The sequence below is a fragment of the Lathamus discolor genome, chromosome W (genome assembly GCF_037157495.1).
Source record: "Lathamus discolor isolate bLatDis1 chromosome W, bLatDis1.hap1, whole genome shotgun sequence".
In the NCBI taxonomy this organism is placed as follows: Eukaryota; Metazoa; Chordata; class Aves; order Psittaciformes; family Psittacidae; genus Lathamus; species Lathamus discolor.
Genome location: NC_088908.1, coordinates 33,459,332 through 33,603,510, shown reverse-complemented (window position 1 = coordinate 33,603,510; position 144,179 = coordinate 33,459,332). Strand labels below are relative to the sequence as shown.

Below are 144,179 nucleotides of genomic sequence, written 5' to 3'. Positions count from 1 at the left end.
AAAAAAGAGGCTTATAAAAAATGGAAGCAAGGACAGGGGGCCAGGGTAGAGTACAGGGATGTTGTCCGGGAAGCTAGGGACCAGGTTAGGAAGGCTAAGGCCCAGTTAGAATTAAACTTGGCCAGGGATGTTAAGGATAACAGGAAGGGATTCTACAGGTACGTAGCAAACAAAAAAAACAGACTAGGGACAAAATAGGCCCCCTGAGGAAGCTCTCGGGAGAACTGGCTACACAGGATTTGGAGAAGGCTGAGGTTCTGAATGACTTCTTTGCCTTTGTCTTCACTGGCAAAGGCTCTGACTGCCCCACCCAGTTCTTAGAAGGTAGATGCAGGGACTGTGAGAATGAAGACCTTGGGCCCACTGTAGAAGAGGATCTGGTTCGAGACCATCTTCAAAATCTGAACGTGCACAAGTCTGTGGGGCCTGATGGAATCCATCTACGGGTCCTGAAGGAGCTGGCGAATGAGGTTGCTAAGCCACTGGCCATCGTATTTGAAAAATCATGGCAGTCAGGTGAAGTTCCCGATGACTGAATAAAGGGAAATATAACCCCCATTTTCAAGAAGGGGAAAATGGAAGACCCGGGGAATTACAGACCAGTCAGTCTGTAAATGTGTAATGTAAAAGTCTCTGTGTCTGGTAAAATCTTGGAGCAGATTCTCCTGGAAGGCATGCTAAGGCACATGAAAAACAACAAGGTGCTTGGTGACAGCCAGCATGGCTTCACTAAGGGGAAATCCTGCCTGACTAATTTGGTGGCCTTCTATGATGGAGCTACAGAATTGATGGATAAGGGTGAAGCAGTTGATGTCATCTACCTGGACTTGTGCAAAGCGTTTGACACTGTCCCACACGACATCCTTGTCTCTAAATTGGAGAGATATCAATTTGATGGATGGACCACTCAGTAGATAAAGAACTGGCTGGACGGCCGCACACAAAGAGTTGTGGTCAATGGCTCGATGTCCGGCTGGAGACCAGTAACGAGTGGTGTCCCTCAGGGATCGGTTTTGGGACCGGTCTTGTTTAACATCTTCCTTGCTGACATGGACAGTGGGATTGAATGCGCCCTCAGCAAGTTTGCCGATGACACCAAGCTGTGTGGTCCGGTTGATATGCTGGAGGGAACGGATGCCATCCAGAGGGACCTTGACACGCTTGTGAAGTGGGCTGATGCCAACCTTATGAAGTTCAACCATGCCAAGTGCAAGGTCCTACACCTGGGTCGGAGCAATCCCAGGCACAGCTACAGATTGGGCAAAGAAGAGATTCAGAGCAGCCCTGCAGAGAAGGACTTGGGGGTGTTGGTTGATGAGAAAATGAACATGAGCCGGCAGTGTGCGCTCGCAACCCAGAAAGCCAACCGTATCCTGGGCTGCATCAAAAGGAATGTGACCAACAGGTCGAAGGAGGTGATCCTGCCCCTCTACTCTGCACTTGTGAGACCTCACCTGGAGTATTGTGTGCAGTTCTGGTGTCCTCAACATAAAAAGGACATGGAACTGTTGGAACAAGTCCAGAGGAGGGCCACGAGGATGATCAGGGGACTGGAGCACCTCCCGTATGAAGATAGGCTGAGAAAGTTGGGGCTGTTCAGCCTGGAGAAGAGAAGGCTGCGTGGGGACCTAATAGCAGCCTTCCAGTACCTGAAGGGGGCCTATATGTATGCTGGGGTGGGACTCTTCTTCAGGGACTGTAGTGACAGGACAGGGGGTAACGGGTTAAAACATAAACAGGGGAAGTTTAAATTGGATAGAAGGAGGAAATTCTTTCCTGTTAGGGTGGTGAGACACTGGAATGGGTTGCCCAGGGAGGTTGTGAGTGCTCCATCCCTGGCAGTGTTCAAGGCCAGGTTGGATGAAGCCTTGTGTGGGATGGTTTAGTGTGAGGTGTCCCTGTCCATGGCAGGGGGGTTGGAACTAGATGATCTTGAGGTCCTTTCCAACCCTAACTATTCTGTGATTCTATGATTAATTGGAGTTCCAATTCCTAACACTGTCTCATGGACAAATTTGTGGGTGAACACTAGCAACCTATTTCCAAGGGAAAGGTTAAAATTTGGGATAGCTAATCCTTGTCCAAGTAATGAATACTATACGTGTATACAAAGGTGTATTACACCAGGAACCAGGGTAGGAGATTATGTTTGTTTAAATGCCACAGGTGTAGGTCACTATTCAAATTGCAATCACACTATTAATACAGATGGTATCGTGGTTCAGTGGTGGCCCGTTCCTGAAGGGAAAGGATGGTATTGGTTATGTGGAAAAAGTGCTTATAAGACTCTTCCCCCCAACTGCAAGGGGGCATGCACCTTAGGTGCCCTGATACCCAATCTTACTATTGTCGACATGCATCCTTCTGGAACCTGAGGTAGAAGTTTTGCTAAACAGATTGAATGTTTAACCTTATTGCTGAACGGGACACTGCATTTCATAGTTTTGTGAGGTGGTTAATTCCGTCTTTGGGAGTAAGTGAATTAGAGAAGGCAATTGTAAGTATCTCAGCAACCATAGAGGAAATAGAAAGGAAAACCATTGATATTATCCAAGCAGATCAACAAGAGATAACTAGCCTATCTAAAATGGTATTACAAAATCGAATGGCTCTAGACATGTTATTGGCTTCACAAGGAGAGGTTTGTTCCATAATCAATGAAAGTTGCTGTTCCTGTATAGATCAACGTGGCAGGATTGAAACAGATCTGGAGGAAATTTGGAAACAGACTAAAATATTTCATGAAATGGCCAAGGATGATACCTCCTGGGGGTTTGAAGAAATATGGAAAAAGTTAACTTCATGGTTACCCAGTCTCTCCTGGTTAAGGCAACTGGTTGCAGGAATAGTGATGTTAATTGTTTTAATATTGATTGCTTGTGGTATGATACAATTTTCTTTCTGGTATTGTAAACGATCTATGATAAGTTGGTGTTGGCACCCAAGAATCACGCATACTGCTTCTCATGTCCTAAGTGACCATCTTGACAGATGGAGGCCAAGTCATCAACTGTTCTTATAGCCATTGCAAGAAAATATATCCCTCCTAAATCTTACAGGTTCACTGTACTTGAGTATTGTGGCCCCTCCCCCTTTTCCCCAACATTTCAGGGGAGTGCTGCCACGTAAGCTTGTGCACCAGAGCAAACTGAGAAGAATCTTGAGGTAATACTGAGGAACAAAGTCTCAGGGTGGGTTATCCCTCCCTTCTCAGTAGAATTTGCAAAAACCTTTGCATGGTCAACTGCCTTCATAGAGGTTCAGTGTTTCACACAAGAGGAAACAACATAGAACAACATCATCAATGTCATTGTTTAAAAGGTTTTTTTTTTTGTTGTTGTTGTTGTTGTGTTGGCTTTTTTTTAATCTTTAATTTCTTTATTTTTGACAGTTTGTCCTTTGTCCACTTCTGGAATTTACTGTTAATACTTATCTAGCTTCTAAGTGCTTTGTGACAATCAGCTGTATCAGGGGCTTCAGCAGGAATTGGTGTTCCTAATAGCTAGCTACTTAGGGAAAAACACAAATAGCGATTTAAAAGTAAGATGTTAATGTATTTAAATCCTGATAAATCACAATGGTTTGGGGGGGGGGGGTTGGGTGTTTGTTTTGTTTTTTTTTTTTTTTCCCCACATAATTAACATTCCTGCTGTTTTGGACCAAGCAAATTAAATTAAGAAATCACACGAGATTTTTCACTGTAGCTTACAAATGCGCCTGGTGACTTATAGCAAATAGTGTATAGAGACTTAAAAGCAGTTTTGTGTGGTGTTTCATGACACAGACTCAAGTTCATGAGGAGACTCAAATCCTAATCGAGACCCAAATCCAATTTTATTACAACCAAGCCCTTTTTATCCCCCTGTTCGGTACTTTCCCAACGTGCACATACATACAACGTTCAACCTCATTGGTCCCTGTAAAACTCTCCAGGTAAATAGTCCAATCGCAATGCTGCAGACCCTCTCACAACCCCCACATCCTCTGGCCTCTAACTGAGATTCCTGCAACAACTACATCCTGGCCCATCCCCCCAGGGCTTGTTTTTCAACCTTTCAACTTATCGCCCCAGGGTTTGTCAAGCACCAAGGCCTCAGAGCTCATCCCCAAACTGTTTTTCATGCAAATCTTATCGCCTTCACTCCCCACAGTTTTGGATCCCTGATTAACAATAATTTGAGTCTGATTGAATTTAGGTATATTCCTTGGTTTAAAACCAAACCAAAACAAAATCCCCATATTTGTCAGTAATGTATAGAGTAGTAGATTAATGGGAGAGCCAAAACAGCCTGCCCATACCTCCTGTCCCCAGCAGTCCTTGTGCAACATATGGGCCTCTATACTTCCACCTCCTTCCTTTCCTCAAACCTCCATTTGACCTTTACAGGGACCAGAATTCTTGAATTGTTAAATGCAATATACATACCCAGTCAGCAAGCATGTTTTTTGTGTTTTTTCAATAATCCGAATGAAGGCAAGACATGTTCTCACACATAAGGCCAAAATGTATCCACTGACCGGAACTAATCCACAATATAAATTAATTAACAAGAAGTAAAAGCTAGAGAAGGAGAAATATCATGGTTTTTCACCCTTTATTGTATATCACTCTTCCCTGTTCTCAGAACAGCTCAACAGATGTTGCAGGAACTGTGATTTGTGGTGCTCATTTGCTCTTGTTTATACATATAGTTAAAACGCTTTCAGAGCTGGTTTAGTTACACTGACACCGTCATAAAGGCAGGATTTTATGAGGCAGTGTAGAAAATGCAGAGCCTTATGTTCCAGAGTTCAAGGTTTCACAGAATCACAGAATCCCAAGGGTTGGAAGGGACCTAAAAAGATCATCTAGTCCAACCCCCCTGCAAGAGCAGGGTAATCTACAGTACATCACACAGGAACTTGTCCAGGCGGGCCTTGAATATCTCCAGTATAGGAGACTCCACAACCCCCCTGGGCAACCTGTTCCAGTGCTCTGTCACTCTTACAGTAAAGAAGTTCTTCCTGATGTTAACGTGGAACTTCCTATGCTCCAGTTTACACCCATTGCCCCTTGTCCTATCACTGGATATCACTGAAAAAAGCCTAGCTCCATCATCCTGACACCTACCCTTTACATATTTGTAAACATTGATGAGGTCACCCCTCAGTCTCCTCTTCTCCAAGCTAAAGAGACCCAGCTCCCTCAGCCTCTCCTCATAAGGGAGATGTTCCACTCCCTTAATCATCTTTGTGGCTCTGCGCTGGACTCCTTCAAGCAATTCCCTGTCCTTCTTGAACAGAGGGGCCCAGAACTGGACGCAATATTCCAGGTGCGGCCTCACCAAGGCTGAGTAGAGGGGGAGGAGAACTTCTCTTGACCTACTAACCACTCCCTTTCTAATGCACCCTAAGATGCCATTTGCCTTCTTGGCCGCAAGAGCACATTGCTGGCTCATGGTCATCCTCCTATCCACCAGGACCCCCAGGTCCCTTTCCCCTTCACTACTTTCCAGCAGGTCAACCCCCAACCTGTACTGGTACATGGGGTTGTTCTTCCCCAGATGCAAGACTCTACACTTGCCCTTGTTAAATTTAATCAAGTTTCTCCCCGCCCAACTCTCCAGCCTGTCCAGGTCTCGCTGAATGGCAGCACAGTCCTCTGGTGTGTCAGCCACTCCTCCCAGTTTTGTGTCATCAGCAAACTTGCTGAGGGTGCACTCAGTTCCCTCATCCAGGTCATTGATGAAAATATTAAACAGCACCGGTCTCTCCAGGTGAGAGAAAACGAGAGAGAAATAGAGAACTCTCAACTAGTTTATTTATATAGGAAAATATAGAGAATCTAAGAGATACAGTAAAGGATATTTCTGAAGAGTGTATATCTTAGCAACCCCAAGGACCCGGTGAAGACGATCAGGAAACCAGCTCTGAGGATCATCATCACAGTGCAAGGAGGCAGGCTCTACTGTGGTGGGCATCCCCGCGGAGGTAATGTTGACCTGTATGGCACGAAGTTTTGCAACCTTGCATCGCATGAGGCTCAGGCTTTAATACTGACAAAAAAACACACACTCATTCTGATGCAGGGGGCCAGCCTATGTCGGAAGAAATGACCAGCAATATCTAGAAAGGTCTCAAAGGGTCGAGACTTTTCTGGGGAGTTCTAAAGTGGAACTTTCTGGGTAGGAACCAAAGCTGGACTTTCTGGGTAGGAACCAAAGCAGGACCTTCTGGGGAGGAGCTAAAGCGGGACACACGGGGGTGGGGGTGAGCCTTCCTGTAGACATGCGGCCATGCAGGTCTCTGGCTGCAGTAAATGCCTGAGCCTGGCACTTGTATTGGAGGGAGCCAGTGACACCGCTTGTGTTCGCTGTGAGCGAATAAATGATCTGCTCAGGCGGGTGGTTGAACTGAGGGAGGAGGTAGAAAGGTTGAGAGCCATCAGAGAATGTGAAAGCAAAATAGATTGGTGGAGCCACACCCTAAGGCTAGAGCAGAGGGAAGTGGTTGAACAAGTGGTGGATCCCCTTCCCTCCTACCATCAGATAGAAGGAGTGAACTTAAGGGACAAGGAGGTATGGAGGGAGGTCCCTCCTCGGAGAGGTAAGCAAAAACCCTCACAATCCCTTCCTTCCTCCCAGTTACCCTTGAATAACAGGTATGAAGTCTTGGAACTACAGGGCCAGGTAAATGGAGATGGAGGGGTAGATCTATCTAGTGAGTCACCTAGGGCTTGTCACTCACCCTCATGCCTTAGAACTTCTTCAACCAAGAAGAAAAGAAGAGTAATTGTGGTGGGTGACTCCCTTCTGAGGGGAACAGAAGGGCCCATTTGTTGACCAGATCCATCCCACAGGGAAGTCTGCTGCCTACCTGGGGCTCAGATTAGATATGTTAAAAGGAAACTCTCTGATCTGGTGCAGCCCTCTGACTACTATCTGATGCTGTTTTTTCAGGTTGGCAGTGGTGAAATTATTACAAGGAGGGCAAGGGCAATGTAGAGAGACTTCAGGGCCCTGGGACGGTTGGTTAGAGGGTCTGGAGCGCAAGTGGTGTTTGCCTCCATACCTGTTACAAGCAAGGGTGAAGAGATAAATAGAAAGAGTCTGCAGATTAATATATGGCTACGTGACTGGTGCCAAAGGCAGGGGTTTGGCTTTTTTAATCATGGGCTGCTATATGAGACACCTGATTTGCTGGTGGCGGGTGGGATACACCAGTCCCAGAGGGGGAAAAGGTTTTTGGGGCAGGAGTTAGCAGGGCTCATTGACAAGGCTTTAAACTAGATATGAAGGGGGAAGGGGAGATAACTGGGCCTGTTGGGGACAAGCCCAAGAGAAACATGCTAGGGCTTGAAGGATGGCGTACTAGGGAGGACTCTCAATCTATTGCTTCATTTGAGGGTAAGGATAGTTGTTTAGACCCTGTCCCACAGGGGAAAAAGCGTATCAGGGCCAGAGTCAACAGAGCTCACTTACAGAGCTTTATGTTAGACTCAAAGTGTGAGGGGGTTGTAGCTGGGTTTGAACTAGTGGGGCATTGTTCTAGTATTAATGAAGATCAAAAGGCCTCCTGCCTCCCAAGGGTGCCACTAGCGTGCTCTGCTAGCTCCCTGAAATGCTTGTACACCAATGTACACAGCATGGGGAATAAACAGGAGGAGTTAGAAGTCTGTGTGCGGTCTAAAGGTTATGATCTGGTGGCAATTACAGAGACATGGTGGGACAGCTCACATGACTGGAATGTGGTCATGGATGGCTTTGTCCTTTTTAGGAAAGATAGGTCAGCAAAGCGAGGTGGTGGAGTTGCTCTTTATGTGAGAGAGCAACTAGAATGTATTGAGTTCTGTCCAGGGGCAGATGAAGATCAAGTGGAAAGTCTGTGGGTATGAATTAAGGGACTGGCTGGTACAGGTGATACAGTTGTGGGGGTCTATTATAGACCTCCTGATCAGGACGAAGGAGTTGATGAGGCTTTCTACAGGCAGCTGAAAGCAGCCTCACGACTACATGCCTTGGTCCTCATGGGGGATTTTAACTACCCTGATATTTGCTGGAAGACTCACACAGCCAATCATTCACAGTCTAGGAGGTTCCTCCAGTACATTGATGATAACTTCTTAATGCAAATGGTGGACAAACCAACTAGGAGAGGAGCGCTGCTGAATCTAGTACTCACCAACAAGGAGGTTCTGGTTGAAGTGGTGATGGTCAATGGCAGCCTTGGCTGCAGTGACCATGAGATGGTGGAGTTTAGGATCCTGTGTGGGAGGAATAGAATACCTAGCAAGGCCACAATTCTGGATTTCCAAAGGGCCAACTTTGGCCTCTTCAATCAATTGCTAAGGGAAGTTTCATGGGAAAGGGTATTAGGTGATAAAGGGGCTCAAGATAGTTGGTCAGCATTTAAGGGCCACTTCTTCCAAGCTCAGGATCAGAGTGTCCCAATGGGTAGGAAATCAAGTAAGGGATCTAGGAGACCAGCATGGTTAAACAAGGAATTGCTGGGCAAACTCACGTAGAAAAAGAGAATCTATGGATTATGGAAGGAGGGGCTGACCACTTGGGAGGAATATAGGACAGTTGTTAGAGGATGTAGGGAGGCAATTAGGACAGCTAAGGCCTCCTTGGAACTTAATCTTGCAAGTCGGGTTAAGGACAATAGAAAGGGCTTTTTCAAATACATAGCGGATAAAACTAACACAAGAGGCGATATAGGCCCACTGTTGAACGAGGTGGGTGCCCTGGAGACAGAGGATTTAAAGAAGGCAGAGGTGCTGAATGCCTTCTTTGCCTCTGTCTTTACTCCTGCAGACTCTCCTCGGAGGCCCAAGATTCCTGTAGCCCCAGAAGGAGTCAGGACAAAGGAGGAGTTTCCTTTGGTAGATGAGGATTGGGTTAGGGATCAGTTAAGCAGTATGGACATCTATAAATCGATGGGTCCGGATGGAATACACCCATGGGTGCTGAGGGAGCTGGTGGAGGTCATTGCTCGGCCACTCTCCATTATCTTTGGTAAGTCGTGGGAAACAGGAGAGGTACCTGAGGATTGGAGGATGGCAAGTGTCACGCCAGTCTATAAGGACAAGAAAGAGGACCTGGGTAATTATAGACCGGTCAGCCTTACCTCCATCCCTGGAAAGGTGATGGAACAACTTATTCTTGACACCATCTCTAGACATATCAAGGATGAGGGGGTCATTAAGAACAGCCAACATGGTTTTACCAAGGGGAAGTCATGTTTGACCAACCTTACAGCCTTCTATGAGGAAGTAACTAGGTGGATGGATGATGGTAGAGCAGTAGATGTGGTTTTTCTTGATTTCAGTAGGGCATTTGATACTGTCTCCCACAGCATCCTCATAGATAAGCTAAGGAAGTGTGGACTTTATGATCAAGTAGTGAGGTGGATCGAGAACTGGTTGAAGGAAAGAAGGCAGAGAGTTGTGGTCAATGGCGCAGAATCTAGCTGGAGGTCTGTGACTAGTGGAGTCCCTCAGGGGTCAGTGCTGGGACCAGTGCTGTTTAATATTTTCATCAACGACCTGGGTGAGGGAACTGAGTGTACCCTCAGCAAGTTTGATGATGATACTAAACTGGGAGGAGTGGCTGACACACCAGAAGGCTGTGCTGCCATTCAGCGAGACCTGGATAGGCTGGAGAGTTGGACGGGGAGAAATTTGATGAAATTCAACAAGGGCAAGTGTAGAGTCTTGCATCTGGGGAAGAACAACCCCATGTACCAGTACAGGTTGGGGGTTGACCTGCTGGAAAGTAGCGAAGGGGAAAGGGACCTGGGGGTCCTGGTGGATAGGAGGATGACCATGAGCCAGCAATGTACTCTTGTGGCCAAGAAGGCAAATGGCATCTTAGGGTGCATTAGAAAGGGAGTGGTTAGTAGGTCAAGAGAGGTTCTCCTCCCCCTCTACTCAGCCTTGGTGAGGCCGCATCTGGAATATTGCGTCCAGTTCTGGGCCCCTCTGTTCAAGAAGGACAGGGAATTGCTTGAAGGAGTCCAGCGCAGAGCCACAAAGATGGTTAAGGGAGTGGAACATCTCCCTTATGAGGAGAGGCTGAGGGAGCTGGGTCTCTTTAGCTTGGAGAAGAGGAGACTGAGGGGTGACCTCATCAATGTTTACAAATATGTAAAGGGTGAGTGTCAGGATGATGGAGCTAGGTTTTTTTCAGTGATGTCCAGTGATAGGACAAGGGGCAATGGGTGTAAATTGGAGCATAGGAGGTTCCATGTGAACATCAGGAAAAACTTTTTTACTGTGAGAGTGACAGAGCAGTGGAGCAGGTTGCCCAGGGGGGTTGTGGAGTCTCCTACATTGGAGATATTCAAGGCCCGCCTGGACAAGTTCCTGTGTGGTGTACTCTAGGTTACCCTGCTCTTGCAGGGGGGTTGGACTAGATGATCTTTTGAGGTCCCTTCCAACCCTTGGGATTCTGTGATTCTGTGAATAAGATAAGGCTTCCAGGGAGGAGAGCACCCTTCCAATAGCAAATTATGTACTGCAGCCGTGAAGGTCTCTGTCATGTAACTTCCTGGATCCCCATGCTGTACTGCCATTTTCATACCTTCTCATTTTAGTAACACCTTTGCCTGAGGCAGGGTTACCCACTGACCACTCATAGGAGGCCAGGTTCCATCTGCATTGTATCACTGTTGTAACCCATATACCAGCACTGTAACCAGGGGGACATTAGTCCCTGATGGAACTGCCCTAAGTGCTTGTTGGACAAATGGGTCACTTGATAGCCCGCTGAACTGGGGCAAGTCTGCGCTGTCTAAAAGGAGACTATCTGCCCCCTCTTCCATGAGCCAGACAAGCCACTGTTGGGGCTTCTCCCTAGGTCTTTGGCTATACTTGGCCAGTAGGTTTTTTACATCCTCTATTGAAAAATCTTCCATAATATCCTCTCTGGCCCAACGTCCTTATATTGGGTCCATAGTTCCCCTCCGTTTTACCACGGGAGCTGCCTGAGCACTTTCCATATTTCTCTCCCGCTCATCTTCCTCCTTCTCACTATCAGAGGTACTCCAGATGTCCCCATCCCATGTTTCAGGATCCCAATCTGGTTGAGTTACTATTGCCCATACCCGAGGTTCCATATCGTCACCAGACTTTGGGCGTCTCTGCCACCACCATGTAGTCCATACTGCATATGATGTGGCTAATTTCTCTAGTTTTTCCTGCCACCCTGATGCTGCTTCGGTGGAGGCTAATAAAGCTTGTTGTTGCACTACCCCTCTCGCTTTTTCAGTTAGCAGTTCCTGTTTCAACTGATCTATCGGTTCCTCCAAGTCTTGGATTCGCCCCCAGGTTACTTTAAACACACTAAGCAGGGCTTCTCCCATGTGCCCAGCATGCTGCAGATGCTCTTTTGGTTTTGTTTGTGGTGTCTCTACAAACTGTCCCCAGTATTTCAATAGATCAAGAGGGCATTTTTCACTCCATGGCTCCAGCCACACCTGGGTACAGGTTTCCCACCTATCCGACCAAGTACTCCACAGCTCTGGTGTCCATCCTGGCTGTTCCACCGGTGAAGCACTGGGAGTCTAATTGGAAGGTGGCTTCCTCTTAAACATGGTTACCCAACTCTATCAAATAACTAAAGGGTCCTCACTGCCTTTTTATGTCCCCCCCCTTTTTTTCCATCAAGTCTCTCACCCTGCTCTGCGCAGCTACAAACACCTGCCCGGCAGCAGCTATAAATGCCTGCCTGCTCAGCAGCAGCTACAGCTGCCTGCCTGTTCAGCAGCAGCCATAAATACCTGCCAGCAACCACACTTTTGCATTAACTCTTTCTTGCCCAGAATGTTAATCTGCTACTCGTTAAAAACTTTTATGCAGGCCCGACAACAAAAAATACACAGAACACTGTCTCTTGGTGCAGCTACACACTTCACTGACTAAGCCCTTGGTCTCAACACACACACACACAAGGGATCCCACAAGCACACTTGACACAACTACAATACTTGAAACACAAAATCCAGACAAACAATCATTACCAGCTACTCGGCCCCATGTACAGATCGTGGCACAACCCGGTAGTGGTGCCTCCAGCCCTATGTATAGAATGTGGAGCAATCTGGTAGCTGTGCACCCTCACTTTGTAATAATATGTGGCATAACCTGGTAGCAGTGTATATCTTAGCAACCCCAAGGACCCGGTGAAGACGATCAGGAAATCAGCTCCGAGGATCATCATCACAGTGCAAGGAGGCAGGCTCTACTGTGGCAGGCGTCCCCAAGGAGGCAATGTTGACCTGGATGGTACAAAGTTCTGCAACCTTGCATCGCATGAGGCTCAGGCTTTTATACTGATAAAACCGCACACTCATTCTGACGCAAGGGGCCAGCCTATGTCAGAAGAAGTGACCAGCAATATCTAGAAAGGTCTCAAAGGGTCAAGACTTTTCTGGGGAGTTCTAAAGTGGAACTTTCCGGGTAGGAACCAAAGCTGGACTTTCTGGGTAGGAACCAAAGCAGGACCTTCTGGGGAGGAGCTAAAGCAGGACACACCGGGGGGGGGGGGGGAAGCCACCACAGACCATTACCTCACACGTTAGGCTCGCCTAACACACCTTATGTACTACAGCTTGTGCCATAGTTAAGAGAATGGGTCATATCACAGTGAGATGCTTACTTCCATCTTAATTTTAGTAGATTTTTAAGGATTAAAGATGACTGATCATTCAGTCTCACCCTTTGTATCACAGAGGTCAGAGAATTTCAGCCAGGCATTCCTGCAGCTAGTGCAAATGAAAACCATGAAAATTTTTCCTGGCACGCAGTACAGGTCATCTTATTTGAAGACAAATTAAAAATGGCAACTGTCTCCTCCAGGTTCAAATTGCAATATTGTGTTTTGTGGTGTGGAAAGTTTGTCAAGCTGGTTTCAAAGGGCCTGTAATTATTTCTTATGCTACTGCTTTGAAGTAGAAGATGACAAGTTTTAATGATTATCTGTCTAACACCATTCACAGTCACATAGTCACAGAAAAATATATAGAGACACCCATTATGCAAGATTGTTATTCATCTCTGATATAAAGTCTCTTACTTTCAAAGTGCCAGAAAGCACAAGAAATCCTGTATTGGCATATATAGCCTTGTAAACTGAAAAGGATCCACCCTGAGTCTTCTCCAGACTAAACAACCCCAGTTCCCTCAGCTGTTCACAGAATCACAGAATCACAGAATCCCAAGGGTTGGAAGGGACCTAAAAAGATCATCTAGTCCAACCCCCCTGCAAGAGCAGGGTAACCTACAGTACATCACACAGGAACTTGTCCAGGCGGGCCTTGAATATCTCCAGTGTAGGAGACTCCACAACCCCCCTGGGCAACCTGTTCCAGTGCTCTGTCACTCTTACAGTAAAGAAGTTCTTCCTGATGTTAACGTGGAACTTCCTATGTTCCAGTTTACACCCATTGCCCCTTGTCCTATCACTGGATATCACTGAAAAAAGCCTAGCTCCATCATCCTGACACCTACCCTTTACATATTTGTAAACATTGATGAGGTCACCCCTCAGTCTCCTCTTCTCCAAGCTAAAGAGACCCATCTCCCTCAGCCTCTCCTCATAAGGGAGATGTTCCACTCCCTTAATCATCTTTGTGGCTCTGCGCTGGACTCCTTCAAGCAATTCCCTGTCCTTCTTGAACAGAGGGGCCCAGAACTGGACGCAATATTCCAGATGCGGCCTCACCAAGGCTGAGTAGAGGGGGAGGAGAACCTCTCTTGACCTACTAACCACACCCTTTCTAATGCACCCTAAGATGCCATTTGCCTTCTTGGCCGCAAGAGCACATTGCTGGCTCATGGTCATCCTCCTATCCACCAGGACCCCCAGGTCCCTTTCCCCTTCACTACTTTCCAGCAGGTCAACCCCCAACCTGTACTGGTACATGGGGTTGTTCTTCCCCAGATGCAAGACTCTACACTTACCCTTGTTAAATTTCATCAAGTTTCTCCCAGCCCAACTCTCCAGCCTGTCCAGGTCTCGCTGAATGGCAGCACAGTCCTCTGGTGTGTCAGCCACTCCTCCCAGTTTTGTGTCATCAGCAAACTTGCTGAGGGTGCACTCAGTTCCCTCATCCAGGTCATTGATGAAAATATTGTGCTCTAGGCCCTTCACCAGCTTTGTGGCCCTTCTCTGGATCCACTCCAGCAACTTAATATCTCTCTTTTAATGAGGGGCCCAGAAATGAACACAATATTCGAGGTGTGACCTAACCAGGGCCAAGTACAGAGGGTTTATTATTTCCCTAGTCCTCCTGGCCACACTATTTCTGATGCAAGCTAGGATGCTGTTGGTCACCTTGGCTACCTGGGCACACTGCCGACCAGGTAGACAGACATTCAGCCAAATATCAGTCAGCACCCCCAGGGCCTTTTCTACCAGGCAGTTTTCCAGCTATTCTTCCCCAAGCCTGTAGCACTGCATGGGGTTGCTGTGGCCCAAGTGCAGGACCTGGCACTTTGCCTTGTTGAACCTCATACCATTGGCCACAGCCCATCCATCCTGCCTGTCTAGATTATTCTGCAGAGCCTTCCTTTCCCCCAGCAGATCAACGCTCCCACCCAACTTGGTATTGTCCACAAATTTACTGAGGGTGCACTTGATCCCCTGTCCTGGGTTCAGCAGTAGCAGTTATATTTTTCTCCTTCTTAGTAGCTAGTGCAGTGCTGTGTTTTGATTTTTTGGCCTGGGAACAGTGCTGGTAACACCGATGTTTTCAGTTGCTGCTCAAATGTTTGGTCTGGCCAAGGACTTTGTGAGCCTCATGCTCTGCCAGGGAGGAGGGGAGGCCGGGAGGAAGCAGAGACAGGACACCTGACCCAAGCTAGCCAAAGAGGTATTCCATACCACAGCACGTCATGCCCAGGATGTAACTGAATACCCTGAAGACGGCTGGTTTGACTATTAAAGACTGAGGCAAAAGCATCATTAAGTACCTCAGCCTTTTCCTCATCCTCAGCCACTTGGTTTCCCCCAGTATCCAGTAAAGGATGGAGGCTCTCATTGGCCCTCCTTTTATTCCTAATATAGCTGTAAAAGATATTTATTATCTTTTATGGAAGTGGCCAGATTAAGTTCCATCTGTGCCTTTGCCTTGCTAATTTTCTCACTACATAACCTAACAACATCCTTGTACTTCTCATAGGGGGACAGACCCTTCTTCCATAGGTGATAAATTCTCCTTTTTTTCCCTGAGTTCCAAAAGTATTTTCCTGTTCAGCCAGGCTTGCTTTCTTCCCTGATGGTTTGATTTTCGGCACATGGAGACCACCTGCTCCTGCGCCTTGTGGATTCCATTCTTGAAGAGCATCCAGCCTTCCTGGACACCATTGTCCTTCAGTACTGTTTCCCAAGGAAACTGCTTCCCCCAGTATCCAGTAGAGGATAGAGGTTCTCTCTGGGCCACCTTTATTCCCAATATATTTATAAAAATATTTTTTATCTTTTATGGCAGTGGCCAGATTAAGTTCCAGCTGTGCCTTTGTCTTCCTTGACACCTTTTTACTTCAGTACTGTTTCCCAAGGGACTCTGTCAATCAAACAAAAGTCAGCCCTACAGAAGTCTAGGGTGGCAGTTTTGCTGACCTTCTTCCTGATTTCTCCAAGAATCAAAAATTCTACCATTTCTCAATCGCTTTGGCCAAGATGACCTCCAACCATAACATCACCCACCAGTCCTTACCTGCTTCTGAATGGAAAATCTAGCCGGGCATCTCCCCTAGTTGGCTCACTCACCAGCTAGGTCAGGAAGTTAACTTCCATGCCCTCTAAGAACCTCCTGGATTGTTTCCTCTCTTCTGTATTATACTTCCAGCAGACATAGAATTATAGAATCATAAAATGCTTAGGGCTGGAAAGGACCTTCAGATCATCTAGTTCCAAACCCCCTGCCATGGGCAGGGACACCCTGCACTAAACTATGTCACCCAAGACTCCATCCATCCTGGCCTTGAACACTGACAGGGATGGAGCACTCACAATTTCCTTGGGCAACCCATTCAAGTGCCTCACTACCATCACAGTAAAGAGCTTCTTCCTTATGTCTAACCTAAATTTCCCCTGTTTAAGTTTGAACCCATTACCCCTTGTCCAGTCACTACAATCCCTGATGAAGAGTCCCTCCCCAGCATCCCTATAGGCCCCCTTCAGATACTGGAAGGCAGCTATGAGGTCTCCATGCAGCCTTCTCTTCTCCAGGCTGAGCAGCCCCAACTTTCTCAGCCTGTCTTCATACGGGAGGTGCTCCAGTCCCCTGATCATTCTCGTGGCCCTCCTCTGGACTTGTTCCAACAGTTCCATGTCCTTTTTATGTTAAGGACACCAGAACTGCACACAATACTCCAGGTGAGGTCTCATAAGAGCAGAGTAGAGGGGCAGGATCACCTCCTTCGACCTGCTGGTCACGCTTCTTTTGATGCAGCCCAGGATATGGTTGGTTTTGTGGGCTGCAAGCGTACACTGCCGGCTCATGTTCATTTTCTCATCGACCAGCACCCCCAAGTCCTTCTCTGCAGGGCTGCTCTGAATCTCTTCTCTGCTCAACATGTACTGTGCCTGGGATTGCCCCGACCCAGGTGTACAACCTTGCACTTGGCTTGGTTGAACTTCATGAGGCTGGCATTGGCCCATCTCACAAGCATGTCAAGGTCCGTCTGGTGAAGATATGCCACATAGATGCTCATGTACCCAAGAGTTGGCCCAATGAGGAATACCAGAAAAACCAACAGGTGGATAAAGCTGCTAAGATTGAAGTGGCTCAGATGGACTTAGACTGGCAACATAAGGGTGAATTATTTTTGGCCCGGTGGGCCCATGACACTTCAGGCCATCAGGGCAGAGATGCAACATAAAGATGGGATCGTGATCAAGGGGTGGACTTCACAATGGACACGATTACCCCGTTTATTCATGACTGTGAAACATGTGCTGCAATTAAGAAAGGCAAAACGCTAAAGCCTCTTTGTTATGGAGTCTTGCATCTGGGGAAGAACAACCCCATGTACCTGTACAGGTTGGGGGTTGACCTGCTGGAAAGTAGCGAAGGGGAAAGGGACCTGGGGGTCCTGGTGGATAGGAGGATGACCATGAGCCAGCAATGTGCCCTTGTGGCCAAAAAGGCCAATGGCATCCTAGGGTGTATTAGAAAGGGTGTGGTTAGTAGGTCAAGAGAGGTTCTCCTCCCCCTCTATTCTGCCTTGGTGAGGCCGCATCTGGAATATTGCGTCCAGTTCTGGGCCCCTCTGTTCAAGAAGGACAGGGAATTGCTTGAAGGAGTCCAGCGCAGAGCCACAAAGATGATTAAGGGAGTGGAACATCTCCCTTATGAGGAGAGGCTGAGGGAGCTGGGTCTCTTTAGCTTGGAGAAGAGGAGACTGAGGGGTGACCTCATCAATGTTTACAAATATGTAAAGGGTAGGTGTCAGGATGATGGAGCTAGGCTTTTTTCAGTGATATCCAGTGATAGGACAAGGGGCAATGGGTGTAAACTGGAGCATAGGAAGTTCCACGTTAACATCAGGAAGAACTTCTTTACTGTAAGAGTGACAGAGCACTGGAACAGGTTGCCCAGGGGGGTTGTGAAGTCTCCTACACTGGAGATATTCAAGGCCCGCCTGGACAAGTTCCTGTGTGATGTACTGTAGGTTACCCTGCTCTTGCAGGGGGGTTGGACTAGATGATCTTTTGAGGTCCCTTCCAACCCTTGGGATTCTGTGATTATGGCTGAAGTACAAATATGGGGATGCCTGGCAGATTGATTGTATCACAGTCCCACCAACCCGCCAAGGCAAGCACCATGTGCTTACCATGGTGGAAGCAACCACTGGATCGCTGGAAACATACATTGTGGCCTATGCCACTGCCCAGAACACTATCCTCGGCCTTGAGAAACAAATCTTGTGGCAACATGGCACCCCAGAGAGAATTGAGTCAGACAGTGGGACTCATTTCTGGAACAACCTTATAGACACTTGGGCCAAAGCGATATGCAGATAGACTCCACAACTCATTAAAGTTGTAAAATAGGTATGCTTTATTCAGCGCTGAGACGCGTGGGGGATTGCTCCTCCAAAAGCATGCGCATCCCCACGTTGTTCTCTTCTATATTTATCCTCTAAAATACTACATATGCATTAGGTTATACAATACGCCTATACATATTCATGTCCTATCCCCACTTTGTATTATAATGAGCTAAAAGGTCCTTTGCATTTGCGCAGTGTCTCCTGGGGGTTGTGGGCGAGGGTCTCAAGATGAAGTAAACGAGTCTTCCTCGGGCCTGAACTTTTCACCTCTAGTCGTCGTGCATGCTCCCTGGTCTCTTGGTCCAGAGGACAGGAACCAAGTTAATGTTAAGCAAGCAGTATACATTGTTTAGCAAGCAGCTACGGCTACGGTTCCTTCCTCATATCAATAGCCTTGCATCCTCCCATCCTGTTTTGGCGAGCACAATAAATGTTAAGCAAGCAGTATACATTGTTTAGAAAGCAGCTGCAGCCCCTAATAAATCATTCCTTGACCCTAACTCCCTTGCAACGGTTAACCCCTTGCATCAGTCCCCCCTTTTCTATAAGGTTAGTAAATTCTGTTACTAATACAGAGATCCTTCTTTTAGTAAACTCTTGCGAAAGGTATCTTTCAGTGCTTTACCCTGTGTGTTTGACAAAGATGTCAAAATTGCCACTCGTTGCAGCATCCTCCAATTCCAAACAAATAACACAATGGATAACACAAAGCTAACACTAACTAATATTAGAAGAACAATAGTGGGATGAAGCAACGTATTTAGAATGCCAGTTGCAGTAGGTGACCGTCCGAAAAGTGCATCCCACCAGTGGTGGCTTGCATCTTGTCTTACCCTTTGCAAGACTCTGCTTATTTCTTCTGTACCATGATTAATGGTAATTAAAGTTTTCTTTCCATTTTCCTGGACTTTTTTCAGAATGTTAATTAGGTCATGATGCTTTATTAATTGCCTTACCAACATAAGGTTCATCCCAATGGGAGTAGGTGATAATTTGTGGTACATTGTGTAATTAGACTTTATCAACTGGTGGGATACAACTGGTGCTAAATACGAAAAGTCACATCCATTAATCTTAACAAAATTACAAATAAAAAAATTAGAATGATTCTTAACAGTTGCAGTTTCATTATCATTGTCTATCCTCACAAAAGCACAAGCAGTTCTCAAGCACACACAGCCTTGGCCAACATATACAAGTACAGTCTTTTGAGTAATGTCTGGATGGACTTCAAAATGACAAATGCCTTGCTCCATGTCATGACATATGTCTTTGGCACCAATTGTGTTACTTTCACAAATAAACCCTTGTTGTTCTTGAGTAATACAAGATTCTAAATTTACAGTCTGACATTTCTTATCTACCATTCGGGCCCATACTCTATGTTCAGAGGGATAAAGCACTGTTCCTTCATGGTTTAATCCTAGTGCAATAATGGGGTGGATAACATAAATTGTGGCATTACGTACAGTAAGCACAAAAGCTGTGGCCATGTTTGTAATAGGGTCATAGGTGAAATTTACCAGGGTCCACCAAGATTGGAGCTTTCTTTCCAAATCATTACCATTATCCCAAACAGCTTTTCAAAACTCGATAGGGAAAACACCTTCATTCCCTTCCCTTATAATTAAGGCAGCTACTGACTGCATCCATAATTAGAATCATAGAATAGTTAGGGTTGGAAAGGACCTCAAGATCATCTAGTTCCAACCCCCCTGCCATGGGCAGGGACACCTCACACTAAACCATCCCATCCAAGGCTTCGTCCAACCCGTCCTTGAACACTGCCAGGGATGGAACACTCACAATCTCCCTGGGCAACCGATTCCAGTGTCTCACCACCTTAACAGGAAAAAATTTTCTCCTTATATCCAATCTAAACTTCCCCTGTTTAAGTTTTAACCCATTACCCCTTGTCCCGTCACTACAGTCCCTGAAGAAGAGTCCCTCCCCAGCATCCCTATAGGCCCCCTTCAGGTACTGGAAGGATGCTATGAGGTCTCCACGCAGCCTTCTCTTCTCCAGGCTGAGCAGCCCAAACTTCCTCAGCCTATCTTCATACGGGAGGTGCTCCAGTCCCCTGATCATCCTCGTGGCCCTCCTCTGGACTTGTTCCAACAGTTCCATGTCCTTTTTATGTTGAGGACACCAGAATTGCACACAATACTCCAGGTGAGGTCTCACAAGAGCAGAGTAGAGGGGCAGGATCACCTCCTTCGACCTGCTGGTCACGCTCCTTTTGATGCAGTCCAGGATACGGTTGGCTTTCTGGGCTGCGAGCGCACACTGCCGGCTCATGTTCATTTTCTCATCGACCAGCACCCCCAAGTCCTTCTCTGCAGGGCTGCTCTGAATCTCTTCTCTGCTCAACATGTACTGTGCCTGGGATTGATCCGACCCAGGTGTAGGACCTTGCACTTGTCATGGTTGAACTTCATAATTGTGCTTGTATACAACTAAGAGCTAGGGATACATTGTCCTGGGCCATGCTAAGTGCATCTATTATTAATTTATGGTCCTGTTCCTCAACTTTTTCCCATTTTGGTAACACTTCTGAGACTTGCCACTGGCTAGTCCCTAATGATAATAGAGAAGACTGCAGGGGCTGCCTTAGTTTTATCAAATCGTTGGTTGCAGTGGCCAATTTATTCATTAATGTTTCTGAATTGATCCCATTTAGGACCTCCAATCCTGTTCCCAATATTCCAGTCAGATCCCTTTGCATTCTACCCTTGAGGGGTGCTTGCTTCTGTATCCATGTTGTCCAGCCCCCAAAGGATGTCTTTAGGAGAGGAGAGCAGGCTGGCTGAATTTCAGAGATATTAGTTTGCATTAGTAATTCAACACACTTAAGAGACCATTCTGGGTTAAACAACATTTGCTGTTGGCCCGTGTTCCTTACTACATACGGGCCAATTTCATAAATTTTGGGTTTAAGTGGTATAGTTTGGGTTGTAGTTTGAGTTTGGGTGCTGGCGGGGGTTGCAACAGGCTTAGCTGTGGCATTTATTTTAAGTTTGAATGAGAGCTCATAACCATAAGTATCATGAGTCCACAGACAAACCACCTCAACAGTCTGTACTAATGTAAAATTATACCAACAATCTAATATACTTGAATGACTACAAATCTTCACATGCTTATCTGTAAGAGTAGTAGAGACACTAATTTGGGTTGCTTTTGTATGGGTAGTCTCGTTAATCATTCGGAATCCTATTCTGATTTCCTCTCCTATAGTCCCCTGAATTTGCCACATCTTTCCTTTTTTCCATTCTCCCCCTATATATTTTTGATTTTCATGCATGACCACTATTAATAGTTTTAAATCCTTTACGTCAGAATACTTCCCCACCGATCTAGTAAAACCTCAGATCCCTTTGGAACAAAGCCACTTAAAATTTGCCCAGCTAGAGGTACACTCCAATCCCTGGATTATAATTATGATTGAAAACAAAACAATTTTCTCAGTTGAAATTCTGCAAGCTAGGTTACTAAGTATTCTCAACCACAAAACATTAGTTTTGTTCAGATAAGCTTTAGTTTTAGTTCGTTATCACCTGGTGTGACTTTCCAAGGGGTCCCTGGAGCTTTCTTCACTCGAGTGTGATGAATCCAAGCACTCTGCTCTTTGATTTTGATTGCAGTGTAAGTGGTAAGGAGTACTTGGAATGGTCCTTCCCACCATGGTTCTAGAGTTTTCTCTGTAAGAGACTCTCTGCAGGTGGTAACTGCATATCCAGCATGTTGTTTTCCACATAGCTACTCCCATCAGTAAACCAGGTTTCTGTGTCGTCTAAAGGGGTATCTTTCAGATCCAGACGACTGGAATATGTGGATTCAATAGTCTCCAGGCAATCGTGGTGTACTGGTTTTCCTTCATTTCCGCTGAGGAAGGAAGCTGGGTTGACAATGTTAGTTACCACTATCTCTACATCATCTTGTCCCACCATAATGGCTTGATATTTCAGAAACCTTTGTGGGGAAAGCCAGTGCCCGCCTTTCACCTCCAGCACTATGGACACTGTATGGGACACTAGCACAGTCATTTTCTGGCCCAAGGTGAATTTGCGTGCTTCTTGGATGTTTAGCATGACTGCTGCAATGGCTCTGAGGCACCCAGGCCATCCTTTGGCTGCTGTGTCCAACTGCTTAGAAAAATAAGCAACTGCTCGTTGATACGGACCCAAATCCTGTGCTAGTATTCCCAGGGCAATCCCCTGTTTCTCATGGGAGAACAGAAAGAATGGTTTACTCACGTCTGGAAGTCCTAGAGCTGGAGCTGACATGAGAGCATTCTTCAGCTGGTTGAAGGCCCGCGTGGCCTCCCTTGTCCAATGGAGGTCTCTGTTTCCATTGGCAATGAGTGCATACAGAGGCTTTACAAGCAATCCATAGTTGTAAATCCACAACCTACACCACCCCGTCATACCCAGAAAGGTTCACAGTTCTTTTATTGTCTGGGGTTTTGGGGTTTGACATATTGCTTCTTTACAATCTTGCCCCAGAGTCCGTTGTCCAGAGCTAACTTCATAGCCCAGGTAAATCACTTTCTGTTTCACCACCTGGGCCTTTTTCTTAGATACCCTGTACCCCTGGAGTCTCAGAAAGTTTAAGAGGCTTACTGTCCAGGCCACACAGGCCTCTTCTGTCTGTGTGGCTATTAGGATGTCGTCTACGTACTGCAATAACTTCCCTTCTTCTGGTGGAGCCTCCCAGGACTCTAAATCTTTTGAAAGTTGTTCTCCAAACAGGGTGGGATTGTTCTTAAATCACTAAGGCAGCAATGTCCACGTGAGCTGGGTTTTGCACCCATTCTTAGGGTTTTCCCATTCAAATGCAAAGATTTTCTGGCTGGCTTCATGGATAGGGAGGCAAAAGAAGGCATCCTTCAGATCTAAAACAGTAAACCAAGTTAATTCCTGTGTCAAGCATGTTAATAAGGTATATGGGTTTGCCACCATAGGGTGTAGATCTTCGGTTACCTTATTAACTGCTGGCAAATCCTGCACTATGCGATATGATCCGTCCAGCTTACAGATGGGCAGGATCAGAGTGTTGAAATCAGATTGACATTCCTTCAAGAGTCCTAACCATAGGAAATTTTCAATTATTGAACAGATCCCTTCTCTATCCTCCTTTTTCAAGGGGTATTGCTTAATCCTTACTGGTTGTTTCCCTTCCTTAAGCTTAATCTGTACTGGGGTCGTATTTTTGGCTCTCCCAGATATATCTGTAGCCCATACTCCTGGAAATACCTGATCCAGTATATCTTCCCTAACTCCTTCCTTAATATGATTAGCGACCAAAATCAGGCTTAACATCTCTATATATTGTTGGTCATTTACTTCCAGTGTGATCTTGCCTCCTTTGAAAGTAATAGTCGCTTCCAAATGTTCCAATAAGTCTCTCCCTAGGAGAGCTTTGGGGGAGTTAGGCATATATAAGAATTTATGAATGCCCCATTGCTTTCCCAACTGATATTTCAATGGTTTACAAAAATAAGCCTTTTCACTTTGGCCAGTCGCCTCATTTACCATAATATAATCATCTTCTAGAGACATTAATGCTTTGTTTAAAACTGAATATGTAGTTCCTGTATCAACTAAAAATTTGACCTTTGCTCTTTTATCCCCTAGCTTCATTATAACAAGTGGGTCTGCTAGGGAAGACTCCCCTGGTCTCTGTCATTCTTCTTTCATATGCGCAACCACCCTTCCCTTAGTCGTTCTGGTTGGGCAATGACTTTTTTTATTTTCTGGACACTCATTCTTCCAATGCCTGTATCTCTTACACAGCGCACATTGGTCCTTGCCCAACCATGGCCCTGTTTTGGGTTGTGGTGGCCCCTGCCTTTGTCTTCCTCCTCTCTCTTCCTCCACTACTGCCACCAATCTCTTAATTCCTTGTTTATAACTTTCTTCCTGATTACTAAATACTCTCCATGCTTCATCTAGCAAAATTTCTAAATTCCTTCAGTCAGCTGCAACTTTTGGAGCTTCCGCCTAATATCTCCAGTTGATTGTCCCAGAAATAAAGATACTAACTGTTGCATTCCTACTTCCGACCCAGAATCTAACGGTGTATTACGGTGCATTGCATCCCTTAGTCGATCCAGGAATTCCGAGGGTGACTCGGAGGGGCCTTGTTTAATTGCGTATAACGCTGACCAATCGATTGGGTTTGGGATGGCCTTCTCTAATCCCTTTACAATCCATTCATAGAATCATAGAATCATAGAATCATAATAGAATCATAGAATCATAGAATAGCTAGGGTTGGAAAGGACCTCAAGATCATCTAGTTCCAACCCCCTTGCCTTGGGCAGGGACACCTCACACTAAACCATCCCACACAAGGCTTCATCCAACCTGGCCTTGAACACTGCCAGGGATGGAGCACTCACAACCTCCCTGGGCAACCGATTCCAGTGTCTCACCACCCTAACAGGAAAGAATTTCCTCCTTATGTCCAATCTAAACTTCCCCTGTTTAAGATTTAACCCGTTACCCCTTGTCCTGTCACTACAGTCCCTGACAAAGAGTCCTTCCCCAGCATCCCTATAGGCCCCCTTCAGATACTGGAAGGATGCTATGAAGTCTCCACGCAGCCTTCTCTTCTCCAGGCTGAACAGCCCCAACTTTCTCAGCCTATCTTCATACGGGAGGTGCTCCAGTCCCCTGATCATCCTCATGGCCCTCCTCTGGACTTGTTCCAACAGTTCCATGTCCTTTTTATGTTGAGGACACCAGAACTGCACACAATACTCCCTCCAGGTGAGGTCTCACAAGAGCAGAGTAGAGGGGCAGGATCACCTCCTTCGACCTGCTGGTCATACTCCTTTTGATGCAGTCCAGGATACGGTTGGCTTTCTGGGCTGCGAGTGCACACTGCCGGCTTATGTTCATTTTCTCATCGACCAGCACCTCCAAGTCCTTCTCCTCAGGGCTGCTCTGAATCCCTTCTTTGCCCAATCTGTAGTTGTGCCTGGGATTGATCCGACCCAGGTGTAGGACCTTGCACTTGTCATGGTTGAACTTCATAAGGTTGGCATCAGCCCACCTTACAAGTGTGTCAAGGTCCCTCTGATTGTCCCTCCCCTTTGTCCTTCTGGGCAAGATGTCCAGCTGTGGGATGAGCGGGTTCATGGTGCACTGGATGAAGAACTGGAAGAATGGCAGGTCTCAAAGGGTTGTAGCAAATTGGGCTACATCTGGCTAGTGACTGGTGACCAGCTGTGTTCCCCAGGGCTCAGTTCTAGGGCCAGCTCTGTTCAATAATTTAATCAGTGATCTGGATGTAGAACTTGAATGAATCATTAGCAAGTTTGCTGATACTAAACTGGGAGGTGTTGTTGACTGTCTTGAGAGATAAAAGGCCTTGCAGAGAGATCTAGATAGATTGGAGCATCGGGCTACAATTAATGGGATGAACTTTAATAAGTCCAAATGCTGAATCCTGCACCTAGGACAGAGTAATGCTGGGCACAAGTATAGATAAGGAGAATAGTGTCCGGAGAGCAGCCCTGCAGAAAGGGATCTGGGAGTGCTGGTTGACAGTAGGCTCAGTATGAGTCAGCAGTATGCCCTGGCAGCCAAGAAGGCAAACTGCATCCTGGGGTGCATCAAACACAGCATAACCAGCCAATCAAAAGTGGTGATTATTCCAGTGTATCCAGCATTGGTGTGGCCTCACATTGAATACTGGGTGCAGTTCTATTCTATATTCTATTCTAAGTATATTTAAACTCACAAATACATAAAAATGGTAACATACCTACTTCCTGCCCCCCCAACAGAAGACATATTAATTAACTGATAGGCAATTATGGTCACACATTTGGTGCAGACATTTCAGCATTATACATTATAAAGTATTCCTTTGGGCCATGCCAACACGTCAACTGAGTAAGACAGGAATAAAGACTGATTATAGAACCACGTATGTAATTCTTGTTCCAGTCACACTGTGTTTGTTTAAAAACATAAAGAACTAGCTTGCATAATATAGTATGGGGTGGGGAATGGAACAACTATCACCAGCCTGGCAGGATTTGAGTTAGCTTTTTTACTTTTATTAACAAGCATATAATTTTATTAGGCAAAACACTGTATACAAGCATCACTATCGTAAAATCAAAACTTTAAGCAATAATCCGAAAGGGTTCCTTCAGACCAAAACTACCCACCAATAGCACAAAAATCATACAGGAAACAGTATAAAAAAGTAATTTCTAATATGAAACCAAGTAAAAAATATGGTATTTCCCTGATAATTTCAGTATCTTTATTATGACATATATTGAGGATAAAGGCTTAGTTATTGTACTGGTTTATTGTCCTTTAACAGTGTTGCAGAAAATGAACAAACTCTTTTTGTCCAATTAAATTACTTAGATAAAAGAACTTTATTAAGACAATGCTTTAAGTTAAAAGATACAGAAACAGCAGTCTGTCCTTCAAGAATTAGGACTCCATCTTGCAGACACACGTTTAAGAAATTTTGTCCAAATGAATGATTCTACTGCTTTCAATGTAAACATCTAGGTTAGTAATAGTTATCACTGTAAGTTTACAGAATTGGCCTTTTAGCCCCTGTCTTGCAATCTGACCTCATCAGATCATGGTGGCTTCAAAAGGTTACCAGGAAACCTTGAGGATCCACTCAAGTGGTTCAAACAATAACAGTTTTAAATTTGTGTATAGTATATCAGTCTATCTCCATTGTAAAAATGTGACTGTTGGCTTCCCACAAAAGGCAGGTACATGGTTACAGATTTTGATGGAAGCAGACATTATTTTTTCCATGCTGATGATGTTAGGCACCTTAATATTCTCTCTGCACCTTTAAGAGACAGAAGTCAATACCTCTCAATTATAGTTAAGTGAAACTTAAGCAAAGATTCTAGTATGCATGACTTTTTTTTTCTTGTTATTAACCTCAGGCAGAAAAACTGAAGCATAGATTGTATTAACATCTCCAGTGAAATGTCCAAACTGAATCAATTACCTGAGGAAATACAGAAAGTAGTTTTTTCTGTAAAAATCAGTCTTATAGACTAAATACATTTCTTAAGTACTGCTGAGAAAATGCATTTATTAAGATTAATGTGTTATTGTACAGACTAGTTGGCTTTTCCCCATTATACTTAACAGTAAAATTCATATAATTGGAAAACAGGTTAGCTGCATAGTTCCATTTACCATCCAGTAGGAAAAAAAGTGAATCCCCTAAGACTAATTATGCACTTATAACAACAATAGAGCCAGATAAGCTTTCAAAGGCTCATAGTCTATTGAAAATAAAAAATAGTACCATCATAAATGTAGTCTCATTTTTGCAGTCCCACATTCCCAGAGGTGACAGTGTTGTGTATATTATTGCACAACCAATACAAATAAATATTCTCAGGATAGATGAAACACAAAGATACCAGACTTAAAAATGACACAAACAATTTTGGATAGGCTGCATCTTTTGCATATTACTTCCACAATTCATATTGAAGTTTCTTGCTAGATCATCCATTTTAAAATATTGCTGATGGGTATTTCTTGCACTTAAAGATTTTACAAGCCCATAAAATTACAAACTTTATTCTTAAAAAAACACACACAAAAAACCCCAAACCACAAATGAAAATCCCAAACAAAACCCCACTGAATGTATATATGAAAATCCCCATCTATGTTGCTTTTCAGTTTAGAAGTAGATGCTATGTTTACAGTTTAAAGATATACCTTATAAATGCACAAAAGAATAAGCAAAGTTCTTTAGCCATATATAGCAAAGACATACAAATTAAAGCCATTCAAACCTAATGTAACAGGAAGAATCTGTAAAAAGTTTTTACAGTTTTATATGCTTGTAAATAAAGCTGGACCTTTGAAACAAAAAATAGTCTAATGATAAAATAAAACAGAATGCTTAGTATAATAATTTTAATAATGTTAATTTTTCAAGCTCCCAAATCTTAATTAAATTTAATATTAAATATTTTCTGTGAATTACCTTTTTTAATGAAAAATACATCTAGTGACACTCTGAGCCTGGGATAATTTAGTCTCATTGCCATTGAGGATAATGCTACAAGATACCTTTTTACCACAATTATTTACCCATGTATGTGGCTGTAAAAATTACTTCACAGTAATGCTGACTTCATTATGATCAAAATAAATTAATCATGACCTCATCAGGATTCAAGAAATATCTATACTAAGCCAAACTTTCAGATTCAAGAGTTAAATAAAAGAAAAAAGAGGCAAGTCAGTATTTAACCAATATAATATTGACATTAAATCAACTGTTTCTTAAGCTTCAAAGTAAAACTGAACTTTGATCCCAAGATTTACCTCTGACAGGAATTCAGTTGTAGTCTAGTCTTTCTATAAAGCTAAAAAGCAAATAAATGGTGCAGGACACCATTCCATCCCTCCCCATAGGAAACAGTTTTTGTAATGAAGATATCTATTGTGACATGATGTGAACAATAGGGTTATGATTGGGGTTTTTTTGTTTGTTTTCTTTTTAAAAGCACTGCTCAGGTTAAACACATTACAAAAGCAGATACATACAATTTTAAGTAATCACCAGCTATAGGTGTTAACACTGGCTACAGATGTGCACCTAGATAAACAGTTTTAAATCTATTCGTATAGCATCGCAACAAATTTGAGTCATTCCAAACATAGTTACAAACTTGCAAACATATATTCTATACTATAGACTGAAACAAGGGGGACAGAAAATCACAAAATGGAATATATAAACCTTTAGAATCAGTTTTAAGTAATGTTAAGTTTGATGGCTTTGTAACAGTAGCAATGGAAAATTACTAAAGTGCAGGATACATAGAGAAAAAATAGAGTACAGCTAGAGAGCATACTGAGAATTCTCACACGAGATAAATTGCTATAGTTGACATAGTTTCAAGAAAAACAGTCTAGAAAAACAGGACATAGGGATAAGGAGTATCTGGGAACGGCAGGTGTCCAGGATGGGTTACAGCTAAACTAACTGATAAGTAGGAGGATAGGAGTCTCTGGTGCTAACGAACCAATTAAACTGGTATAAACATCTACTGCGCATGCTTCAAAGGCTGCCAGAAGTGATGAAGATTGTTGGAAGAAGTAAACGACCCTCAGAGACCACCACCATAATTCTGTACGCATGCGGGGAGCTTTCTGGAAAATGATGTAATCAATACGTAGCCTCATGAATATGTATGTATGCCCAGTGACTATAAAAGGACAGCATGTGTGGCAACTGAGGGACACACGTTAGGAGGAGCTATCCCCCGTGTCTCCGGGCACCGCAATAAAGAATACCTGCTTGTCAGCTTGAAAACTTTGTTGGCAAGTTTGTTCCTGGAGTTTTCTCCGAATCAAGACTACTAGAGCAAGATTTAGAACTGAATGGCATAGTTTTCTGAATTTACATTTGTAACTGCTAACCTCTTTCAGTTGGAGAGCTACACAGGGAAACACTAAAATACAAATAAACTTCAACAGCACTGCATCGACATCTGATCTTGCAATAAGGTTACACAGTGTACATATATTGAGGTAGACCAATCACAAATATATTTATTAAACCCTTAGACTGTGGCTGAACAATGAATTAGGCATTTACATGGTCTATGGACTTGAGCTCCATGTCTCTGTCAGGTACATTAGGGGTGCATGGAGGATGGGTATTTATAATCATATTTGCAAACTCTGGAGTCCTCACAAACTGGAACCAGCCCCTGATTTACACTGCGAAGCATACAATAATATCCACATGAAGAGCTCCAGAAAGGCCTATTATGTTAACTTACATATACATCCTGCACTTAATATTTTGTGAAAAACTGTCAAAAACAGAGACTAATTAGATCTTGCATGTCCTCTTCTGTCATTTCTATTAATGCTAAAACCAGATAAAAGCTAAATTGTAGGTAAAGGAGTCCAGAAACAGCACAGCAAAACCAGAGCAAACTTCTAATTCCATCACATACACATTCTCTAAGCCTTGACATCCTAACCCAGGTGTTCAAATGTAGTAGTACCACATTATCCTTTGCAGAGATGGCAGTACTCCAGTGGCCTTACTGTGGCTCTCTTGACCATCCCCATAGTTCAGTAGACTTTCTCTTTGCATTTCTCTCAGTTTCTTTACTATTCACCATCTATGGCCATAAATGAAAACAAGGGCCCCAGGGATGGAGCATTCCCAAGGAAGTTGTGAATGCTCCATCCCTGGCAGTATTGAAGGCCAGGTTGGACAGGGCCCTGGGTGACATGGTTTAGTGTGAGGTGTCCCTGCCCATGGCAAGGGGGTTGGAACTAGTTGATCTTAAGGTCCTTTCCAACCCAAACCATTCTGATTTGATGATTCTATTTCCTAAGACAAACAAGTGAACTTAGAGATTCCCTCTAGCAACAGCAGAACTAGGAAAAGAACTGAAAAGTTCAATTAAGAAAAACATGGAAGATGGGCAGAGGCATTAGGATTTAGAATACTTGAATAAGCCTCTTATGAGATCAGCCTCCTATTATCAAGTAACATTAAGAAATGCTTTCTTGAAAGGTAGGGGAGCACAGCCAGAAGAAGCAGGACAGTGCTAACAGGCATACTGATTTTCCTAGCCATTGACATTTTATGAAATAATAAAGTGTTTGATATAACTGCTATTTTCAGCTGACAGGAAAACTCAGAGTTAAAAAATATTGGCAGCTGGAGGCTGCCAATAAAATTGCTTCTTATTTTCAGTTACTTAAGTCTTCATGTCAGACACACTCACATCCATGCTATATATAAAGCTATGCAGCATACAGCTTACAGAAGTCACTTTCAACTACTAACACATTTTTATGAAGCTGACTATCTTAAAAAGCCTTTCAGTCAATGTAGTCAGAACTGCTAAGCACTACTGAAGGTGGATTCTCTAAGGTGCACACGTCTGTACACAGACACAAACACATACGGCAGTTTGCTTCTCTCAGGGACTGACACAAGCAAAATTATCCATTAAGACCAGAGGGTGCCCCTGTAACCTAATCTGACCTCAGAGATAAATAGCAATTGATTTTTAAACAGCTATGGTTTCATATAGAAAACAGTAAAACAGAATTGGTTTGCAGTTACCTGAAAAATTTTTAACTAGTGAAATGGAAACTTGCACAACAAAAGGTACCCAACAGCTAATGAAATAGCAAATACTCCCTAAACTAAGATTTAACTTTTGCAAGCCCTAATTATATAACATATTTGCTTTAAAACAATTTCACAAGTTCATCACTGATGAGTATTTGTTATGATCAGATGTAATTTATGCCATGGCAAAATATCAAGGCAAAAAATATCAAGGGAACTCATTTAAAATCAACATGCAAAGGGAGGACGTTACTGAAATACAAAATAAAGAACAAACATTGTGAAAAACTAATGAAGCAATTGGATCTCTAGGCTTTTAGGAAGTTTTTAATTCAGCATAATAAATATCACCAGTCACTGTATGTGACTATGCTATGTTCAATGCTCTATAGAATGGCTTGATTAAAGCTCACATAATTGGGAATAACTACATAAAACAAGAACACCTCAGGAAAACAATAAAACAAGTTGTAAAGTTTAAAGACAAAAAAAAAGTAAATGTAGTAATTTGGTGTTAAAAGCAACATTTAAAATCTCTTCCACACCATTTTAACTTATTTTTGTGTAACTACAAATAGATGAATTAGGCTGAGCTCCATGGAATTCTGAAGTGTTTTCATTACCTGGAAACTCAGTGCTGGTAGAATCCTGTTGAGTTGTGATTTATTTCATTTGTACAAAAATAAATAAATAAATAGATATATATATATATATAGAGAGAGAGTTCAAAAATTCATGCAGCAGATCCCTAGAAATATTTAGGACAGTCTGCTATAGAAGCACTACAAAATTCCAAAATGATCCTGCTGGTTCATGTCATATAAGAGTTGAGTGCTGCACTAAGGTGTGAGATGATAGTCTCTGAAAAAAAAACCCAAAACAAACCCAAAACAAAATAACACCAAAACAAAAACCCAAATGTCCAGAAGGACAATAAAGTTCTCCTACAGCAAGTCCATTTTGGGTCTGTAATGTAGCAGTAGAGGTGCTTTCTGCAAGACAGAATCATCAGACAGGTTAAGGGGCAGATGCAAAATGCATTAATATACTTTATACATAAAATCTGTTTCATAAATTAAAACTCAGAGTAGCTATATTCCCAGATTTCACCAAGATACCTCACCTACAGACCTCTCCCCCCAATAATCCTTCTACTTTTGTCTTGCAACTGATCATATTAAGAGGAGCTAACTAACACTAGATCTGGCCATTTAGAGTAGAACCTGTTCTCAGCAGGAGCCAATCACAAACCCTTGAGGAAGGGCATAAGAAGGGAGCAAGTAAATAGCAAGTCTCCAGAATGTGCCTTGATCTCAATTCATGAATTTCCCAAGCCAGATGTAGAGCCTTATATTAATAGTCCTCACCCAATACTTCCTCTGTGAATTTACCCATTGTTTTTTTAAAGCCATGTAAACTTCTAACATCTACAAACAGTACAGAGTTCTACAGTTCAAGTTTACACAACATAAAGAATGGTCATAAAAGCCTCTTCTACATGAGTTTGTGTGAATTAACTTTTTAGGTACTTATGTGCGTGGATGGAGCAATAGTTACCTGAAAAGAGCAGGCCAAAGAGAGGAAAAGTACATGCTGAAAATCACATTATGATTGACGTTGGAAGGGACCTCTGGAGGTCATCTGGTCCAAACCCCCTGCTCAAGCACAGTCACCTGGAGCTAGTTGCCCAGGACTATGTCCAGATAGCTTTTGAATATCTCCAAGGAGGCAGACTCCACAACTGGACAATCCCTTCCAGTGCTCAGCCACCCTCACAGTAAAAAAGTGTTTCCTGATTCTCAGATGGAACCTTCTGTTTCAGTTTGTTATCATTGCCTCTTGTCCTGTCACTGGGCACCACTGAAAAGAGCCTGTCACTGCCCTCTTTGCATTCTCCCTTCAGGTATTTATATACCTTGATGAGTTTCCCCTTGAGCCATCTCTTCTTTAGACTAAACAGTCCCAGGTGTCTCAGACTTTTATCATACTAGAGATACTCTAGTCTCTTAATCATCTTCATGGCCCTGTGCTGAACTCCCTCCAGTATGTCGATGTCTCTCTTGTACTGGGGAGCCCAGAACTAGACACAAAACTCCAGGTGTGGCCTCACCAGTGCTGAGGGGAAGGAACACCTCCCTTGACCTGCTGGCAATATTTTGCCTGATGGATTCCATTTGGGTGGCCCCAATCATATGTTGGTGCACGGCGATGTTCTTCCCCAGGTGCAGGACTTTGCCATTCCCCTGGTTGAACTTCATGAGGCTCTTCATGAATTTCTTGAACTTCATGAAGACAGTGTGTGAACATCTCCCAAGGACCCGTAAGTTCCTGAAACTAGCTGTCCTGTTGAACCCACAACACCTGATAAACACAGAACACCAAGGGGCTGCTTAAGGTCAAGACCATGAGCAAACACTGGCATTAATAATGGGTTGCACAACTCAGACCACACACAAGAAAGTGATCACTGCTATATGTAGATGGAAGCTATAGGGTTATATATACACTGGAGTAGACAAAGGACCACTGAGGGATTTCTGAACATCTACCTGAAAGCCACTAGCATGTTGGTATGATTGTCTACTAGACAGATGGAGTTGGCCTAACTACTGTTGCTCCAATCCAATAATTACAAGAACATGTACACAAGTGAATTATGTTTCCTGATGAAATCTATCAGTGAGTCCTGAAGGAGCTGGTGAATGAAGTTGCTAAGCCACTTAGCACTTGTGCAAAGCCAAGTGCAAGGTCCTACACCTGGGTAGGAGCAATCCCAGGCATACCTACAGGTTGGGCAAAGAAGAGATTCAGAGCAGCCCTGCAGAGAAGGACTTCGGGGTGTTGATCGATAAGAAACTTAACATGAGCTATCAGTGTGTGCTCTCAGCCCAGAAAGTCAACTGTATCCCGGGCTGCATCAAAAGGAGCGTGACCAGCAGGTCAAAGGAGGTGATCCTGCCCCTCTACTCTGCTCTCATGAGACCCCACTTGGAGTACTGTGTACAGTTCTGGTGTCCTCAACATAAAAAGGACATGGAACTGTTGGAACAAGTCCAGAGGAGGGCCATGAGGATGATCAGGGGACTGGAGCACCTCCCATATGAAGATAGGCTGAGGAAGTTGGGGCTGTTCAGCCTGGAGAAGAGAAGGCTGCATGGAGATCTCACAGCAGCCTTCCAGTATATGAAGGGGCCTGCAAGGATGCTGGGGAGGGACTCTTCCTTAGGAACTGTAGTGATAGAACAAGGGGTAATGGGTTCAGACTTAAACAGGGGAAGTTTAGATTAGATATAAGGAAGAAGTTCTTTGCTGTGAGGGTGGTGAAGCACTGGAATGGGTTGCCCAAGGAAGTTGTGAATGTTCCATCCCTGGCGGTGTTCAAGGCTGGGTTGGACAGAGCCTTGGGTGACATGGTTTAGTGTGAGGTGTCCCTGCCCATGGCAGGGAGGTTGGAACTAGATGATCTTGAGGTCCTTTCCAACCCTAACTATTCTATGATTCTATGTTTGCTATTCAGACAGTACAATTACTTATCTACTGGATGGAGTTAGTTTTCTTCATAGCCGCTGTCCTGGGTTCAGAGTGAGTGAGTGGCTGCATGGTACTTAGTTGCCAGCTGGGGTTAAACCATAACAGGAGGTCTTATGGTGGTATGTTTTGGATTTGTGATCAAAACAGTGTTGATAACACATCCATGTTTTAGATATTGCTGAACAGTACTTGCATAGCATCAAGGCCTTGTTTCTCACAATGCCCCATCAGCGAGTAGGCTGGGGATGCACAAAGAGTTGGGAGGGGAGTCAGTAAAAGCTGTAGGAAAGAAGGAGCAAGGAGGTGATGTTTGGGCCATTATGCAGGAGGAAGCCCTGCTTTCCTGGAAATGTTTAAACGGCTGCCTGCCTACAGGAAGTAGTGAGTGAATTGCTTATTCTTGGCATGTTGAAACCAGCATGGCCTTATTGCTTGCGATCAGTATGTTGCTGAATGTGTTTCATGTCTTGTTTAAGGTTAAGCAACTATTGAAAAAAAAACCACCAAGAGATCATCCCCAAGGCTGGACAGTTAATTAGTGGCAGGGTGTGTGGGACAGTATGGGCAAGTACCTAGGCCAGTGGGCACCTCCAGTGCTTTGGAACTTCACCCCTGAACAAGTAAAGAATCCGGAAAAGCTAGAAATATCTGGAAAAAGTATGCTGTCACCCTGGCAGTTCCAGAGACACAAATCACCAGTGTGCTGGGGCTTGGTCCATGCCTACTGAGCCATGCTCAACACTATTTAGTACCTTAAAGGGGAAAAGAAGGTCTTTGACAGCAAAGCAACAGACACTGTAGCTACTCCAACCCAAGTGAAAAGTACTGTGGCTACTCCAACCCTGGCGACAGACACTGCAACTATTCCAACCCCGGCAACAGACACTGCAACTATTCCAACCCCGGCAACAGACACTTTGGCTACTCCAGCCTTGACAACAGACACTGCAGCCTCTCCAACCTCTGTAGCAGGCACTTCAACTGAACCAAAGAACCAATCCATGCTGTTATCAGTCACCCATATACAGAAGAAGAAATGTACACAAAAGGCAGCTCATTTAGTGAAAGAGGATGAAGCAGGGCCAGCACAAGAAACAGAGGAAGAGGCAGAACAAGAAATAATCCTGAGTGAGCTGTGAGATATCTGAAAAGATTTCAGCTATCGTCCAGGTGAGCATATTATCACACGGCTGTTCCAATGATAGAATAATAGAGCTAGTAGCCTGGAACTAGAGAGTAAGGAAGCCAAGCAGCTGAGATCTCTTTCTAGAGAAGCAGAAGTTGACAAGGCAATTGGGAAAGGGACACAATCCCTCAGCTTCTGGAGGCGACTCCCGTCAGCCATGAAGGAAAGGTATCCCTTTCAAGGAAGATGTATGTATCCCAGGGAAGTGGTCAGTAATGGAGAGAGGTATCCAGTACTTAAGGGAACTAGCTGTGCTACAGATGATTTATTTTGGCCCGAACAACACACAGTTACCCACAGACCCAGGCCAAGTCCATTACACACCAATCATGTGGTGGAAATTCGTACAAAGTGTGCCATTATTGTATGCTAACTCATTGGCAATAATGCAGTGGAAAGATGAAGAGGCACCAACGGTGAATTAATTAGCTTGCCAATTGCAATACAAAGAAAACCTCTTTTCCTCCCTATGGTCTTATGTCTCAGCTGTGGAAAAACTATCCGAACAATGTGAGAAACTGTCGCAAGAGCCCCAGCAGCAAAAAGAGGAGAGATCCTACTCCCCACCGTAGGGAGAAGCATCTTAGCTATTAATAGTAAGCCTTCTGCTCAAGAGGAAGGATAAAGAAGGTACACACCACGGGGTACCCTGTGGTTTTACCTGCGGGACCACAGAGAAGACGTGAGGAAGTGGGATGGAAAGCAGAACCATCTAACCTCATACCTCTTTCATTTTCTCCTTGGAGAGACAACCAATGGAGGAGATATTCCTCGATGTCTCTCCCACTAGGCTATTTACAGCAGCATTTGAGAATTTTGAAAATTTTGAATATTCTTGGGATGCTGAAACCAGCCTGGCCCTATTGCTAGGAAACAGTATACTGCTGAATATAGTTCAGATCTTGCTTAGAGTTAAACAGCTACATATCTACCTGGACTTGTGCAAAGCGTTTGACACTGTCCCACACAACATCCTTCTCTCTAAATTGGAGAGATATCAATTTGATGGATGGACCACTCGGTGGATAAAGAACTGGCTGGATGGCCGCACACAAAGAGTTGTGGTCAATGGTTCGATGTCCGGCTGGAGACCGGTAACGAGTGGTGTCCCTCAGGGATCGGTGTTGGGACCGGTCTTGTTTAACATTGTCGTCACTGACATGGACAGTGGGATTGAGTGCACCCTCAGCAAGTTTGCTGATGACACCAAGCTGTGTGGTCCGGTTGATATGCTGGAGGGAAGGGATGCCATCCAGAGGGACCTTGACACGCTTGTGAGGTGGGCTGATGCCAACCTTATGAAGTTCAACCACGACAAGTGCAAGGTCCTACACCTGGGTCGGAGCAATCCCAGGCACAGCTACAGACTGGGCAAAGAAGAGATTCAGAGTGGCCCTGTAGAGAAGGACTTGGGGGTGCTGGTCGATGAGAAAATGAACATGAGCCGGCAGTGTGCGCTCGCAGCCCAGAAAGCCAACCATATCCTGGGCTGCATCAAAAGGAGCGTGACCAGCAGGTCGAAGGAGGTGATCCTGCCCCTCTACTCTGCTCTCATGAGACCCCACTTGGAGTACTGTGTGCAGTTCTGGTGTCCTCAACATAAAAAGGACATGGAACTGCTAGAACAAGTCCAGAGGAGGGCCACGAGGATGATCAGGGGACTGGAGCACCTCCTGTATGAAGACAGGCTGAGGAAGTTGGGGCTTTTCAGCCTGGAGAAGAGAAGGCTGCGTGGAGACCTAATAGCAGCCTTCCAGTACCTGAAGGGGGCCTATAGGGATGCTGGGGAGGGACTCTTTGTCAGGGACTGTAGTGACAGGACAAGGGGTAATGGGTTAAAACTTAAACAGGGGAAGTTTAAATTGGATATAAGGAGGAAATTCTTTCCTGTTAGGGTGGTGAGACACTGGAATTGGTTGCCCAGGGAGGCTGTGAGTGCTCCATCCCTGGCGGTGTTCAAGGCCAGGTTGGATGAGGCCTTGTGTTGGATGGTTTAGTGGGAGGTGTCCCTGTCCATGGCAGGGGGGTTGGAACTGAATGATCTTGAGGTCCTTTCCAACCCTAACTATTCTATGATTCTATGATTCTATATGGCTACTCCAACCCCCATGAGAAGCACTGCAGCTTGAAGAAGAAAAAGAGGGACTCAAACTCCAGAGACAAGAATTTTGGCTAAACACAAAATTGTGTGCGAAACACACTTGTAGTTACTGAAATCCCAGTGGAAGAACTATGGCTCCTCAAACTCCGGTGACAAGCATTGGAACCACTTCAGTCTCCACAACAAGCACTGTAGCTACTCAAACTGATGACCAGTACCACAGCTATTCAAACTCCAGCAACAGACACCACAGTTATTTTTACCCCCATAACAAGCACTGCAGCCACTCATCCCCAGCGGCAACTATGGTGGCTATTCAAACTTCGGCAACAAACACTGCATCTGTTTTAATTCCTGTGACCAGTACTGCAACTACTCAAACCCCGACAATGAGCATGACAACCACTCAGACCCTGACGATGGGTGATATAACTGAACAAGAGAACCAGCCTGTGTTGGTATCAGTTGCCTCCATTCACAAGAGGAAATGGAAATGAAAACCAACTCATTTAGTGAAGGAAGATGAAGAAGGGCCAATACCAGAACTAGAGGGTCCATTAGCAGAACTAGAGGAATCATTACAAGAAACAGAGTAAGAGGCAGAACAAGAGGTGACCTCTCGATCCCTGTCCTTGACTGAGATAGATACATAATATGCGAAAAGATTTCAGCCATCATCCAGGTGAGCACATCATCACTTGGATGCTCCAGTGCTGGGACAATGGGGCCAACAGTTTTGAATTAGAGGGTAGAGAAGCCAAGCAGCTGGGATCACTTTCTAAGGAAGGGCGAATTGACAAAGTGATTGTGAAAGAGAAATGAATACTCAGCCTCTGGAGGAGGCTCTTGTTAGCTATGAATAAAAGGTATCCCTACAAGGATGACGATATACGTCACCCAGGCACGTGGACCACGATAAAGGCCTTCAGTTCCTGAGTCATTCTAGAAATGATTTATCATAAGTTGGACCCCGAGCAGCAACCCATAGATCCAGATGAAGGTGAATGTAGATGACTCATGTGGTGGAAATTTACACAGAGTGCACCATCATCATATGCAAAATCATTTGCAACAATGAGCTGGAAGGAAGAAGCAGCACCAACAGTGGATAGAGTCATCAGTTCCAGGAGTTTGAAGACAATCTCTCCCCATCCATAAATTCAGCTGTGGAAAAACCGTCCCAGGTGTTCCAGCAACTGACAGATGATCTATCCAGATCCAAACATGCACAGATCTGCATCTCAGCTATTAGTAGTAAGCACCCTGTTGCTCAAGAGGGAAGACATAGAAGGTACACACAATGGGGTACCCTAAGTTTTACCTGCGGGATCATGGAGAAGACATGAGAAAGTGGGATGGAAAACCTAACTCAATCCTGGAATAGGAGTAAGTGAATTGCAAGGAAAAACAATTATAAAAGGGGATCCTGACAGGAAAGTTCCTGTTTCAATCTCTGGTAGGGTATATCCCAGATGAAGTGAAACTTCAACGCCTATGAAAAGAAATTCTAATCCTTTTGTACAAGAAGCATTTGAAGAATCTTATGATAACTATTAGAGAGGCCCTGTGTCCTGGGTTCAGCAGTAGCAGTCATTTTTCTCCTTCTTAGTAGCTGGTGCAGAGCTGTGTTTTGACTTTCGGACTGGGAACAGAGCTGATAACACAAATGTTTTAGTCTGACCAAGGACGTTCTGAGCCTCATGCTCTGCCAGGGACGAGGGGAGGCTGGGAGGAAGCAGAGACAGGACACCTGACCCAAGCTAGCCAAAGAGGTATTCCATACCACAGCACGTCATGCCCAGGGAGGTAACTGGGAGTTACCCAGAAGGGTACGGGCTCTCTTCGGGAGGGTCGAACTCATTCGGCGAGTGGTATTGTATTCTCTTCCCTTGTTATTTTCTCTTATTATTATTATCATTGGTAGTAGCAGTAGTGATTTGTGTTATACCTTAGTTACTGGGCTGTTCTTATCTCAACCCATGGGAGTTACATTCTCTCGATTCTCCTCCCCATCCCTCCGGGAGCAGGGGGGGGGAAGGAAAGAAAGAGGGAGAAAGGGGAGGAGGAGTGAGTGAACGAGCTGTGTGGCTCGGTTTAAACCACAACACCCTGCCATCAGCCAGGTGGAGGAGAGGGACAACCAGGTTTCTGGGACTGTGTGGATCAGATGGCCTGGCACATCAGTCACACAGGAGTATAAGGCTCTAGTAGATACCGGTGCACAGTGTACCCTGATTCCATCAAGATGTCAAAGGGTGGAACCCATCTATATTTCTGGAGTGACAGGAGGATCCCAAGAGTTGACTGTACTGGAGACCGAAATCAGCCTGACTGGGAGGAAGTGGCAAAAGCACTCCATTGTGACTGGTCCAGAGGCTCCATGCATCCTTGGCATAGATTATCTCAGGAGAGGGTACTTCAAAGACCCCAAAGGGTACCGATGGGCTTTTGGTATTGCTGCTTTGGAGACTGAGGAAATTCAACAGCTCTCCACCTTGCCTGGTCTCTCAGAGGATCCTTCTGTTGAGGGGTTGCTGAAGGTCGAAGAACAATCGCGACCACAACAGTGCACCGGAGGCAACATCGCACCAACCGAGACTCTCTGATTCCCATCCATAGGCTGATTCATAGACTGGAGAGCCAAGAAGTGATAAGCAGGACCCACCCACCTTTAATAGCCCCATGTGGCCAGTGCAAAAGCCTAATGGAGAGTGGAGACTAACAGTAGACTATCGTAGCCTGAAGGAAGTCACACCGCCATTGAGTGCTGCCGTACCGGACATGCTAGAACTTCAGTATGAACTGGAGTCAAATGCAGCCAAGTAGTATGACACAACTGATATTGCAAATGCATTTTTCTCAATTCCTTTGGCAGCAGAGTGCAGGCCACAGTTCGCTTTTACTTGGAGGGGCGCCCAGGACACTTGGAACCGACTGCCCCAGGGGTGGAAACAAAGCCCTACCATCTGCCATGGACTGATCCAGACTGCATTAGAACAGGGGCAAGCTCCAGAACACCTGCAATACATTGATGACATTATTGTGTGGGCAATACAGGAGAAGAAGATTTTGAGAAAGGGAGGAAAATAATCCAAAACCTGCTAAAAGTCAGTTTTGCCATAAAACAGAGTAATTTCATGGGACCTGAACAGGAGATTCAGTTTTTGAGACTAAAATGGTAAGATGGACGTCGCCAGATCCCCACAGATGTGATCAACAAGATAACAGCAATGTCTCCACTAATTAGTAAGAAAGAAACACAAGTTTTCTTAGGCGTTGTGGGTGTTTGGAGAATGAACATACTAAATTACAATCTGATTATAAGCCCTCTCTGTCATGTGACCTAGAAGAAAAATGATTTCAAATGGGGCCCTGAGTAACAACAAGCCTTTGAAGAAATTAAAGGAAAGAGAGTTAATGCAGTAGCCCTTGGACCAGTCCGGACCAGGACAGATATAAAAAATGTACTCTACACTGCAGCCAGGAAGAATGGTCCTACCTGGAGCCTCTGGAAGAAAGCTCCAGGGGAGACTCAAGGTTGACCCCTCGGCTTTTGGAGTTGGGGATACAGAGGATCTGAAGCCAGCTATACCCCAACTGAAAAAGAGATACTGGCAGCCTATGAAGGGGTTCGAGCTGCTTCGGAAGTGATTGGCACTGAAGCACAGCTCCTCCTGGCACCCCGGTTGCCCATGCTGGGCTGGATGTTCAAAGGCAGGGTCTCCTCTACACATCAGGCAACTGATGCTACATGGAGTAAGTGGGCTGCACTAATTACACAACAAGCTCGAATAGGAAATTCCAGTTGTCTATAATTCTAGAAGTCATCATGGACGGGCCAGATGGCAAAGATTTTGGAATGTCACCATAAGAGGATGTGATACATGCTGAAAATGCCCCACCATATAATAGTGTCAGAAAGTGAAAAGCAGTATCAGAATTAAGCATAAAGAATTAAGCAAGGCAAAACAGTTAAAGACTCTTTTGTATGGAGGATGATGGCTCAAGTACAAATATGGGGAGGCCTGGCAGATTGACTAAATCACACTCCCACCAACCCGCAAAGGAAAGCGCCATGTGCTTACCATGGTGGAAGCAGCCACCAGATGGCTGAAAATATACACTGTTCAACACACCACTGCCCAGAACACTATCCTGGGCCTTGAGAAACAGATTTTTTGGTGACATGGCAACCCAGAATGAATTGAGTCAGATTTCCAGAACTACCTCATAGACACTTGGGCCAAAGAGCATGGCATTGAGTGGGTATATCACATCCCCTATCATGCTCCAGCTTCTGGGAAAATCGAACGGTACAATGGGCTGATAAAAACTACACTGAGAGCAATGGGTGGTGGGACTTTCAAACAGTGGGATACACATTTACCAAAAGCCACCTAGTTGGTCAACACCAGAGGATCTTCCAACAGGGCTGGCTCAGCTCAGTCAGAAATTTTGCATACTGTAGAAGGGCATAAAGTTCCTGTGGTGCACAAAGAATTTGCTGGGAAAGACAGTCTGGGTTATTAAGGCTTCAGGTAAAGGCAAACCCACTCGTGGGATTAGTTTTGCTCAGGGACCCGGATATACTTGTGTGGGTAATGCGGGAAGATGGGGAAGTCCGATGTGTACCTCAAGGGGATTTGATTTTAGGGGAAAACAGCCAATGAACTTGTCATGGGTTAAGCCAGGCTGGCAACCCAGAACCACGCAGCCGCTCTCTCACGATCTTCCCCCCCCCCCCCCCGCCCCGTTCCCAGAGGGATGGTGAGAATCAAAAGAATGTAACTCCCACGGGTTAAGATAAGAACAGTCCAGTAATTCTCTCAGCCTGTCCTCATACGGGAGGTGCTCCAGTCCCCTGATCATCCTCGTGGCCCTCCTCTGGACTTGCTCCAACAGCTCCATGTCCTTCTTATGCTGAAGACACCAGAACTGTACACAATACTCCAAGAGGTCTCATGAGAGCAGAGTAGAAGGGCAGGACCACCTCCTTCAACCTGTTGGCCACTCCTCTTTTTATGCAGCCCAGGATACAGTTGGCTTTCAGGGCTGCTAGTGCACATTCACAGAATCACAGAATCCCAAGGGTTGGAAGGGACCTCAAAAGATCATCTAGTCCAACCCCCCTGCAAGAGCAGGGTAACCTACAGTACATCACACAGGAACTTGTCCAGGCGGGCCTTGAATATCTCCAGTGTAGGAGACTCCACAACCCCCCTGGGCAACCTGTTCCAGTGCTGTCACTCTTACAGTAAAGAAGTTCTTCCTGATGTTAACGTGGAACTTCCTATGCTCCAGTTTACACCCATTGCCCCTTGTCCTATCACTGGATATCACTGAAAAAAGCCTAGCTCCATCATCCTGACACTCACCCTTTACATATTTGTAAACATTGATGAGGTCACCCCTCAGTCTCCTCTTCTGCAGGCTAAAGAGACCCAGCTCCCTCAGCCTCTCCTCATAAGGGAGATGTTCCACTCCCTTAATCATCTTTGTGGCTCTGCGCTGGACTCCTTCAAGCAATTCCCTGTCCTTCTTGAACAGAGGGGCCCAGAACTGGACGCAATATTCCAGATGCGGCCTCACCAAGGCTGAGTAGAGGGGGAGGAGAACCTCTCTTGACCTACTAACCACACCCTTTCTAATGCACCCTAAGATGCCATTTGCCTTCTTGGCCACAAGAGCACATTGCTGGCTTGTGTTAATTTTCTCATCAACCAACACCCCAAGTCCTTCTCCGCAGGGCTGCTCTGAATCTCTTCTCCACGCAACCTGTAGCTGTGAACTCCGCCACTCCGGACTTTGCAAAGAAAATATGTTTTGTCATGATCATTATCAGAGAATGAAGTCGTGGAAAGGCAGCAGTGGCTGCAACATCAGGAGTCTCCCAGTACTGTCTTCAGGTTACTATTGACAGAACCCAACTACCTTTTGATCATCACCCCAACAAAGAATGAACTTTGATGAAATTATATGAGCTCAGCAGTGACGTCAGCAGGCAACACTCCAACACCATATACCTTGTCTCCTTCCCTGAAGGGCTGTTACGACACTTGAAGCCTGACATCATGAACTGAATGAACTCAACAAACTTTATAGGGATGGTCCATGAACTAAGGAATGATATCTCTTGTTGTATATACATATATATATCAAGAGACAAAAAAAAAAAAGTGATGGCATATTGGAAAATGTGGGATCTGAGCATGAAGTAAGTAGTATGCAACAAGGGGTGGATTCTGGGCTTTCATTTCTTCTCTTGCTGTTTCTTATTATTATCATTATTGTTATTGTTAGTATTCTTTACATTTTGGTATGGTTTACATGTTATTTTACCTTGTGTTTATTAGGTCTACTTATAAACTATACTAACATTATTGGTTTATGCTTTGATTTCTGCAAGTCAACAGACTTAACTACAACTTCATCAACAAGTGAGTATTGACAAAGTTATAATGTAACAAGGCAAGATCAAGGAGTAAAATAGACACTTTGGAATGGAGAGCCACCCTGCAGGATGACCTGGATAGGCCAGAAGAGTGGGCTAACAAGAACCTTATGACAAATGTAAGGTCTTGCACCTGGGAAAACAATTCAGGAGTGCAGCACAGGCTGGGATCAGCTGGGGGGCAGCTCTGTGGAAAGGGACCTGAGGGTCCTGGTGGACAGTAAGCTCCATATGAGTGAACAGTGTGCAGCTATGGCAAAGAAAGCCAACAGCATGCTGGGTTGCATCAAGAAGGGCATCACCAGCAGAGATAAAGAAGTAATTTTCCCACTCGGCGCTTGTCAGGCCACACCTGGAATGTTAGAATCATAGAATCAACTAGGTTGGAAAAGACCTTTAAGATCATCAAGTCCAACTTTTACCTCAGGACTGCCAAGGCCACCGCTAAGCCATATCACTAAGGGCCTCATCTACACATTTTTTGAACACTTCCAGAGATGGTGATTCCACCACTTCCCCGGGCAGCCTGTTCCAATGCCTGATCACCCTCTCGGTGAAGAAATTTTCCCTAATATCCAACATAAACCTCCCCTGGTGCAGCTTGAGGCCATTATCTCTTGTCCTATCACTTGTTAATTGGGAGACAAAAAAGAAAGACCCCCAGCTCACTACAACCTCCTTTCAGGTAGAGAGTGATAAGGTCCCCCCTGAGCCTCCTCCAGTCTAAACAACCACAATTCCCTCATAAGACGTGCGCTCCAGGCCCTTCACCAGCTTTGTTGCTCTTCTCTGGGCCTGCTCCAGCAACTCAATATCTCTCTTTTAGTGAGAGGCCCAGAAATGAACACAATATTCAAGGTGTGCCCTCACCAGTGCCAAGTACAGGGGGATTATTACTTCCCTAATCGTGCTGGCCACACTGTTTCTGATACAAGCCAGGATGGTGGTGGCTTTCTTGGCCACCTGGGCATACTGCTGGCTCAATACGAATCTCCCATCATTTATTATTCTGCTCTAAGTTCTGTTATGTCGGTGTTGTGGTTTAAGCCCAGCCAGTAACTCAGAACCATTCAGCTGCTCACTCACTACCCCCCTTCTTCCTCCCCCTGCTCCCAGAGGGATGGGGAGGAGAATCAAAAGAATGTAACTCCCACGGGTTGAGACAAGAACAGTACAGTAACTAAGGTATAATACAAAACTACTACTGCAACCACCAGTGATAATAATAAGGGAAATAATAAGGGGAAATAATACAATTGCTCACCACCCACCAACAGATACCCAGCCCAACCTGAGCAGTGATCTGGGCCTTCTGGGTAACTCCCCCCAGTTTATATAGTGACCATGACATACAGTGGTATGGAATACACCTTTGGTTAGTTTGGGTCACGTGTCCTGTCTCTGCTTCCTCCCAGCTTCCCCTCCTCCCTGGCAGAGCATGAGACTGAGAAAGTCCTTGATTGGAGTAAACATTACTTAGCAACAACTAAAAATGTGGGTCTTATCAGTGTTGTTCCCAGGCTGCAAGTCAAAAGCACAGCACTGCACCAGCTACTAAGAAGGAAAAAAAATGACTGCTGCTGCTGAATCCAGGACAGTGGGGTTTTGGCTTTGTTTTGTTTAAAGAAACTAACATCAGTAACCCAGAGACCCACTCAGATGATGGGAGGGGGGTATCATTCCATCCCAACACACCCAGTCAGTTGCCAGCACCTATAATAAATGCTCGGAACAGTGTAGATATATTCCAGCTGCTCCAGCCAACGAGCCGGCTTCAATTGGAGCTCGGCTCAGATGCCTCCATAGAAACACCCATAGCATGGGGAAAAAACAAGAGGAATTAGAGATGTGTGCATGTCTACGGGGGTATGATATAATAGGCATCACAGAAACATGGTGGAATGGCTCCTATGACTGGAGTGTTGGAATGGAAGGTTACAGGCTCTTTAGAAAGGACAGGCCTGGCAGGCGGGGAGGGGGAGTTGCCCTTTATGTTAGGGATAGGCTGGAGAGTATGGAACTCTGTCTGGGGGCAGGTGAGCAGTTTACAGAGAGTTTGTGGGTCAGGGTTAAAGGGAAAACAGCCACGGGAGACATTACTGTTGGAATCTGTTACAGGCCGCCTGATCAAGGAGAACCTGTGGATGAAGCACTCTACAGACAGATAGGAAAAGCCTCACACTCGCAGGCCCTTGTTCTCATGGGGGATTTCAACCACCCTGACATCTGTTGGAATGATGGCACTGCACGGCACAAGCAATCCAGGAGGTTCCTCGATTGTGTGGAAGACAACTTCCTTCTGCAAGTAATAGAGGAGCCAACAAGGAGAGGTGCCATGCTTGACCTTGTGCTCACCAACAGGGAAGGGCTCATTGAGAATGTGGTACTCCAGGGCAGCCTTGGATGCAGTGATCATGAGATGGTCGAATTTGAGATCCCCAGGACAGTGAGAAGAGCGTGTAGCAAGCTCACTGCCCTGGACTTCAAAAGAGCAGACTTCGGCCTCTTCAGGAGCCTGCTTAGTAAGGTTCCATGGGATATAGACCTGGAGGGCAGGGGGGCCCAAGACTGTTGGTTGATATTCAAGGATCACCTGCTACAAGCTCAGGAGTGCTGCATCCCAACTAGAAGGAAATGCAGCAGGAGGGCCAGGAGACCTCCTTGGATGGATAAGGAGCTGCTGAGGAAAATTCAAAGGAAAAAAGAGGCTTATAAAAAATGGAAGCAAGGACAGGCGGCCAGGGTAGAGTACAGGAATGTTGTCCGGGAAGCTAGGGACCAGGTTAGGAAGGCTAAGGCCCAGTTAGAATTAAACATAGCCAGGGATGTTAAAGATAACAGGAAGGGATTCTACAGGTACGTAGCAAACAAAAAACAGACTAGGGACAACACAGGCCCCCTGAGGAAGCTTTCGGGAGAACTGGCTACGCAGGATTTGGAGAAGGCTGAGGTTCTAAATGACTTCTTTGTCTTTGTCTTCACTGGCAAAGGTTCTGACTACACCACCCAGTTCTTAGAAAGCAGATGCAGGGGCTGTGAGAATGAAGACCTTGGGCCCACTGTAGGAAAGGATCTGGTTTGAGACCATCTTCAAAATCTGAATGCACATAAGTCTGTGGGACCTGATGGAATCCATCCACGGGTCCTGAAGGAGCTGGCAAATGAAGTTGCTAAGCCACTGGCCATCATATTTGAAAAATCATGGCAGTCAGGTGAAGTTCCCGACGACTGGAAAAAGGGAACTATAACCCCCATTTTCAAGAAGGGGAAAATGGAAGACCCAGGGAAGTACAGACCAGTCAGTCTCACCTCTGTGCCTGGTAAAATCTTGGAGCACATTCTCCTGGAAGGCATGCTAAGGCACATGAAAAACAACAAGGTGCTTGGTGACAGCCAGCATGGCTTCACTAAGGGGAAATCCTGCCTGACCAATTTGGTGGCCTTCTATGATGGGGCTACAGAACTGACGGATAAGGGTAAAGCAGTTGATGTCATCTACCTGGACTTGTGCAAAGCGTTTGACACTGTCCCACACGACATCCTTGTCTCTAAATTGGAGAGATATCAATTTGATGAATGGACCACTCGGTGGATAAAGAACTGGCTGGACGGCCGCACACAAAGAGTTGCGGTCAATGGCTCGATGTCCGGCTGGAGACCGGTAACGAGTGGTGTCCCTCAGGGATCGGTGTTGGGACCGGTCTTGTTTAACATCTTTGTCGCTGACATGGACAGTGGGATTGAGTGCGCCCTCAGCAAGTTTGCCGATGACACCAAGCTGTGTGGTCCGGTTGATATGCTGGAGGGAAGGGATGCCATCCAGAGGGACCTTGACACACTTGTGAGGTGGGCTGATGCCAACCTTATGAAGTTCAACCACGACAAGTGCAGGGTCCTACACCTGGGTCGGAGCAATCCCAGACACAGCTACAGACTGGGCAAAGAAGAGATTCAGAGCAGCCCTGAGGAGAAGGACTTGGGGGTGCTGGTCGATGAGAAAATGAACATGAGCCGGCAGTGTGCGCTCGCAGCCCAGAAAGCTAACCGTATCCTGGGCTGCATCAAAAGGAGTATGACCAACAGGTCGAAGGAGGTGATCCTGCCCCTCTACTCTGCTCTTGTGAGACCTCACCTGGAGTATTGTGTGCAGTTCTGGTGTCCTCAACATAAAAAGGACATGGAACTGCTAGAACAAGTCCAGAGGAGGGCCACGAGGATGATCAGGGGACTGGAGCACCTCCTGTATGAAGACAGGCTGAGGAAGTTGGGGCTGTTCAGCCTGGAGAAGAGAAGGCTGCATGGGGACCTAATAGCAGCCTTCCAGTACCTGAAGGGGGCCTATAGGGATGCTGGGGAGGGACTCTTTGTCAGGGACTGTAGTGACAGGACAAGGGGTAATGGGTTAAAACTTAAACAGGGGAAGTTTAGATTGGATATAAGGAGGAAATTCTTTCCTGTTAGGGTGGTGAGACACTGGAATCGGTTGCCCAGGGAGGTTGTGAGTGCTCCATCCCTGGCGGTGTTCAAGGCCAGGTTGGATGAAGCCTTGTGTGGGATGGTTTAGTGAGAGGTGTCCCTGTCCATGGCAGGGGGGTTGGAACTAGATGATCTTGAGGTCCTTTCCAACCCTAACTATTCTATGATTCTATGATTTCCCCAGCCATCTTTATGCCTACTAAATACTGCTCTTGAACTGAAGTGGGAAGCAAAGTTAATTCATCCACCTTGTTATTCAGCCTCTCTCTTCCAAACTACAGAACATGAATGTATTGAACATATGTCTGTTCTGTTTTGTAACCAGTTTCACAATCTACACTGAGTAATATTAGTTGTATCTGTCTGATATGGCTGAGAAAAATGTCCCTGTCAATGCCTTTAGACTCCTTTACCCAATACATTTTTAATTACTATCAAATTGACATCTGCCTTCAACTTCCCCTTTTCCTTAGTGGCATATTTTACATTTTCCCCTATTTTTCAGTTTTGAATTAGGAAAAATATCTATTTTTAAAGATAGTTTATTAGACATTTTAAAACATATATTTTAACCATTTTGAATTTTTTGCCTGCATGATGTATGCTTTCTGAACTTTGTTCTTTAGTCAGCTAATGATTTACATCGAACATTAAAATTTTGATGAAAAGCAGTTGTGTCATACCTTAAATCTCCATCTAGTAACAACTACAAACTTGAGTGTGTGGTCCTTGCCAAGAATCTCTTCATTGCATAATATATCCAGCTGACGTAAAAAGAAGAAATAATTAATTCACTGAGACACAGAACATGGCTTTAAAACAATACACTTCAGATAAGGACCAATAAAAAGATCAATGAAACAGAACTCAATTCTCACATAAAGACAGCCTTGTCCTTTGACATGCTATGAAAATTGTTTACACAGTACCCAGCAAGTAACTTTCTACTTTGAAAATACATTTTTAAAAACCTGTCCCCTGCTTATACATCAGTGTTTAGGACTTTTTTTGTAGACACTTTATAGCTGTTTTTACTTTTCTATGTCAGCTTTGAAAGACCTTGATATTTGAAATAGCAATAGCACGGACTCATAAGCAAATGCGAGATCACGTGACCAGCCATCAGCTGAATTGCAGTGGATGATCATGCACATGATCCTAGCCTATTTGACTTCAAGGTGACATGTACTGAAAGGATAAGTCACCATGAAAGAGAAATATGCTAATGGTACTTTACCACAACCTGAGAAAGCTAAGAATATGCATGCACCAGGATTTGTCTATAGCATTCAACCAGGCATTCACATCCTTAGGGCCTTATTCCTCAAAACATATTTTTCACTGGACATACCAATACACTGTTTCCACAAAAATGCCATGTGCCCTTAAAGGGCAGAAGCACTGTTGAGTGAACATTCTTACATTTCAGCAAGAGCCAAGTAGGTTGTAAAACCAGAGACTGATGCAGTGGAATAGTGAATTTAAACACAAAAATAAAAGGTGTAATTAGTATGAAAGCAATCTAGGTTTCTGAAAGGTGTTAGGAATTTCAACACTTATGTTAGATGGGCCAACCATAGGTGACATACAGCTGGACCTCCTACTCACCAAAAAGGAAAAACTTCCTGGGGACACAATAATCAAGGGCAATCTTGGTTATAGCAACCATGAAATACTGAAATAGTGAAGTTCAAGATCCTGAAGGGACTGAGGAAATCAAGTAGAAGAGTACAGATCCTGGGCTTCAGTAGAGCAAAACATTTGTTTTTTCAGGAAGCTGGTAAGTGGGATCCCGTGAGAGTCAGCTCTGAAGGGAGGTCAAGAGGTGATAAAGCTTTAAGGACAATATCCTCCAAGCACAAGAACAGTCCATCCCAATACTCAGAAAATGAATACATGTATCAGGAGACCAGCTTAGGTAAACAGGGAGCTCATGAGAAAAAGGACATATACAGGAGGTGGAAGTGAGGACAGGCTACAAAGGACCTGGGGATCCTGGTTGAAAGCAAGTTGAACATGAGTCAGCAGTGTGCTCTGGCAGTGATGAAGCCGAGCAAAATATTAGGGTGTATCAACAGAAGCACAGCAAGTAAACTGAAGGAAGTCAGTGGAACAATGTCCAAGTGGAAACCAGTAATGAGTGGTGTCCCTCAAGGGTCAGTACTATTTAACATATTCATCAGCAAAATAAACAATGGGATTGAGTGCACCCTCAGCAAGTTTGCAGACAACACCAAACTAAATGGTGCAGCTGATTGATGCCATCCAGAGGGACCTTAACAGGCTTGAGGAGTGGGTTCCTGCAAATCTCATGAAGTTCAACAAGGCCAAGTGCAAGGTCCTGCACATGGGTCAGGGCAATCCCCAATATCAATACAGACTGGAGGATGAGTGGATTGAAAACAGCCCTGTAAGAAGGACTTGGGGATACTGGTGGATGAAAAATTGGACGTAAGCTGTCAATGTATTCTTGCAGCCCAGAAAGCCAATTGTTTCCTGGGCTGCATGAAAAGAAGCATGGATAGCAGGTCAAGAGAAGTCATTCTCCCCACTCTGCCCTCATGAGACCCCACCCGGAGTACTTTATCCAGCTCTGGAGTCCCTGACATGGACTTGTTAGAATGGGTCCAGAGGAGGGCCATGAAAATGATCAGAGGGCTGTTCAGCCTGGAGAAGATAAGGCTCTGGGGAGACCTTATTGCAGCCTTTTAATATATAAAGGGGGTTATAAGAAAGACTGAGAAAGATTTTTTTTTCCCAGGGCCTGTAGTGACAGGAGAAAGGGCAACAGTTTTAAACTGAAAGAGGGTAGAATGGATATAAGGAAGAAAATCCTTATGATGAGGGTGGTGAGACACTGGAACAGGTTTCCCAGAGAAGTTGTGGACGCCCCATCCCTAGAAGTGTTCAAGGTCAGGTTGGATGGGGCTTTGAGGAAGCTGAAAGATGTCCTTGCCCATGGCAGAGGGGTTGGACTAGATGATCTTTGAAGGTCCCTTCCAACCCATACCATTCTATGATTCTATGATTGTATACACAGGCAGAGTGCACCTTCAGCAAGTTTTCAGATGGTACAAAACCAAAAGGAGTTGACACTCTTGATGTTTTTGCTGTCCTTAGAAGGACTTTGGCAGACTGCAGAAATGGGCTGTCAAGAACCTCATGAAGCAAAGGAGAATGCCACGTCCTGCACCTGGGGAGGCATAATACCAAGCACCAGTATAGGCTGGGGGATGACTGACTGGAAAGCGGCTTTGCAGAAAAAGGACCTGGGAGTCCTGTTGGACATCAAGTTGACCATGAGCCAGCAGTGCACCTTTGCAGCAGACAAGACAAACATTATCCTGAGCTGAATTAGGAAAAGCATTGCCAGCAGGTTGAGGAAGGTTGTTATTGCCCCCTGCTCAGCATTGGTGAGACACATCTGGAGTTCTCTATCCCCAGCACAAGAAGGACATGGACATACTGGCAAGTCTAGCAAAGGGTTCATTAAGGTATTGAAGTGTCTGGCATTTGAGAAGAGGCTGAGAGAGCTGGGATTGTTTAACCTGGAGAATAGAAGGCTCAGGGGGGATCTTATCAATGTGTACAAATACCTGATGGGGTCAGTAAAGAAGATGGAGCCAGACTTTTCAGTGGTATCAAACGAAAGGATCAATTGGCACAAATTGAAATACAAGAAATTCCATTTAAATGTAAAAATTATTTTTTTACTGTAAGGGTGACTGAGCACTGGATCAGGTTGCCTAGAGAGGTTGTGGAGTCTCCATTTGTGAATATATTCAAAACTCGACTGGACATGGTCCTGGGCAACTTCATCTAGTTGACCCTGTTTTGATCAGGGGAGTTGGACTAGATGACTTCTAGAGTTCTTTTCCAACCTCAACTATTCCTTATTGCATGGATTTGCCAAGACTGGGGACACAGAAATCTCCTGAAAGATCTACGTCCAGAGGCTATTAAGTCTAGTTCCCCTTCCTTCCTACTCACAGCAAGACCAAATGTAATCATATTCATAAAAAGCATGGTTTATACGTTATTTTACCTTGTGTTTATTAGATCTACTTATATACTATACTAACATTCTTCTTTTATGCTTTGATTTTTGCAAGTCAACAGACTTAACAACTCCATCAACAACTGAGGGCTGACAAAGTTATAATGCAACAAGGCAAAATCTGAGGCAAGACCAAGGAGTAAGATATGTGGCCTGCCAGAAGAACCTAATTCAACAGTGCTTAGTAGACTTGAGCTATAGTGAGTGGTACACATCAGTGCCTATCAGACTCAGAGAGGTTTCCTGAAATTGCAGGAATTCTTAGCTTGGCTCTACACCCTATAGTAATAGTTTGCTTGTTTTTATGAATTGTGTTAATCACAGACGTTTAGCAAAACAGGTACTGACTATACACTGCCATGAAAAACTGTCACACCTTTACAGATTATCATGAGGCAAGACCTGATAGGAGAAAGTGAATACCTCCAAGAAGTCTCTATTCAGTCCTGATTAAGAGCCTTGAGCCATAGGAGGGTGTGCAGCATCCTTGTTGGACATATTGAGCAAGAGCCTGGGATTCATGGACTACCAAAGGAGAGTGATAAAAGTGACCTTGTAGCCCAGGAAACATGGAATTGCTGTTGCTAACAAGGCCACAAATTCAATATATGCCTCACTTGTCATATTTTGCTTGTTCAGAGATTTATTTTTGTCTGTTTAACTGGAGTGGCCAGTAATTCTTTAATAAAGTTTTGCATGGCTAGATAGCTAATCTGTGACCTAATCCATCTTTGTCTTGCTTAGATTGCTTTAACTATTTCATGTAATAACAGTTTAAGACACTTGAATTAAGACTCCTTTTAGAGCTCTTAACAGATTTAAGCATTACAACTCAGGATTTGGGCCCACCCAGGCATCACAGTTAAAGCTTTGGAAAAATGCTCTGAAGTTATAACCACCTTACAACCTTGGTAGTTTTATTCATTTACAGCATAATGCTCAAAGAAACAATTTGAATAGAGCAAACAGACCCAGTGACAGAATTGTTGATTTCAGTAACATTCTTTTAAGCAAATGTGTAAATATAAAAGGAATTTAAAATATAAAAGGAATTTAGGAAAGGTATCAAAGAAGAAAGGAAAAAGAAAGAAAGGCTTGAAACAGAATACTAACTACTTAAAGGTTGAGAGAATTGTGGGCTACACATTTGTATATATCAAGGTCTGAAAGAAGATAATATATAATGAATAGTGAAATATTATGGTTGAACCAGAATAGAAGTAACACTGAAGTGAGATACTTATCTATGCCAGGTATTAGAGGTTACTTATATCTAATAATCAGAACCTAATCACTAAACCCAGCATTTCTGTAAGAGCAAAAAAAGAAAGAGAAAGAGAATACATGAATGTGCTGACTGATTATGTGAACAACTCTGTGTAGTTTCTCCTTTGCTATTTCTCCTTCCCCCCTCCCCCAACTATTTAGTTGCCTGTGTTCTGAGGATCCAAAGCCCAGCTCTGATGCTACACAGCTGCATAACCTTGGGACACATATCTGAGAAAAATCACTAAGTTATGAGAGAACCTGCAAGAAGATAAGAAGGGCAAAAATAGAATGAGGCTACCTGAGAACTTTGGGTCAGATCAAGCCACTAATATCAACAGTGAAAGCTAGATGAAACTGGTTTGACTGATTGTTACAATCATGTGTTAACTTTTTCACTGGTAACAAGGAATATCACTATTCATGTACTGGGACTACATTATGTGACAATTATATTAGGATACTTAACAAAATATTGTAAAATGTATGTGTTTAATAGAATTGGGAAAGATATACTATAAATGTAAACTTATAATAAAAGAAAACATGCTAATTAACTAAACAATTATATGAGGAATGAGAAACATTTTATTATTGTCACATTATGAGGAGATATTAGGTTGCTAGTTTTAAAGGGATAAGGCTTAAGGAAGGTATATCTCATATCTGAAATGCTGCATCCAGTAAAGAAAATTTTGATCAACTTGAGCAAGTTCAGCGGAAGGCCACTGAGATGGTCAGGGTGCTTGAACACAGGCTCTATAAGGAGAGGTTAAGGGAATTGGGCCTATTTATCTTGGAGAAGGCTTAAAGGGGACCTAGTTACAGCCTTCCGATACCTAAGAGAAGCCTATAGAGAAGATAGCGCCAAGCTCTTTACTGAGGTGCCTGGTGGGAGAATGAGAGACAGTGATCATCAATGTAAACAGAGGAAGTTCTGACTGGATATAAGAAAGGAAAAAAAAAATCTCTACAAGGATAATTAAGCATCAGAACAAATTGCCCAAAGAGGTCACGGCATCACCATGCTTAGAAGTTTTCAAAATTGAGAGATGGCAGTTTGAGAGTTAGACTGGATAGGGGGGGGACTGTGACTAATACCAACAAAGAGGGAACAGAGGCTGTATTTTCTTTCTTCTCTTACCCTCCACCATGATTTCTTCGCATGAACAATCTAATTATATACTCCCTGCAGGGTAGGTGGCACCAGCTGATACTACATAAGACTGAGTTTCACTCAGAGTAGAGAAGCAGAAGAAATACATGTGTAGCTTTCCATTAGATCAGTCTTTCAGTAGTGCCCAAGTGTTATAATCCATTCTCTGCATTGCACTGAGTGAAAAAATCTCTGCTAGGGCAGTGTATCCTTTCATTTAAGGCCACCAAACAAAGCATCTTGCAGGAGTCAGTTTTAACACAGGTGGAAAACACATAACCAAGCCTTTTGGCATGTCTTAAAACTGGTCATGAAACAACACACTGAGCTGCACTGCCAAATCTGTATAAAGCTAAGAACCAGTAAGAGCTACATATCTATTGCACTGGAGGGGGAGAAAAAAGGGAAGATGACCAGCATCCTTAAATTAAAAGGGGTGTGGGGGGGTGGTGGAGTAAATATGGAGAAAAACCTATTTGTTAGCATTGAGCTGCTCAACTTAAATAGCCATGTTCTGTTTCTTTATATTAGGAAATAGAGTGTGCTTCATTTAAAAAAAAAAATCTGGTTGGAAGGAATGACAATTTTGAAAATAATCCATAAGATTTTCATTTGCAAAATAATTTTTAAACATTAAAACATTACCTCATTAAAAGAAGAAAGGTTAAGTTTTTTAGCAATGAACTTCTTTAGATGCAAGACTGTTGCTTGTGCTGAGCAGCGGATCCATTTTCTTTTCAATCCACGTAATTTGCTGCTATTGCATTCCAAACAGATGCTTACCTTCAGGAAAAAGGAAACACAGTCAGGACTAGTTGACTGATTTTTTTGCAGTCTCCATTATGCATTTCACATGAACATTTATTAGCCCAACAATAAGGAGAAAATGTAGAATAACAGTATTTAAAGCAAAATGCATCCAGTGTCATTAAAAAAAAGTTCGCCTATTATTTTGTCAGCTTACTGTTAAGCACCATTCAACTTGTGAGAGAAACTGTATTGTTTTCACATAACTGGAGATGGGGCTTTGTAATATTAAGGCTTTATAATATTAGAGCTTTAAGATCAATATTAAGGCTTTGCAATATTAAGATTTTTCAATACTGGGGCTGGGGCTAAGTTACTAAGGGAATGAAACAAAGGGTTTGAGATACCATAAGTTAGAAATACACACTCTGTGGTTAAAGACAATACCATCTTTGGATGAAAGATACACTCTGTGGTTAAAAAGAATACTATCTTTGTACAACCTATGAAACTAAGCCGCTGCAGGCTGCTTAAACAGTAAATTTAGGTACCACATGTCTGCCAGAGAGTTATGAAATTGAACCATAAAAGGAGATAAATAAATAAGAGGAAGGGGCATACAAAATTGAGTAAGGGAATATGTAAACAGAGGCAGGACAGTTAGCACGTAGATTATATGCGCCGGACAGGCTGTAAACCTTGGAGCACCCAACCAATGGGGAAAAAAGAAAGGGAACTTGCGGACGGGATAGGAAATATAAATCAAAGTTCTGCATTTGCTGTGTGTGCCTACTTGCAAGGACACCCATTTTTGCAAAAATGTTAATAAACAGCTGCTTCACCACTGTGTCTACTCTGAGCTTTTACAAGAAGTTTTTATCTAGAGACCATTTCTCACAAACTCAAAAGGGATCTGGACAAAAGTTCAAGGTAGAATTTGAGGGCTGCCTTCTTCCAGAGCTTTGTTCTAACTGCAGAGGTTACACTAGTTCAGAAGCAGCCTAGGTCAAGGCCAAAGCAAGTTATCTAATATGAAAACTTGTCAGGACCCTGAGATCATTCCCCTCCCCACTGGGGGTTTGGTTGCCTGAGCTCAGGGCCAAGTTTGACAAGCAGCTATATGACAATGAAACTGTTGTGAAGAAAGAGCTGTTTGAGAAACACCTTGAAGAAATTTCAGTGTGGGCTCACTTCACTCCACTTAACAGTACTGTTTAAGCTGAAGTTCCCTCCCTTGGTTGGTGCCCCTGCATGAGCTACATTGCAGCCATGCCTATGCCTGGTCTAGACCCCAACCCACAGATTAGACTTCTAGGCTTGACCTTGGATCTGTCTCATCAGTATATACTTGGCTTGATGATCACTGGACTGTGCATACACTCAGTTACTGTCTCAGTCTCCAGACCTGACTTCAACTTGCCGATTTAACTTTGTCTTAACCTTGGATCTGACTCATAGAATCATAGAACAGCTAGGGTTGGAAAGGACCTTAAGATCACCTAGTTCCACCCCCCTGCCATGGGCAGGGACGACTCACACCAGACCATGTCACCCAAGACTCTGCCCAACATCGTCTTGAACACTGCCAGGAACGGAGCATTCACAACTTCTTTGGGCAAACTGTTCCAGTGCCTCACCACCCTAACAGTAAAGAACTACTTCCTTATCACAGAATCCCAAGGGTTGGAAGGGACCTCAAAAGATCATCTAGTCCAACCCCCCTGCAAGAGCAGGGTAACCTACAGTACATCACACAGGAACTTGTCCAGGCGGGCCTTGAATATCTCCAGTGTAGGAGACTCCACAACCCCCCTGGGCAACCTGTTCCAGTGCTCTGTCACTCTTACAGTAAAGAAGTTCTTCCTGATGTTAACGTGGAACTTCCTATGCTCCAGTTTACACCCATTGCCCCTTGTCCTATCACTGGATATCACTGAAAAAAGCCTAGCTCCATCATCCTGACACCTACCCTTTACATATTTGTAAACATTGATGAGGTCACCCCTCAGTCTCCTCTTCTCCAAGCTAAAGAGACCCAGCTCCCTCAGCCTCTCCTCATAAGGGAGATGTTCCACTCCCTTAATCATCTTTGTGGCTCTGCGCTGGACTCCTTCAAGCAATTCCCTGTCCTTCTTGAACAGAGGGGCCCAGAACTGGACGCAATATTCCAGATGCGGCCTCACCAAGGCTGAGTAGAGGGGGAGGAGAACCTTTCTTGACCTACTAACCACTCCCTTTCTAATGCACCCTAAGATGCCATTTGCCTTCTTGGCCACAAAAGCACATTGCTGGCTCATGGTCATCCTCCTATCCACCAGGACCCCCAGGTCCCTTTCCCCTTCACTACTTTCCAGCAGGTCAACCCCCAACCTGTACTGGTACATGGGGTTGTTCTTCCTCAGATGCAAGACTCTACACTTGCCCTTGTTAAATTTCATCAAGTTTCTCCCCGCCCAACTCTCCAGCCTGTCCAGGTCTCGCTGAATGGCAGCACAGTCCTCTGGTATGTCAGCCACTCCTCCCAGTTTTGTGTCATCAGCAAACTTGCTGAGGGTGCACTCAGTTCCCTCATCCAGGTCATTGATGAAAATATTAAACAGCACCGGTCCCAGCACCGACCCCTGAGGAACTCCACTAGTCACAGACCTCCAGCTAGATTCTGCACCACTGACCACAACTCTCTGCCTTCTTCCTTTCAACCAGTTCTCGATCCACCTCACTACTTGATCGTCAAGCCCACACTTCTTTAGCTTTTCTATGAGGATGCTGTGGGAGACAGTATCAAATGCCTTACTGAAATCAAGAAAAACTACATCTACCGCTCTACCATCATCCCTCCACCTAGTCACTTCCTCATAGAAGGCTATAAGGTTGGTCATACATGACTTCCCCCTCATAAAACCATGTTGGCTGTTCTTAATGACCCCCTCATCCTTGATATGCCTAGTGATGGAGTCAAGAATAAGTTGTTCCATCATCTTTCCAGGGATGGAGGTAAGGCTGACCGGTCTATAATTACCCGGGTCCTCCTTCTTGCCCTTCTTATAGACTGGTGTGACCTTTGCCATCCGCCAATCCTCAGGCACCTCGCCCGTTTCCCACGACTTACCAAAGATGATGGAAAGTGGCCTAGCAAAGACCTCCGCCAGCTCCCTCAGCACCCGTGGGTGCATTCCATCCGGACCCATCGATTTACAGATGTCCAGATTGCATAGCTGATCCCTAACCCAATCCTCATCTACCAAAGGAAACTCCTCCTTTGTCCTGACTCCTTCTGGGGCTACAGGAATCTTGGGCCTCCGAGGAGAGTCTGCAGGAGTAAAGACAGAGGCAAAGAAGGCATTCAGCACCTCTGCCTTCTTTATATCCTCTGTCTCCAGGGTACCCACTTCGTTCAGCAGTGGGCCTATATTGCCTCTTGTGTTAGTTTTATTTGCTACGTATTTGAAGAAGCCCTTTCTATTGTCTTTAACCCGACTAGCAAGATTGAGTTCCAAGGAGGCCTTAGCTGTCCTAATTGCCTCCCTACATCCTCTAACAACTGTCCTATATTCCTCCCAAGCGGCCAGCCCCTCCTTCCATAATCCATAGATTCTCCTTTTCCACTTGAGTTTGCCCAGCAGCTCCTTGTTTAACCACGCCGGTCTCCTAGATCCCTTACTTGACTTCCTACTCATTGGGACGCTCCGATCCTGAGCTTGGAAGAAGCGGTCCTTGAATGCTAACCAACTATCTTGAGCCCCTTTACCATCTAGGACACTTTCCCATGAGACTTCCCTTAGCAGTTGACTGAAGAGGCCAAAGTTGGCCCTTCGGAAATCCAGAACTGTGGCTTTGCTAGGTATTCTATTCCTCCCACACAGGATCCTAAACTCCACCATCTCATGGTCACTGCAGCCAAGGCTGCCATTGACCGTCACCACTTCGACCAAACCCTCCTTGTTGGCGAGTACTAAATCTAGCAGCGCTGCTCTCCTAGTTGGTACGTCCACCATTTGCATTAAGAAATTATCATCAATGCACTCGAGGAACCTCCTAGACTGTGAATGACTGGCTGTGTGAGTCTTCCAGCAAATATCGGGGTAGTTAAAGTCCCCCACGACGACTAAGGCATGTAGTCGCGAGGCTACTTCTAGTTGCCTGTAGAAAGCCTCATCAACTCCTTCATCCTGATCAGGAGGTCTGTAATAGACCCCCACAACTGTATCACCCGTGCCAGTCTGCCCCTTGATTCGTACCCACAGACATTCCACTTGCTCCTCATCCGACCCCGGACAGAACTCAATACATTCTAGTTGCTCTCTCACGTAAAGAGCAACTCCACCACCTCGCTTCGCTGACCTATCTTTCCTAAAAAGGACATAGCCATCCATGACCACATTCCAGTCATGTGAACTGTCCCACCATGTCTCTGTAATCGCCACTAGATCATAACCTTTAGCCCGCACACAGACTTCTAACTCCTCCTGTTTATTCCCCATGCTGCGTGCATTGGTGTACAGGCATTTCAGGGAGCCAGTCCTAGTACCCTTTTTCCCCTGCGGGACAGGGTCTAAAAAGCTATCCTTTCCCACAAGTGAAACAAGAGATTGATAGTCCTCCTTAGCCCGCCATCCTTCAATCCCTAGCATGTTCCTCTTGGGCTTGTCCCCAACAGGCCCAGTTAAATCCCCTCCCCCCTTCCTAACTAGTTTAAAGCCCTGTCAATAAGCCCTGCTAACTCCTGCCCCAAAACCCTTTTTCTTCTCTGGGACTGGTGTATCCCGCCTGTCACCAGCAAACCAGGTGTCCCATACAGCAGCCCGTGACTGAAAAACCCAAACCCCTGCCTTTGGCACCAGTCACGTAGCCATACATTAACCTGCAGAGTCTTTTTATATATCCCTTCACCCTCGCTTGCTATCACTACAGTCCCTGATGAAGAGTCCCTCTCCAGCACCCTTGTAGGCCCCCTTCAGATACTGGAAGGCTGCTATGAGGTCTCCAAGCAGCCTTCTCTACTCCAGGCTGAACAGCCCCAAATTTCTCAGCCTGCCATCATACGGGAGGTACTCCAGCCCCCTGATTATCCTCATGGCCCTCCTCTGGACTTGCTCCAAAAGCTCTATGCCCTTTCTATGTTGAGGACACCAGAACTGTACACAGTACAGTGGGTACCTGTCCTGGGTTCAGCAGTAGCAGTCATTTTTCTCCTCCTTAGTAGCTGGTGCAGTGCTGTGGTTTTGACTTTCAGCCTGGGAACACTGCTGATAACACCAATGTTTTTAGTTGCTGCTAAGTAATGTTTACTCTGACCAAGGACTTTCTGAGTCTCATGCTCTGCCAGGGAGGAGGGGAAGCCAGGAGGAAGCAGAGACAGGACACCTGACCCAAACTAGTCAAAGGGGTATTCCATACCACAGCACGTCATGCCCAGTATATAAACTAGGGGGGCAGTTACCTGGAAGGCTCAGATCACTGCTCAGGTCGGGCTGGGCATCGGTCTGCGGGTGGTGAGCACTTGTATTCTCTTCCCTTGTTATTTCCCTTATCACTATTCTTATTGGTGGCAGCAGTAGTGGTTTGTGTTATACCTTAGTTACTGGACTGTTCTTATCTCAACCCATGGGAGTTACATTCTTTCGATTCTCCTCCCCATCCCTCTGGGAGTTGGGGGAGGAAGGGGGGGGGGGGAGAGGTGAGCGAATGGCTGTGTGGTTCTGGGTTGCCAGCTGGGCTTAAACCACGATAGTACCCCAAGTGGGGTCTCACTTATCAGTAAAGATTTACTGTCACTGTCACCAGAGCTGCTATGCCTTCCTTTTTCAGGTATTGTGGGACTGCAAAAGGTCAGTGCCCTGTCTGCCTTGCTGACACTCTTGGCTCCTGGCTTGCTTGCCCCTATGGAGCAACAGCCTGTCCTTGCTGCTCTTTGACAAAACCATTAGCACTTTTTAATTACTATTTCTAATCTAACCTCTGAATCCAGTAATGTAACTTAATATTTAAGGCATGTTTTAAAATAATATTTTGAACTTTAAAAATTATTCATGCAGATGATGTAACAAATTTTTGAAGTTCAAAAGATTATATGGGAAAAAAGTGTCCTTTTGATCTCTGTGCTTCAATTCTCCTTTTCTCAATCATCTATTTTCTTTATTTAGTCTAAGGGCTTTAGAATAAGTTTCATTCTGTGCCCTTAAATTATCTGGTACAAAGCACAATCCATCTGAATACTACCATTGTGCTATCATTAAATGGGAAATTAATCCAAACTTAATTTACTTTGGACACAGTTAGCAAGGAAACACAAAGGCAGTGACTTGTGTATTCCAATAGCAAGTTTTATACTTAAACAGGTTTTGTGCTTTAAGCTTGACACTAAATACTAAGTAAAAGAAGACTTTTCATTTTAATTATTGAAACATATTCAGTCCTGATGCACTGGAGTGGCATGGGAGTAGACTCTCACATAAAGGGCCAAATGACTTGAAATCCAGTTAAGATGAAAGCCAACACAACACTTAGCCAATATTCAGGAAACTCAAATAACTATCAAACCTTAATGAAATTCTCAAAATTAAATTTCTTCACAGCTATCTAAATAAAAAAGATGAAGCTCAAGTTTACACAAAAGCATGGAAGAAAACTTTATCTTGTCTTTGTCAGAGGACAAAATTTTTATCAAAATAAAATAATCATTTAAAGATAAAGTGGAAATACAAACTAAAACTAAGAAATGCCCTATATCAGAAGTAATCCCACCTGTTCATCACTTCGATGATAGTCATTATCTTCTTCCTGGTTTTCTTCAGAAGTTTCTTTGTTTGAATTTTCATCTGGTTTAGTTTCAACTTTCAGAAGAAAGCAGACCATTACAATAATTAAATCAGACATATCAGATGATCTGAAACATATCAGATATCCTGAAACAAAGTCAAGACTATAAGAGCAACTGTGGGGTTTTTGTTTGTTTTTTTAGTAATTAGGCTTGTCAGAGTATGATCAGTTTCTAACCAGGAAAAAAGTTGGAAAGCAGCTTTATTCTTGGTAGCAGAGATGTGGACATGAATTCAAAGATTCCCAGAAAATCAGTTGAAGACACCTGGCTACAAATTTGTCAGGGCTCATTCAGTACTCCGTAAAACTCATGTGCTCTCCTGACAGTCACAGATTTGAGAATTCTTTTTCCCTTGGATAAATACATACACATATGCATTTTAAGTATAACCACCACAGCATTTCTATCATAAAATTATACTTAACATCAGCAGTTTCTGAAGTTAATGCAATTTAGGACTGGGATATAAGGTAACCTTTTCTTATCATAGAGTTCCCACATAGATACTACTGAAGACCTCCAGGAACACACTACAGCTGGATAAAAGAACACATTCTATAAACAAGTGGGATGCAAAACACTACTGAACTTGGATAGTGAGTTCAAAGTGGTGAGTTCTTGTATATAGTCCAATATATAAGCACAAGCAAGCCTTGTACAATATTATGCAACAATTACGAGTGCTAATATTAGCTAGGCTCTTACATCTGACAGATCCTTTCAGCAGCTTAAGAGCACTCTGTACCCCCACCCCAAGACCGAATAAACATAAGACCATTTACCACTGCGATGTGAATCTAGATGCTGTTTTGCAGAGCATGTCTCCCCTTTGATGTCCCCTGGTACTTCCATACCCAGTTTGTAATAGAATTCCCTCTGCTTTTTAATTTCCGCTGTTTAAAATTGTAAATATTAGTTATTTAATAGTTTTAGCACAATATTTATCAAGATATTCCAAAACCCTCTTCTATTCTGTAAAAGAAGCTTGTCAGGCAGGAAGTGGTATTAGCACTTCTTGATACTTCTCTACTCTTGCTGCCATAATCAAGATACCCTAGATCTTATTCTTGAAAAGCAGAAGTTATTTGCAGATCTATTATTGTACCATTCTGTTATTACATATAAAATAAATTTTAAATACTATACCATACTTTGTGGTTTTCCCCCTTCAATGTTTCTGTCAAAATACTGATTTTGAAATGTATTCATATTTCTGATTTCTGATTTTCAGTACCCTAGAAATAATTTTAAAATAATCTCTTTACCTAAACTTGCTTATAAACGTCCAATAATGTCATCACTTGACAGCTTAATTGGACTGAAATATTCTACTTAAATAAAAGTAGCAACATACCACTGAAAAATAATACTGAACAATTACTATAAAGCATTCCTTTAGTTCAACAGATTCATTATCAAAATAGATTATAAGAACACAAATGGAAAGGTAGCTGTTAGCAAAGGATTTAAGTACATCTTAGGAGAAGAAAAATTAACTGAAACTAAAAGTTATGCATAATATTCTACCTCTGAGAACTCTGCAAAGCTGTCAAAAATACCTTAATATGTACACAGTTTATTAAAGAAGAATGTATGCAATTATAGAATATCAACATGAAAAAGTTGCAGTGCCATTTAGGTTTACATATTACTTTTCCCTGAAATAACACTGGCATTTTCATTTTTGAAGTTTTTTCAGTAACACTGCTAGTAGAAGTCTAAAATTAAAACATGAACAGCACTTAAGTATAGAGGAAAAGTAGTGCTAGAACCAGAACAAGTGAAGATGCTATTTTTCACACACCGCACCCCCCAACATTTTCCTCACTTCCTCCTTGTTAATGTAAAGGAACTATGCGTAAATCTAACATTTAGTAAAAATAGGTCATACCAAAAAACTTACCTTCTTGGAGGCCTGGCACAAGCTTGTAAACAATATCTTGCATTGTTCTATCATGACTAACAGGAAAAAAGAAAATAAAAATTGAAGGTTTAAATTAGCCATCTTGATACAAAACAGTTCTCTTAAAGAGATTCAGTATTAAGTCAGCTCTACAAACCTCTAAAGTCTTATAAGAAATAAAAATATTTATCTTGGATGACTGAAATATCAAACATGAGATAACAGTTAATAAGAAAAGAATGCAAGATAAAGTTCAGGCTAAGACAAGAACTGACAAAAGTTAAACTGACAAAAGTTTAACAGAAATGCTAGGAAGGATGGTCTTTATGACGCAAAGGATGGCATCCTGTAAGAGATGCCATATACCTGCATGCATATGGGTAACATAATTCTCAAAATTGCTTGACAATTTTGACAAAAGCTTTTTTTTTAATTTTCTGTTTCTAGACACTAGACACTTTTCTGTTTCTATAAACTAGACTGTTTCTTATCCCTTTTAATTAATCTCTCGTGCTGCTAGGTTGTTTACTTAACCATACTGGGTTTTTTACAAAACATGAGGAAAAAAGCTTCTAGGAATAAAAGAGAACAAAGAAGAGAACAAAGGAAAGAAAATTTGCATTTGCTCTTATAATTCAGCATTTTACCTAAGAGCAACATCATGTAGCTAAAAAAAGACAGATTAAGGAAGGAAATGGTGGGGAAGTAGGACTGGTTAAGATTCTAAATACTGATGTTTTCAACCAAAGTTTAACTACAAGCTGCCATTTCCTGGATTACTCTAAAACAGGTCATTGACTGAAAGGACTAGAACATTACCCTGACTTCCAAACTATAAATAAAATACAATACAAGCTAAAACACCAGACTCATCTGCTACCAGGCATTAACCCCAAAAGAGTTTACAATACCAAACTCCAGCTTTTACTGTCAGGTTAGAATTTTTAAATGTCATTTAAAAATTTCTGGAACATCTTCAAAAACATTTCAATCTAAATTAATGATTTTAGCTAACAGCATGAGGACAGAGGTGAGAATTTAACAGCGCTCTTGATGATGAAACATGAGACGCATTTGTTCAAGATCATGGAATGTTGTAACTAAGGCATAATACAAAGTTCATCCCTATTAATTCTCTACTGAAGAAACCACAGACTTCCAAAATCAGGTTGGAAAAAGTTTATCTGCTTCAATCATTAAGGGGCAATATTTTGTAACTAGCTCAGGAAAATACTTCTCTAGGAGGGCATCTTCATTTTTTGAAGCAGTAGAGCAAAGAACCTAAACTGAAGAAGGAGATCAACTTTTTAAAAGACATAATACTGTGCATTCAGTGTCCACAAACTGTCAAATCCACTTCTGACTACTCAATTTGAGGCTATGCTCCCAAACCTCTCTTAGCATTGAAAACAGGCTTCTGAAGCAATACACGGATGTATTTCTGTAGCTTTACAGATGATGACCATGTTGTCTTAAGTGCCATTTGTTTCTTCTTGGCTACTGGCATGGATTTATCATTACTGTTTTGTCGTATTTTAAAATACATTCTAGTATAGTCTCTACATCATTCTCAGAAGGTATAAGAAAACTCTTATCTTATTTCTGACTCCTGAAGGGAACTCAAATTTGAGCAATTTTTATAGGACATGCACGATTCTCAATGAAAGTGGAGAAAGAATCAAATTCATTTTCGATAGCCACTTCTTCAAAAGCTGCACTAGAACCAAGACATGCACGTTTAAAGCAGTGCCACAAACTAAAAGAAACTTTGCATGGAGGTAGACAAGAGACTATGCAATGTGCAAGAGCTATTGTGAACACACTGTCTCAATAAATTTATATCAATGAAAGTTGCTATGGTACAAATCTCTAGTGCAGATCTGGTCAAGTCAACTGGTATAAACATTTGACTGATATCTTTGAAATTTTTAAAATGAGAAAACTATTGAAGAAAAAGAAATGTAACGTACAAATTAACAGAAAATACAATGAAAAAGAAAGAAATTAGGATACAACATCCCATTTATTTTAGGCCACACAGTAATGAAGCCCTGTATGGGAATGGAAAGAAGTAGGCACAAATTTTTCAGACTGTTCCATTCAAGATATTGAAGCCACTACTCTAATTTTTCTGATAACAACTTTCTCATCTGCACCTATGAACGAAATAGTCCTTTGAAAGACTAAATCAACAATAATGCTGTGCATTTGCAAAGTTTTTGAACACACCCTCTCAGTCACTGGAAACCACTATCCAACTGTCAGTCATTATTCTTAAGATTTAATACAAGTATAATTCATGTAGATGTTCTGTATGTGCAACCTCTATGATCCAAGCATACAAAATAGGAAGTGACTAAATCTCATTAAATGTCACTCAGAAATTAAATACAAAATATTGTGTTTGTCTGACTCAAGAGAAAATGTTTTGCTTCAAAAGAATTGCAATTTCACAGCAGAACTCAATACCTTATCTCTTTCATATAAATCTATCTTTTAAACAAGCATCTTTACATATATTTAAAATATTGGTAAGCAAATAAAAAAATGCAGAGATAAATTGTGCTGCATTTGAGAGGTTTGTACAGCCCAAAGAGTAACTAGCTGTGCTTTTCCTTTCACACTACACACTTACCCAACATACTGTAATGGATGGCTCTGGTGTATAACAATCCGACATGTTGGACAGGTGTTGTTTTCCTCCAAATACTTCACCAAGCAGCTTCTACAGACTAATAATCAGAACATTAATAATTAATTAGAAATAAAACAAGAATAGTTGGAAGAAAGTTGTGAGATCACCAGGGGTATCTGAGGGGGTTTCTGACACCCTTGGGCTGTGTCTGTGGAGGGGCTGGCTGGCAGGTGACAGGTCTTTCAAGAGGAGTGGGCAAGATTTGGGTGTGTTTGAATCATTTGGGGTTTTTTTCTCTTCACTTTTTAAACTGTCTTTATCTGGACCCATGAATTTTCTTGCTTTTTGCTGTTCTTATTCTCTCGCCCATCTCATTGAGTGGGGGCTGAGTGAGCGGCTCTATGGGTATTTAGTTGCTGTCCAGGGTCAACCCACAACAAAAGATTATCTCAAACACCAGATGTATAGACTACCATAGAAGTTAATAAAAGACACTAATCCTTTAAACAGAACCCATTATCTCTCTTTATTCACAGTGATTACGTGAATAATGGAATAAAATACTAGACTTATGACTGGGAGAAAGGGGGATGGAAAGAAGACAATGGAAGACCAACAGTGATGGAAGAAAACTAGAGGTTCATTTTACAAACTCAGAGAGACAGTGGGAAAAATATATAAGTGTGTTAAAGTACACGAGAGACCGAAAATAATACTGATAAACAGTACAGTGATCAATTAGATCAGTTGACACAGAATAACTGCTGCAGTTTAAACCAGGAAACAGGTAAAAAGTAAGAAGAGGATGACCAGGGGACTGGAGCACCTCCCATATGAAGACAGGCTGAGAAAGTTGGGGCTGCTCAGCCTGGAGAAGAGAAGGCTGCATGGGGACCTCATAGCAGCCTTCCAGTATCTGAAGGGGGCCTATAAAGGTGCTGGGGAGGGACTCTTCATTAGGGACTGTAGTGACAGGACAAGGAGCAATGGGTTAAAACTTAAACAGGGGAAGTTTAGATTGGATATAAGGAGGAAATTCTTTCCTGTTAGGGTGGTGAGACACTGGAATAGGTTGCCCAGGGAGGTTGTGAATGCTCCATCCCTGGCAGTGTTCAAGGCCAGGTTGGACGAACCCTTGGGTGCCATGCTTTAGTGTGAGGTCCCCCTGCCAATGCACGGGGGTTGGAACTAGATGATCTTGAGGTCCTTTCCAACCCTAACTATTCTATGATTCTATGAAGAGATGTATACTAGGGTTGTCTGAAAGAAAGCAAATCATTTTAGATTGTCATAATATGTTACATGGAGTATAGAGCACTCTAGTTCAAGGAATTTATATTTGGCCACAAATGAAGCAAGAACTTGAGCACATAATTTAAAAGTGCATGATAATAAAGAAAACTACAAAGATACAAAAGCAAATTAGTAAATCCAAAATGCTATGTCCATTGCATCAGAGAAGCCTGGGAAACTGGCAAATACTGCAAATTACTTCCTTCTGAGAAGAACAGAGGGTCCAATATGCCAAGCAGACTCTCCTCATAGGAAAGTCTGCTGCATCCCTGGGGACCAGGTTAAGGACATTCCTAGGAAACTTCCTAGCCTGGTATGGCCCTCAGACTACTACCCATTACTGGTCTTCCATGTGGGTGGTGATGAAGCTGAAATCTGTAGTCCAAGGGCGATCAAAAGAGACTTCAGGGCCTTGGGATGGCTGGTGAGGGGATCTGGGGTACAGGTTATTTTCTCTTCTTTTCTTCCAGTTGCAGGCAGTGGCATTAGAAGAAATAGATGGACCCAGTCCATTAATATATGGCCCCATGGCTGTTGTTGCTGCCACCATTTTGGGTTTTTTTGATAGTGGGATGGCCTACATGGCACCAGGCCTGCTGGCATCAGACAGGATTCACCTTTCTCAAAGGGAGAAGAAGGTCTTCGCTCATGAGCTAGCAGGGCTCATTGACAGAGTCTTAAACTACACATGAAGGGGGAGGTGGACAATATTAAGTTCACCTGTGACAAGCTGTGGGACAAGATGGCATAGTAGGGTGGGGCGCTAGTGAGGACACTCAGCCAGAGTCTCTGAGATGCATTGGTCACACTGGAGCACACTTGAAGTCTTATGGAGATGAGGAAGGTGCACCTGAGGTAATAGGAGCCAACAGGGAAACATCAGTGAAACACTTCAAATGAATTAGGAGGTATTCCTCTAAGAATGTGATGAGGCCAACAGCCCAGCTGAAGTGTCTCTACACCAATGCATGCAGCATGGGCAACAAACAAGAGGGGTTGGAAGCCACTATGAAGCTAGAAAGCTATGACCTGGTGGCCATTACTGAAACTTGGTGAGAAGGATCCCATGACTGGACTGTGGCTAATGATGGCTACAGACTGTGCAGAAGGGATAGGCAAGGAAGAAAGGGTGGAGAAGTTGCCCTCTTCTTGTGGTTTAAGCCAAGCTGGCAACTCAGAACCACACAGCTGTTCACTCACTCCCCTCCCTTTCCCCCCTGCTCCAGGTGGGATGGGGAGGAGAATGAAAAGAATGGAAATCCCACAGGTTGAGATAAGAACACTACAATAACTAAATTATAATATAAAACTACTACTACTGATAATAATAAGGGAAGTAACAAGGGGAAAGAATATTAAACAAAAAAGGGAAGGGAAAAGATCTCCAAATAACAAACACAAGTGATGCACAATACAATCGCTCACGACCCCCCAAATGATACCCAGCCCGACCCAAGCAGCAATCTGGGCATTCCAGGTGACTCCCCCCAGTTTATATACTGGGCATGACGTGCTGTGGTATGGAATACACAGCACTGCACCAGCTACTAGGAAGGAGAAAAATAACTGTTACAACTGAACACAGGACACCTCTACATCAAGAGATGGATTGAGGGTGAAGAGTTGTCTCTGAAGAATAGCCACAAGCAGGTTGAAAGGCAAACAACCTTGTAACTGGTGTCTGCTACAGCCCACCCAATAAGGGGGAGACTATTAATAAAGCCTTTTTACTCCAGCTACAGGAGGCATTGCGCTCACAAGCTCTTGTCCTGCTGGGGCCTTCAACCACCCTGACATTTGCTGGAAAAGTAGCACAGCAAGCTGTAGGCAATCCAAGAGACTCTTGGAGTGCATTGAAGATAACTATTTAAGCCAGGTAATAGAAAGTCCTACCAGGGGAGAAGCAATATGTAATGGTTACTACTGCAAGCTAATTGGTGACGTCAAGATTGGAGGCAGCCTGGGCAGCAGCGATCACCCACTCATGGAGTTTGCAGTTCTGAGGGAGGTGAAACAGACAAAGAATACAGTCAAGACCCTTAATGTTAAAAAAGCCAACTTCCAACTCTGTAAGGAGTTAGTCAATAGGATCCCCTGGGAAACTGCCCTCAGGGACAAGGGAACAGAACAGAGCTGGCAGATCTTTAAGGAGGCTCACGAACCTCAGGTGTAAGAAATAGAGTAAGGAAGATAAGAGGCAAGCTGAGTCAAGACCTGCTGGTCGAACTAAAGGGTAAGAAGGAAATGTACAGGTTCTAGTAGTAGGGCTTCTACAAGTATGCCAACCACAAGAGGAAGGTCTAAGAAAGTGTGCCCCTCTTGATGAGCAAGACTGGTGAACTGGTAACAATGGACAACGAGAAGGCTGAGGTACTCAACAACTTTTTTCCCTCAGTCTTCACTGGCACGATCTATCCCCACACCTCAAGTGGATGAACTGCAAGGCGGGGACAGGAGAAGCAAAGTTCCTTCCACTTTAAGTGAACATCAGGTTCGTGACCATTTGAGGAACAAATGATGTAGTTGCTGAGCCACTCTCCATGATATTTGAGAAGTCATGGCAGTCAGGCAAGGTCCCTGGTGACTGGAAAAAGGGAAATATCACATCCATTTATAAAAAGGGTAGAAAGGAGCACCCAGGAATTAACAATCTGTCAGTGTCACCTCTGCACCTGGGAAAATCATGGAACAGATCCTCCTAAGAGTTATGCTAAGGTACATGGAGGACAGCCAGCACCAATTCACCAAGGGAAAGCCCTGCCTGACCAACCTAGTGGGCTTCTATGATGAAGTAACTACATCAATGGAAAAAGGAAGGGCTACAGATGTTGTCTATCTGGACTTCTGTAAAGTCTTTGTCAGAATCCTCCACAACATCCTCCTCTCTAAATTGGAGAGATTTGATGAGATTTGATGAGATTGGAGAGATTTGATGGGTGGACTGTTCAGTGGATGAGGAATTGGCTGGAGGGTAGTGGTCAATGGCTCAATGTCTGGATGGACACCAGTAACAAGTGGCATCCCTCGGGGGTCTGTATTGGGACCAGTGCTGTTTAATATCCTCATCAACTACATAGTGGGATTGAGTGCACTGTCAGCAAGTTTGGAGATGACACCAAGTTGTATGGTGCAGTTGATATGCCTGAGGGATGGGATGCCATCCAGAGGGATTTGGACACGCTCAAAAAGGGGGTTCACATGAACCTCGTGAAGTTCAACAAGACCAAGTGCAAGGTCCTGCACCTGGGTAGGGGCAACTGCCAGGATTAATACAGGCTGGGAGATGAAGGGATTGAGAGTACCCCTGAGGAGAAGGACTTGGGGGTACTGGTGGATGAAAGATTGGATATGAGCCGGCAATGTGCGCTTGCAGCCCATAAGGCCAGTTGTATCTTGGGCTGCATCTAAAGAAGCGTGGCCAGCACGTCAAGGGAGATGATTCTCCCCCTCTACTCTGCTCTAGTGAGACCCCTGGAGTACTGGGTCCAGCTCTGGAGTCTTCAGTACAGGAAAGATATGGACCTGTTGGAGAGGGTACAGAGGAGGGCCATGTACTGATAAACCGCACAGCAGCTGCCAAACAAGGAAACTAGATTTGTATTTTTAAAAGCAAAAGAATTTTACACCAATCAGTAACAAAACCATGTATGACTAGAGTCACTCCAGGTCCATAGGCATGCAGTTAAAAAATTGAAACTTGTGTTGCTATGGAAAAGCCTGGACAGATACAAGGGCCTCCTATAAGGTCAGGATGAACAGCACAGATGAAGAGAACTGATAGCTGGGATGGCTTTGCCCTTGTGTAGGCAGATTAAGAAAACAGAGCTAATGAACCTCTAATCAGGAAACCCTTGAAGTGTAGTACATCCTGAAAACAGATGGACATCATCAAAATATGGCTTCATGTGTGTCCTGGGTTCAGCAGTAGCAGTTATTTTTCTCCTTCTTAGTAGCTAGTGCAGTGCTGTGATTTGATTTTTTGGCCTGGAAACAGTGCTGATAATGCCGATGTTTTTAGTTGCTGCTCAAATGTTTGGTCTGGCCAAGGATTTTCTGAGCCTCATGCTCTGCTAGGGAGGAGGGGAAGCTGGGAGGAAGCAGAGGCAGGACACCTGATCCACACTGACCAAAGAGGTATTCCATACCACAGCACGTCATGCCCAGGATGTAACTGGGAGTTACCCGGAAGGGCTAGGGACTGCAGGGTTGGATGAGGTATTGGTCGGTGCTCGGCTGGGGGGAGTGGGGCGAGTTACTGGTCGGCTGGTGTTGAGGTGTTGTATTCTTTCCTCTTGTTATTTCCTTTATCATTATTATTATTGGTGGTAGCAGTAGTGATTTGTGTTATACCTTAGTTACTAAACTGTTCTTATCTCAACCCGTGGGAGTTGCATTCTTTTAAATTCTCCTCTCCGTCCCTCCAGGAGCAGGGGGAGGGCAAGAAGGGGGGGGAGTGAGTGAACGAGGTTTGTGGTTGGGTTTAAACCACAACAACGTGTCAGCAAAACATGATTAGGGTGTCCTTTAGATGAACTATCCTCATTATACCCTCATTAAAATACTAAAAATCATACCCACAGGTCAAAAGACCCCTGCTCAAGTTAAATGACCCTTCCCTGAGCATGCCTAGTAAGATAATAAATTATGTAACCTTATGCAAATTAGCCAACCAATCAGTAAATGGTGGGAGGGTTATGGGGAGCTACTAACCTGGATTAAATTGTATAAATATGCAAAATTAAGAAGAGAAATGTTAGGGAAGACTGCACTGTAACTGCTGGGATTAGTTGATGGGCTGAACCAGTCTTCTCCCCTCATAAGGATGTTTATTGGGTAAGAACTATACTCTGTATGCACTTAATAAACAACTCTAGCTGATTTTTGTATTTATTATTTCATGCTTGTCTTGCAGTTAATGTACTGTCAATGGCAGTCTCTGAACCTTAATCTGTCACAAATTTATATAATAAAATTCTTACCTGGGATCTATTTTGTATGAGTTTCCAGAAACTTGAATAATTAACTTGATGGGGGAATCTGTTACTGTGAATCCCTGAATAGGTCTGTTGATTCACACACACACCCCACCCCTTTATCTCAATGCATGAGTTTTCTCACTTTTACCCTTCTGATTCTGTCCCCCATCCCACTAGGGGAGGGTAAGGGGTGAGGGAGTGCCTGTGGTGTTTAGCTGTTGGCTGGGTTAATCAATGACACCTTGTCATCAGAGGTATCTTTTCAGGATGGGTTGAAACTTTGTCCCCTAAAAGGAATACAGACTCTGTAACTGTAAACCTTCCATTTAAGAAAATTATCTGTAGGTATAGAACATCCACAGAGAAAGGATCAAATTAGGATGGACTTCTGTAAGTGAAAGAACTCAAGCCTTTTAATGAGTAACCTGGGAATTAAACAAAGACTGCATACATCCTACCACCCACAATAATTCAGAATGGTAGAAATAATGAATCAGACTTGTAAAAATAGTCTAAAGAAAACTGTACGACAATACCCAAAACAATGGGCTGGAAAATTACAGTTGGTATTAGTAGCTTTAAGGAACAGTGACAGACTAAGTACTGGTTTAAAACTGTACAGCATAACATTTGCATAGCCCATGCCTTGGTGACCCCATACTCAAGACCCTAAGGGCCTCATCACCATGAACTTCCCTGATGATCTGAGCTCTTGATTGAACCTGGCTATGATGTCCGGCTCTGCCTTGCTTGGGTACTGTAGGGCGGGGGCCTGGCTGGCAAGCCCCCAGCCTTGCTAGCTGTTATTTCTGCACAACTTCCCCATTCCTGCAGGGAGCAACTGGCCCTAACTGCTACCTGACATATAAATGGATTCATGTTTCTCAGATCTCCCCCTACAGGGGCAAATATGTATGGAATCAATCAGGGATGTGTCTCCCATAAAAGCCTCGCAGACAAACTATTGAGGTAGGAATGAGATAAGAGGACAGAAAAATGACTGCCAGACTCAAAGGGTTGTGATCAGCCGTATGAAATCCACCTGCAGGCCAGTGGTGTAGCCTAAGGGTTAATACTGTTGATGAAGCATTCTTACTTCAACTACGGGGAGCATCACGCTCGCAGGCTCTGATCCTACTGGGGGACTTCAGTCACCCTGACATCTGCTGGAAAAGCAGCACAGCAAGATGTAGGCAGTCCAGTAGATTCTTGGTGTGCATCAAGGATAATTTCTTAATCCAGGTGATAGAAGAAAGCCCAGCCAGAGGAGAAGGGTTCCTGGACCTGTTGCTCATCAACAGAGAGGAAATAATTAGAGAAGTCAAGATGGGTGGCAGCCTGGGCTGCAGTGATCATGCCCTGGTGAGATTCACAGTCTTGAGGGATATGGGCCAGAGTCTTAGGAGAGCAAACATTCAGTTGTTTAAGGAATTAGCGGATGTGACCTAGGAAACTGCCCTCAAGGACAAAGGAACTGAACAGAGCTGGCAGCTCTTCAAGGACAATCAATTCCCTCATGTAAGGAATCAGGCAAGGAAGGCAAGAGACTGACATGGCTGAGTAAAGACATCCTAGTAAGACTAAAGAGTAAGAAAGAAATACGTAGGCAGTGGAAGCAGGGACATGTAGCCTGGGAAGAATATAGTGATGCTGCCTGGATGTGTAGGCATGGGACCAAGAAAACTAAGGTGCAGCTGGATCTGAATTTGGCAAAAGATGCAAAGAATAATAAAAACGGCTTCTATGGGTATGTTGGCCAGAAAAGAAAATTAAAGAAAATTACACACTCTGATAAATGAGACATGGGAAATACTGACAACAGACATGGAGAAGGCTGAGGTAATCAAGAATTTTTGTGCCTCAGTTATCAATGGTAACCTCTCTTCCCACATCTCTCAAGCGCCTGAATATCAAGGCAGGGATTGAGAGAAAGAAGTCCCTCACTTCACAGGAGAAGTTCAGGTTCGAGACCACCTGAGGAACCTCAAAATACACAAGTCCATGTGACCCAATGAGATACACTCCAGGGTCCTGAGAGAATTGGCTGATGTAGTTGCCAAGCCACTCTCCATCATATTTGAATAGTCACGGCAGTCGCCCAGTCTGACCCAAGCAGTGATCTGGGCCTTCCAGGTGACTCCCCCCAGTTTCTATGCTGAGCATGACATGCTGTGGTATAGAATACCCCTTTGGCTAGTTTGGGTCAGGTATCCTGTCTCTGCTTCCTCCCAACTTCTTGTGCCCCTCCTCACTGGCAGAGCATGAGAGACTGAAAAGTCCTTGATTAGGGTAAGCATTACTTAGCAACAACTAAAACATTGGTGTGTTATCAGCATTGTTCTCAGACTAAAGTCGAAAACACATGTCATAGAATCAGAGAATCACAGACTAGTTAGGGTTGGAAAGGACCTCAAGATCATCTAGTTCCAACCCCCCTGCCATGGACAGGGACACCTCTCACTAAACCATCCCACACAAGGCTTCATCCAACCTGGCCTTGAACACTGCCAAGGATGGAGCGTTCACAACCTCCCTGGGCAACCGATTCCAGTGTCTCACCACCCTAACAGGAAAGAATTTCCTCCTTCTATCCAATTTAAACTTCCCCTGTTTAAGTTTTAACCTGTTACCCCTTGTCCTGTCACTACAGTCCCTGACAAAGAGTCCCTCCCCAACATCCCTATAGGCTCCCTTCAGGTACTGGAAGGCTGCTATTAGGTCCCCACGCAGCCTTCTCTTCTCCAGGCTGAACAGCCCCAACTTCCTCAGCCTGTCTTCATACGGGAGGTGCTCCAGTCTCCTGATCATCCTTGTGGCCCTCCTCTGGACTTGTTCCAGCAGTTCCATGTCCTTTTTATGTTTAGGACACCAGAACTGCACACAATACTCCAGGTGAGGTCTCACAAGAGCAGAGTAGAGGGGCAGGATCACCTCCTTCGACCTGCTGGTCACGCTTCCTTTGATGCGGCCCAGGATATGGTTGGTTTTGTGGGCTGCGAGCGCACACTGCCGGCTCATGTTCATTTTCTCATCAACCAGCACCCCCAAGTCCTTCTCCACAGGGCTGCTCTGAATCTCTTCTTTGCCCAGTCTGTAGCTGTGCCTGGGATTGCTCCGACCCAGGTGTAGGACCTTGCACTTGGCATGGTTGAACTTCATAAGGTTGGCATCAGCCCACCTCACAAGCGTGTCAAGGTCCCTCTGGATGGCATCCCTTCCCTCCAGCATATCAACCGGACCACACAGCTTGGTGTCATCGGCAAACTTGCTGAGGGCGCACTCAATCCCACTGTCCATGTCAGCGACAAAGATGTTAAACAAGACCAGTCCCAACACCGATCCCTGAGGGACACCACTCATTACCGTTCTCCAGCCAGACATCGAGCCATTGACCACAACTCTTTGTGTGCGGCCGTCCAGCCAGTTCTTTATCCACCGAGTGGTCCATTCGTCAAATTGATATCTCTCCAATTTAGAGAGAAGGATGTTGTGTGGGACAGTGTCAAACACTTTGCACAAGTCCAGGTAGATGACGTCAACTGCTTTACCCTTATCCATCAATTCTGTAGCCCCATCATAGAAGGCCACCAAATTGGTCAGGCAGGATTTCCCCTTAGTGAAGCCATGCTGGCTGTCACCAAGCACCTTGTTGTTTTTCATGTGCCTTAGCATGCTGTCCAGGAAAATGTGCTCCAAGATTTTACCAGGCACAGAAGTGAGACTGACTGGTCTGTAATTCCCCGGGTCTTCCATTTTCCCCTTCTTGAAAATGGGGGTTATATTTCCCTTTTTCCAGTCGTCGGGAACTTCACCTGACTGCCATGATTTTTCAAATATGATGGCCAGTGGCTTAGCAACTTCATTGGCCAGCTCCATCATGGTTTAAGCCCAGTTGGTAACTCAGAACCGCACAGCCACTTGCTCACTCCCCCTCCCCGCCTTCCTCCCCCCACTCCTGGAGGGATGGGGAGGAGAATCAAAAGAATGTAACTCCCACGGATTGAGATAAGAACAGTCCAGTAACTAAGGTATAACACAAAACCACTACTGCTACCACCAATAATAATAATGATAAGGGAAATAACAAGGGAAGAGAATACAGGTGCTCACCACCTGCTGACCAATACCCAGCCCGGCCTGAGCAGTGATCTACCACTTCCGGGTAACTGCCCCCAGTTTATATACTGGGCATGATGTGCTGTGGTATGGAATACCCCTTTGACTAGTTTGGGTCAGGTGTCCTGTCTCTGCTTCCTTCCGGCTTCCCCTCCTCACTAGCAGAGCATGAGATTCACAAAGTGCTTGGTCAGAGTAAACATTACTTAGCAACAACTAAAAACATCGGTGTTATCAGCGTTGTTCCCAGGCTGAAAAAAAAACCACAGCACTGCACCAGCTACTAAGAAGGAGAAAAATGACTGCTACTGCTGAACCCAGGACAACACAGCACTGCACCAGCTACTAAGGAGAAAAATAACTGTTACAGCTGAACCCAGGACACTGGAGAAGAGAAAGCTGCACGGAGACCTCATAGCAGCATTCCAATATCTGAAGGGGCCTACAAGGATGCTGGTGAGGGACTCTTCATCAGGGACTGTAGTGACAGGACAAGGGGTAATGGGTTTAAACTTAAACAGGGGAAGTTCAGGTTAGATATGAGAAAGAGGTTCTTTACTGTGAGGGTGGTGAGGCACTGGAATGGGTTGCCCAAGGAAGTTGTGAATGCGCCATCCCTAGCAGTGCTCAAGGCCAAGCTGGACAGAGCCTTGGGTGATATGGTTTAGTGTGAGGTCCCCCTGCCCATGGTAGGGGGGTTGGAACTAGATGATCTCAAGGTCCTTTCCAACCGTAACCATTTTACGATTCTACGGATGGCATCTACCTGGACTTCTGTAAGGCCTTTGATACAGTCCCCCACAACATTTTTGGTGCAAAATTGGAGAGATATGGGTTTGATGGATAGACTGTTAGATGGGTAAGGAATTGGCTAGATGGCCACATCCAAAGAGTTACAGTCAGTGGATCAATGTTCAAGTGGAAATCAGAAACAAGTGGGATCCCTCAGTGGTCGGTACTGGGACCAGTACTATTCAATATTTTCATCAGTGACATAAACAGTGGGATTGAATGTACCTTCAGCAAGTTTTCAGAAAACCAAGCTGAATGGTGCAGTTGATTTTCTAGAGGGAAGGGATGACATCCAGAGTGACCCTGACAGGCTTGAGGAGTGGGCTCCTGCCAACCTTATAAAGTTCAACAAGGCCAAGTGTAAGGTCCTGCACCTGGGTCAGGGCAATCCCCAATATCAATACAGGCTGGGGAATGAATGGATTGAAAGCAGCCCTGCAGAGAAGAACACAGTAGTTCTGGTGGACTAAAAATTGGACATGAGCTGACAATGTGTACTTGCAGCCCAGAAAGCAAATTGCATCCTGGGCTACATGAAAAGAAGCGTAGCCTGCAGGTCAAGGGAGGTGATTCCCCCTCTACTCCACTCTCATGAGACCCCACCTGGTGTACCAAGTCCAGCTCTGAGGACATGGACCTGTTAGAGCCAGTCCAGAGGAGGGCCATGAAAATGATCAGAGGGCTGGAACACCTCTCCTATGAAGAAAGTCTGATAGAGTTGGGGGTTTTCATCCTGGAGAAGAAAACAATTTTAATGAACATTTTTCATGACTGCTCTCAGTTCAGAGAAGTGATGCATTGTAGATATGGTAAGAAAATTATAACTAGTTGGACTCTTCCTAACAAAAAATGCTTAGATTTGGAACACAGTTCCATTCCCAAAGTTACTAGAACAGCATTTCAAATAGGTCAGTAGCATATATACTTGTAGTCTTCAGCTTTCATAAAGTATGTTACAGACACTGCATGCCATTAAGATACCTAGCCAATCTGCTGTTTATTATGGATGCATATAGAAAAAAATGTGCTATGATAATAAACCTTTGGCAAAAGAGTAATTTCTTTTTCCTCAAGTCAGATGCTTTGAATCATTTTATTCAAATGCAATTTAACTTTCCACTTTCACAAAATACACTACAATTGACTTCAATCAGAAAATTAAACAAGGAAAGGTCTTTAGTATAGAGATAAACTTTTAAAATGGATACTACAGAGCAGCATGCTTTTAGAACTGTTTCTAAGTCTATAAACGGCCATATGTTTGCTTCAAAGAAAAACAATTCCCTCATTTTAACCAGTACTATTTGTTATTTCACTAATAATAATACATGACAGTATTTTCCTGACCTGAAGGTCTAAACGAACTCCAGCTCAAACTTCAGAAATAAAAAAGTTACCTAAATTATATATTTTTTATTATTATTAAAAAAGCTTACAAATCTTTTCCTTAAACAGTGATTCCTTTAGACAGCCTTACAACAGCCCTCATGGTATAAAGCAAGAGAACTGTAGCTATAGCGCCATCTACCTCTCAGACATGATGGCATGTTTGAATAAACAGCAGTTAAAGCCAAAAAGGTCACTACACTTGCTTCCCTTATATATTGCATTTCCATATTTAAGATTTATGTTGCTGGTAGGCGTTATTATTGGACCAGTCCTAGTAATTTTGCCCACTAAGTTCAGATCTTGCATTACAGTCTGCTCCAGTGGTATATACTAGCAGATCCAGTTGTAAGGGCAAGGCCATAACCTGCTTGAACCAAGTAAACAAAAGAACCAAACACATCTAAAAGCACTAAAACTTCTCACTTGCCATCAGTAGATCCTCCAGTTCTGAATAAGGAGATATGAACCCCTCTTAAACTAAACTCAGGATATGTCAGCTCAGTTATTCACTGCCCTTGTTTCAGCTGGGATAGAGTTCATTGTCTTCCTAGTAGCTAGTACACTGCTGTGTTTTGGCTTCAGTCTCAGAACAGCGCTGATAACACACCAATGTTTTAGTTGTTGGTAAGTAATGCTTACCCCGATCAAGGACTTTTCAGTCTCTCATGCTCTGCCAGTGAGGAGGGGCACAAGAAGTTGGGAGGAAGCAGAGACAGGACACCTGACCCAAACTAGCCAAAGGGGTATTCCATACCACAGTACGTCATGCCCAGTACAGAAACTGGGGGGAGTTACCTGGAAGGGGATGATTGCTGCTCAGGGACAGGCTGGGTATCAGCCAGTGGGTGATGAGCAACTGCATTGTGTGTCACTCTTCTGTTGGTTTGGGGGGTTTTGGTTCCTCCCCCCCTTTAGTTTTAGATCTCTCTCCTTATTTCCCTTTTCATTATTAGTAGTATTATTTGTATTAAATTGTACTTTAATTATTAAACTGTTCTTATCTCAACCTGTGGGCTTTATTTTTTTGTTTTACTTTCTTTTCTCGATTCTCCTCCCCATCCCAGTTGGGGGGTGGCAGGGGGAGTGAGCCATCAGCTGTGGTACTTATTTGCCAGGTGGGGTTAAACCATGACAGTCACAAACCAGAAAGGCTTATACTAACAAACCAGGAGGAACTGGTTCAAGACGTAAAGGTCGGGGGAAGCCTTGGCTGTAGCGATCATGAGATGGTGGAACTCAGGATCTTGTGTGGGGGAAGCAAAGCAGTAAGCAGGACTAGAACCCTAAACTTCTGGAGAGCTAAATTCAGCCTCTTCAAAGAGCTACTTAGAGAAATCCCATGGGATAGGGCTCTAGAAAAGAAGGGAGTCCAAGAGAGCTGGCTAATATTTAAGCACCACTTCCTCCAAGCTCAAGGCCAGTATATCCCCATGATGAAAAATCAGGCAAAGGGGGCATGGTTGAGCAGGATGCGCCTAGTGGATCTCTGTCGCAAAACGGGTCGTCACCTTAGGCCAGTGGACAAGATATGTTAGGGAGCTTGCACCTTCCTGTCCAAATTTGTCCCGCACACAAATACTGTCACATTACAAGGGGGGGGGTTCCTCGAACACTTTATATTTGACCAGCCTTCCAGTTTCCCAAGATGAGACCCTTGTGCCTGACCAGTCCTTCCAGCATCCCATTCAGCCTGCCAGTTTCCCAAGAAAGACAAGAACCTTGTGCCCCACCAGCCTGCTTGCATACTGGACAGCCCACCAAACTGGAGAGTGATTCGACTAACCTATTCAGGGACCCCCACCGACAGCGTCACCAAGTCAAATCCCTTAGACAAAACAGACTGGGAATTAGACAGGGATTCTGTGATTCTGTGACTTTGGCTGAAGATTTCAATTATACAAAATACAAGTTTGTGACAGGATAAGGTTCAGTGATTGCTAGTAATAGGAACTGTCTGTAAAAACAAACTTGAAGTGACATACAACCAGACTATAATCACTCATAACAGATAGCGTGAGTTAGTTATTTAGTGCGCATAAGATAAACTTCTTACCCAATAGGCGTCCCTATGGGGGAGAAGACAGGTTCAGTCCATTGATTGATCCCAGAAGTTACAATGGAGTCTTCCCTCCTTTCCCTTTCCTAATTTCACATATTTATACAATTTGATTCAGGTTAGTAACTCCCTGTAACCCTCCCACTATGTATAGAGTGTTCAGTTAATTTGCATAAAGTTACATCATTTTCATCGAAAGGACACATCACGTCTTGCTGATGCATGAAGCCATGTCGATGATGTCCATGTGCTTCCAGGATGTACCAGGCTTCAAGGACAGTCTTTCCTGATTATAAATTTGTTAGCCCTGTTTCTTAATCCTCCTACAAAAGGGCAAAGCCTCCTCTCCCGCGATGGGTTCTTTGTTCGCCAGTGCTGTTCATCCTGACCTTGTAGGAGGCCCTTGTATCTGTCCACGCTTTTCCACAGTAACACAAGTTTCAGTTTTTTAACTGCATGCCTATAGAGCTGGAGTGACTCTAGTTATACATAGTTTTGTTACTGATTGGTGTAAAATTTTCTTGCTTTTAAAAATACAAATCTAGTTTCCTTGTTTGGCAGCTGCTGTGTGGTTTATCAGTACATGGTACCTTCAAATTCCTGCTCCTGCAGGGAGTATAATAGAGCCTGGCCATGGGGCCTTCGCTCCACTACACCCCCCATTCAGTTTCTCTTAGCATATGCCATGGTTGCAGGGTTGCCTGGGGAACTATCACTGGGTAGATTTTGTGCATGCCAACTGCATCCCACCTTGGAAATATCAGCTGCATTTTACCCTAAGGTTTCCTTAGCGTTATAACTTTGGGGGACTGGGGGGAGGTGGTCTCTAATTTCCCCTATTTACTCACAATCTCAAATGCAAGAAAGAAATGTATGGGATGTGGAAAAAGGGACAGGCCAAGTGGGAGGACTATAGGAACATTGTTAGGGTATGCAGGGATACGCCAAGGAAGGCCAAGGCCCACCTGTGAGGTATACAGGAGTGATTTGCTTCAGCAACTTAAGAGTTCTTGTCGCCATTGCACTTTATGTGGAATCAGAACCCCTTGTGACCATTGTACCTTGTGTGGGATGTATAGGAGTGATCATGATTATGATAAATATTCCTGTCAATACAATGATGAGAGAGAAGAAACCAAGGAATAATCCCTTTTACTCAACCACTTTGTTTTCTAAGGGTGCTTTGTTTAACTGCTCCGAACCGCTTTGTTGTTTAAAGAGTGCTTTGATTAACTGCTTGAATGCTTTAAGGGGGTTACCTAACTAAGAGATAGATACATCCTGTTACAGGATAAGTAACCAGATAAGGAATGGAAGTTATGGGGCTAAGATGGTGGTTAATTGCATGTGAAAGACATCTCCCCGTCAATGTATTACCAAGAAGTTCTTCACCGGAGAAAGACCCCAGCAACAAGAAAAGAATAATGGAAAGGAGCCATGTCAGCATCCAGGTACAGAAGAAGGGATTGACTGAGACCCCAGACCAAGAAGTATAAGAGACTAGACCCCAAAGACCCCGGTGTGCATCTCTGGTGGAGCGGAGACTCCCCGGCACACGCAGCACTGCTTGCTTATTGCCTCTCGATATTAATCAATTGTAATATAATCAATTGTAATAAAATAATTGGATCAGATCATGGCTAAGACGAAATTTTTATAACACACCTGGATTTGATTCTACCAATGGACAACAAGAAGGGTTTCTTGGAGTATATCAGCAGCAAAAGGAAGATAAGGGAAAATGTGAGGCTGCTGCTGAATCAGATGGGTGTCCTGGTAATAGAAGACACAGAGAAGGCGGAATTACTGAATGCCACCTTTGCCTCAGTCTTTACTGCTAAGAACAGGTCATTCTGGAGGTCATCACCAAGCATGTAAAAGAAAAGAAGGTCTACAGAAGTAGTCAGCATGGATTCACCAAATCTTGCTTGACCAATCTGATAGCCTTCTATGATGATGGCAGGATGGGTTGGTGAGGGAAGAACAGTGGATGTTACCTACTGTGGGGAGTGAAGGTGATAAGATTTGCATGAAAAACAGTCTGGGAATGAGCTCTGAGGCCTTGATGCTTAACAAGCCCTGGGGCGATAAGTTGGAATGTTGAAGGACAGGAAAGGAAAACAAGCAAGCCTTGGGGGGATGGGCCAGGATGTTGTTGTGGCAGGGAGTCTCAGTTGGAGGCCAGATGTGGAGGTTGCAAGTGGGTCTGAGATGGCGGGGTGAAACTGTCACCGTCTGGACAACGTGTGCTCAGCATTGTGATTGGACTATTTACCTGGGGATTTTTACAAGGGCCAATCAGATTGAACGTGGCATGCTTGTGCAGGTTGGGAAAGCACCAAACAAGGGGATAAAAAGGGCTTGATTGTAATAAAGTTGGATTTGAGTCTCCTCATCAACTTGAGTCTGTGTCGTGATACACCACAACCTACCTCGACTTCAGCAAGGCTTTTGACACTGTCTCCCATAACATCCTCGTAGGCAAGCTTAGGAAATGTGGGTTAGGTGAATGGACAGTGAGGTGGATCAAAAACTGGCTGAATGGCAGAGCTCAGAGAGTTGTGATCAGTGGAGTAGAATCCATTTGGAGGCCTGTAGTCAGTGGTGTTCCCCAGGGATCAATACTGGGTCCAGTATTATTCACCTTGATTATCAATGACTAGGATAAAGGGCTAGAGTGTACCCCCAGCAAATTTGCTGATGATACAAAGCTGGGGGGAGCGGCTGATATGCCTGAAAGCTGTGCTGCCATTCAGCGAAACCTTGCTAGGTTGGAGAACTGGGCAGAGAGAAACCTAATGAGGTTCAACAAGGGCAAGTGTAGGGTTATATCCCCATAATGAAAAATCAGGCAAAGGGGGCATGGATGAGCAGGGAGCACCTGGGGGAGGAAGAACTCCAAGTACCAGTACAGGTTGGGGGCTGACCTACTGGAGAGCAGTTCTGCTGAGGACCTGGGAGTACTGGTGGATGGTAAGTTGACTATGAGACGGCAGTGTGCCCTTGCGGCCAGGAGGACCAATAGTATCCTGGGGTGCATAGGGAGGAGTGTGGCCAGTAGATCGAGAGAGGTGATCCTCTGCTTCTACTCAACCCTGGTGAGGCTACATCTGGAGTACTGTGTCCAGTTCTGGGCTCCTCAGTGCAAGAAAGACAAAGAGCTACTGGAGAGGGTCCAGCAGAGGGCCAGGAAAATGATTAAGGGTCAGGAGCATCTTATGAGGAGAGACTGCAGGAGCTGGGCCTGTTTAGTCTGGAGAAAACTGAGAGGGGACCTCCTTAATACATATAAATATCTAAAAGGTGAATGCCAGGAGGATGGTGCCAGACTCTTTTCAGTGGTGCCCAGTGACAGGACGAGGAGCACTGTCCATAAACTAAAGCACAAAAAGTTTCACCTCAACATGGGGAAGAATTTCTTTACATGGAGGGTGGCAGAGCACAGGAACAGGCTGCCTAGGAGGGTCGTGGAGTCTCCTTCTCTGGAGATGTTCAAAACTTACCTGGATGTGTTCCTGTGTAACCTGCTCTAGGGTGGCCCTACCTTGGAAGGGGGGTTGGACTGGATGATCTCCAGAGGTCCCTTCCAACCCTAACAATTCTGTGATTCTGTGAAATGAAGAAACAAAGTGGAAAAACTCTACTTTCCCTATAGGTATTCTTTAAAAAGCTGGTCTCCACCCTTCCACCCATACTACAATGCTATGTCTCCCCCCAGAATTAATACCATAAGTTTAAGGATGAATCCAAAAGCAACAAAGTTTCTGAAAACATAAAATTCATAATAAGGGACATTCCACAAGACACTCCACAGGTTTGGTCTGAGAATGCATTCCTGATAAATTGCATTGCCTATGTAAACTGAGCACACCTGCTTGCAGTGCATGTTTTAGGGTTGCAAATAAATGAATAAATAAATGCATTTTACAACAATGAAAAAGCAACCCTCTAGCAAGACTAATTTTAATATTTAATGGCAGCATTACAGAATTTGGAACAAAACATAGCAAAAGCCTAATTAAGTTTCTAAATGCGTTACTTCAAACAACACCGAGGAACTTGATATTTGTAGCAAATGGAGAAGTGACTGAAGAATGAGCTAAAAAAGGAGTGATAAGCAAACCAACAAAAGCAAATACATTAAAGCTGATGAACAGCATCTAGAAATTAGATGTACTGGAAAAAATTATCTCTGGGAAATCTGAAACATCATATCATCTCTGTAAAGCATGCCATATCTCTTCCAATATTCAGCAGAAAAACTACATTCCTAAACATACACATTACCATTTACTACATATGGTTTCAAGTTTGTTCTTCTTGTCTCACAAAACAATATATTTTTGTTGAAAAATTGTAATAGCAGAGCCTGCAATATTCTAGCTGGTACACAGTAAAACTTTAAACTTAAGCTAAAACTGTTAAAACATCTAGCACATCAAGTAAAGAAACAGTTTTAGCTTACTCACAGCATTATATTCCTACTTACAAGTATGTAAGCATTCTGTTACAGTAGTGGCATCAATCAGGTATCCATTGCATAAATGACAGGTTATATGGACATTAATGTCCCAAAGCTTAATCTTTCTAGTCATCATCTTTGGTATCTGTAAAAAAAAATAATAAAAAAAAAATAAAAAAAAAAAATCACCCACACATTATATAGCAACTCAGATTTACTGATCAGGTAAAAGTAGTTTCGGAATAAATGAGCAATTATAATTCACCTTAAAGATATGCTCATGTAGATAGTTTCAGGCTCTTGTATATTTATGTATATATTTTGAGTACTACACTTTTAAAAGATTATAAAAATTAATGATGAAATAATTGAAATCTACACTAATTTACATGTCATGGTTTCAGAGTAGAAGAGTCCTAGGTAGCCTAATTAAAGCCATTTTTGTCAGAGAAACAAAGGATAGAAAAGATAATACACACATCTAGACAAACATTCATTTAATGAATGGAGAATAAAAACCAGATATTTTTTGGTAAAGAAAAAATATATATCTAATAGAATTCTCTGATTACACAGTTTAACAGAACTTGCAAGAAGAACACCAGAAAACTCAGTAGTTGTTTAAATAACTACCTTGAGTTCAGCTGTAACAGTTATTTTTCTCCTTCTTAGTAGCTACTGCAGTGCTGTGTTTTCGATTTTAGTCTGAGAACAACACTGATAACACACCAATGTTTTAGTCGTTGCTAGGTAATGCTTACTCCAATTAAGGACTTTTCAGTCTCATGCTCTGCCAGTGAGGAAGGGCACAAGAAGCCAGTAGGAAGCAGAGACAGGACACCCGACCCAAACTAGCCAAAGGGGTATTCCATACCACATCACATCATGCCCAGTATAGAAACTGGGGGAGTTACCCAGAAGGCCCAAATCACTGCTCGGGTTGGGATGGGTACTGGGCAGCAGGTGGTGAGCAATTGTATTGTGCACCATTCATGTTTACTGTTGTATATTTCCCCTTTTTAGTTTTATATTCTCTTCCCTTGTTATTTCCCTTATCATTATTAGTAGTGATAGCAATAGTAGTTTTGTATTATACTTTAGTTATTGGTCTGTTCTTATCTCAACCTGTGGGAGTTACATTCTTTCGATTCTCTTCCCCATCACTCCGGGAGCAGAGGGGAAGAAGGGGGGGAGTAAGCAAGTGGCTGCGTGGTTCTGAGTTACCGGCTGGGCTTAAACCACAACAAGAACACACTGGTATCTATTAGCAGGAAGTAGAAGTACAGAGACAACTTTTTCCAGGGCATTAGTCACTTCTACTTCAAAATATGATGTAAGCCACAATAAGAGGTTTCTCTAGAAAGCGTAATCCATACTGCTAACACGTAGCTGTTAAAATAACAGAACAGATTTACTACACATGCAGAGGTCCTGACATACAAGTTCCACCACAAGATGAATTTCTGACAGGCAATGAAATTTTAAGGTTTGTAAGTTCTCAGCATCAGGTTTCAGTTTAGCCTGCATCCTGTGGGTTTGAGCTATACACAACTCAAGCTCCACATCATCCTCTGCTTACAGAAGGGTCAAGGAATTAGCTAACCTGGTAAGGAGAACTTTAGGAAAGATGGGGGAAGGGGTGAGTTATTGAGACCACACACACAGCAAAATAAGGCTTGAGCTGGCATACCTCCAGCAAGTGCATTCAGCCAAGGAAGTGCCTCCAGGATATTACTATGGGGTATCCTTTTGCACCCCTCCGGGGAAACTGACATGCTCGAATATTTCTCTGAAGTGCTTGTATAGCAATGCATGTGGTATGGGAAACAAGCAGGAAGAACTAGAGATCTATGTACAGTCACAGGGCTTTGATCTCAATGCAATTACAGAGACATGGTGGGATAGCTCATGACTGGAATGTTGACATGTGTTTTAGGAAAAACAGACCAGGAAGACAAGGTGGTGGATTTGCCCTTTATGTGCATAGACACCTGGAACAGCTGGAGCTCTGTCTTGGGGTGGATGATGAGTTGAGAGTTTACGGGTCAGGATTAAAGGGCAGACCAGCAAGAGTGATACTGTTGTGTTTGCTACAGATGACCTGATCAGGAGGATGAAGTAGATGAGGCCTTTTACATACAGGAAGTTCTTGGAAAGTACTGATGATAACTTTCTGATACAGGTGATGGAGGAACCAATGTGGAAAGGTGTGCCGCTGGACCTTACACTAACAAACAAGGAAGGAATGGTTGGTGATGTGAAAGTTGGGTGCAGTCTGGGCTCCAGTGATCATGAGATCATGAAGTTCAATATCATGCAAGGAAGAAACAGGGCAATAAGTAAGACTGAAACCCTCAACTTCATGAAAGCTAATGTTAGCCTCCTCAGGGACCTTCTGGGAAGAATCCCATGGGAATGGGCCCTAGAGAAAAGAGGGGTCTAAGAGAGCTGGTTTATATTCAAGAATTGCTTCCTCCAGGCTCATTCCCCATGGACAAGAAAATGAGCAAAGGGGGAAAGAGACTTGTGTGAATGATCAAGGAAGACAAGCAGGAGATATACAGGAGGTAGAAGCAGGGACAAGCTGCTTGAGATGAATACAGGGATGTTGTCAGAGTATGAAGAAATGTGACAAAGAGAGCCAAGGCCTATTTGAAATTGTATCTGGCTAAGGATGTCAAGGACAAAAAGGGCTTCTTCAAATACATCATTAATAAGAGGAAAGCTAAGGAAAACGTGGGCCTGCTAATGAATGGAGAATGGACCCTGGTGACAGAGGATACAAAGAAGGCAGAGATACTGGATGCCTTCTTTGCTTCAGTCTTCAATGCCAAGGCCAGCCCTCAGAAATCCCTGACCCAGGAGACCAGGGAGCAGGTCTGGAGAAAGGAAGTCTTTCCCTTGGTTGAGGAGGACTGGGTTAAAGTCAGACAAACTTGACATCCACAAGTCCATGGGCCCCAATGGGATGAATCCATGAGTGCTGAGGGAGCTGGCGGATATCATTGCTAGTAATGTGCTCTAGGTGACCCTGCTTGAGCAGGGAGGTTGGACTAGATGACCCCTGGTTGTCCTTTCCAACCTCAACTATTCTGTGATCATGGGCAAAACAGATTCAGCTTGGGGAAAATAAATTAATTTATTGACAATAACAGAGTAAGATAGTGAGAAATAAGAACAAAACTAAAACCACCTTTCTCCCATTCCTGCTTTTTTCCAGGTCTATCTCCTCCCATCTGTCCTGAGCAGTGCAGGGGGATGGAGAAAGGGGGCTGCTGTCAGTTCATGAGGTTTCATCTCTGCCTCTCCTTCCTATTCACACTCTTGTTCTGCTCCAGTGTGGGTCCCCCATGGACCACAGTTCCTGCCAGAAGTCTGCTCCACCGTGGGGTCCTCCACAGGCTGCAGGCTGGATATCTGCTCCAACATGGTCCTCCATGGCGACAATGTGCTTCACCATGGTCTTCTCCACAGGGTGCAGTGGAGTTTCTGCTCCTGCACCTGGAGTACCTCCTCTCCCTCCTTCTTCACTGACCTAGGTGTCTGCAGGGTTCTCTCACATTTTCCTCACTCCTCTCCCTCACAGCTGCTGTACAGCATTTTTTGCCCTTACTTAGATATGTTATCACAGAGGGGCCACCAACTTCGCTGATTGGCTCAGCTTTAGCCAGTGGTGGGTCTGTTTTGGAGATATCTGAAGCAGTTTCTGTCTGACATGGGGGCAGTTCCTGATCTCTTCTCACAGAGGCCACCCCTGTAGCCCCCCTGCTACCAAAATCTTGCCATGTAAACCCATTACAACTCCTGAGATACATAAAAAAGAAATTAGTGGAATCAAATTACCACCTTAAATGAGAAATTAAAATTAAGAAGAGCAAACAATAAATCCTTAGGAAACATGTATTTAGGGATTTCTCAGATCTGTTCTGTATCGCATAAGAGGAAAGCACATATTACAAACTGAATTATATCATCTCCCATTAACTAATCCTGACTAATTGTACTGAGATAGAGTTAACTTTCTTCATAGCAGCCTGCATGGTGCTGCCCTTTGTATTCACAGCTAAAACAGTGTTGATAACAGCTGACTCCAACTGAACAAAGGGATATTCCATACCATATGACATCATACTCAGCACTGAGACAAGGAGGCACAAAAGCACAATGTAATCAGCTCTAAGTAACATTAAGTTTGATGGCTTTGTAATGGAAAATAAATGCGGTGCTTGAAGGTAGTTGACATAGTTTTAGGTCCTTAGGACCTTAGTACAAAAAGTGTATGAAAAGCAGAATAGAAAAACAGGACCTGGGGATGGGGAGTATCTGGGACTAGCAGATGTCCAGGATGGGCACAGTTAAACTAACTGATAAGTAGAAGGACAAAATGATTGCTATGTCTGTAATGTTAATTAAGCTGGTTATGAAGATTGTTGGGAAAAGTAAATGACCCTTAAAGACCACCATCACATTTTTGCATGCATGCGGGAAACTTTCTGGAAAATGATGTAATATGCCCAGTGACCATGTAAGGATGGCCTGTATAGCAATACAGGGACACAGGTTAGGAGGAGCTATCCCCCGTGTCTCCTGGTGCCGCAATAAAGAATATACCTGCTTGTCAACTTGAAACTCTGTTGGCGAGTTTGTTTCTGGAGTTTTCTCCAAATCACATCATATAAAATAAACCAGGTTTTATAAAAGCACCACAAATGTATTTTTCCTGTAACCATATAACTCAAGAAAAGTCCATTCCAACAAGTAGGAAAGCCAGGAAAGGTGGCAGGAGGCCTGGACAGATGAGCAAGGAGCTCCTGACTGAACTCAGATATACAAAGGAAGCATTGAAGAGGTAGAAACAGGGGCAGGGTACTCACAACAAGTACAGAGATTGCAGAGGTTGTAAGGCACAAGAAAACTTTGTTACAGTAACCTAGGATAGTGTCTCCCACATCCAAGTATGTAGAGTCGCAAACACATCTTCTTTTGTTGTTACGGTAACCTGGGATAGTTTGCTTCCCCCTCATCTGCACATACCCACCCATGAAGGCCAGACGCACATCTCGGAATTCAGACAACAGCACCTGCATTACATCAGTAAGTTTGCTAATGAGCAAAATAGGATATTTTGCAAGTGTTATTATCCACCCCTGCGGTGCTTCACTTCTTAACAGGGCTCTAATGCATTGGGTCCCTATTAGATTAGCATCAGTGTCCCAGAGCTCTCACCATGGCAACACTATGCTTTCATTAAAGAGAGCTTTCACTTTGCTGAGTGTTGTGCCTCATCCCTGACGGATCTTAACCTGCATTTCGCCCGTAACACTTTGTGCAGTTGGATCCATCAGGTACAATGCTGTTTTGGTCACAAGAGGCCCATCTTTCTTGCAGGCCCTTTGTCGTGGTTTAAACCCAACCACAAACCTCGTTCACTCACTCCCCCCCCCTTCTTGCCCTCCCCCTGCTCCTGGAGGGATGGAGAGGAGAATCTAAAAGAATGCAACTCCCACGGGTTGAGATAAGAACAGTTTAGTAACTAAGGTATAACACAAATCACTACTGCTACCACCAATAATAATAATGATAAAGGAAATAACAAGGGAAGAGAATACAACACCTCAGCACCAGCCAACAGATAACTCGTCCCACTTCCCCCAGCCGAGTACCGACCGATACCTTGTCCAACCCTGCAGTCCCAGCCCTTCCGGGGTAACTCTCGGTTACATCCTGGGCATGATGTGCTGTGGTATGGAATACCTCTTTGGTCAGTTTGGGTCAGGCGTCCTGCCTCTGCTTCCTCCCGGCCTCCCCTCCTCCCTGGCAGAGCATGAGACTCAGAAAGTCCTTGGCCAGACCAAACATTCGAGCAGCAACTGAAAACATCGGAGTTATCAGCACTGTTCCCAGGCCAAAAGATCAAAGCACAGCACTGTACTAGCTCCTAAGAAGGAGAAAAATGACTGCTACTGCTGAACCCAGGACATAATCCACCCCTTATTCCATACCATTCACATCATGCTCAGATCCCACATCTTCAATATGCCATCACTCTTACATATATATATACATCTACATACACAGAGAAAAAGATCATTTCTTAGTGCATGGACCTATAAAGCTGCTGAGTCCATCTGGTCCATGATGTCAGGCTCCATCTCTTGTAACAGTCTCTCAGAGCAGGAGAGGCTGCGTGCAATGTTCACACTTGTGAATAACCTGGGCAATAGTGTCCATTGCTAAGTCCACCCCTCAGTCATGAGTCCATCTCTATGTTGCATCTATGCCCTGATGGCCTGAAGTGTCATGGCCAACCAGGCTCAAAATAATTCACTGTCCCCTTCAGCAGTTTCTGCAGCTTGTTGCTGGGGACTCCGTACGGCTGCCTTCCATCTCCGACGCTTCCAAAGCACTGGAGGGGCCCAGTGGACCAGATACTTGCTCATACTGTCCCACACACCCTGCCACTCATGGCTGTCCAGCCTTGGGGAAGATCTCTTGGTCCTCCCATATCGTCGTCTAACCCCAGACAAGAAGCAAACCTGACTCTGCTTAACTTCTGAGATCAGATAAAATGGTCGTGGGTAGAACACACTCTGTGTGTGTGCCAACATGCTGATCCCCATCACAATCAGCAGGCAGGTCCCAAGGGTACCCAAAGGCCATTCAAACCCTTCAGAACTCTCAAATGATGCTGCTGTACTTGTCCCTGGGGCTGGTGTAGCTGCTGTGCTTGCCGGCTCTCCTACCACCAGCTTCTCTTTTCCTGAGTGCAGATCTTCCTCCTCTGCCTTGCTGGGAAATGCTGCGTGGGCTCCTGCGTCCTCCTGGGGCTCGGCGGGCGGCTGCCGGGGGATGCTCTCGGCCGCCGCAGGGCTGGGCTCGGCCGCAGGGCTCGGCTCCTCCGCGGGGCTCGGCTCCTCCGCCGCCTCCTCCCGCTGCTCAGCAGCCGCCTTCCTCCCGGCCTCGGGCCCCGCTCCCGCCGCCGCCTGGTCCCCGGGGCTTCTCTCCCGGGCCGCTTCGGCCGCCGCCGGCTCCCGGGGCCGCTCCCCCTGGGCTCCCCGCAGCCTCACAAAGACAGAGGCGAGAACAAGGGCCAGGACGGTGAAGAGCAGCGGGATGGCCAGGTACAAGTCCACGGCCACGTCCATCTCTCCCTGCTGCTGGAGCCCAACCGTATTACAAGTCATTGCCATAAAGTACAGTGAAACAAGAACCTTAGCCCAAGCCCCACACTTGATAAACACTATCACAGCAAATACCAGCTCTAAGTAATGTACTACATTCTGAAACTCTGAGAGCAAGAGAAACAACTTTGAGAGCAAATAAATCAGCATTGTGACGACTATTAATCCGATCATCTCTGTCGTTATCTCAACCCTTCGTGCCCCACGTTGGGCGCCAAAAAGAACTGTCGTGGTTTAAACCCAACTACAAACCTCGTTCACTCACACCCCCCCTTCTTGCCCTCCCCCTGCTCCTGGAGGGATGGAGAGGAGAATCGAAAAGAATGCAACTCCCACGGGTTGAGATAAGAACAGTTTAGTAACTAAGGTATAACACAAATCACTACTGCTACCACCAATAATAATAATGATAAAGGAAATAACAAGAGGAAAGAATACAACACCTCAGCACCAGCCAACAGATAACTCGCCCCACTTCCCCCAGCCAAGTACCGACCAATACCTTGTCCAACCCTGCAGTCCCAGCCCTTCCGGGGTAACTCCCGATTACATCCTGGGCATGACGTGCTGTGGTATGGAATACCTCTTTGGTCAGTTTGGGTCAGGTGTCCTGCCTCTGCTTCCTCCCGGCCTCCCCTCCTCCCTGGCAGAGCATGAGACTCAGAAAGTCCTTGGCCAGACCAAACATTCGAGCAGCAACTGAAAACATCGGTGTTATCAGCACTGTTCCCAGGCCAAAAGATCAAAGCACAGCACTGTACTAGCTCCTAAGAAGGAGAAAAATGACTGCTACTGCTGAACCCAGGACACCCCTTTTGAGCACTGAAAGGCTGCAATGAGGTTTCCCTATTCTTCCGGTCTCCCTAGTCTTCTCGTCTCCAGGCTTAACAACCCAAACTCTCTCAAGTCTTTCCTCAAGGATGAGGTGTTCCATCCCTCTGATCATTATTGTGGCCCTCCTCTGGACCCTCTCCAACAGGTCCATATCTTTCCTGTACTGAGAACTCCAGAGCTGGACCCAGTACTCCAGGTGGAGCCTCACCAGAGCAGAGTAGAAGGGAAGAATCATCTCCCTTGACGTGCTGGCCACGCTTCTTTAGATGCAGCCCAAGATACAACTGGCCTTATGGGCTGCAAGTGCACATTCATAGAATCATAGAATCATAGAATAGTTAGGGTTGGAAAGGACCTCAAGATCATCTAGTTCCAACCCCCCTGCCATGGACAGGGACACCTCACACTAAACCATCCTACACAAGGCTTCATCCAACCTGGCCTTGAACACTGCCAGGGATGGTGCACTCACAACCTCCCTAGGCAACCAATTCCAGTGTCTCATCACCCTAACAGGAAAGAACTTTCTCCTTATATCCAATCTAAACTTCCCCTGTTTAAGTTTTAACCCGTTACCCCTTGTCCAGTCACTGCAGTCCCTGACGAAGAGTCCCTCCCCAGCATCCCTATAGGCCCCCTTCAGGTACTGGAAGGCTGCTATGAGGTCTCCACGCAGCCTTCTCTTCTCCAGGCTGAACAGCCCCAACTTCCTCAGCCTGTCTTCATACGGGAGGTGCTCCAGTCCCCTGATCATCCTCGTGGCCCTCATCTGGACTTGTTCAAGCAGTTCCATGTCCTTTTTATGTTGAGGACACCAGAACTGCACACAATACTCCAGGTGAGGTCTCACAAGAGCAGAGTAGAGGGGCAGGATCACCTCCTTCAACCTGTTGGTCACACTCCTTTTGATGCAGCCCAGGATACATTGCCGGTTCATATCCAATCTTTCATCCACCAGTACCCCCAAGTCCTTCTCCTCAGGGGTATTCTCAATCCCTTCATCCCGCAGCCTGTATTAATCCTGGCAGTTGCCCCAACCCAGGTGCAGGACCTTGCACTTGGCCTTGTTGAAATTCATGAGGTTTATGTGAGCCCACTTTTCGAGCTTGTCAAAGTCCCTCTGGATGGCATCCCATATACAAACATATATTAACTGAAGTTGTTTTTAGCTTGGCTTCCTTCAGTAACAGTGCTTATGTGACTACTCAGTGCATACAGGATGCATGCTCAATAACTTCTGAATCTTTCATATGATTGTTGTCAAGTTCACAGACAAATCTCATAGATATTTATGTTCTTAAATAAAAGCAAACAGCCAAGCAGGAGGAACCAGGACTTGAACATTTGCACTTTTACCCTCAGCTTTTGAATGCATATTTCACACCACTGAACACAGCAAAACTTCAGCTGCCACCAAACCTTTATCCAAAATATTGTTATGTAGCAATTAGTAGAAAGTTACAGAAAAATCTTAGCATAACTTGTTTTAAAAAAAAAAGTCACAGCCAATCAAGACAAATCTGTACAACACAAAGCTTCATTAGCTCTGCTACTCAGTTTCTTGTTTAAACAATCTGCTACAGCAGAAATTCTTAAAACAGAGAAGTACCATAAATAACAATCTGAAATTCTTTATCTACTGCATAACAGCATTTGATCAGAAACATCTTACTCTTAACCCAGCAGTAAGTGAGAACTGATTGTCATAACACGAACCCCTACCCTCAAATCCATTACTGGAAGAGAAGCAGCTACCCTCCACTCTAATTTCATGCTTTTTAAATTATAAAGCTCTTCTCAGATAGAGGATACCTCTTTAAAATTAATTTGTGTCCCAGTTACTGAAAAAAAAAAAAAAAAAAAGCAGGAAACATGAGAAATCGGCCCTTTGCAGCTTAGATCATTCTTTAGGACCCTTGCAAACAGCTTACAAGCCAGTGAAACAAGCAGTTCTGTGATGAGCTGAAGAGCTGGTTTTAACCCCAAAAAGTACTTTTAACTAGGAAACATTCTTTAGACAGAACCAAAAGAAAGAAAAAATAAAAAACAACAAAAAACTACATTGTGACTACTTAAAGAAGTAGACCTTCTAAAGTTTCAGAGACCTGACTCAATCATGAAGACAAGGAAAGGTTTTATTTTGAAAAATTATAAAAATGAGAGTGCTAAAAAGACTGAATGAGACCTAGTGTTCTGTGAGAATGAGAAAGAGGCAGTTTTTCTAAAATCTGTTCCAAATGGTAAGAAAGATAAGAGATTCCCTAGAATTTCTTGAATGAATCCTGAAATTGATAAGAACTAGCAAATTTAATTTCTAGGAGAGTGCTTTTGCTAGCAGCTGTAAAGCACTGAATTATTCAGACACAACATATCAACACTGGAGTAAAAGAGGCAGACCTCCAAATAGATGGAACATGAAAACCAAAACAAAATTCAGATCCAAATATCCAGCCAATATGCCAAAATTATGGTTTGAGCAGAGACTAGTATTTCTTCTTTTTGGTTCTAAATAATGTTATGTTATACCACACTGAGGCTAGCAACAATATCGATGCCTGATAGCCCAAGTATTCAACCAAGGGATGGAGTAGAGGAAACTACAGAAGTATTTGGAGTACACTCCCAATTTAAAGAAAATACACAATGGGAGGAGGTGGAAAGGAGTAGAGATGTGTCAGTCAAGTATCCTCATTCATACTACACTTTCTCTACTAAGGTAATATCTTGTTAAAATTATCAACCAGAAGGGTAAGCAGTATGTTACAGTCCTCTTCAGTAAAGTCATGCCACTAATGAAACAGTTTGAAAAAGCAGCTTTCAGAGATCCAGCAAAGAAAACTTATTAGAGTAGACTCTCAGAAACAGAGGACAAAGACACCCCTCCTCAAAGGAACGGCTTTATCATTAGCATAAATGCTAGTCAGGAATATTTTGGGCTACATGAAACATACCTCTTAAAACTGCATTTCTTTTCAGTCTGCCATCCAGAGGCCTGAAAAGACAGAAAAAAAAAATCTGAAAGTTATCATCCAAAACTCTTTAAAATCCAGCTACCACATAGAAATCTTAACCTACTAAGTTCACCTAACACTACCTAAATGTATTAATTCAAAACAACTCAAAGAAAAAATAAGCATTTGTTTTTAATAAAGAGAAAAAAGGAAAGCCTGACAGAATTAGAACAAAAAGCAACTTCAGGAAACACCCACCCTCTATGAAAGGACAAGCTTACCATGGAAAAGCAAAAACAGCTCAAAATTCAAGCAGCCCTGATACCATGTGGTGGCAAAAATACTAAAACCACAAAATTATCTGCTGTGCTGGGTCTGGCTAGGATGGAGTTAATTTTCTTCATAGCAGCCAGTATCCTGCTAAACACCAGCACTTCAGCTGGCTGACACCCACAATCCCTCCAAAGCTGCCCCTGACAATCAGAACACCCACAGCATCATCCACAAACAGCTTGGAGCCCATCATGATTAGCAGAGCTTATTCAAAAGAAAGAGATGTATGGCAGTACAGTGCTGTTTTGGATTTGTTACCAAAACAGTGCTGATAACACACCAACGTTTTAGCTGTTGCTGATCAGTGCTTGCACAATGTGAAGGCCTCCATTTTTCATTCTGCCCCACAGCACATAGGTTGGGATGTGCAAAAAGCAGGGAAGGGACACAACCAGAATGGCTGACCTGAACTGACCAAAGGGATATTCCATGCTGTATAATGTCATGCAGCACCAATAAAATCGAAGGGGAGGGGAGTTTTGGGTAAATACCTATTACTCAAGGACTGTCTAGGCATTGGTCTACTTGTAGGAGGTGGTGAGTGATTGACTTAGCATCATCTTTTTTTCCATTTTTTTCTTTCTTCTTCCTCTGTCCTTAGTTTATTATATTATCTATCTTTATCTCAAAACATGAGTTCTCTTGGTTTTGCTCTTCTATTCTCTCCCATCCCACTGGTGGGGATAAGTGAGCAAGCAGCTGTGTGGTGCTTAGCTGCTAGCTTGAGTCAATCCACCACATCTGCACAGATGAGAATGACAAAAAAAAAAATTACTGGCCTGTTTAAAAGAAGATTTGGGTTTGAAGATTTCCATCAAACAGTACTAGTCTCAAAATCTATTTAAAAGTATCTGCTCTCCATTTCACTGAATTTTCAAAAAATATTCAGATGGAAATCTGTCATATCTCAAAAAACTTCATATATTTTCCAACATAAAAGGAAAAAATATTTTTCCATCACATTCCAAACAGATGATAACCACACAAGCATTTTAGCTTGACAAAAGAAGGCAATTTTTAAAAAGATTAATTCACACAGAAGATAGCCAGATATTATAAAGACAAGCAATGAATACTGCTTTATCTTCCTCCATCAAAAAACAAAGGCATAGCCTGCAATTATTATTTTTGCTTTTATATTGCCTAAGGAAATTATAAACATCATGGTAAAATGAAACTTCATGACAGCAACAGATGAAAACCAGAATGTAATGCAACTGAACAATCTCTCAGCACTGCCTTTGAATACTTTGTTATTGCATTCAGAGAAAATTCAAAGAAATGTTAAACACTGCCACACTGAAAGCAGAGTGGCATTAAATGCCTTTTTGTTGGTACCAACAACAAAAAAATTTCACACAAAGAATAGAAAATCCCTTGGCTGTAAAGAAGAATGGACTTCAGGATGCACCTGCTGTAACAGAATCCATTCCTTCAGCAAAAAATATCCTAATTTATACTGTGGGTGAAGAAACTGAATTACAGGTTTATCACCTGAGCATTCTAAAAACACATGCCCTGGGTTCAACAATAGCAGTTATTTTTCTCCTTCTTAGCAGCTGGTCCAGTGCTGTTTTCGATTTTAGTCTGAGAACAGTGCTGATAACACACCAATGTTTTAATTGTTCCTAAGCAATGCTTACCCTGATCAAGGGCTTTTTAGCCTCTCGTGCTCTGCCAGTGAAGAGGGGCACAAGAAGCCAGGAGGAAGCAGAGACAGGACACCTGACCCAAACTAGCCAAAGGGGTATTCCATACCACAGCACGTCATGCCCAGTATATAAACTGGGGGGAGTCACCCAGAAGGCCCAGATCACTGCTCAGTTTGGGCTAGGTATTGGTTGGTGGGTGGAGAGCAATTGTATTATGCATCACTCGTGTTTATTGTTATTTTTTTTTCCCTTTCCCCTTTGTCCTGGGTTCAGCAGTAGCAGTTATTTTTCTCCTTCTTAGTAGCTAGTGCAATGCTGTGTTTTGATTTTTGGCCTGGGAACAGTGCTGATAATGCTGATGTTTTTAGTTGCTGCTCAAATGTTTGGTCTGGCCAAGGACTTTCTGAGTCTCATGCTCTGCCAGGGAGGAGAGGAAGCCGGGAGGAAGCAGAGGCAGGACACCTGACCCAAACTGACCAAAGAAGTATTCCATACCACAGCAAGTCATGCCCAGGATGTAACTGGGAGTTACCCGGAAGGGCTAGGGGGACTGCAGGGTTGGACAAGGTATCGGTCGGTGCTTGGCTGGGGGGAGTGGGGCAAGTTATTGGTTGGCTGGTGTTGAGGTGTTGTATTCTTTCCTCTTGTTATTTCCCTTACCATTATTACTATTGGTGGTAGCAGTAGCGATTTGTGTTATACCTTAGTTACTAAACTGTTCTTATCTCAGCCCATGGGAGTTAAATTCTCTCCCTTCTCTTCCCCATCCCTCTGGGAGCGGGGAGGGTCGGGGGGGGGGGAAGGAAAGAAAGAAGGAGAAAGAGAAAAGGGGGGGAGTGAGTGAATGAGGTTTGTGGTTGGGTTTAAACCACAACACCCTTTTAGTTTTATATTCTCTCTCCTTATTATTTCCCCTATAATTATTATTATTGATGATAGTAGTAGCAGTTTTATATTATACTTTAGTTATTGGTCTGTTCTTATCTCAACCCGTGGGAGGTACATTCTTTTGATTCTCCTCCCCATCCCTCCAGGAGCAGAGGGGAAGAAGGCGGGGAGAGTGAGCGAGTGGCTGCATGGCTCCAAGTTACCAGCTGGTCTTATACCACAACAGCACAGGACAAGCTTATGATAAATGAAGATTTTTTCTAAAAGGGATTATTAAATATCTCCCTTTACTTGGGGAGAACACAGCAATGTTGTAATTCAGATGGAAGGAAAGAATGGCAATTATCTTCTTGAGAAGAGAAAATCAAAAAGCCAAATAGGTCCTATATCATCATATGCTACATGCTGTGAATGCAAGAAGACAATGCATTATAAAAGCTGAGAATTAAGTACACTTGATTTTTTTTATCTAGACCAACTATTAGTGACTTAGCAAGGATACTTACTAACCTTTAATCCAAACAAGTTCAGGGCCAACTGAATGCTAGCATTTTAACATCTATTTTATTTATAGGAGTACCCAAACTGATAGGACTGCTCTTAGTAACTTGATACATTGGCAAACTGTAGAAAAAAGTCTGTACCAAATTTATTTTTTTTTAATACGAGACAAGAAGTTAGCCTTCTGTCATGAAAGTCCAGAACAGGGGTGAACACTATTAAGGGATATTTATAAGGCTGCTACCTCTGACAGACTCCAGGATTCCTCCTGCCTGGCTGCTGGAGACAAACCATAGGGTCTCTCTGACCCAAGCCAATGGATGCGGCTGCTCTTTCCCTGTTTGCAGGTTCAACCAGTAACAATGCTGAGTGTGTATCCCAGAGAGGGCACATACACTCTCACAGAGGACACCAACATGGCTACACAAATTGCCACACAGAGTACTGCCTTTAACAACACCCACATAAATTTTATATGAGTTCTGGTACTGTTATAAGTACAGCTAGGCAAGTTTCCCTCCTCTTCTCTGGCTGATCAGGATTAAAGTTTAGTGAAAACTTATGCACCATCACTCTAGATTCACAAGCAGACATACATTCAGAGATCCTTCAAACATCCCACACGACATCATTGTCTCTAAATTGGAGAGACATCAATTTGATAGGTGAACCACTCGGTGGATAAAGAACTGGCTAGATGGCTGCACACAAAGAGTTGTGGTCAATGGTTCAATGTCCGGCTGGAGAACAGTAACGAGTGGTGTCCCTCAGGGATCGGTGTTGGGACCGGTCTTGTTCAATATCTTTGTCGGTGACATGGACAGCGGGATTGAGTGCACCCTCAGCAAGTTTGCCGATAACACCAAGCTGTGTGGTTCATTTGATATGCTGGAGGGAAGGAATGCCATCCAGAGGGACCTTGACACGTTTGTAAGGTGGGCTGATGCCAACCTTATGAAGTTTAACCATGACAAGTGCAAGGTCCTATGCCTGGGTTGGAGCAATCCCAGGCACAGCTACAGGTTGGCCAGAGAAGAGATTCAGAGCAGCCCTGTGGAGAAGGACTTGGGGGTGCTGGTTGATGAGAAAATGAACATGAGCTGGCAGTGTGCACTCACAGCCCACAAAGCAAACCATATCCTGGGCTGCATCAAAAGGAGCGTGACCAGGAGGTCGAAGGAGGTGATCCTGCCCCTCTGCTCTGCTCTCGTGAGACCTCACGTGGAGTACTGTGTACAGTTCTGGTGTCCTCAACATTAAAAAAAACATGGAACTGTTGGAACAAGTCCAGAGGAGGGCCACGAGGATGATCAGGGGACTGGAGCACCTCCTGTATGAAGATAGGCTGATAAAGTTGGGGCTGTTTAGCCTGGAGGAGAGAAGGCTGCATGGAGACCTCATAGCAGCCTTCCAGTATGTGAAGGGGGGCTATAGGGATGCTGGGGTTGGACGAGTCATTAGGGACTGCTGTGACAGGACAAGGGGTAATGGGTTAAATCTTAAACTGAGGAAGTTTAGACTGGATATAAGGAAGAAATTCTTTCCTGTTAGGGTGGTGAGGCACTGGAATGGGTTGCCCAGGGAGGTTGTGAACGCTCCATCCTTGGCAGTGTTCAAGGCCAGGTTGGATGAACCCTTGGGTGCCATGCTTTAGTGTGAGGTCCCCCTGACAATGCACGGGAGTTGGAACTAGATGATCTTGAGGTCCTTTCCAACCTTAACTATTCTATGAAATATCAACATAGCCCCTCTGTCCATTTAACACCCATGCCCAGATCAGAAGCCCTCTTATATGGGTCTCCTACTAGCCAGCTAGTCTAGTTTGATACTCCCTTGCAAACAGGTGCATGCACTCCTACAGTCATTTCACAGGCACCCCCACACTCTCAGACCCCTCCAATATGGGCACTGGCCCTTTGTCAGTCTGATACCCCTGGCAAGATCCTGGGGCTCACACTTAATGGCTAGTCCAGCTTTAATTTTGCTAGCAAATTAGAGACACATACACATGCACAACAGGTTCGAGTAAAATGCAAACATACCACAGAATCACACAGAATCACAGAATCCCAAGGGTTGGAAGGGACCTAAAAAGATCATCTAGTCCAACCCCCCTGCAAGAGCAGGGTAACCTACAGTACATCACACAGGAACTTGTCCAGGCGGGCCTTGAATATCTCCAGTGTAGGAGACTCCACAACCCCCCTGGGCAACCTGTTCCAGTGCTCTGTCACTCTTACAGTAAAGAAGTTCTTCCTGATGTTAACGTGGAACTTCCTATGTTCCAGTTTACACCCATTGCCCCTTGTCCTATCACTGGATATCACTGAAAAAAGCCTAGCTCCATCATCCTGACACCTACCCTTCACATATTTGTAAACATTGATGAGGTCACCCCTCAGTCTCCTCTTCTCCAAGCTAAAGAGACCCAGCTCCCTCAGCCTCTCCTCATAAGGGAGATGTTCCACTCCCTTAATCATCTTTGTGGCTCTGCGCTGGACTCCTTCAAGCAATTCCCTGTCCTTCTTGAACAGAGGGGCCCAGAACTGGACGCAATATTCCAGATGCGGCCTCACCAAGGCTGAGTAGAGGGGGAGGAGAACCTCTCTTGACCTACTAACCACTCCCTTTCTAATGCACCCTAAGATGCCATTTGCCTTCTTGGCCACAAGAGCACATTGCTGGCTCATGGTCATCCTCCTATCCACCAGGACCCCCAGGTCCCTTTCCCCTTCACTACTTTCCAGCAGGTCGACCCCCAACCTGTACTGGTACATGGGGTTGTTCTTCCCCAGATGCAAGACTCTACACTTGCCCTTGTTAAATTTCATCAAGTTTCTCCCCGCCCAACTCTCCAGCCTGTCCAGGTCTCGCTGAATGGCAGCACAGTCCTCTGGTGTGTCAGCCACTCCTCCCAGTTTTGTGTCATCAGCAAACTTGCTGAGGGTGCACTCAGTTCCCTCATCCAGGTCATTGATGAAAATATTAAACAGCACCGGTCCCAGCACCGACCCCTGGGGAACTCCACTAGTCACAGACCTCCAGCTAGATTCTGCGCCATTGACCACAACTCTCTGCCTTCTTCCTTTCAACCAGTTCTCGATCCACCTCACTACTTGATCGTCAAGCCCACACTTCCTTAGCTTATCTATGAGGATGCTGTGGGAGACAGTATCAAATGCCTTACTGAAATCAAGAAAAACTACATCTACCGCTCTACCATCATCCCTCCACCTAGTCACTTCCTCATAGAAGGCTATAAGGTTGGTCATACATGACTTCCCCCTCATAAAACCATGTTGGCTGTTCTTAATGACCCCCTCATCCTTGATATGCCTAGTGATGGAGTCAAGAATAAGTTGTTCCATCATCTTTCCAGGGATGGAGGTAAGGCTGACCGGTCTATAATTACCCGGGTCCTCCTTCTTGCCCTTCTTATAGATTGGTGTGACCTTTGCCAATCTCTCCCAGTAGCTGGCACCCAGACACAAGACCTGTGACCTGCTGTCCCCACTTCAGCTGCTGATGCTGTGATCCTCATTGACTTCACTCACCCTGGTCTCCCCAAGTAGCTGGCATCCAGGACGCAAATAGGCCCTATGACCCACAGTCCCAGCCCAGAGGCTGATTCCAAGACCTTCACCCACTCCAGGTGCTGGCACTAATAATCCCACTCACTCTAGTTTCTGGCACCACAAGCCCAGGGGTGTGTATACCCCCAGTCTAACTCCAGTTGCTGGTCCTATATTCACTCATACCCATTCCCCCAATAGCTGTCACACCAGACACATGCTCCTTAGATAAATGGCCCCTCCAACTACTGATGTTAAGACCCTCACTCACTCCAGCCACCTAAATGGAGAGCAAGTTCAAACTTACTTGGAGCAAGGAAGTTTTGCTGGAATTAACAAAAATGCCTCAAGAGGATTTTTTTCTTCAAAATAAAGTTTTTTAATATTAAAAATTTTGAAAAGATTCTTCCTTGATTGGTTCCTGATGACTGGAAAAAGGGAAAGGTCACACCCATCTTCAAGATGGACAATAAGGAGGCACAAGGGATCAACAGGTCAGTTAGCCTTACCTCACTCCCTGAGAAGGTTATGCAGCAAATCCTCCTGGAAGCCATGTCCAGGTACATTAACAAAAAAAAAAGGTGATTTGGAACAGCCAGCACGGATTTACCAAAGGCAAATTGTGCTTCACCAACCTGATAGGTTTCTACAATGACATGATGGGTTGTATGGACAGAGGGAGATAAGTGAATATTGCTTACCTTGAATTTAGCAAGGCCTTTGAAGTGATCTCTCACAGTATCCTTGTAGACAAATTGGTGAGGTATAAACTAGGTAAGTAGACTAGAAAGAAGTCAGTCAGCAATGGTGCTAGTGCCTCTGTGATAACATATTTAAGAAGGGGGGGGGAAAAAACTGTGTGCAATGCCAACTTCAGCTACAGAGAGGAGTGAGAACCTGTGAGAGAAACAATTCCACAGACACCAAGGCCAGTGAAGGAGGGGAGGAGGTGCCTCAGGCACCTGAGCAGAGATTCCCCTGCAGCTTGTGGTAAAGACCACGGTATTGTGGTTTAAGCCCAGCCAGTAACTCAGAACCACAAAACCTCCCACTCACTCCCCCCTTCTTCCCCCCCCCGGCTGCCAGGGGGATGGGGAAGAGAATCAAAAGAATGTAACTCCCACTGGTTGAGATAAGAACAATACAGTAACTAAGATATAATACAAAACTACTACTGCTACCACCAATAATAATAATGATAAGGGAAATAACAAGGGGAGAGAATATAATACTAAAGGTGGAAAAAGAAAAGAAAATAGTAAACACAAGGGATGCACAAGACCATTGCTTACCACCCACCAACCGATACCCAGCCTGACCTGAGCAGCAAACTGGGCCTTCTGGGTAACTCCCTCCAGTCACTGGCCATGACATGCTGTGGTATGGAATACCCCTTTGGCTAGTTTGGGTCAGTGTCGTGGTTTAAACCGATCCACACAACTCATCCACTCACTCCCTGCCTTCTTTCCCTCCCTCTGCTGGCGGAGAGACGGAGAGAAGAATCAAAAAGAATGCAACTCCTACGGGTTGAGATAAGAACAGTTTAGTAACTAAGGTATAACACAAACCACTACTGCTACCACCAATAATAACTTGCCCCACTCCCCCCAGCCGAGCACCGACCGATACCTCATCCAACCCTGCAGTCCCTAGCCCTTCCGGGTAACTCTCCCTTACATCCTGGGCATGACATGCTGTGGTGTGGAATACCTCTTTGGCTAGTTTGGCTCAGGTGTCCTGTCTCTGCTTCTTCCCAGCTTTCCCTCCTCCCTGATAGGGCATGAGGCTCAGAAAGTCCTTGGTCAGACTAAAACATTTGTGTTATCAGCTCTGTTCCCAGGCCAAAAGTCAAAACACAGTGCTGCACCAGCAACTAAGAAGGAGAAAAATAACTGCTACTGCTGAACCCAGGACAGTCAGGTGTCCTGTCTCAGCTTCTACCAGCTCCCCATGCCCCTCCTCACTGGCAGAGCATGAGAGACTGAAAAGTCCTTGATCAGAGTAAACATTACTTAGCAACTAAAAATATAAGTATGTTATCAGCACTGTTCTCAGACTAAAGTTGAAAACACAGCACTGCGCCAGCTACTAGGAAGGAGGAAAACAACTATTACAGCTGAACCCAGGACACCACGGTAATAGAATCATAGAATAAACTAGGTTGGAAAAAACCTTTAAGATCATCAAGTCCAACCTTTACCCCAGGACTGCCAAGTCCACCACTAAACCATGTCACTAAGGGCCTCATCTGCACATTTTTTGAACACCTCCAATGAGGTGATGCCACCACTTCCCTAGGCAGCCTGTTCCAATACCCAATCACCCTTTCGGTGAATAAATTCTTCCAAATATCCAATCTAAACTTCCCCTGGTGCATCATGAGGCCATTACCTCTTGTACTATCACTTGTTACTTGAGAAAAGAGACCAATCCCCACCTCACTACAAACTTCCAGACAGTTGTAGAAAGCAATAAGGTCCCCCCTGAGCCTTCTCTTCTCCAGACTAAACAACCCCAGTTCCCTTAGCTGTTCCTCGCAAGACTTGTGCTCTAGGCCCTTCACTAGCTTCATTGCCCTTCTATGGACCCACTCCAGCACTCAATATCTCTCTTGTAGCGAGGGGCCCAGAAGAGAACACAGTAATCGAGGTGCAGCCTCACCAGTGGTACAGGGGGATAATCACTTCCCTAGTCCTGTTGGCCACACTATTTCTGATACAGGCTAGGATGCTGTTGGCCTTCTTGGCTACCTGGGCACATTGCTGGCTCATGTTCAGCTGGACATCAATCAGCACCCCCAGGTCCTTTTCTGCTGAGCAGATTTCCAGCCACTTTTTCCATGGTGAGGCAGGCTGTCCTCCTACAGCGCATAGAGCTCCATGGTGGAGCAGATATCCATCTGCACCCTGTGGAAGACCCCACACTGGAACACGTGGATACCTGTGAGAAGCCTATGCTAGAGCAGGCTCCTGGCAGGACCTCTGGACCCATGGAGAGAGAAGCCCATGCTGCAACAGGTTTGTGAGCAGGACTTGTGACACCCAGAAATGACCCACACTTTTATAAAGTTTATGAAGAACAACAGCCTGCGGGAAGGACTCACATTGGAGAAGCTCATTATCCTGGTTTTCGCTGTGACAGATATTTTTCTTCCTACTAGCTGGTACAGTGCTGTGCTTTGGCTTAAGTCTGAGAAAAACGTTAATAACGCACCAACATTTTAGTTCTGACATTGCCCTCTCTAGTCCTGGTATTGGCCCTTCTTCATGTTCCTTCACTAAATGAGTAGTTTTTCATTTCCATTTCCTCTTGCATATAGGGGCAACTGATACTGGCACAGATGGGTCCTTTGGTTCAGGTGCAGTAGCTGCTATTGGGGTTAGAGCAGCTGCTATTGGGGTTGGAGCAGCTGCTATTGGGGTTGGAGCAGCTGCTATTGGGGTTGGAGCAGCTGCTATTGGGGTTGGAGCAGCTGCTATTGGGGTTGGAGCAGCTGCTATTGGGGTTGGAGCAGCTGCTATTGGGGTTGGAGTGGTTGCAATGTCTGTTGTTGGAGTAGCTGCTGTGCTTGTCACTGGGGTCAGAGTAACTACTGTGCTTGTCGTGAGGGGTGGAGTAGCGTCTGTTGCTTTGCCATCACATCCAGAGACATCAATTTCCCCTTGAGGGTACTGGACAGTGTTGAGCAAAGCTCTGTAGACATAGGCCAGGCCCCAGCATGTTGCTGTGATTTGTACCTCTCTGGTATTACCAGGATGAAAGCAAACCATTTTTAAGTGGTTTACTAGTTTTTCTGGATTTTGCATTTGTTCAGGGGTGAAGTTACAAAGCACTGGAGGTGCCCACTGGCCTAGGCACTTGCCCATATGATCCCACAAACCCCGCCGCTCATGACTGTCTAGCCCCGGGGAAGATCTCTTGGTGGTATTCTTAGATAGTTGTTTAACCTTAAGACCTAAAACATATGCAGCAACACACTGGTTCCCAGAAAAAAGACCAGGATGGTTTCAAGGATATTCAAAATCTTTAAAATTCTCAAATACTACTGTAAATAGCCCGGGGGGGGGGGGGGGGAAGGTGTGAGAGGATGCCACATCCATAGCCATGGCCTTCCAAAGGGGGGGGGGAACCTTGTGTAATTATTCATAATTCCCATTAGATGGTGCCCAAAGTATAGAGGTGATGGCAATGATGACTACACATACCTGATTAGTTTCATGACCATCAATTCCATCCTCACAATTCTGCTCCTACAGCTCCATGTCCTTCTGCACACAGTGCTGCAAGTGGGGTCTCATGAGAGCAGAGTAGAGGAGCAAGATCACCTCCTTCGACCTGCTGGTCACGCTCCTTTTGATGCAGCCCAGGATATGGTCGGCTTTCTGGGCTGCGAGCAAACACTGATGGTTCACGTTTGCTTTCTCCTTGACCAACACCCCTAAGTCCTTCTCCACAGGGCTGCTCTGAATTACTTTGCCCAACATTTAGGTGTGCCTGGGATTGCCCTGACCCAGGTGTACGACCTTGCACTTGACTTCATTGAACTTCATGAGGTTGTCATTGGCCCACCTCTCAAGCCTGTCAAGGTCCCATGGATAGCATCCCTTCCCTCAAGCGTATCAAGTGAACCACGTAACTTAGCGTCATTGACAAACTTGCTGAGAGCGCACTCAATCCCACTGTCCATGTCACCAACAAAGATGTTGAACAGGATCGGTCCCAACCCCTGAGGGACACCACTTGTAACTCATCTCCAATTAGGCACTGAGCCCTTGACCACCACTATTTGCATGCAGCCATCCAGCCAATTCCTTATGCATTGAGTGGTCAATCCATCAAATTATTTCCCTCCAGTTTAGAGAGAAGGATGTCATGTGGGACAGTGTAAAATGCTTTGCACAAGTCCAGGTAGATGATGTCAGCTGCTCTACCCCTGTCCATCAGTTCCATAGGCCCATCATAGAAGGCCACCAAATTGGTCAGGGAGGATTTCCCCTTAGTGAAGCCATGCTGGCTGTCACCAAGCACCTTGTTGTTTTTCATGTGCCTTAGCATGCCTTCCGGGAGAATGTGCTCCAAGATTTTGCCAGGCACGGAGGTGAGACTGACTGGTCTGTAATTCCCCGGGTCATCCATTTCCCCCTTCTTGAAAATGGGCGTTATATTTCCCTTTTTCCAGTCGCCGGGAACTTCACCTGACTGCCGTGATTTTTCAAGTATGTTGGACAGTGTCTTAGCAACTTCATTTGCCAGCTCCTTCAGAAACTGTGGATGGATTTCATCAGGTCCCAGCAGTTCCTTATCCATCCATGGATGTCCCCTAGCTCTCCTGCCACACTTCCTCCTTGCCGGGACACAACACTCCTGAGCTCGGAGCAGGTGATCCCTGAATATCAACCAGCAGTCTTGGGCCCCCTGCCCTCTAGGGCTTTATCCCATGGAACCTTACTAAGCAGGTTCCTGAAGAGGCCAAAGTCTGCTCTCTTGAAGTCCAAGGCAGCGAGCTTGCTTCATGCCATTCTCACTCCCCTGAAGATCTCAAACTACTATATCATGATCACTACAGCCAAGGCTGCCTTGGAGCATCACATTCCCCACCAGACCCTCCCTGTTGGCAAGCACGACGTCAAGCATGGCACCTCTCCTTATCAGCTCCTCTATTACTTGCAAGAGAACGTTGTCTTTGACATAATTGAGGAACTTCCTGAAATGCTTGTGCAGGTCCGTACCATCCCTCCAACGGATATCGGGGTGGTTGTCCATGAGGACAAGGGCCTGCAAGCATGAGGTTCCTCCTATCTGTCTATACCTTCATCCACAGAGTCCTCTTAATCATGCAGACTGTAGCAGATCTCCACAGTAATGTCCCCCATCACAGTTCTCCCTTTGACTCTGACCCACAAGCTCTCTGTTGGCTCACCACCTGTCCCCAGGCAGAGGGGTTATAGATACCTCACCCCCTGAGTGTTGAAGGCCAGGCTGGATGGGTGTCCCTGCCTGTGGCAGGGAGGGTTTGGAACTAGATGATCTTTAAGGTCCCTTCCAACCCTAACCATTCTATTGATATCAAATTAAACAAGTATTTCATTGTGTATAGAGACATAGTCATGGACAAGGCTACAAGGATCCTCACGATAAGGAAGGCATGGAACAAGAGGACAAGATGTCTTCTTTCAAATCAATGTGAGCCTTCCTCCTGTCAATAAGGCCTGAGAAATAGGTAAACAGCTGCAAGAGAAGACAGCTAAAGGAGCCTATTGGAGTCATAGGTTTGCCCAAACAAGAACATGGAGTTAACTGGTAAGATTAAAAACACTTTCCAATGTCCTGAAATGACAAATTGCCATAAAAGGCTAAAACAAGTGAGGGTATTTCTCCCAAAACAACCAACACGACCCCCAGAGACCACTCCTCAAAATTCATAGCACCTGGGCCTGTGTCCTGGGTTCAGCAGTAGCAGTCATTTTTCTCCTTCTTAGGAGCTAGTACAGTGCTGTGATTTGATCTTTTGGCCTGGGAACAGTGCTGATAACTCCGATGTTTTCAGTTGCTGCTCAAATGTTTGGTCTGGCCAAGGACTTTCTGAGTCTCATGCTCTGCCAGGGAGGAGGGGAGGCCGGGAGGAAGCACAGGCAGGACGCCTGACCCAAACTGACCAAAGAGGTATTCCATACCACAGCACGTCATGCCCAGGAGGTAACTGGGAATTACCCCAGAAGGGCAGGGGACTGCAGGGTTGGAGGAGGTATCGGTCAGTGCTTGGCTGGGGGGAGTGGGGCGAGTTATTGGTCGGCTGATGTTGAGGTGTTGTATTCTTTCCTCTTGTTATTTCCCTTATCATTATTATTATTGGTGGTAGCAGTAGCGATTTGTGTTATACCTTAGTTACTAAACTGTTCTTATCTCAACCCGTGGGAGTTGCACTGTTTTTGATTCTCCTCTCCATCCCTCCAGGAGCAGGGGGAGGGCAAGAATGGGTGGGGGGAGTGAGTGGACAAGCTTTGTGGTTGGATTTAAACCACGACAGCCAGGACCTTATTACATAAATTACCATATGCAATAAGTAATGAGAATTGGGTGGGCATTTCACAGAATTATAATAAATATGTATATAATAAAGGTATACAAGCTGAAAACTGTCTTTTCTTGGTGTGAATGACAGGTGGAGTGATCCCCCATGCACGCGGTACCATAATAAAATACTGGGTGGTGCAGGACAAATTTCACAATCCTGAAGGGAAGGGATTTCAAAGCGTTCTCCTTTAGGTTGCATCCTAAGGTACTGGAATAAGCTTGGGGATGACTCCTTGATGCGCACATTGGTGGCCAAAGTTCAAAGGTCAGGAGAAATGGCTTGTTAATGGAACTGTTAATTATAATACAATTTTGCAATTGATGCTGTTTTGTTGAAATGAGCCAAAGGGGGATGAATTACCATATCTCAGTTTATTCTTTGATTTGTGGAATAATTTGGATTTGCAAAAGGAGTGTATGCATATACCTAAAGATCTTATGGTATTAGCATTGGAAAAGGGTAATAAGAAACCATTCAAGAGATAATGTTCTGCATGTAGTATTGGTAAGTGGTGCCTTAAATATAGACAGGAAGAAGAGTATGTGGAATTATTGGTTGTGAACAGGGATGGAGGACAGATTCGAATTCAGATGGGGAGGAAAGTCACAGTGCTGGACTTAAGAGCTTTAGCCCCACATCAAGGCTAACAAGGAGAGATGCCCCCCTAAGCATACAAGCTCCCTTATAACAGGGAATATGGGCAGAGGGACCGGTGACTATCAAGGTGCCACTTTCTGTGTCAGATTTACAAGCCTGGAAAGCTAGCCGGGACCTATAGGGAAGGTCCTGAGAGAGTATCTAAAGTCAATGGAGATAATTATTACAATGCAAGATCCAGACTGGAATGATTTACAAGTAATACTGGATACTTTGGTAGCATATGATGAGAAAAGTACAGTGCTGGCAAAAGCAAGGGATGAGGCAGAAAGGATCCATGATCCATGCTCAGGTGGCCCAGCAGAGGTCAATGGATAACCACTTCCTCTCCACAGACCCTAAGTAGGATCCTAATGTTCTGAGTGGAATCCATTAACCAGGTATCAACAGTTGATTTTGTTTAGAACAAAACATGTGATTCCTAAAGCAAAGAATTAGTCAAAATTATATAAAATAGTACAGGGTAAAGGGGAATCTCCATCTGCCTTTTTTGAAAGACTTATGGCAACAGCTAGGAAGTAGGATGTGAACCCTGAAAAAGAAGATGATGCAGCACAGTTATGTTCTTATTGGACAATCAAATCCAGATGCTAAACACAAGCTGCAAAAACTGGAAGGGAGCGATTCTTGGTCTCTCAAAAAAATTACTGTAAGCAGCCTGGAGAGTGTACAATAACAGAGAAGTCACTGAAAGAGAGAGGGGGGAAAAAGGAAAAGGAGGAAAGAAAATTGTTTGCTATAGCTATCACACAGGAAATCAGGAAAGGGGGGAACAGCCCAGGAGGGAAAGGTCAGAAGGATTACATAGAAATATTTGTGAACAGACTCCATGGGTTTGCTTAGAGAGTGATCAACGCACAATTTGCAAACAGGGGGGGCACTGGAAGAGAGAATGACCTCAGAGTCAAAATAAATACCAAAGATTTAGTGGAATGTCAGGAAAGGCGGTGAAAATCATTACTTTAGACTGAGGAGGACTGGAGGAAGATTCAAAACTCTCCGCAACAGAGCCCCTGGTTGCACTTAGGTTGAGGAATGATAAGGTAAAATTACTTGTAGATGCAGGAGCTACCTATTGTGTTACAAATACTTGTAAAGGGCAATTAAGCAAAAAGCTAGCTCCAGTTATTGAACCCCAGGGTGGCAAGAAAACCAGCCTTTCTTTCAGCCTTTAAAATGGAAAAATGGATGCTAATCCATCAATTTCTTCACATGCCTGAGTGCCCCATGCCATTATTAGGTAGGGATATACTGAGTAAATTACATGTACAAATTACATTTAAAGAAGGAAAAATTCAGATACATATTCCTGGTGAAAAGGCTATGGAGGCCCAAGTTTTTATGCTACAGAAACCAGCCACCAAGCCAGATATACCAGAGGTAGCCGAGAACACAGTCACCCCACTGGTATGGGCTGCCAGATTACCAGGATGATCACAAAATGCAGAACTGATAACTATTCATCTGAAACCAAATGTCAAACCAGTAAGACAGAAACAACATCCTATAAAATTGGAAGCAAAGACAGGACTAGAGTCTCTTAAGTTTTACTGAATATAAATTACTTGTGGATCTTCAACCTAGATTTAATACAAGTTGCAGCAGCAATAGCCCTTCTGATTCAGAAAGCGAGAAAGCTAACTTTGGGATAAAAAAAAAAAAAAAAAAAAAAAACACACAAAAAAACACAACCCACCCCCACATAAAAAAAAAAAATAAAAATCCCACCCTACAACAAAATACAACCAGGAATATTCTACACTTACATTCTTGAAAGATCTTAATACATTTGCAGTGTTTTTCAAAATGTACATCCACTTTACAGATTATATCTAGCTTAAAGCTTCCATGCAAATATTTTTAATATATTCCTGAAGTAGCTTCATGGAGAGTCCAACATTTTGGTCTAATATTAATGTAGTCCAGAATTAACATTATGGACATATTTCAAAGTTAGAATGACTGTTGTGTTTAAACAGCATGATTTTTTTTTTTTAACTTATTTTCACCTTCTCATCCACAACTTTATGAAACATAGGTAGACAATAATGTAGGACTCTTGAAAAATACCGAAAAAAAAACGTCTAAAGGAATCTTCTAGAATACACATGAGTAATTAACCACCATTTCTAGATCCAGGCTTCTCAGTCACCCCTATTTCACATCCGGGGGTGGGGTCGAGATTTAAGACTGCATACACAGAGTTATGGAGTATAAAACACTTGCCGAGAAAAATATGCGAACTAGCAGAGAACACCCAAGTATTATACAAGTACAACATTAAAGTATTAAGTCCCCTACAGTTTCCTCATAGGACATTCTCAAGCAAAATTAATTACTTTTCAACAAGAGACTGACTTCCACGTTATTCCGTAGCACCACAACTCACTGACAAATTCAGCATTTGTAGGAAAAAAACAGGAGTTGGTAGTAGAAGACTACACCATTCAATAACTACTCGGGGATAAGGGTGGCAATGAAAGCCACAAACATTCTTTTTTTAAACTACCAGTGCTACTTCAATTCCGACTTCTCACAGGACTTGAAAACCAAAGCTATACACAGCATCAAATAAGGCAATTTAGCAAGCAATACGCCTACTCCGTTCTGATTGAAGACAGATTCCCCCTCCCCCACAACAGTGGGGATTTAATCAGTGCAAAACCATTAACAGAAGTGAAAGAAACTCTCTGAACGTAACTTGGACAACTCTCACCTAAACTCCACCACCTCTCCACAAACGTTCCTGATCACCCTGCTGAACCAACCCACAGCAATGCGAAGTCTCCATGCAAACCCAAGGACAAGTCTGAATGCAGAATACAGAGACGCAATGCTCAGGCACCCGAAAAAAAAAAAAAAAAAAAAAAAAAAAAAAAAGAAACGTTACCACTACTCCAGCAGCCAGGAAGCTCAATAGCTGGAATAGGAAAGGGAGAGATGAAAACAGGAAGGGAGAAAGGGGGGGGAGGAAGGGGAGCGGGGAAGGAAGGGGGGGGAGGAAGGGAGGAGGAGGGGTATTTTTAAAGGAAAAGGCACCTTTCCCCTCGGTAGGCAAAAGCTACCCTTAAACATGAAAAAGAAAAGGGGTTTAAGGGGGAGGGAAACAAAACAAAAGAACAAAAACACAAATACACGTACACAAAACAAACAAACAAAAAAACCCAAAACCACTATCTATTAAAATACCATCGAACCCACCGAAACAATAACGTTCATTTTCTGCATCACAAAAAGTTCAAGCACAGCCTGCTCGCACCTGACTCGGTGTTGTGTCCGTCGCCGTCGCCCGCGCCCCGCCCCCATCCACACGCCGAGGGCGGTGGACTGACCTGTCAACAAATGGCAGCAACGGCAACAGAAGAAGAGCAACAGCCGCTAAGAGAAGGGGGAGGAGCAGGAATCTTTTATCTTCCGGGGGTTGATTCCTGTCCCCTTTTCCTTCCAGTTCCCCTATTATTTTTTACCTATCCCTGCAAAAACAGAAGAAAAAAAAAAGAGAGAGAGAAATAAAAAAAAACACTTTATTTCTCTCTTCCTCTCCCCCCTCCCCGTCTCAATATTCCGACTCAGTTTAAAACAAAGAGACGGAAACAGTCGAGTGAGGTTCGAATGAAGCTCAGTGAGCATGTTATGCATGTAGCGCACGCGCACTGTGTGTATACATACGTTCAGGTCTATACCCTTGCCTCTGTCAAGATATGGGTTTCGCGTTATCCATTTCTCCTATCCCACTCTTATGCATATGCTAAAAGGGGAGCAGTTTCTTTACGGTTCCCCCCCAAACTCGGGGTTGAGACAAGGAGGCACAAAATCACAAAATAAAATATAAACCTTTGTAAATAAGTAGAATCAGTTTTATGTAACATTAAGTTTGATGGCTTTGTAACAGTAGCAATGGAAAATAACTGAAGTGCATGTTTCACAGTGTGATAAACACATAAATGTATTGGCTTTTGCAAGTCATAGGTGTGGTTATGTGGATATAACTGTAGGAGTTTACAGTAACAGAAACAAAGCTCGCTAAAGACACAAGATTAGACAGCAAGTTAAAAAGGGTCAGAACTCTTGAGCAAAACGGAGTCACATAGCAAAAGAATTTGTAAAGGTAAAAGAAAGAAGGGGGGGCTTGATATAAGAAAAGCTAGTGCCTGGAAAACAGAGTTAAAGTACTTTTTAGCTTAACTTAGGTTGTAGAAAGAGAATAATGTTTATGTTGTAAGTCTGTGGAATGTAGTGGCCCCACTAAACATGAGTTAATTGTTTCACACTAGTCTTCTAAAGTATCTTTAGTTTTAAAGAACAATGTTTGTGTTGTAAGTCTGTGGTGAGATAACAGGATTTAGTGGCCCCACTAAACATGAATGAGTTATTTCACACCATCCTTCTACTTCTCAGTTAGTTTAGAGACAGAGCCTCCCAAACATCTGCTAGCTTGGGATACTCCTTGTCTGCCCATCCTGCAATAAATTTTGCAGGAAGGTCACACTGTTTTAAATCTTTGCTAGGTATCAAAAGAATTATAGATATAGCTGGTTTCAGCTAGTTGTGTGATTACTGGGGCATCCAACTGTGCCAAAGGTGAAAAGTACACTGTGAGGAAGACTGCTTACTTCATCTTGAAGACCCCTACTCACAAGAGGAAGACCGTTTACTTCATCCTCAAGACCCCCGCCCACAATCACCGCAGAGCAGTGCGCAGACACCAAGAGGAGGAGACTTATAATAAGTTCTTGGAGCTAGTTATAATATTCCCTGCCTATATGCAGGAATTATGAATATGTATGTAACTAATGTAATAGTGAAAGTATATAAACCTGTAACAAATACTAATCACTTGCACCTCTGGCTACAGTCATGCGCCCAGCACTGTTGCTTTTGCTTTATTGACTTGGTCCCTCAATAAAACCTTCTTATCTTGTTTAGAGGAGTGAGTTCGTATTTCACAACAGAAAAAAAAATAGTAGAGTGCAGCTAGAGAACATACTGAGAATACTTGTATAAGATAAACTGTTGTAGTTGGCATAGTTTCAGATTATTATGATCTTAGTACAAAGTGTAAGAAAAACAGGATAGAAAAACAGGATGTGGGGATGGGGAGTATCTGGGACTAGCAGGTGTCCAGGATGGGCTGCAGCTAAACTAATTGGTAAGTAGGACAGGATGATTGCTATGTCTGCAGTGTTACGGAACCAATTAAGATGGTATAAACATTATCTACTGCACCAATGGCTGCCAGAAGCGATGAAGATTGTTGGAAGAGACCACCACCACATTTTTGTACGCATGCAGGGAAATTTCTGGAAAATTATGTAATTCATATGCAGCTTCATGAATATGCATGTATGTACATAACGAATATGTATGCTCAGTGATTATATAAGGACGGCTTGTGTAGCAATACGGGGACACATATTAGGAGGAGCTATCCCCTGTGTCTCCCAGTGCCGCAATAAAGAATACCTGCTTGTCAACTTGAAAACTTCGTTGGCAAGTTTGTTCCTGGAGTTTCCTCCAAATCAATTTGTCTACCCAGATGGGATGCTCTCTGCTCAGCTGCAGGACCGCTGAGGACAGGGCTCCCTAGGGCCCTCAGGAATTTTTCCCGGAGGGACCCCTTGACTCATTTGGATTGCTGTGGGAGCAGACAAGGACCATCTTCACAAAAGGTATTCTTTTATATAGTCTGTAAGGTGCAGGGGGCATCTTACATAAAGACTAAATTGGGTTGGTAAGCACACGCAAGGTTAGGAAGCCTTTCATAAAAAGAGGTAGGAAATCTTGTAGGTAAAAGCATATACCCGTTTGCTAGTGTCCATTTGGTATACACCCACAAGAAGCAGGGGGCATCTTGTGGTTTGGGTCCTACAAGATGCAGGAGGTGTCTTATGGAAATGGGTTTGGATCTTATTGATATTTGACTTATTTTGTGGTTTGTTACAGTGATGATTTTGGTCTTGTGATTTTGGTATTGGTGACAGGATGTTATAACTGTTGATATAAGGAAAGCAAGTGCCTGGAAAACATAGGGTTAAGATACTTTTAACTTAGGTCTAAGATAGAGAACAATGTTTGTGTTGTAAGTCTGTGGTGTGATAACAGAATTTAATAGTCTTACTAACAAGAGTGAATTATTTCTTTCCATCCTTCTAATGAGTGACCATCCTTCTAATTACTCCTTGTCTGCCCTATCCTGTTACGAAGGCCACACTGTTCTAAATCTTTCCCAGCTATCAGAAACTTGCAGATACAGCTGGTTTCAGCTAGCTTTCTGATTACTGGGACATCCAACTGTGCCAAATGTGAAAAGTGCACCCTGAGAAAGACTGCTTACTTCATCTTGAAGACCCCTGCCCACATGAGGAAGACTACTTACTTCATCTTGAAGACCCCTGCCCACGACCATCAGAGGGCAGTGCGCAAGTGCCAAAAGGGAGGGGACTTATGATAATGACTACTTAAACTAATTGTAATATCCCTGCCAAACTCTTGGGAACCTAATGAATATGCATGTTTGTGTGTAATAAATATCTGCTTGCTTAACCCCTCAATGTGCAAGTTAGGAGGAGCGATCCCCCTTGCACCCAGTGCCGTAATAAATATACCTGCTTTATAACTCTCTTTGAGTTGTAGAGTCTGATTTCGTGCTTCACTGTGTTATTACTTGTTCTTTGTTTAATAGAATTTTAGTCTCTGTCTCAAATGTTGTAACTGTGTGCACTGAGTCTGTGGAATCCCGTGTGTGTGTGTCAATGTGAGACTGATAATGGAAAAGCAGCAGAGTGGAGAGATCATGAAAAAGAGTCCTTTAGGGTGCATTTTGGCACATTGGAAAGAACTGGGAGGGTCTCCTGGAGACTTGGTAAATAAGAAAACATTTTTTACTAATCTGTTGTTTAATTAGATGGTTCATCTTTTCTACTTACCCACTGGCCTGAGGCCTGTATGGAACATGTAGTTGCCAATCAATTTCTAATTTCTTGCTATTTTCTCGTAACAATTTTGCACTAAAGTGTGAGCCTCTGTCGGAAGAAATTGCCTCTGGTACTCCAAAAGGAGGTATTATCTCATTTAATAATGTTTTAATCACTTGTCTTGCATTATTTATCCTACAAGGGAATGCTTCTGGCCAGCCTGAAAAAGTATCCGTTAACACCAACAAATATCGATAACTCCCTTTTCTCCGTAACTCAGAAAAAACTATTTGCCACTGCTGTCCCGGATAACTTCCTCTCCCAATTGTCCCAATTTGATTTCTATTTTCAGTCTTAGGATTATTCTTAAGACAGAGCTGACATTGTTTTGTCACTAATTGCACTATAGTATATTGATTTCTTCCTACAATTTTTTTAAGTATCCATACAAAAAGTTGCTACCCCAATGAGTTTTATTATGTTCCTTCTGAACTAACTTTCTGAGTTGGTTATAGGCAATTACAATTCACCCATCAGGTATCTGAACCCCACCCTCTTTATTTTCCTGTCCTTTTAGATCTTGAATCAATTTTCTATCCTCTTTTGAATATCTAGGTTTAGATTTCTCAATTGTTATTTTGCCATCAGGGATTAAGGACATGATTTAAGATTGTTCAGCTGCTCGTTTGGCTTCAAAATCGGCCAAATTATTTCCAGTTCCTGATCAGAATCACCTTGCTGATGCTCTCTACAGTACGTAATAGCTACTTCTTCAAGTATCTGAACAGCTTCCAGTAGCTGTAGAATTTCTGTAGCATGTTTACTCTGTTTCCATTGTGCGTTCAAAAGTCCTTGTTCTTTCCAGATAGCACCATGTGCATGGACCACACCAAATGCATATTTAGAATCAGTCCAAATATTTATCCTTTTATCTTTAGCCAATTACAGGGCTCCCGTTAACGCTATTATTTCTGCCTTTTGGGCAGAGGTGTTCGAGGGTAAAGGTTTACCTTCTATTACCTGTGAAGTGGTGGTAACGGCATATCCCGCCTTTCGTTCACCATTTTTCATGAAGCTACTACCATAAGTAAACCAAGAGTCAGCATCTTCCAGAGGTTTTTCTTTCAAGTCTGGTTGGCTCAAATACACCATCTCTATGGTGGCCAAGCAGTCCTGAGTTGGTGGTTCTGTCAATCGTTCCGGCAAAAAGGATGCTGGATTCACAACATTAGTGACCACAATTTCTATATCATCATGTTCCACAAGTGTGGCCTGGTATTTTAAAAAATGTGAAGGAGATAACCACTGGGCTGCTTTCTGCTCCAGGACTGCTGATACCACATGGGACACTAGCACAGTAATCTTTTGTCCCAAGGTGAATTTGCAAGCCTCTTTAGTATTCATGACAACTGTTGCCACAGCCCTTAGGCATCCAGGCCATCCTTTGCTCGCTTCATCCAGCTGTTTTGAAAAATATGCCACTGCCCTTCTGTATGGTCCTAGTTTCTGAGTAAGGACCCCCAAAGCTATTCCTTGTTCTTTGTAGGAATATAGCCAAAAGGATTTAGTCATATCCGGAAGGCACAGACCTGCATCTGTCATTAGCTCTGTTTTTTAAATTTCTAAAAGCCCCCTCTGCTATATTAGTCCATTCTAAAGAGGGAGGGGTTCCTTTCAACAGTTCATATAGTGGTCTTACCAGAACACCATAATCATGGATCCGAAGTCTGCACCATCTAGTCATTCCGAGGAATGTCTGGAGCTCCTTGACGGTCGACAGTCGTGGAGTCTGACAAATGGCTTCTTTTCTAGCAACTCCAATTTCTCTCTGTCCTCCTGCTATTTCATATTCTAGGTAGAAAACTCAGGTTTGGATTAGTTGGGCCTTTTGTTTGGATACCCAATAACCATTCAGTCCCAGAAAATGTAATAATTCCACTGTCCACTGGATACATACTGCCTTTGTTTCTGTAGCAATTAACAGGTCAGTCACATATTGTAACAGAGTCCCTGTCTGAGTAGGTGGCTTCCATGATTCTAGTTCCCATGCTAACTGATTTCCAAAAATTGCTGGACTGTTTTAAACCCTTTAGGTAATACCATCCAAGTTAATTGAGTTTCCCTTCCTGTGTCAGGATTTTCCCCATTCGAAAGCAAATAATTTTGTCTTTATTTGGCCAATGGTAAGCCAAAAAAAGCGTCCTTTAAGTCCAGGATGGGAAACCATTTCTGGTTTAATTTTAATTTGGTCAATAAAGTATATGGATTAGCCACCACAGGGTGAATGTCCTCTACTATTGTATTTATTGCCCTTATATCTTGAACTAGCCTATAGCTTTTCTCATCTGCTTTCTTTATTGGTAAAATGGGGGTGTTATATTCCGATTCCCATTCCACTAATAAACCATATCTTAAAAATTTATCAATTATTTCTTTAATTCCCCTTCTATCTTTATTTCAATTTTAATAGGCAAAGCATTCTTTGCCTTATCTGGAACTTCAGATGCCCATACTCCCAGATATACCTGATTAAGGATTTCTTCTATTTCAGGGAGGTCCTCCTGTTTGCTTTTCTGTTGAATTAAAGATAAAATCAAAACTGCAATTAATTGATTGTTTTTAACTCTAAATTCCATTTTGCCTTCTTTAAATGTTGCTTCTCGCCCTAATAAAGATTTTAGAGAATTTGGCATGCATAAAAATTTATGCATTCCTATTTGTTTTCCCAATTTGTATTTTAAAGGTTTCAGAAAGAATGCCTCCCTTTTTTTTTTTTTTTCTTCTCTTTTTCTTGGTGGCCACTAGCTCCCACATCTGTAGCAAATTCTTTTCCCTCTGATTTAATGCCGAATAAGTTGCTCCTGTATCCACTAAAATTTCACTTTATTTCCCCTAGTCTCTGGTTTTAATTTAACCAGTGGATCTGATAGGATATATTCCCCAGGTCCCTGTCAGTCTAGTTCCATAGTTCCAATTCAGTCACCGGAGCCACCCCATGGCACTCCCCCGCCCAGGGCAGTCTCACGTTCAGCGTCCAAACTCTCCATAGCACGCACACCGTTCTGGTTCCACAGAAGAGCCCACTCCCCCACCTCCGCCCGACATCCCTCCTCCCATGCTCAAACGCAGGAGTTGCCTTTGAGCTGCGAGTTTGAGATGCGCAAGCTCCCTCCTTTCCCCCTTGGTTTTTCCTTTTTCCCCCCCCCCCCCCTCACAGTTGCCCACCCTGGTCTGCAGGGGTTACAGATGCCTGCCTCTGCAACAGCACTTCTGCTTTAACCCTTTCGCAACTCTGAATGTGAATCTGCTGCTCTGTTGCCAGTGACAGAAATCTCTTCCTCCTTATCAATATCAGATAGGACAGATGCAGAGGGTGCTCCTCTCAGAGGTACTTGTGATATATAATTTTCCAACCTATCTTCCTGATTACTGTTTTTTAACTTTAAACATCTTTCCCCAATATCACAAGCTGAACAACATCTCTCCATCTTAACTTTCAGTTTTTCCCTGTCATTTTCCAAAGCCAAAATTAAGGGATCTGGCAGAGCTATATTAATTTTGCATTCAGTCTGTCACTGCGGGTGGTTCCTCTAAAGTGAAAAACATACCTGCATACATTACTTCATCCCATTTTCCTTGCCGCCTCAAAACAACATTAATTGTAACAGTGCATTATAGTTCAGAGTTCCATTTTTAGGCCATTTCTCCTGATCCTCCAGAGTGTACAAAGGCCACCATCAGTTACAATATTTTACCAATGTTTTCTTATTTACTGAGCCCCCAGGAGACCCTCCAAGTTCTTTCCAATGTGCCAAAATGCACCCTAAAGGACTCTTTTTCATGATCTCTTCACACTGCTGATTTTCTCATTATCAGTCTCTCATTCACACAAACACTAGGGATCCCAGAGACACACTCCACACAGTTACAACACTTGAAACAGAGACAGAGACTAAAATTCTATCAAACAGACAACAGTTAATAACAAAGTTATAACAGTCTGTCACCGATACCAAAATCACAAGACCAAAATTATTACTGTAACAAGCCACAAAATGAATCAAATACCAACAAGATAAGAAACCTTTTCTACAAGATTCCCTCTGCGTCTTGTAGGACCCAAACTACAAGATGCCCCCTGCTTCTTGTGGGTGTATACCAAACGGATGCTAGCAGCCGGGTATATGCCTTTACCTTCAAGATTTCCTATCTCGATTTGCGGAAGGCTTCCAAACCTTGAATATGCTTACCAAATCAAACAAATTTAGTCTTTATGTAAGATTCCCCCTGAACCTTACAGACTATACAAAACAAAAGAATACCTTTTATGAAGATGGTCCTTGTCTGCTCCCACAGTGATCCAAATGAGTCGAGGGGTAATCTGCGAAAAATTCCTGAGGGCCCTAGGGAGCCCTGTCCTCAGAGTGTCCTGCAGCCGAGCAGAGAGGGTCCCACCTGGGTTGCCAAATGGATTCGCAGAAAACTCCAGGAACAAACTTGCCAACGAAGTTTTCAAGCTGACAATCAGGTGTTTACTGCGGCACCAGGAGACACAGGGGATAGCTCCTCCTAACGTGTGTCCCCATATTGCTACACAAGCCATCCTTCTATAGTCCCTGGGCGTACATACATATTCATGAGGCTACATATGGATTACATTATTTTCCAGAAACTTCCCCACATGCATACAGAATTGTGGTGGTGGACTCTGAGGGTTGCTTAATTCTTCCAACAATCTTCAATTCTGGCAGCATTTGAAGCACGAGCAGTAGATGCTTGTACCAGCTTAATTGGTTCATTAGCACCACATACCTAATAATCCTCCTGTCCTCCTACTTATCAGTTGGTTTAAGTGTAGCCTATCCTGGACACCTGCCATTCTAGATAATCCTTATCCTTGCATCCTGTTCTTCTACACTGTTTTTCTTAAAACTATGTCAAACATAACGATTTATCTTGTAAAAGAATTCTCAGTATGTTCTCCAGCGGTACTGTATTATTTTTCTATGTATCATAGAATCATAGAATAGTTAGGGTTGGAAAGGACCTCAAGATCATCTAGTACCAACCCCCCTGCCATAGGCAGGGAAACCTCACACTAAACCATCCCACACAAGGCTTCATCCAACCTGGCCTTGAACACTGCCAGGGATGGAGCACTCACAATCTCCCTGGACAACCGATTCCAGTGTCTCACCACCCTAACAGGAAAGAATTTCCTCCTTATATCCAATCTAAACTTCCCCTGTTTAAGTTTTAACCAGTTACCCCTTTTCCAGTCACTACAGTCCCTGACGAAGAGTCCCTCCCCAGCATCCCTATAGGCCCCCTTCAGGTACTGGAAGGCTGCTATGAGGTCTCCACGCAGCCTTCTCTTCTCCAGGCTGAACAGCCCCAACTTCCTCAGCCTGTCTTCATACGGGAGGTGCTCCAGTCCCCTGATCATCCTCGTGGCCCTCCTCTGGACTTGTTCCAACAGTTCCATGTCCTTTTTATGTTGAGGACACCAGAACTGGACACAATACTCCAGGTGAGGTCTCACAAGAGCAGAGTAGAGGGGCAGGATCACCTCTTTCGAACTGCTGGTCACGCTCCTTTTGATGCAGCCCAGGATACGGTTGGCTTTGTGGGCTGCGAGCGCACACTGCTGGCTCATGTTAATTTTCTCATCAACCAGCACCCCCAAGTCCTCCTCCACAGGGCCGCTCTGAATCTCTTCTTTGCCCAGTCTGTAGCTGTGCCTGGGATTGCTCCGACCCAGGTGTAGGACCTTGCACTTGTCATGGTTGAACTTCATAAGGTTGGCATCAGCCCACCTTACAAGCGTGTCAAGGTCCCTCTGGATGGCATCCCTTCCCTCCAGCATATCAAATGAACCACACAGCTTGGTGTCATCAGCAAACTTGCTGAGGGCGCACTCAATCCCACTGTCCATGTCAGCAAGGAAGATGTTAAACAAGACCGGTCCCAACACCGATCCCTGAGGGACACCACTCGTTACCGGTCTCCAGCCAGACATTGAGCCATTGACCACAACTCTTTGTGTGCGGCCATCCAGCCAGTTCTTTATCCACCGAGTGATCCATCCATCAAATTGATATCTCTCCGATTTAGAGAGAAGGATGTTGTGTGGGACAGTGTCGAACGCTTTGCACAAGTCCAGGTAGATGACATCAACTGTTTTACCCTTTTCCATCAGTTCTGTAGCCCCATCATAGAAGGCCACCAAATTGTTCAGGAAGGATTTCCCCTTAGTGAAGCCATGCTGGCTGTCACCAAGCACCTTGTTGTTTTTCACGTGCCTTAGCATGCTGTCCAGGAGAATGTGCTTCAAGATTTTACCAGGCACAGAGGTGAGACTGACTGGTCTGTAATTCCCCGGGTCTTCCATTTTCCCCTTCTTGAAAATGGGGGTTATATTTCCCTTTTTCCAGTCATCGGGAACTTCACCTGACTGCCATGATTTTTCAAATATGATGGCCAGTGGCTTAGAAACTTCATTCGCCAGCTCCTTCAGGACCCAGGGATGGATTTCATCAGGTCCCATGGACTTGTGCGTGTTCAGATTTTTAAGATGGTCTCGAACCAGATCCTCTCCTTCAGTGGGCCCAAGGTCTTCATTCTCACAGTCCCTGCGTCTACTTTCTAAGACCTGGGTGGTGCAGTCAGAGCCTTTGCCAGTGAAAACTGAGGCAAAGAAGTCATTCAGAACCTCAGCCTTCTCCAAATCCTGTGTAGCCAGTTCTCCCGAGAGCTTCCTCAGGGGGCCTATTTTGTCCCTAGTCTGTTTTTTGTTTGCTACGTACCTGTAGAATCCCTTCCTGTTATCTTTAACATCCCTGGCCAAGTTTAATTCTAACTGGGCCTTAGCCTTCCTAACCTGGTCCCTAGCTTCCCGGACAACATCCCTGTACTCTACCCAGGCCACCTGTCCTTGCTTCCACTTTTTATAAGCCTCTTTTTTCATTTGAACTTTCTTCAGCAGCTCTTTATCTATCCAAGGAGGTCTCCTGGCCCTCCTGCTGCACTTCCTTCTAGTTGGGATGCAGCACTCCTGAGCTTGTAGCAGGTGATCCTTGAATATCAACCAACAGTCTTGGGCCCCCCTACCCTCCAGGGCTATATCACATGGAACCTTACTAAGCAGGCTCCTGAAGAGGCCAAAGTCTGCTCTTTTGACGTCCAGGGCAGTGAGCTTGCTACACGCTCTTCTCACTGTCCTGGGGATCTCAAATTTGACCATCTCATGTTTGCTGCATCCAAGGCTGCCCTGGAGCACCACATTCTCAACAAGCCCTTCCCTGTTGGTGAGCACAAGGTCAAGTGGCACCTCTCCTTGTTGGCTCCTCTATTACTTACAGAAGGAAGTTGTCTTCCACACAATCGAGGAACCTCCTGGATTGCTTGTGCCGTGCAGTGCCATCGTTCCAACAGATGTCAGGGTGGTTGAAATCCCCCATGAGAACAAGGCCCTGCGAGTGTGAGGCTTTTCCTATCTGTCTGTAGAGTGCTTCATCCACAGGTTCTCCTTGATCAGGCGGCCTGTAACAGATTCCAACAGTAATGTCTCCCGTGGCTGTTTTCCCTTTAACCCTGACCCACAAACTCTCTGTAAACTGCTCACCTGCCCCCAGACAGAGTTCCATACTCTCCAGCCTATCCCTAACATAAAGGGCAACTCCCCCTCCCCGCCTGCCAGGCCTGTCCTTTCTAAAGAGCCTGTAACCTTCCATTCCAACACTCCAGTCATAGGAGCCATCCCACCATGTTTCTGTGATGCCTATTATATCATACCCCCGTAGGTGTGTACACATCTCTAATTCCTCGTTTGTTCCCCATGCTACAGGCGTTTGTATAAAGGCATCTGAGACGAGCTCCATTTGAAGCCAACTCGTTGGCTGGAGTAGCTGGAATATATCTACATTGTTCTGAGCATTTATTATAGGTGTTGGCAACTGACTGGGTGTGTTGGGATGGAATGATGCCCCCCTCCCCCAACACATCTAGTTTAAAGCCTCCTTGACCAGTCTGGCAAGCCTCCTACCAAAACTGCTCTTCCCTTTCTTTATCATCAGACCAGCTCCACCATCCCCCAGTAGACCTAGCCTACAAACTTTGGTCCCATGTTCAAGACACCCAAACCCCTGACTATGACACCACCCTTTTAACCATTTATTAACCTGGCTAATCCTCCTAGCTTTTTTTTAGGTCCTCCCCTGTGTCCTGGAGAATTGACAAAAAGACTATCTGAGCTCCAGAGCCCCTAGCCACCTCTCCCAGGGCTCTGTAGTCTTTCTTTATGGTCCCAAGTCTACTACTATCTATATCCCTAGCACCCATATGAATTACCCGGAGTGGGTAATAGTCCGTGGAACTTACTAGAGCAGGTAGCCTCTCTGTAACATCCCTGATCCGTGCCCCTGGTAGGCAGCATACCTCCCTCGAGACGGGGTCAGGCCGACAGACAAGTGCTTCTGTTCCTTTCAAAGTAGAGTCTCCTATTACTACGACCCATCGCTTTTTCTTTGTAGCACCAGTAGAGATCTTTACCTGTGCATAATCCGGCTGTTTGTGGTGCAAGTGCGTTTCCTCCTTAGTCTCCCGCAGGACAGCAAAGGGGTTCTGCATGGGGACAACAGATTTAGGAGGAAGCCCTTTGCTTTTAATTGTCCTTTTCCTCCTTCTTTTGTTATTTTTCTTTGTCACTAATTCCCATTTTCCTGGGATAACGGCCTCCTTCTTTCATGAGCTCGAGGGGAAGCTTGAGGCCCCTTCACAGTTTGGAGCTGGAGCAAGAAGCCCTGCTTCCTCTCAGCTCCATCAGGGAGCACCGAGTGCAGCCCTGCCCACTGTGCACCTTTCTCTCACATTGTTAGCGTAAGAACAAACACATAACCACCGGAATGGTTATATGAGGTGCTTTATTGCAGCGCTGGGAAACCAGGGGTACGCACCCAAATCTGGCTTCAACCTCGTCACATCGCGTCCACAATTTATACCCTAAAAGTTTCACAGTTAATACATATTCATCATAGGTTACAACATTTAACTGATACATATGCATTAGGGATTGCCACATCCATCTATTACGACATCAGCCTCTTCTGCGCTTGCGCGGCCCCCTCTGGTGGTCGTCTGGTGGTCGTTCCGGTGAAGTAAGAGTCTTCCTCAGATGAAGTAAGAAGTCTTCCTCAGGTTGTCCTTTTCACCTTTCCCTTATTTGAGTATATTCCAATCCTTGTGTGGACGTTAGCATTTTCTTATCTTCTTTCTGGTATGCTCTTCTGGCTATCATATACACAGGTTCTACTTGGGTATAGTCTCCAGTACATACTTTTCTAAATTCTTTTATACACCTATTACCATATTCGGTTATGCTATGTTTTGTAACATTGGATACAAGACAGCTGTGATATATTGCAACATTAAAACCACCGTGATACAAAATTATAAAGTTATACAAAATTATAAAGTTATAAAGCTATAACATTCTGTAATATATATATAAAACTTTACTACTAATTTATAAATTTCAAGTTTATTATACAAAATTTTGCTGTTTTCCAACATTTCCCCCCTTTGAAAATACTTCACTTATTTAAGTAAGTATTTTCATTCTTTTAGGTGGCTGTTTCCTGATAAGTAGGAGGAGGTGTCAGATATTTTGAGTGGTCTCTGGTCACTGCTCCTATAATTCGATGAGTCCATGCGTTGTTTCTGGCTATTTCCTTTCGGATACACAGATACATTAAGTAGATCATCAGAAATACAATTAGTACCATAATTACGGTCTGCACAAGGGAACGAATCCATCCCGTGAGGTGAAGGCCCAAACCATCAAACAGTGTTCCAACCCAATTTTGTTCAATATATTCCTTTTCTTTTTCTATTTCTCGTTCAATGTTGTTTAGTTGGGAAATGTCATGTTCTATATCTGCAGTCACATTAGGAATGTGAATACAGCAGTGATCTACTCTATCTTTTAAATATCCACAAACACCATGTTCCTTAAGTAACAACATGTCTAGTGCCATTCTGTTCTGCAAGGTCATTTTGGTTGTTGCCTGCAATTGTAAATTCAAATCTCTGAATCCTTTCTTTGTTATTCTGGCTAGCCTTTTTGTTTGCCCAAACAGGTTGTCAATCATTTCTCTGTTTCGATATGCGGCCACTTGGGCAAATAGGGATTCAAAAGCCCACCCTATTTTGACTCCTGTTGAGGGCTCCTGCCAAATGTCTTCATCATCTTCTATATCTCGTTTTGTTCGAATTTGCAGGGTCTCTAATTTGCCTTTGAATGGTGACTTTTTCCAAATTGGACAAAGAGTTGGCAATCCTAAAGTAATTTCTTTAGCTGGACCTTCCATGGATAGGTGGGTAGTCCAGGTTCCATCACTTGCTGCCCAAACAAAATGCCCCATACTACGTACTGTGGAATATTTACAGTCTATATTGTCAACAGGGACATGTATTATTTTTCCTCCAATTTTCAGTCCTCGGCACGCACAGCCTGCCATTAAAGCAATCTTGACTGGCGGTATTGTGATTTCTTCAGGGTCAGTGTCACAATCTAAAATTTTGGTACAATTCCACCAGGGTACATTTTTGATGACATCCTGACTGACCCTATTTATGGACAGTAAATTATTGATGTCTACATGTCCTGTTATATTTTGTTTTCCTGTCCATCTAAGGCACCAAGACATGTTACCAATATACTGGAATTTCTGCAAAATGCTCATTGACCAAACCGTGTTCCAGTTTTGTTTCAAACTATTTGTTTTTTCGCATTCCCATACCTTTTCCTGTCTGGTTATCTTAATTTCTTTCTCATAGACACACTTTCCCCATTCACCTCTTATAGAGATAAATTGAGCATTTTGATATCTTTCACAGACTGGCCTTAGTACCAAAACTGCAGGTTCTCCAAAAACACCTTCTTCTCGATGTTCTGTCACCGTCACATTTTTCATCACCTCTTTCTCCTGACAAGTAATTGTTCCATTAATTTCTGAAAGTGAGAACGTTATTATTCCCCATTCAATTGGCTCTCCTGCCGCTTTGGGTATTGGCAAACATGCTGTTATTTTACTTGTGTTTTTCATTTTTGCAAAGTCTTCAATCAGACCTATCATTAAATTTTCCTCAGGATTTCGATGATATGATTGGATTACCTGCGTCGAATTTATTGATCTCCTAGTCCGTTTTCTCATAGCCTCAATTTTGTTGTGGCCAATTGCAGATCCAATTTTATAAGACCATTTATCTTTTTCTAAACTTTCTTTGTTGGCGTTGGTCCTGTCAGAATGGTATCTGTGAACTTGCAAATCAGAATGGCGTCCTGTTTTAAGTTGTGTCAAAACATCCTTTTGAGGAGTTGCCAGAATATGAACAGTTGTTAGCTGTGCTAATGAACAAATGATAATCAAAGTTTTATAGCAAAACCCAGACATTTTATTGGCATTTCAGTTTTAGCTTGGTAGGGCCTAGTACCTGTGTTTCCCAAACTCTTGGAACTTTCTTTACTCGTGTATAATGTATCCAAGAATCTATTCCTTCTACCTTTACTGCTGTGAATGTAGTCAACAATACTTGATATGGTCCGTCCCACCGTTCTTTTAATGGTTCTTCATTCCAGTTCCGGACATATACTTGGTCTCCTGGTTGGATGTCATGTGCTGGATTTTCCAGAGATAGTGGCCTATTCCACACCAAAGTGCTCCGCAGTCGAGTTAAGGTTCTACCAAGAGACAGCACATAATTATAAACATCCTGATTCCCTTTAATATGGGTATTCGGGTTGGGTTCCGGTGCCTCATATGGCTTTCCATAAAGGATTTCATAGGGGCTTACTGACATTTTGCTCCTGGGTTTTATTCTGATTCGTAGCAGAGCTATAGGCAATGCTTGTGGCCACTTTATTTTGGCCTCTTGACATATTTTACTGATTTGTCTTTTTATTGTTTGGTTCATCTTTTCTACCTGTCCACTAGACTGGGGCCTCCAAGGAGTGTGTAGGTTCCATGATATTCCTAATAGTTTACTAATTTCTTGTACTACGGTTGCAATAAAATGCGGACCCCTGTCTGATGATATGCCTAAAGGGACTCCAAATCGCGGGATGATTTCTCTAAGCAACCATTTCACTACTTCTTTTGCCTGATTGGTGCGACAGGGAAAGGCCTCTGGCCATCCAGAAAAAGTGTCAACCCCTACTAATAGATATTTGTACCCTTGTACCTTTGGTAGTTCTGCAAAATCAACCTGCCAATAATCTCCTGGTTCCATTCCTATCCTAATTCTTCCCATCTCAATTTGTCTTTTTACTACTGGATTGTTTTTCAAACAGATTTCACATTTTGATCCCACTGATTTTGCCATAGTTAACATCTGTGTGGAAATTATTCCTCGTTTTAGATAAGTTACCAATGCTTCTGCACCCCAATGACATTTTTGATGTTCCGTTTGTAGAATCTTTCGCATTATTGCAGGTGGCACTATTACTTGTCCTGTTGTTGTTACATACCACCCTTCAGAATTCTTTTGGGCCTTTAAGAGTCCTGCCAATTTTTCATCTTCTGTTGAATAGTTAGGGCTTTGTGAAAGATAGGTGTGGAGTGGGCTTACCTTCAGAGGTATTAAAGCCATCATATTCCACACCTCCCGGGCTACTTGGCGAGCTGTTCGATCTGCTAGTGTATTTCCTTCAGATACCTTTGAAGTTCCTCCTTGATGTGCCTTGCAATGCATGATGGCTACTTGTTTAGGTCTTTGCACAGCAATTATTAATTCTAAGATTTCTTTCTGATATTTTATGTTAGTCCCTTGTGAAGACAAAAGTCCTCGTTCTTTCCATAATGCTCCATGAATATGTACTACACCAAATGCATATTTTGAGTCTGTCCATATATTTACCTTTTTGTCGTTGCTCAGCTCCAATGCTCTTGTAAGAGCTATCAATTCTGCTCTTTGGGCTGACGTTCCCGGAGTTAATGCTTTGGCTTCGATTACCTTTTGCTGAGTTGTCACAGCATATCCTGCGTATCGTGTCCCGTTCTCTACAAAACTGCTGCCATCTGTAAAGAGTTCCCAGTCCGGTTGTTCTAGAGGTGCATCCTTCAAGTCTGCTCTGGTTGCATATGTATGTTCAATGATTTCTACACAATCATGTTCAAGGGTTCCTTCTTCTAGGTCTGTTCCTAGAAAAGCTGCTGGGTTTAACAGGTTAGTAGTTTTCAAGCTTATATCATCCTGTTCCATTAGGATTGCCTGATATTTCATCATCCGGCTAGGGGACAACCAATGCCCCCTTTTTGTTCCAAAACAGTGGTTACCATATGTGGCACAAATACATCAATGTGTTTTCCCAAAGTTAATTTCCTAGCTTCTTGAATTAAAATGACAGTTGCTGCTACTGCTCGCAAGCATGAGGGCCATCCTGCACTCACTGGATCCAGTTGTTTTGAGAAATATCCCACTGGTCTTTTCCAGCTCCCAAGTTTCTGAGTTAGTACCCCCAGTGCCAATTTTTGTCGCTCGTGGACAAATAATTGGAAATCTTTTGTCAAATCTGGGAGTCCCAATGCTGGAGATTTTGTCAGTGCTTCCTTCAATTTCTGGAAGGCTTCTTTCTGTTGTTTTTCCCAAACAAAGGCATGTGATTTTTGGGCCTCATACAGGGGTTTGGCAATTAGTCCATAGTCCATTATCCATAGTCTGCACCACCCTGTCATACCCAAAAATATTCTTAGCTCATGCAAGTTTCGTGGTTCTGGGATAGCACAGATTGCCTCTATGCGATTTATTCCCAGCTTTCGTTGTCCTTGTGAAATTTCACATCCCAGATACAACACAGTCATGCATGCAATTTGTGCCTTTTCTTTTGAGACTTTATAACCGTTCAAGCCTAGCTGATTCAGAATTTCAATTGTCACTCTTATGCACAGAGATCTTTGTTCTGTTGCAATAAAAATGTCGTCTACATATTGTAACAAAAGGTATTGTGATCTCGGTACCTGTATCTTTCCTTGGGTAGTCCATGTTTCCAATTCTTTGGCTAGTTGGTTTCCAAATAGGGTCGGACTGTTTTTGAATCCTTGTGGAAGTCTGGTCCATGTCAGTTGTGTTTTCCGTCCATTCTGTGGATTTTCCCATTCAAATGCAAACAGTTTCCTGCTACTTTTGTCAAGGGGAATGCAGAAGAAGGCATCTTTTAAATCAATCACAGTAAACCATTTATATTTTTCCTTCACAGATGTTAGCAGTGTATATGGGTTTGCCACCACCGGGTGGATATCTTTTGTTATTTCATTTATTGCCCTCAAATCTTGCACCAATCTATACTCACCGTTTGGTTTCTTTATTGGGAAAATTGGCGTGTTATATTCTGATTCGCATTCTTCTAAAATGTTATATTTTAAGAATTTCTCAATCGTTTTTATGATCCCATATCTTGCTTCTAGCTTCAATGGGTATTGTTTAACCCTTACTGGTCTAGCCCCGTCTTTTAACTCCACTATTATTGGTTGAGCTGCTTTTGATTTTCCTGGGATTTCTGTTTCCCAAACTGTTGGTATTACAGCCTGTTCCACCTCCTTTGGGATTTGTGGAATAGGTTTGTCTTTAAGGACTAAAATCTGTCCTGTTTTAGATTCAGGGATTTGCATTATCAATTCACCATTTTCAAAAACAATCGTAGCATCCAGTTTACTCAATAAGTCCCGTCCTAATAGAGGAACGGGACATTCAGGCACATACAAAAATTCGTGTGTCAATTCTTTTCCTTGAAATCGTAGATTTAGGGGTTGTAAGAATGGCCGCACTTCTTCTTTCCCTGTGGCCCCCACAATTGTTGTAGCTTTCTTTCCTATTTTTCCGTGCAAATCATTCAAAACTGAATAGGTGGCTCCAGTATCTATTAAAAATTTTATTTCTTCCTCTCCTAGTTGGATTTTTACAAGGGGTTCTTTATTTTCTACTTGGCCTAGTCAGCTTTGATTGACAAACTCCCCCAGCACCATTGTCTTAGCCATATCAGATTCTGCAAAAGGATTTCTTGTTGGCATGAACTGCCCCACCCTGGTTGGACATTCATTTTTCCAATGTCCTTCCTGCTTGCAAAATGCACATTGGTTATATCCTATTCTTTCTGTGCTCATTCCTACCCTTGGATTATAGAATCCTCTGCCTCGTCCTCGCATATTTCCTCGTCCTCTTCCTCTAAGGTTAGAAAATCCTGGCTCCCTTCCCTGCATTATTGCCAGTAAATTTTGTTGTTGTCTCCGAGAGCTTTCTTTTTCTCGATTATTATACACCTTCCAGGCCACTTCTAACAGCCTGTCCAGGTCTCGCAAATCTGCCCCTTCCAGTTTTTGCAGTTTCTTCCTAATATCATCTTGAGACTGTCCCAGGAAAATCAAGGCTAATTGTGCTTTAGCCTGTTCCGTTTCCACATCTAAGTCCGTATATTTCTTTGCTGTTTCTTTTAGTCTCTCTAAAAAGGCAGAGGGTGATTCCGCCTTTTCTTGCCTAACATTATATAATTTTGACCAGTTTATTGTTTTGGGCATAGCATGTTGCACTCCAAAAACTACCCAGTCCTGGTATCTCCGTAAATTTCTCATTCCCTCTTGTGTGTTATAATCCCACATTGGATCTTCCATCGGGAAGTTTTGATCTGTGTTTCCCCCAACTATTCCCTGTCTTATATCTTCCCGAACCCTTTCCCGAGCACTTCGCAACACCATTTCCTTTTCTGTTGAATCCATAAGGGTATCTAGAAGCACTTGTATATCATCCCAGTCTGGGTTTTGAGTTTTCATGATCATTTTCATCACTCGAGCTACCCTATCCGGATTTTCTCTATAAGTTCCCGCCGATTGTTTCCATATAACCAAATCCCCAGGAGAAAAAGGTATTTTAACATACACTGGTCCTTCAACTCCAACTCCCTGTCTTAAAGGGGCAAGGACCGCACTAGCTGCTTTAGCTGCTTGAAGCTGTGTGTTTCCTCCTCGCCCTCCCCTTCGGCGAGTTCTGTATGAGACTGGGGTGACAGGGGAATTTCTCTCTCGACCTCCTCCATTTTCACACTCTTCTTCACTCTCGAGATCGCTATCACTTTCCTCCCCCTCCCCCCTTTCCTCATTTATCACTAGCGGAGCTACTAACAAACCAGGATCTTCCTCGTCCCTTTGATGTCGCCGACTATTTCTCATGGCAAGGCATTTCACACATTCCTTTTCTCCAGCACACTCCCTGCATTTTTCAGCATTGCTTGTTTTAACAACCATTATTCCACAAGATTTTTGCCATTTATCATTGTTTCTTAAGGTAAAGAAAAGATCCACATACGGTACTTCATCCCATTTTCCTTCCCTTTTACAATATAACATCAACTGCAAAATAGTATTATATTGTAAGGTTCCATTTTCAGGCCATTTTTCCTGATCTTCTAATTCATATTTCGTCCACCATACATTGCAATAATCAATTAGTTTGCTTTTCCGCATACTCTGCCCAAATCCACCCTCCTTCCAGTGGCTTAAAATACAGCCTAACGGAGACGATTTAGGAATTGGCGGCATCTTGTAATTATAAGGTAATTTCTAGGCAAACCCTTCTCACACACACACACACACACACACTGAGAAATTTGTTTTTCAGAGATAACTCCACCACCACAAGGTGATTTCCCAAAACAAACCCCTTTTATACACACACTATATTACAGAACTTTATACAGATAGCTGCAGCACAAATACCAATACCAATACCACGTTTGCCGAACCTGCAGAGCTTTCGCTACTGTCTAACGGACGGCGCCTAGGCTTTTACCCCGAGAGCTCTCTAGCCCCAACCAAGCGCAGCTTTCACCGCGTCTAACAGGCAGGCTTTACTACTAGCCCAGCCAAGCGCAGTTTTTCGCTGCGTATAACAGGCAGGCTTTTACCAGACTTTACCAAAGGTCAATACACCATACTTTTACTAGAAACTGGTTCTGTAACTTAAATAAAGCACCTTTCTTACCGTATCAGAGGTCCGTCGTGAGCAGCAGAGGTCGGTCGCGGTCGATAGCTCCCCGAGAATCTCTCGGTGCCGGCTGGAGCGGGATCGAAACGCGATCCGCCTCAGCAATGCCCGCGAGGTCCCATCTGGGTCGCCAAACTGTTAGCGTAAGAACAAACACATAACCACCGGAATGGTTATATGAGGTGCTTTATTGCAGCGCTGGGAAACCAGGGGTACGCACCCAAATCTGGCTTCAACCTCGTCACATCGCGTCCACAATTTATACCCTAAAAGTTTCACAGTTAATACATATTCATCATAGGTTACAACATTTAACTGATACATATGCATTAGGGATTGCCACATCCATCTATTACGACATCAGCCTCTTCTGCGCTTGCGCGGCCCCCTCTGGTGGTCGTCTGGTGGTCGTTCCGGTGAAGTAAGAGTCTTCCTCAGATGAAGTAAGAAGTCTTCCTCAGGTTGTCCTTTTCACCTTTCCCTTATTTGAGTATATTCCAATCCTTGTGTGGACGTTAGCATTTTCTTATCTTCTTTCTGGTATGCTCTTCTGGCTATCATATACACAGGTTCTACTTGGGTATAGTCTCCAGTACATACTTTTCTAAATTCTTTTATACACCTATTACCATATTCGGTTATGCTATGTTTTGTAACATTGGATACAAGACAGCTGTGATATATTGCAACATTAAAACCGCCGTGATACAAAATTATAAAGTTATACAAAATTATAAAGTTATAAAGCTATAACATTCTGTAATATATATATAAAACTTTACTACTAATTTATAAATTTCAAGTTTATTATACAAAATTTTGCTGTTTTCCAACAACATGACCAGTGCAGGCACCCTCTACACTCCGAGCTCTGCGCTGCAGCCTCCCCTGTCATCTGCTCTGTCTGGGTGCCTAGGCTGGCCACCGCTGGGGAAGCCAGAGCAGAGCTCCCAGACCGGGCCCTGGTCATATGACGTGTGCTCACCATCCCGATTGCCTGCCTGCACAAACTACCTCCACCCACTCTGTTCACCGCGCATCCTGGTCGCTCTTGCTCCCTGGGGCAGGTTTTTAACCACTCAGAAATGGTGCTGCTGCTCCTGTGAGTCAGCTGCTCGTGTCAGCTGAGCTGCCGGCTCCTGGGCAGGTCCTGTTGAGGACTTGAGGCTTCCTCGGTAGCTCTTGCCGCTCTGAGTTGAGGCTCCTGGATGCTGATCTCTGCCCCACTCCACTGTTGAAGGCGTCCTCTCTCGAGCTACTCACCTCAGCAACTGAAAGGGTGAGTGGGTCCTACTGATCACTCCCTGACTCTCCAGTCTGCGGATCAGCTTATGGATGGGAATCAGGGAGTCCTACTTGGTGTGATACTGCCGCTGGTGCACTGTTGTGGTCGCAATTGGCACTTGTTGTTCTTCATCCTTCAGCAACCCCACAACAGAAGGATCCTCTGAGAGACCAGGCAAGGTGGACAACTGCTCAATTTCCTCTGTATCCAAAGCAGCAATACCAAAAGACCATTGGTACCCTTTTGGGTCTTTGAAGTACCCTCTCCTGAGGTAGTCTATGCTGAGGATGCATGGAGCCTCTGGACCAGTCACAATGGGGTGCTTTTGCCATTTCCTCTCAGTCAGGCTGATTTCAGCCTCCAGTACAGTCAACTCTTGGAATCCTCCTGTCACTGCAGAAATATAGATAAGTTCCACCCCTTGACAGCTTGATGCCATCAGGGTACACTGCCCCGGTATCTACTAGAGCCTTATACTTTTGTGAGACTTATGTGCCAGGCCATCTGATCCACAAAGTCCAGTAAATATGATTGTTCTCTACCTCCACGTGGCTGGAGGCAGGGCCCCTCTAATAGTCATCACATTGGTCACTTACATTTTTTGACACTGGATTAGTCTTTATCACAGGAGCTGAAGTAAAATCAGCTCTTCCACTCCATCTGGAAACCTGCTCACCAGAGACTTAAGCCTCAGCTTTTATGGGATGATCAGCCTTGACCCTTGTTCTCCTCTTCAATTCACGCACCCATTTCTCCAAAGCTGAGGTAGGTGTTTGTCCTGGGTTTACCAGGAGCCGTTTTGCTCCTTCTTAGTAACTGGTGCAAGCTCTGTGTTTTGACTTCCAGCCTGGGCAGAGAGCTGATAATACCGATTGTTTTTAATTGTTGCTAGGTAATGTTTATTCTGGCCAACTCAATTTTAGCAGCTTTATCCACTTGCCCGGAAGGGGCAGGCTCTGGCTCTTCGGGGGGGTCGAACTCGTTCGGCAGTGGTATCGTATCCTCTTGTTATTTTCTCTTATCAATATTATCATTTGTGGTAGCAGCAGTGGTTTGTGTTATACCTTAGTTACTGGGCTGTTCTTATCTCAACCCGTGGGAGTTACATTCTCCTGATTTTCCTCCCCATCCCTCCGGGAGTGGGGAGGGTCGGGGGGGGGGGTGAGTGGACGACCTGTGTGGATTGGTTTAAACCACGACAGTGTTCCATCCCACTTCGTCATGTCTTCTCCGTGATCCCGCAGGTAAAACCATAGGGTGGCCCGTGGCGTATACCTCCTGTATCTTCTCTCTTGAGCAGCAGGATGCCTTTTGTTAATATCTGAGATGTGTGCTGGTACACGTGAGGAGCTGGATAGATCATATAGATCATCTCTCAGTTGTTTGAGGTCCTGGGACATTTTTCCACAGCTGAGATGATGGAAGGGGTGAGATTGTCTTTGAACTCTTGGAGTTTATGAATCATTTCATCCACTGTTAGTGGTACTATGTCATTCCAGGTTACTGTTGACAATGAATGGGCATATGATGATGGTGCATTCCGTGTAATTTTTCTCCACATGGGTCATGTACATTCGACTTAATCTGGATCTATGGGTATGTCCCCGTTATTCGGCTTGATGTGATAGATAGATCATCTCTACGATGGCCGATTACCTCACTGACTGGATGCCTTTGTCTAAAGTAGTCCACTTGGCCGAACGACTCATAACATCGTCCTTGTATGGAAACCTTTCTTTCACAGCTGCCAAGAGCCGCCTCCAAAGACTGAGGGACTTTTTCTCTCTTGCAATTGCTTTGTCAATTCCCCCTTCTCTAGCAAGCGATTCCAGCTGCTTGGCTTCACTACCTTCTAGTTCGTCACCATCGGCCCCATTGTCCCAGCATCAGAGCAACCAGGTGATGATATGCTCCCCTGGTTGACGGGTAAAATCTTTTCACATATTCCGTAGCTCGGTTGAGGTCCGAGGTCATGAAGTCACCTCTTCTTCTTGTTCTTCATCATGTTTTGATGACTCCTGATCAGATGCTGGACCGGGTGGTGAGTACATTATTTCTTCATCTTCCTTCATCTTTCTTGCCTCTTTTTCGCTTTTCCTCTTGCATACAGGGGCAACCGAAATTGGTACAAATTGGTCCTGGTTTAGCTGCAGTGATTATCACTGTGGCTTGTGTAGGGACTGTACTTGTTGCTGGGTGTGGTGTAGCTGCTGTGCTTGGAGCTGGGGTAGCTACATTGCCTGTTGCTTTGCCCTCAGATCCAGGGACATTTTTTTCCTTTTGAAGGTGCTGGGTAGTGTTGAGCAAGGCCCTGTAAGCATAGGCCAAGCCCCAGCATGTTGCCATGATTTGTTCCTCACTGGTATGGCCAGAATGACAACACACCTCATTTAAGAGTTTTACTAATTTTTCTGGATTTTGCACTTCTTCAGTGGTGAAATTCCAAAGCACTGGAGATGCCCACTGGCCTAGATACTTGCCCATACTATCCCACACACCCTGCCACTCATGGCTGTCCAGCTTCAGAGAAAATTTCTTGGTCCTCCTATATTGTCATCTATACCCAGACAAGGCCCAAACCTAACTCTGCTTAACTCTCGGGACCAGATGAAATGGTCGTAGGCAAAACAAACTCTGTATGTGTGCCAACATGGTGATCCCCATCACAATTGAGAAATAGGTCTCAAGGGTATTTAAAGGCCATTCAAAACCTTCAAAACTCTCAAACAATGCTGTAAATGGTTGGGGGAGGGTGGGGGTGGGAGGGTAAGAGAATGTCTCCTTCATAGGTTGACCACCCGAGAAGGAGAAAAAAGATGTGTAATTGCTAAGCACTTTTATTTTGTACCTCCCAAAGTATAAAGGTGGTGACCACACTGGGAACATAAGCCAGATCAGTTTCATGATCAATGAGTCTATTGTATTACAAGTCATTACCATAAAGTACAATGAGACAAGAACCTTAGCCCAAGGCCCCCACCTGATAAACACTAATGCAGCAAATACCGGCTGTAAGTAAGGTATGACATGCTGAAACTGTGAGATCAGGAACAACAACTTTGAGAGCCAATAAATCAGCATTGTGATGAGTGACTATTAATCTGAAACAATGAATGCTTATCACAAATATGATTAGACACACTCCAGTCAGACCTGTCGTTATCTCAACCCTTCATGTCCCACGTTGGGTGCCAAAAAGAGCTGTTGTGGTTTAAGCCCAGGCCATAAGTCAGCCATGCAGCCCTCTTGCTCACTCCCCCCCTTTCTTCCCCCCCCGCTCCTGGAGGAATGAGGAGGAGAATCGAAATAATGTAACTCCCATGTGCTGAGATAAGAACAGCCCAGTAACTAAGGTATAACACAAACCACTCCTGCTACCACTAGTAATAATAATGATAAGGGAAATAACAAGGGAAGAGAATACAATACCACCCGTCAACACCCAACCCGACTGTCCTGGGTTGAGCAGCAGCAGTCATTTTTCTCCTTCTTAGGAGCTAGTACAGTACTGTGTTTTGATCTTTTGGCCTTGGAACAGTGGTGATAACGCCGATGTTTTCAGTTGCTGCTCGAATGTTTGGTCTGGCCAAGGACTTTCTGAGCCTCATGCTCTGCCAGGGAGGAGGGGAGGCCGGGAGGAAGCAGAGACAGGACACCTGACCCAAACTAGCAGAAGAGGTATTCCATACCACAGCACGTCATGCCCAGGATGTAACGGGGAGTTACCCGGAAGGATTGGGACTGGAGGGTTGGAGAAGGTATCGGTCGGTGCTTGGCTGGGGGGAGTGGGGTGAGTTATTGGTCGGCTGGTGTTGAGGTGTTGTATTCTTTCCTCTTGTTATTTCCTTTAGCACTATTATTATTGGTGGTAGCAGTAGTGATTTGTGTTATACCTTAGTTACTAAACTGTTCTTATCTCAACCCGTGGGAGTTGCATTCTTTTTGATTCTCCTCTCCGTCCCTCCAGAAGCAGGGGGAGGGCAAGAAGGGGGGGAGCGAGTAAAAGAGGTTTGTGGTTGGGTTTAAACCACGACACCGACCAAGCAGTGAACCAGCCCTTCCGGGTAACTCTCAGTTACATCCCGGGCATGACGTGCTGTTGTATGGAATACCTCTTTTGGCTAGTTTGGGTCAGGTGTCCTGTCTCTGCTTCCTCCCAGCTTCCTCTCCTTCCCGGCAGAGTATGAGACTCACAGAGTCCTTGGGCAGACTAAACATTTGAGCAGTAACTAAAAACAACTGGCTGTCCCCAGGCTGAAAATCAAAAACACAGCACTGCAGCAGCAACTAAGACGGAGAAAAAAAATGATTGCTACTGCTGAACCCAGGACATGGGAAGCAGCCAAAGTGAACAAACAGTATCATAGAATCATAGAATCATAGAATAGTTAGGGTTGGAAAGGACCTCAAGATCATCTAGTTCCAACCCCCCTGCCATGGACAGGGACACCTCACACTAAACCATCCAACACAAGGCTTCATCCAACCTGGCCTTGAACACCGCCAGGGATGGAGCACTCACAACAGAATCACAGAATCACAGAATCCCAAGGGTTGGAAGGGACCTCAAAAGATCATCTAGTCCAACCCCCCTGCAAGAGCAGGGTAACGTACAGTACATCACACAGGAACTTGTCCAGGCGGGCCTTGAATATCTCCAGTGTAGGAGACTCCACAACCCCCCTGGGCAACCTGTTCCAGTGCTCTGTCACTCTTACAGTAAAGAAGTTCTTCCTGATGTTAACGTGGAACTTCCTATGCTCCAGTTTACACCCATTGCCCCTTGTCCTATCACTGGATATCACTGAAAAAAGCCTAGCTCCATCATCCTGACACCTACCCTTTACATATTTGTAAACATTGATGAGGTCACCCCTCAGTCTCCTCTTCTCCAAGCTAAAGAGACCCAGCTCCCTCAGCCTCTCCTCATAAGGGAGATGTTCCACTCCCTTAATCATCTTTGTGGCTCTGCGCTGGACTCCTTCAAGCAATTCCCTGTCCTTCTTGAACAGAGGGGCCCAGAACTGGACGCAATATTCCAGATGCGGCCTCACCAAGGCTGAGTAGAGGGGGAGGAGAACCTCTCTTGACCTACTAACCACACCCTTTCTAATGCACCCTAAGATGCCATTTGCCTTCTTGGCCGCAAGAGCACATTGCTGGCTCATGGTCATCCTCCTATCCACCAGGACCCCCAGGTCCCTTTCCCCTTCGCTACTTTCCAGCAGGTCAAACCCCAACCTGTACTGGTACATGGGGTTGTTCTTCCCCAGATGCAAGACTCTACACTTGCCCTTGTTAAATTTCATCAAGTTTCTCCCCGCCCAACTCTCCAGCCTGTCCAGGTCTTGCTGAATGGCAGCACAGCCTTCTGGTGTGTCAGCCACTCCTCCCAGTTTTGTGTCATCAGCGAACTTGCTGAGGGTGCACTCAGTTCCCTCATCCAGGTCATTGATGAAAATATTAAACAGCACCGGTCCCAGCACCGACCCCTGAGGGACTCCACTAGTCACAGACCTCCAGCTAGATTCTGCGCCATTGACCACAACTCTCTGCCTTCTTCCTTTCAACCAGTTCTCGATCCACCTCACCACTTGATCGTCAAGCCCACACTTCCTTAGCTTATCTATGAGGATGCTGTGGGAGACAGTATCAAATGCCTTACTGAAATCAAGTAAAACTACATCTACCGCTCTACCATCATCCCTCCACCTAGTCACTTCCTCATAGAAGGCTATAAGGTTGGTCATACATGACTTCCCCCTCATAAAACCATGTTGGCTGTTCTTAATGACCCCCTCATCCTTGATATGCCTAGAGATGGAGTCAAGAATAAGTTGTTCCATCACCTTTCCAGGGATGGAGGTAAGGCTGACCGGTCTATAATTACCCGGGTCCTCCTTCTTGCCCTTCTTATAGACTGGTGTGACCTTTGCCATCCGCCAATCCTCAGGCACCTCTCCCGTTTCCCACGACTTACCAAAGATGATGGAGAGTGGCCTAGCAATGACCTCCGCCAGCTCCCTCAGCACCCGTGGGTGCATTCCATCCGGACCCATCGATTTACAGATGTCCAGATTGCATAGCTGATCCCTAACCCAATCCTCATCTACCAAAGCAAACTCCTCCTTTGTCCTGACTCCTTCTGGGGCTATAGAAATCCGGGGCCCTCGGGGAGAGTCTGCAGGAGTAAAGACAGAGGCAAAGAAGGAATTCAGCACCTCTGCCTTCTTTATATCCTCTGTCTCCAGGGCACCCACTTCGTTCAGCAGTGGGCCTATATTGCCTCTTGTGTTAGTTTTATTTGCTATGTATTTGAAGAAGCCCTTTCTATTGTCTTTAACCCGACTAGCAAGATTGAGTTCCAAGGAGGCCTTAGCTGTCCTAATTGCCTCCCTACATCCTCTAACAACTGTCCTATATTCCTCCCAACGGCCAGCCCCTCCTTACAACCTCCCTGGGCAACCGATTCCAGTGTCTCACCACCCTAACAGGAAAGAATTTCCTCCTTATATCTAATTTAAACTTCCCCTGTTTAAGTTTTAACCCGTTACCCCTTGTCCTGTCACTACAGTCCCTGACAAAGAGTCCCTCCCCAGCATCCCTTCCCTCCAGCATATCAACTGGACCACACAGCTTGGTGTCATCAGGTTTGATGAAGCCTTGTGTGGAATGGTTTAGTGTGAGGTGTCCCTGGCCAATGCAGGGGGGTTGT

General features: G+C 44.2%; 2 protein-coding genes across 14 annotated transcripts; both read right to left on the bottom strand.

The window, feature by feature from the left end:
• Positions 1–26,084: 26,084 nt before the first annotated feature.
• Positions 26,085–115,610, bottom strand: LOC136004298 (polycomb group RING finger protein 3-like). Of its 13 annotated transcripts, none has more exons than XM_065660664.1 (10): positions 115,567–115,610; positions 97,557–97,597; positions 86,618–86,735; positions 67,507–67,603; positions 64,872–64,927; positions 63,751–63,861; positions 62,893–62,981; positions 56,047–56,184; positions 49,606–49,686; positions 26,085–32,169 (listed from the first exon to the last, which is right to left on the bottom strand). In XM_065660664.1, exons 3-10 carry the CDS (start codon positions 86,724–86,726, stop codon positions 32,122–32,124), a joined length of 729 nt encoding a protein of 242 aa, XP_065516736.1. In that variant the 5' UTR covers positions 86,727–86,735; positions 97,557–97,597; positions 115,567–115,610; the 3' UTR covers positions 26,085–32,121. The 13 variants fall into 13 exon arrangements, with proteins under 13 accessions (XP_065516736.1, XP_065516733.1, XP_065516740.1 ...); XM_065660661.1 differs by lacking the exon at positions 115,567–115,610 and adding an exon at positions 115,494–115,542; XM_065660668.1 differs by lacking the exon at positions 115,567–115,610 and adding an exon at positions 115,494–115,542 and having other exon boundaries at positions 26,085–26,881.
• A 12,442-nt stretch (positions 115,611–128,052) lies between these two features.
• On the bottom strand, positions 128,053–139,038 carry LOC136004222 (protein NYNRIN-like). Its single transcript, XM_065660525.1, is given in 3 exon segments — positions 128,053–132,458; positions 132,461–134,131; positions 138,969–139,038. Coding segments are annotated over 3 exon segments (3,597 nt in total). The 3' UTR covers positions 128,053–130,602.
• Positions 139,039–144,179: the final 5,141 nt, after the last annotated feature.

Excerpts from the sequence above, each read along its gene's own strand:
- LOC136004298 (XM_065660664.1), bottom strand. The coding sequence starts at position 86,726 with ATGATGACTAGAAAGATTAAGCTTTGGGACATTAATGTCCATATAACC. Across the intron at positions 67,604-86,617 it reads AACAGAATGCTTACATACTT|TCTGTAGAAGCTGCTTGGTG; the intron begins GTAAGTAGGAAT and ends TCTGATTATTAG. Across the intron at positions 56,185-62,892 it reads ATCATCGAAGTGATGAACAG|GTAAGCATCTGTTTGGAATG; the intron begins GTGGGATTACTT and ends TTTTTCCTGAAG.